This window comes from Aotus nancymaae, unplaced genomic scaffold (assembly GCF_030222135.1).
Source record: "Aotus nancymaae isolate 86718 unplaced genomic scaffold, 86718_ANA_hifiasm-v0.15.2.pri h1tg000020l, whole genome shotgun sequence".
Taxonomy (NCBI): Eukaryota; Metazoa; Chordata; class Mammalia; order Primates; family Aotidae; genus Aotus; species Aotus nancymaae.
Genome location: NW_026988432.1, coordinates 70,770,011 through 70,914,189, shown reverse-complemented (window position 1 = coordinate 70,914,189; position 144,179 = coordinate 70,770,011). Strand labels below are relative to the sequence as shown.

The following is a 144,179-nucleotide window of genomic DNA, read 5'->3' as shown; positions in this document are numbered from 1 at the left end:
AAAGCTGGGTGGAGCCCACAGCAGCTCAGCGAAGCCTCTGCAGGCTGAATGTGACTAGACTGCCACCTTGTGGGCAGGGAAAATGGTAGCAACACAGCTGAAAAGCATAAAGCCCTAACTCCCTGGGCCAGAACACCTGGGGGGAAAAAAAGGGGGTTTATGAGTTTAGCTGCTGCAGACTTAAAATTACCAAAATCAGAAAGATAGCAACTACAAAGTCAATAGGCGGATAAATCCACAAAGATGGGAAGAAACCAGTGCAAAAAGGATGAAAACACCCAAAACCAGAACACCTCTCCTCCTACAAGGGAGCATAACTCCTCACCAGCACGGGAACAAGACTGGACGGAGAATGAGTGTGATGAAATGACATAATCAGCTTTCAGAAAATGGATAATAAGAAACTTCCGTGAGCTAAAAGAACATGTTCTAACCCAATGCAAAGAAACTAACAACCTTGAAAAAAGACTTGATGAAATGCTAATGAGAATGGACAACTTAGAGAGGAATATGAGTGAATTGAAGGAGCTGAAAAACACAACACGAGAACTTCGCGAAGCATGCACAAGTTTCAACAGCCGATTTGACCAAGCAGAAGAAAGGATATCAGAAGTCGAAGATCAACTCAATGAAATAAAATGAGAAGGGAAGATTAGAGAAAACAAGGTAAAAAGGAATGAACAGAGTCAACAAGAAATACGGGACTACGTGAAAAGACCTAATCTACGTTTGATAGGTGTACCTGAATGTGACGAAGAGAATGCATCCAAGCTGGAAAATACTCTTCAGGATATTATCCAGGAAAACTTCCCCAACCTAGCAACGCAGGCCAATATTCAAGTCCAGGAAATACAGAGAACACCACAAAGATATTCCTCTAGAAGAGCAACCCCAAGGCACATAATCATCAGATTCACCAGGGTTGAAATGAAGGAGAAAATACTAAGGGCAGCCAGAGAGAAAGGTCGGGTTACCCACAAAGGGAAACCCATCAGACTCACAGCAGGTCTCTCAGTAGAAACCCTACAGGCCAGAAGAGAGTGGGGACTGATATTCAACATCCTTAAAGAAAAGAACTTTCAACCCAGAATTTCATATCCAGCCAAACTAACCTTCAGAAGTGAAGGAAAAATAAAATCCTTTGTGAACAAGCAAGTACTCACAGATTTCATCACCACCAGACCAGCTTTACAAGAGCTCCTGAAGGAGACACTACACATAGAAAAAAACAACCAGCACCAGCAACTCCAAAAACGCACGAAATGGTAAAGAGCAGCAACACAATGAAGAATCTGCATCAACTAATGGGCAAAACAGCCAGCTAGCATCAAAATGACAGGATCAAATTCACATATAACAATATTAACCCTAAATGTAAACGGACTAAATGCCCCAATCAAAAGACACAGACTGGCAAATTGGATAAAAAGCCAAAACCTATCAGTGTGCTGTATCCAGGAAATCCACCTCACATGCAAGGATACACAAAGGCTCAAAATAAAGGGATGGAGGAAGATTTACCAAGCAAATGGAGAGCAAAAAGAAGCAGGAGTTGCAATTCTCATCTCTGATAAAATAGACTTTAAAGCAACAAAGATCAAAAGAGACCAAGAAGGATATTACATAATGGTAAAAGGATCAATGCAACAAGAAGAGCTAATGATCCTAAATATATATGCACCTAATACAGGAGCACCCAGATACATAAGGCAAGTTTTTAAGACCTGCAAAGAGACTTAGACTACCACACATTAATAGTGGGAGACTTCAACACACCATTGTCAATATTAGACAGATCAACGAGACAGAAAATTAACAAGGATATCCAGGACTTGAACTCAGACCTGGAACAAGCAAACCTAACAGATATTTACAGAACTCTCCAGCCCAAATCCACAGAATATACATTCTTCTCAGCACCACATCACAGCAACTCTAAAATTGACAACATAATTGGAAGTAAATCACTCCTCAGCAAATGCAAAAGAACGGAAACCATAACAAACAGTCTCTCAGACCACAGTGCAATCAAGTTAGAACTGAGAATTCAGAAGCCAACCCAGAACTGCACAGCCTCATGGAAATTGAACAACTTTCTCCTGAATGTTGACTGGATAAACACTGAAATGAAGGCAGAAATAAAGATGTTCTTCGAAACCAACGAGAACGAAGACACCACATACCAGAATCTCTGGGACACATTTAAAGCAGTCTCTAGAGGAAAATATATAGCAATAAGTGCCCACATGAGAAGAAAGGAGAGAACTAAAATTGACACCCTATCATCAAAATTGAAAGAGCTAGAGGAGCAAGATCAAAAAAACTCAAAATCTAGCAGAAGACAAGAAATAACTAAGATCAAAGCAGAATTGAAGGAGATAGAGACGCAAAAAACCCTTCAAAAAATCAATAAATCCAGGAGCTGGTTTTTTGAAAAGATCAACAAAATAGAAAGACCACTAGCCAGATTAATAAAAAAGAAAAGAGAGAATAACCAAATAGATGCAATAAAAAATGATAAAGGGGATATCACCACAGATGTCACAGAAATTCAAACCATCATCAGAGATTATTACAAACAACTCTATGCACATAAATTAGAAAACCTGGAAGAAATGGATAAATTCCTGGACAGTAGCCTCCTCCCATGCCTAAACCAGGAAGAAGTCGAAACCTTGAATAGACCAATAACAAGGTCTGAAGTAGAGGCAGCAATTAAGAGCCTACCACCCAAAAAAAGCCCAGGCCTAGATGGCTTCACAGCCGAATTCTACCAGACATAAAAAGAGGAACGGGTACCATTCCTACTGAAACTATTCCAAATAATGCAAAAAGAGGGAATCCTTCCCAAATCATTTTATGAGACCAACATCATCCTGATACCAAAACCCGGCAGAGACTCAACAAGAAAAGAAAACTACAGGCCAATATCCATGATGAACATAGATGCAAAAATCTTCAATAAAATACTGGCAAGTCAATTACAACAGCACATCAAAAAGCTTATCCACCATGATCAAGTAGGATTCATCCCGGGGATGCAAGACTGGTTCAATATACGCAAGTCTATAAATGTAATTCACCACATAAACAGAACCAAAAACAAAAACCACATGATTATCTCAATTGATGCAGAGAAGGCCTTCGACAAAATTCAACAGCCCTTTATGCTAAAAACCCTCAATAAACTAGGTATCAATGGAACGTATCTCAAAATAATAAAAGCTATTTATGACAAACCGACAACCAATATCATACTGAATGGGCACAAACTGGAAGCATTCCCTTTGAAATCTGGCACTAGACAAGGATGCCCTCTCTCACCACTCCTATTCAATATAGTACTGGAAGTTCTAGCCACAGCAATCAGGCAACAAAAAGAAATAAAGGGTATTCAATTAGGAAAGGAGGAAGTCAAATTGTCTCTATTTGCAGATGACATGATTGTATATCTAGAAGACCTTATCACCTCAGCCCAAAATCTCCTTAAACTGATAAGCAACTTCAGCAAAGTCTCAGGATACAAAATCAATGTGCAAAAATCACAAGCATTCCTATACACCAATAACAGACCTAAAGAGAGCCAAATCAAGAATGAACTGCCATTCACAATTGCTACAAAGAGAATAAAATACCTAGGAATACAACTAACAAGGAGCGTAAAGGACCTCTTCAAGGAGAACTACAAATCACTGCTTAACAAAATAAGAGAGGACACAAACAGATGGAGAAACATTCCATGTTCATAGTTAGGAAGAATTAATATCATGAAAATGGCCATACTGCCCAAAGTAATTTACAGATTCAACGCTATCCCCATCAAGCTACCAATGACCTTCCTCACAGAACTGGAAAAAACCACCTTAAACTTCATATGGAACCAAAAGAGAGCCTGCATAGCCAAGTCAATTCTAAGCAAAAAGAACAAAGCGGGAGGCATCACACTACCGGACTTCAAACTCTACTGCAAGACTACAGTAATCAAAACAGCATGGTACTGGTACCAAAACAGAGATATAGACCAATGGAACAGAACAGAGGCGTCGGAGGCAACACAACATATCTACAACCACCCGATCTTTGACAAACCTGAAGAAAACAAGCAATGGGGAAAGGATTCCCTGTTTAATAAGTGGCATTGGGAAAACTGGCTAGCCATATGCAGAAAGCAGAAACTCGACCCCTTCCTGACACCTTACACTAAAATTGACTCCAGATGGATTAAAGACTTAAACATAAGACGTAACACCATAAAAACACTAGAAGGAAGCCTAGGCAAAACCATTCAGGACATAGACGTAGGCAAGGACTTTATGACCAAAACACCAAAAGCATTGGCAACAAAATCCAAAATAGACAAATGGGACCTAATCAAACTCCACAGCTTCTGCACGGCAAAAGAAACATTCAATAGAGTGAATTGGCAACCAACAGAACGGGAAAAAATTTTTGCAGCCTACCCATCTGACAAAGGGCTGATATCCAGAATTTACAATGAGTTAAAAAAGATTTACAAGAAAAAAACAAACAAGCCCATTCAAAAATGGGTGAAGGATATGAACAGACACTTTACAAAAGAAGACATACATGAGGCCAACAAACATATGAAAAAATGCTCATCATCACTGGTCATTAGAGAAATGCAAATCAAAACTACATTGAGATACCATCTCACTCCAGTTAGAATGGCGATCATTAAAAAATCTGGAGACAACAGATGCTGGAGAGGATGTGGAGAAATAGGAACACTTTTACACTGTTGGTGGGAGTGTAAATTAGTTCAACCACTGTGGAAAACAGTGTGGCGATTCCTCAAGGACCTAGAAATAGAAATTCCATTTGACCCAGCAATCCCATTACTGGGCATATATCCAAAGGATTATAAATCGTTCTACTATAAGGACACATGCACACGAATGTTCATTGCAGCACAGTTTACAATAGCAAAGACCTAGAACCAGCCCAAATGCCCATCAATGATAGACTGGACAGGAAAAATGTGGCACATATACACCATGGAATATTATGCAGCCATTAAAAACGAGGAGTTCACGTCCTTTGTAGGGACATGGATGAACCTGGAAAACATCATTCTCAGCAAACTGACACAAGAACACAAAATCAAACACCACATGTTCTCACTCATAGGTGGGTGTTGAACAAGGAGAACACATGGACACAGGGAGGGGAGCACTATACACGGGGGTCTGTTGGGGGGAGGGGGGACAGTGGGGAGGTGAGGAGTTGGGGAGGGATAACATGGGGAGAAATGCCCGATATAGGTGAAGGGGAGGGAGGCAGCAAATCATACTGCCACGTATGCACCTATGCAACAACCTTGCATGTTTTTCACATGTACCCCAAAACCTAAAATGCAATTAAAAAAAAATCCTAAAAAAAAAAAAAAAGGAGAGATCAGACTGACATCTGGCAGGTATCCTTCTGGGACAAAGCAGAAGAAGAAACTGGTAGCAACCCTTCCTGTTCTGCAGCTTCTGCAGGTTATCCCCAGGCAAGCAGGGCCTGGAGTGGACCTCAGCAGTCCTACAGCAGAGAGGCCAGACTGTTAGAAGGAAAACTAAGAAACAAAAATAACGTCATCATCAACAAACTGAACGTCCACTCAGAGACCCAATCTGAAAGTCAGCAACTACAAAGATGACAGGTTGATAAATCCACAAAGTTGGGAAGAAACCAGTGCAAAAAAGATGAAAACATCTGAAACCAGAACACCTTTCCTCCTACAAGGGATCACAACTCACCAACAAGGGAACAAGGCTGGATGGAGAATGAATGCGATGAAATGACAGAAGCAGGCTTCAGAACATGGGTAAAAAAAAAAAAAGTTCCGTGAGCTAAAAGAACATGTTCTAACCCAATGCAAAGAAACTAACAACCTTGAAAAAAGATTTGATGAAATGCTAATGAGAATGGACAACTTAGAGAGGAATATAAGTGAATTGATGGAGCTGAAAAACACAACATGAGAACTTCATGAAGCATGCACAAGTTTCAACAGCTGAATTGACCAAGCAGAAGAAAGTATATCAGAGGTCAAAGATCAACTCAATGAAATAAAATGAGAAGGCAAGATTAGAGAAAAAAGGGTAAAAAGGAATGAACAAAGTTTCCAAGAAATATGGGACCATGTGAAAAGACCTAATCTACGTTTAATGGGAGTTCCTGAATGTGACGAAGAGAATGAATCCAAGCTGGAAAATAGTCTTCAGGATATTATCCAGGACAACTTCCCCAACCTAGAAAGGTAGGCCAATATTCAAGTCCAGGAAATACAGAGATCATCACAAAGATATTCCTCTAGAAGAGCAACCACAAGGCACATAATCCTCAGATTCACCAGAATTGAAATGAAGGATAAAATGCTTAGGGCAGCCAGAGAGAAAGGTCAGGTTACCCACAAAGGGAAGTCCATTAGACTCACAGCAGATCTCCCAGCAGAAACCCTACAAGCCAGAAGAGAGTGGGGACCGATATTCAACATCCTTAAAGAAAGGAACTTTCAACCCAGAATTTCATATCCAGCCAAACTAAGCTTCATAAGTGAAGGAAAAATAAAACCCTTTATGAACAAGCAAGTACTCAGAGATTTCATCACCACCAGGCCTGCTTTACAAGAGTTCCTAAAGAGGCACTACACATAGAAAGGAACAACCAGCACCAGCAACTCCAAAAATGCACGAAATGGTAAAGAGCATCAGCACAATGAAGAATCTGCATCAACTAATGGGCAAAACAGCCAACTAGCATCAAAAAGGCAAGATCAAATTCACACATAACAATATTAACCCTAAATGTAAATGGACTAAATGCACCAATCAAAAGACACAGACTGGCAAATTTAATGAAAAGCCAAAACCCATCGGTGTGCTCTATCCAGGAAACCCATCTCACATGCAAGGATACACAAAGGCTCAAAATAAAGGGATGTAGGAAGATTTACCAAGCAAATGGAGAGCAAAAAAAAGCAGGAGTTGCAATTCTCGTCTCTGATAAAATAGACTTTAAAGCAACAAAGATCAAAAGAGACAAAGAAGGACATTACATAACGGTAAAAGGATCAATGCAGCAAGAAGAGCTAATGATCCTAAATATATATGCACCCAATACAGGAGCACCTAGATACATAAGGCAAGTTCTTAATGACTTACAAAGAGACTTAGACTCCCACCCAATAATAGTGGGAGATTTTAACACCCCATTGTCAATATTAGACAGATCAACCACACAGAAAATTAACAAGGATATCCAGGACTTGAACTCAGACCTGGAACAAGCAAACCGAATAGACATTTAAAGAACTCTCCAGCCCAAATCCACAGAATATACATTCTTCTCAGCACCACATCACACCTACTCTAAAATTGACCACATAATTGGAAGCAAATCACTCCTCAGTAAATGCAAAAGAATGGAAACCATAACAAACAGTCTCTCAGACCACAGTGCAATCAAGTTAGAACTCAGAATTCAGAAATTAACTCAGAACCACACAGTTTCATGGAAACTGAACAACTGGCTCTTGAATGTTGACTGGATAAATAATGAAATGAAGGCAGAAATAAAGATGTTCTTCGAAACCAACAAAAATGAAGACACAACATACCAGAATCTCTGGGACACATTTAAAGCAGTCTCTAGAGGAAAATATATAGCAATAAATGCCCATATGAGAAGAAAGGAGAGATCTAAAATTGACACCCTATCGTCAAAATTGAAAGAGCTAGAGGAGCAAGATCAAAAAAACTCAAAACCTAGCAGAAGACATTAAATAACTAAGATCAGAGCAGAACTGAAGGAGATAGAGACACAAAAAAACCTTCAAAAAATCAATAAATCCAGTAGCTGGTTTTTTGAAAAGATCAACAAAATAGACCACTAGCCAGATTAATAAAAAAGAAAAGAGAATAACCAAATAAATGCAATAAAAAACGATAAAGGGGATATCACCACAGATTCCACAGAAATTCAAACCATCACCAGAGATTATTACAAACAACTCTATGCACATAAACTAGGAAACCTGGAAGAAATGGATAAATTCCTGGACACTCACCTCCTCCCAAGCCTAAATCAGGAAGAAGTCAAAGCCCTGAATAGACCAATAACTAGATCTGAAGTGAAGGTAGCAATTAAGAGCCTACCACCCAAAAAAAGCCCAGGTCCAGATGGGTTCACAGCCAAATTCTACCAGACATACAAAGAGGAGCTGGTACCATTAATTCTGAAACTATTCCAAATAATCCAAAAACAGGAAATCCTTCCCAAATCATTTTATGAGACCAACATCATCCTGATACCAAAATCCGGCAGATACTCAACAAGGCTGGTTCAACATACACAAGTCTATAAACGTAATTCACCACATAAACAGAACCAAAGACAAAAATCACATGATTATCTCAATTGATGCAGAGAAGGCCTTCGACAAAATTCAACAGCCCTTTATGCTATAAACTCTCAATAAACTAGGTATCGACGGAGCGTATCTCAAAATAATAAAAGCTATTTACGACAAACCAACAGCCAATATCATACTGAATGGGCAAAAACTGGAAGCATTCCCTTTGAAATCTGGCACTAGACAAGGATGCCCTCTCTCACCACTCCTATTCAATATAGTACTGGAAGTTCTAGCCACAGCAATCAGGCAACAAAAAGAAATAAAGGGTATTCGATTAGGAAAGGAGGAAGGCAAATTATCTCTATTTGCAGACAACATGATTGTATATCTAGGAGACCCCATCATCTCAGCCCAAAATCTCCTGAAACTGATAAGCAACTTCAGCAAAGTCTCAGGATACAAAATCAATGTGCAAAAATCACAAGCATTCCTATACACCAATAACAGACTTAAAGACAGCCAAATCAAGAATGAACTGCCATTCACACTTGCTACAAAGAGAATAAAATACCTAGGAAAACAAGTAACAAGGAACATAAAGGACCTCTTCAAGGAGAACTACAAACCACTGCTCAACGAAATAAGGAGGACACAAACAGACGGATAAACATTCCATGTTCATGGTTAGGAAGAATCAATATTGTGAAAATGGCCATACTGCCCAAAGTAATTTACAGATTTAATGCCATCCCCATCAAGCTACCAATGACCTTCTTCACAGAACTCGGAAAAACCACCTTAAACTTCATATGGAACTGAAAGAGAGCCTGCATAGCCAAGTCAATTCTAAGTAAAAAGAACAAAGTGGGAGACATCACACTACCAGACTTCAAACTATACTACAAGCCTACAGTAATCAAAACAGCATGGTACTGGTATCAAAACAGAGATGTAGACCAATGGAACACAACAGAGGCCTTGGAGACAACACAACATATCTAAAACCATCCAATCTTTGACAAAACTGACAAAAACAAGCAATGGGGAAAGGATTCCCTGTTTAATAAATGGTGGGAAAACTGGCTAGTCATGCGCAGAAAGTAGAAACTGGATCACTTCCTGACACCTTACACTAAAATTAACTCCAGATGGATTAAAGACTTAAACATAAGACCTAACACCATAAAAACCTGAGAAGAAAATCTAGTCAAAACCATTCAGGACATAGGCATAGGCAAGGACTTCATGACCAAAACAACAAAAGCATTGGCGTCAAAAGCCAAAGTAGACAAATGGGACCTAATCAAACTCCACAGCTTCTGCACGGCAAAAGAAACAGTCAATAGAGTGAATCGGAAACCAAAAGAATGGGAAAAAATTTTTGCAATCTACCCATCTGACAAAGGGCTGATATCCAGAATTTACAAAGAACTAAAACAGATTTACGAGAAAAAAACAAACAAGCCCATTCAAAAGTGGGTGAAGGATATGAACAGACACTTTACAAAAGAAGACATACATGAGGCCAACAAATATATGAAAAAATGCTCATCATCACTGGTCATTAGAGAAATGCAAATCAAAACTACATTGAGATACCATCTCATGCCAGTTAGAATGGCGATCATTAAAAAATCTGAAGACAACAGATGCTGGAGAGGATGTGGAGAAATAGGAACACTTTTACACTGTTGGTGGGAGTGTAAATTATTTTAACCATTGTGGAAGACAGTGTGGCGATTCCTCAAGGACCTAGAAATAGAAATTCCATTTGACCCAGCAATCCCATTACTGGGCATATATCCAAAGGATTATAAATCGTTCTACTATAAGGACACATGCACACGAATGTTCAATGCAGCACAGTTTACAATAGCAAAGACCTGGAACCAACCCAAATGCCCATCGATGATAGACTGGACAGGGAAAATGTGGCACATATACACCATGAAATGTTATGCAAGCATCAAAAACGATGAGTCCGTGTCCTTTGTAGGGACATGGATGAATTTGGAAACCATCATTCTCAGCAAACTGACACAAGAACAGAAAACCAAACACCACATGTTCTCACTCATAGGTAGGTGTTGAACAATGAGACCACATGGACACAGGGAAGGGAGCACTACACACTGGGGTCTGTTGTGGGGACATGGGGAGTGACAGCGCGGGGGGGAGTTGGGGAGAGATAGTATGGGGAGAAATGCCAGATATAGGTGAAGGGGAGGAAGGCAGCAAATCACACTGCCACGTATGTACCTATGCAACAATTTTGCATGTTCTTCACAAGTACCACAAAACCTAAAATACAATTAAAAAAAAAAAAAAGAAAAATAGAGCACCAGAGATTGACACTAAAGTCATGAAGATGTGTGGTCTTATAGTCACAGACTTCAAAACATGTATTTTAAGAAAACTCGAAAGAATATATCAGTAAAACACAGAGAAACAATTCGAGATTTGAAAAAATATTTTTGAAAGAAAATGCTATTTAAATTTTAATAAGGATTGCATTAAATATGTAGATGATTTTGATAGTTTAGAAATATTAACAATATGGCCATCTGATCTATGAACATTAGATTCTCTAAGAATATAGAAAATAATAGCAATTTTCATATTCCTACACAACAATAAATACAGAATACTTCTGTGACAGATGTGTGTGGCTTTTTCCACACATCAGAAGCAAGGGATTCTGCAGTGGCTTCTCCAGCAGACAGCAGCAGGTGTCCTCTAATTCACCTGAATTCAGACCCTTCCTGGAGATAAAATCAGATCCACAAGTTAAGGTCTCCAGCCCACGTGATACCCCTCACCCCCACTTCAGATGCCAGTTACAAATCTGGACCTCTGCAAATTCTGACTCAGCAGCTCTACCTTGGAGTTACTATGACCACCACCTTAGGTTCAATTAATTTGCTATAGAGGCTCATAGAACTCAAGTAAACACATTACTTATTACTGCTTACAAGTAAATACTTTACTGATTTACTTGTTTACCCATTAACTATAAAGGATATTACAAAAAATACAGATGAACAGGCAGATGGAAGAGCTATACAGAGAAAATATATGGGAAAGAGCATGGAGCTTCTGTGGTCTCTCTGGATGCACCACCCTCTAGAAACCTCCAAGTCATCCTATCAATAGCCATTGGTGAGAGATTCAGTCCCTATCCACACAAGGAGGTTTGGGGTAGGGATGAACATTCCAACCCTCTAATTATAGGGTAGGTTCACCTGGCAACCATGCCAATCAATGGTTGGTGGAAACCCCAAACTAATGGTCATCTCAATTAGCATACAAAAAAAAACCCCTCATCACTTCGTAGATTTTGAATATTTTAAGAACTCTAATTTAAGACACAGGAACAAAGCAAAGTAGCTATTTCTCAATAGTACAGAAATATTTTTATTTCTATAGCTAATGTGTTTCTGCTTTTAATCGTGGGATATTTGGGTTTTCACTAGTCTCAAAACCTCAATTAAAATGTAAACTCTAGGGCTCAACTAAAAAAGCAAGACTCAATTATATGCTGCCTATAAGAAATGCACTTTACATGTAAAGATACTAATTGATTAAAAAGTTGAATAGGACTAATGTCAACACTTGACAGAAGAAAGCTGAGCAGGAGTGGCTGTATAATACCAAAGTAGACTTTACAACAAAAAATAGTCCCCACTTATAAGCAAGGTCATATCTCCATGAAAAACTGTTCAATTAGTAAAGAAGACACAAATATGCTAAATGTTTATGTCCTGAATAACATAACAGCTTCAAAATATATGAAGCAAAATGGATAGAGCTTCAGAAAGAAACAGAAAATTTCAAAGTTACCTGAAGTTTCAATAACATTTATTCAATAAGTGATAGAACAAGGAGGCAGAAATCAATGAGAATAAAGTAGAATTGAACAACAACATGCGTTGCAAGTACCCATGGAGCACTTAGCAAAACATACCACATTCTAGGCCATACAATATCTCTCAATGGAAAAATTAAGTGAAAAGGGTTTAGGTATGTGCCGTGACCACAAAACCATCAAATTGGAAATTAATAGCAAAAACAGCTCTAGGAAGTACTCAAACATTTGGAAACTAAGTAATACAAATCTAAATAACCCCGAATGAAATAAATAATAAAAAAATAGAAAATACTTTGAACTGAATAAAAATAAAAGTACAACATATCCAAAATTGTTGAATGTCCCTACAACTATGCTTAAACACACAATTTTAGCACTTAGCGTCTATATTAGATGAGTCTCACATCAATTATTTGGACTTCTATTTTAAGAAATTAGAAAAAAGAAGAGAACATTAAACCCAAAGGATGCAGATGAAAGAAAATAATAAATATCTCCTGTGGTCTGATTATTTGGGTCTCTCCAAAATTTGTATGCTGAAACCAAATCACAGAGGTGATGTAATTAGGAGGTAAAGGTTTTTGAAAGTAATTAGGTCATGGGGGCTAAGTCCTCATGAATTGATTAATATCTTTATATATGAGACCTCAGAAAGCCTGTTCACCCCTTCTGCCATGTTAGCACACAAGGAAATATAATTTATCTATGAATCATGGAGTGGTCCCTCAACACACATCAAACCTAACAACACCTTGATATTGAACTTTGTAACTTCCAGAACTGTGAAAAACCAATTTATTTGTTTATAAGCTACCCAGGCTATGATTTTTTTTTAAAACAATGGGCCTAAAGGACCAAGGCATCAAAAATAAAAGCAGTAAAACATTAAAACGGTATGGGAAGTCAATAACACCAAACACTTTGAGATCAATAAAAGCAGTAAACCTCTATCTTGCTAGGCTGCCCAGGAAAAAGAGAAAATACAAATTACTAATTACAAATTACTTCAGAAATGAGTAATGTGACATTATTGCAGATTGTATAGATGCTACAAAAAGGAAATATTATAGAACTTATGTTAATAAACATGACAAATAAAATTCAAAAATTCCTTGAAAAATGAAAATTATCAAAACTCAATCAAGAATAGATAACCTGCATTACCCTATACCTATAAAATAAAAGAGAGTCATAGGAAAACCTTTCTACAAGGAGAACTCCCGGTCCAGCCAGATAGACTGGTGAATTCTACCAAACATTTTAGAAAGAAATGGTAATATCCTACACAACTACAATTCTTACCCCTTCCCCCAAATAAAACGAAAACCTATATCCCAACCAATTCTATATTGTTAGCATTACCCTGAAACACATCTCAACAATAATATTACAAAGAAAAAGCTCCCTCATAAGCATGGATATAAAAATTCAATCAATTTGTGAAGCAACTGAGATGTCCTCCAATAGGTAAATGGATAAAATGTGCTACAGGCATATAATGCATTGTTACTTAGTGCTAAAAGGAAATGAACAATTAAGTCATTAAAAGACATGAGGAAAACTTAAATGTATATTACCAAGTGAAAGACACCAATCTGAAAATGCTACTTACTATATGATTTTAAGTACGTGACATTCTGAAAAGGCAACACTATGAATACAGTAAAAGAGATCAGTGGCTGCCAAACATTTGGGAAGGTCAGGAAAAGGGTACGTAGGCAGAACACAGAAGATTTTTAAATTAGTGGAAATCTATGGTATTATAATGATGGACACATGTTATTACACTTTTATCCAGACTGATAAAATGTACATCAACAAGAGTGATGTGAACTATGGCTTTGCATGATTATGCTTTTTCAATGTAGGTTCCTTCATTGTAATAAGTGTACCACTCTGGTGAGGAATATTGATAAAGAGGAAGACTATGCCTGTGTGAGGGCAGGGTATATGGAAAATCTCTGTATCTTTCCATCAATTTTGCTGTGAATATAAAACTGCGGTAAAGATGTCTGAAAAATAAATTTGAAATGAAACTTTAACAAACTAAACCCAATGACATAATAAAATGTTAATACATCATAAACAAAGATTCATCCCAGAAAAGGAGGGTTTGCTTAATATTTAAATATTACTTATCTCCAGCTTAATTAACAAAATAAGAGAAGATCCATAGGATCATCCCAACAGTTAAAGGCATTTCATACAATTCAATTTCAATTTCTTATTATTTTAAAATTTTATTTTACTTTTATTTTTTATTTTATTTAATTAGACTTTCAGTTCTGAGTTACCTGTGCAGAATGTACAGGTATGTTACATAAGTATACATGTGCCATGGTGGTTTGCTGCAACCACCAACCCATCATCTACATTAGGTATTTCTCCTAATGCTATTCCTCGCCTAATCCCCCACCCCTCAACAGGCTCCAGTGTATGATGTTCCCCTCCCTGTGTCTATGTGTTCTCATTGTTCAACTCCCAGTTATGAGGGAGAACATGTGGTGTTGGTTTTCTCTTCTTGTGTCAGTTTGCTGAGAATGATGGTTTCCAGCTTCATCCATGTCTCTGCAAAGGAAATGAACTTATTTTTTATGACTGCACAGTATTCCATGGTGCATATGTGCCACATTTTCTTTATCCAGTCTATCATTGATGAATATTTGGGTTGGTTCCAAGTCTTTGTTATTGGGAATAGTGCCACAATAAACATACATGTGCATGTGTCTTTATAGTAGAATGATTTATAATGCTTTGGGTATATAGCCAGTAACAAGATTGCTGAGTCAAATGGTATTTCTAGTTCTAGGTCCTTGAGGAATCACCACACTGTCTTCCACAATGGTTGAAGTTGTTTAAACTCCTACTAACAGTGTAAAAGCATTCCTATTTCTCCACATCCTCTCCAGCATCTGTTGTTTCCTGAATTTTATTGTACTTTAAGTTCTGGAGTACAAATGCAGAATGTGCAGATTGGTTACATAGATATACACGTGCCATGGTGGTTTGCTGCATTCATCACCCCATCATCTACATTAGGTATTTATTCTAATGCTATCCCTTCTCTATCCCTGCACCTCCTGCTATACCTCCCCTACTCCCCACTCCCTGACAGGCTACAGTGTGTGATGTTTCCCTCCCTGTGTCCATGTGTTCTCATTGTTCAACACTCACTAATGAATGAGAACATACAGTATTTGGTTTTCTATTCTTGCATCAATTTGCTGAGAATGATGGTTTACAGCTTTATCCATGTCCCTGCAAAGGACATGAACTCATCCTTTTTTATGGCTGCATAGTATTCTATGGTGTATATGTACAATCCTTTCTTTATCCAGTCTGTCACTGATGAAAATTTGGGTTGGTTCCAAGTCTTTGCTATTGTGAACAGTGACACAATAAACATAGGTTTGCATATGTCTTTATAACAGAATGATTTATAATCTTTTGGGCATATACCCAGTAACGAGATTGCTGGGTCAAATGGTTTTTCTATTTCTAGATCCTTAAGGAATTGTCACACTTTCTTCCAAATTAGTTCAACTAATATACACTCCCACAAGCAGTGTAAAAGCATTCCTATTTCTTCACCTCCTCTCCAGCATCTGTTGTCTACTGATTTTTTTAATGGCTGCCATTTTAACTGGCATGAGATGGTATCTCAATGTGGTTTTGATTTGCGTTTTTCTAATGACCAGTGATGTTGTACTTTTTTCATATTTTTGTAGACTGCATAAATGTCTTCTTTGGAGAAGTGTCTGTTCATATCCTTTGCCCACTTTTTGATGGGGTTTTTTCTTGCAAATTTCTTTAAGTTTTTTGTAGATTCTGGATATTAGCCCTTTGACAGATGGGTAGATTGCAAATATTTTTTCCCATAATAGCTTCTAATAATAGCTTTTTTCTAATAATAGCTTCTTTTCCTGTGAAGAAGCTCTTTAGTTTAATTAGATCCCATTTGTCTATTTTGGTTTATGCTGCCATTGGTTTTGGTGTTTTTGTCATGAAGTCCTTGCCCATGTCTATGTCCTGAATGGTATTGCCTAGGTTTTCTTCTAGGGTTTTTATGGTGTTAGGTTTTATGTTTAAATATTTAATCCATCTGGAGTTAATTTTTGTATTAAGGTGTAAGAAAGGGTGCCAGATATAGGTGATGGGGAGGAAGGCAGCAAATCACACTGCCATGTGTGTACCTATGCAACAATCTTTCATGTTCTTCATATGTACCCCAAAACCTAAAATGCAACAATAAAAGGGATCCAGTTTCAGTTTTCTGCATATGGATGGCCTGTTTTCCCAACACCATTTATTAAATAGGGAATCCTTTCCCCATTGCTTATCCTTGTCAGATTTGTCAAAGATCAGATGGTTGTAGATATGTGGCATTATTTCTGATGCTCTCCACTGGTTTATATCTCTGTTTTGTTACCAGTACTATGCTGTTTTAATTACTATAGCTTTGTAATATAGTTTTAACTTGTGTCTCTGTCAGGTTTTGGTATCAGAATTATTTTGGTCTCATAAAATGAGTTATGGAGGATATCCTTAATTATAATAACATATGTTTATTTGAACATTATTTTATAATATCAAGTGTTTTAAACCTTTAATCTGTTTGGTAGCCTTCCCCAAATCAAACTTCAGTTTCAAGGTTGTCTGTTTTGATGTCTATATTTTGAATGCTACAGAAGACCTCTGGAACATCCAGAAGATAGGTAAACAGGATTATTTGACATGTTTACTTACCTGGGATAGAAACAATATTTAATCTTTTTCAGGACATATTTTAGTGAATAATATTAATATAGCTACCAAAATCATATGGAATATTTCGAATTCTAATGTCTGAGTGTGTGCTATGAGTCATAATTTAGGTCATTATGTTAAGTTATTGTAAAACATGGAAATAACAAAATTCATTTCTCAATTGTGTTTTTTGACTACAACTACCCTGGACATTTTGTCATTCACAGACATTTGATGTTTTGTTTTGATCCTCTTGAAAAGATGGTTTACAATCAGCTATTGCACTTTAACAGGTGTTCATAAATGCAGGTTTCTTATATCTTTAGAGATTGTGACATTGAAATAAAAATGTACAGGACCCATTAAGAGCTGAAATGCTCATGAATATCAAGCAGAATAAGAGTTAACTGAAAGGATTGAACTAATAGAAAACTGAAGTAATCCTTTTTATCTTTTTGCTTAAAACATTGCTGAACCTTGTTTTGTTTTTCAGAGACAAGAAATATTTTTTCAAGCTATCTACAGCTTTTAACAATTGAGTATACTCCTGTGAACAAAATTTAGAGTACATTTGTTTCTCTCTGCCTGATTTCTCGAGAATTCAGATTGACCTCACATTGCTGTGCTGGTAGCTAGAATTTCAAGCCAGTGGATCTTAGCTTGCTGTGCTCCATGAGGGTGGGACCTACTGAGCCAGACCACTTGGCTCCCTGTCTTCAGTCCTCCTTCCAGGGAGTGAAGGGTTCTGTCTTGCAGGCATTCCAGGTGTGCCTGGGGTGTGAAAGAAAAAAAAGCTCCTGCCATTAGCTCCATGTCTGCCCAAATGGCTGCTTAGTTTTGCTCTTGAAACCCAGGGCCCTGATGGCATAGTCACTGGAGTGAATCTCCTAATATGCTGGTTGTGAAGACCATGGAAAAACCACAGTATCTGGGCTGGAATGCATCATTCTTCTTGGTACAGTTTCTCATGGCTTTCCTGGCTTGGGGAGAGAAATTCTTGGACCCCTTCTGCTTCCTGCAGGAGGCGATTACCCACTTTGCTTTGGCTTGCTCTTTGTGGGCTTCACCCACTTTCCAACCAGTCCCAATGAGATGAACCGGGTACCTCAGTTGGAAATGCATAAATCACCCACCTTCTCCATCGATCTGACTGGGAACTGCAAACCGGATCTGTTCTTATTCAGCCATTTTGAAATGTGAGAATTTCCCATAGATTTTTTTAAAATAAAAAGGGAAAAATGTGAAAGGAAAATAAATCTTTAGCTCAAAATTATTGAACTAAAGAAAAAAGTCAAGCTGGAAACTGGTTAGGGCAAACCTGACTTCAATTCTATTCAGAGTCATCCTGTGCTGAGGTAAATTCATATCTGACTGCCTCATTTGGAAAGACCAATCAGAAAAATGAATGCAACTATTTCTCTCTTGTCTACCTATAACTTTGAAGCCTCCTCTCCAAGTTTTCCCATCTTCACCTTGAGTTATCCCATCATTTCAGACTAAACCAATGTAAATCTTACACACATATTAATTATGTCTTATATCACCCTAAAATGTATAAAACCAAGCTATGCCCTTGCCACCTTGGCCACAAGTCATTTGGATCACCTGGGGATGTGTCACAGGTGTGCATCCTCAACCTTGGCAAAGTAAACGTTCTAAGTTAACTGATACCTGTCTCAGATTTTGGGGGTTCACAAACTATACTCCGAGGTTATAGTAAGCAAACACCATAGTTCTGATACAGAAATCATAACACAAAACCAATGGAACAGGTTAGAGAAGGTTGCAGGCTGCACTCTTACAACCATCTGATCTTTGACAAAGTCTATAATTAGAAGCAATGGGGAATGGATTCCCTAGTCAATGAATGGTACTAGAACAACTGGTTAAAAGAGTGAAATTGTACAACTTCCTTCTAACATATTTTTTTAAAAATCAACTTAAGATGGATTAAAGACCTAAATGTAAAACTTAAAACTATAAAAACTGTAGACAAAAGTCCAGAATATAGTATTCTGGACATAGGCTGTAGCAAAGGTTTTATGATCAAATGTCGCATGTTCTCACTTATTTTTCAGATCTAAAAATCAAAACAATTAAATTCATGGATATAGACAGTGGAAGGATGGTCACCAGAGGCTGGGAAGGGTAGTGAAAGACTGAGTGGCATGTGGGAATTATTAGTGGATACAGAAAAATAGAAATAATAAAACCCTGGTGACCATAGTCAGTAATAATATTTGCAAATAACATAAAGAGTGTAATTGGAATGTGTTTAACTTAAAGAATGACTGAGGGGATGGATACTCCATTCCCTATAACGTGCTTTTTTCCTATTGCATGCCTCCATATCAAAATATGTCATGTATGACATAAATACTATGTACCCACAAAATTAAAAATAAAATATAAAAAATAACCATCTTCTTTGTAGTAAACATTAGAGTTCCAAATATAAGGCTGGAGATCCCCATAAAACAACATACACTCTTTTGCCTTGAAGAGTTTTCTCTTTTCTCTATACATAGGTATTTGGAGAAGCTGACATTCTGGAACACTGACTTCCAACACAGCAAGAGGGATAGCCACACCTATAAAATACGAGGACAGAGCAGGACTCACCAGTGCATTCTGTTGAAGAAGTGAGCAAGCCAAATTAAAATTATTTTTTTAACTAATTAATTTTAGCTACTGAAAGGTCTATAGGACATTATCAGAGTTTCTGTAGGACCTAAGACTTAGAATGTGAACTTGAATGTGATTGTGATCATTATGGAATAATTGCTATAAAAACTCAGGTTGGTATTGGCCACATATGACTATAACACTCAGATAGTGAGAATTAAAAAGTGTTTGACAAGTTCCTCTAATGGTGGCAGTAAACTTAGTGCCTTTCAGTGTTCTCCTTTTTGCTACACACTCACAGACAGCGAGAGACACCTGGCACCCCCACATCACTTCCTTAGCAATCAAGATCAGCATCCAACCCAGAATGAATTCTGGCTGTGGGATAATATGGCATACACAGAGAGATGTTTGGCATTTAGTAATACCTGGGTGAGAGCTTTCTAAGCTCTTATGAAGTGTATGATGCATAAGGTCCATTTCTAAATACCAGAAACATCATGCTGTGAAAGCACACGTCTACAGTTAAGATGATAATGCCATGCAGAAAAACATGTGGCAATGTAATCACCAGTCTTTATTTTTTCAATGGCCTTGCACATGGCTGTTACTGTACTGCAGAAGTCCAATGTCAGTAGTTTATATTTCCTCATTGTGTCATCAGCCCAATACAAAGTATTGTCAAAATTACACCTGTAGGTTCTAAAAGGAAAATAATCTGAGGAAACATACATTTTCACTCTCAAGTTCCAAAGACTGGTCATCAAAAAGTGTGTGTCTATCTTGGCTGTCACCTTTACTAAACTGTAGTGGTCTGAGGTGTGAGAAGTGAACACCGCAGAGTTCTGGTTGCCCTTGTGAGGTTTGCTATCATAAACTTTGTCAAAGGAAGTATGCCTGATTACAGAAATGAATATTGTTCCCTGACCATCAATATAGAATCCTGGGTCATACTTCTGTTTACATTTAATAATAGCTTCTGCTAAATTTGTGATGTTCTGTGGGATTGTATCACTTATATCTAACATTGGAAATGTGATGCAAGACACTTTCACCAAAAAGGCTCTAGTCACGCCAGAGACAACAAATCCTGGATAGATGTATTCCATGTATCTTATTGTTCTCTAAGTGACAGCTGTCACAGAATAATCATTTTGGTCTTCAAGGCCAAAAGAAGCAGAAAAATTCCTCATGGCGCTTTGTTAGGTAAGTGTTTCTGAGATCTCTTCATCTAGTTTTTGAATTCTCTACAAGAAAACATGATAAAAGTACTTGGTTTCAATTTTCATTGTATCACCTACTCTCATCTCAGAATGTTGACTTTTCATTTCTGAAATCCAATATACTTAAGAGTCATAAGGCAACTATTTAGCTATTTCAAATATGTTGCCTAGAACTATTTGTGGAGGCAATTTACCAGGTTTTAAATCACCTGAATTGTGACATTTGTTTCCATGTTTTTTAGAAGCAAGTTATGTTTACTATACACAAACACAATCTGTTCTAGCCTTCATAGTATGGAACCATATTTGTCTGTAAAGAATCCGCACAATTTACACTCTACTGTGCTTTTCTGTAGATGACCTTTACATATGTATCCACTCTCCTCTCCATATTTTTGCCAATATTTGGTGGAAAACAGCTTTTTCTTCTATCTTTCTGGCTCTTGTGGCCATGACAGATGCCATTTGCAAGAAGCAGTCCAAAAGTACTGGACAAATATAATATCCATGCACTACTCTCTAGATATTTTCATTGAGTTCTTGTTATGCCATCCTTTAGCTCATCACAGAATGAAAAAAAATGGCTTCTACTTGAAAATAATATCAAAATCCCACATGAAAGAGGCATCCAGAAAGTTCATCAGTTTAAAATCAATTTACACTTATTAATGACTCCAGAACGTATCTTCTTTCTGTAACTTAAGAATGTAATAGACAGCAACTGTATTAAAATTCTTTCAAGGCATCCTACAGTGATTATGGAATCACACCTTTCTATCTTGACAGAATAATTCTGAATCATGTATTAAGCCTAACATGACTTGGCAAACTATAAATCTTCATTTGTATACTATTCATTGTCATCTTGTAAAATGACATGCTAACTAATTTTGCTGGCAAAAACTGAGAACATTTACATTTTCATTATGCTTAATTTACAGAAGTTTTCATTTTCTTTTCCCACCCAGTGGCAAAATTTCATTACTTTAAAGCACTTAAACTTTCATCATATCATTTTTGTAAAGAAATAACACAAAGCAATAAGATTTTTTAAATTAACTAGCAGGGAGTTTGTAATTTATGTATTAGAGCAACCATTTAATTTGTTCTCTTTTATCTGTTGCAATGCTTCCCTAAAAACATTAGATTTGCTTTTTTATGATGGCTAGTACATGAACCCAGGTAAAGAAAGAGCCTGAGGCCTCATTTAACATGGGCTTATATTAGTTTTCTGGGCGTTGAGGAGATCATAAATACACCATCAAAACTGTAAGTTAAAGTGCATTGACTGAATTTTTAAAATAACAATGAGAACAGAATGTTACAATTTATTTTTGTTAAAACAAATGTTTTATAATTGTAGTATTTTCAAGAGACAGGGTCATACTGTTGCCCAGGCTGCAATGATAGGGTGCAGTGGCTGTTCACTGGCACCATCATTTCACAGTACATCCTTGAACTCCTGGACTTAAGAGATCTTTCTGCCTCAGCCTCTGGGGTAGCTGGGACTCCAGTTGTGCATTACTGCACTTGGCTTTTGTGATTTTCACCCAGTTGTCAGCAGTCAAACCCTAGATAAGTTTCTTAGTAAGTCAACCATAGTTGAACGACTTTTTCCTTACCAACTCTGTAACTGATACTCCTTGTCATTATTGGATTTACTTTGAGATGCCCAGAAATAGACTCTTACTATGAGTGAAATCACATGAAGATGTTACCCAGGCAATCCTTGGTTGTCTTTGTAGAAGAAAGAATTTACACAAAAGACCAATTTGTAAATAAAGAAAAGTTTTATTGGGAAAGTACAAATACACTCCAAGACAGGAGGGGGCTGACCCTGCTGGAAACATCTCCATGACATTCTGCATTGTTATCTTCTATTGTCTCACTTATTTCTTTGCCCAATTCTCACCAAAGTTTAGGGGATCCTCCCTTACTGTGCTTAATGCATGGGAAACATTAATCAATATGACTCCTACCTAATGGTGGCAATGCACATTACCACCACCCCAGGAAGGTATAGCAGTCAATTTTGTACTCATTGTGCCTGCTCAGCTCTCAGGAATTCCCCTCTGTTTTCCTTATCATGATCTAGTTAACAACATTCTGACAGTTCAAAGATGGAGTACTGAGCATCCAAAGAGGTGTTCTGGGGGATTCTTTCCAGCATGGGTACCTCCCCCTTGTGCCTGCTCATATCTGTCTACTCTTACATTTCTCCCCCAAGTGGTTGGGACCCAGAAACCTTTTGGGAGATGGGGCAGACGTCATTCTCTGTAGCTACTTCCTGCTGAAAAGGGGCATCGAGGGTCTTCAGGGTCCTTCCTCCTTGTGTGCTGTCATGGTGAGGTTTTGACGATTGTTGTCTCTTAGATTTCACTCATGCTGTCCAGAGGAAACATATAGGGACTTGGTTGTCCTGGAGGGAAAGAGGTTGATATCCCCATCACAAGACCATTTGAAGTCTGATGGTTTCTAGATGGGAGGAAATAAACTGAGAAGATTCAGAGAGCAAGACTCAAAAAGGAGAAGGAAGATAGAGGCCAGGGGTCCCAGGAAAGGGAAGAGCTCTGAGAATGAAGACAAGGTGACACCCCAGCAGAGCCAACTCTTAATATCCCTTTACCAAAGATGAGAGGCCTGGTCTATAAGATCTTTACTATGCTCCTGGAGCTGTTCTGATATGTTAACAGAAAAATACAAGAATTATGTAAGAAATCTGAAAACTAAAGAAAAGAGATACCATAACTAACCTTTGACAAGTAGTTCTCCATTCTGATATTTGAAGACAATGAGCTTGATGTAGGAATCCTTAAGTCTTCTCTTGGATTATGTATTCTGTTGAGACTTAAACTGTCATTAAACTTTCCATTGCAAGGTGATTCTAGGACTGACATCATGGTAAATGTGGTCAATAAACATCTGGTCTGTTCCTTCCTTAGAAGTTTGGTAATAAAATCTGCTAGAATTTCCTTCTGTAAGACTGCAAAAGATAAATGCTGAGTGTTTATATTTTTCCCAAATGATGTCTAAATAATGTGTGTGCTGTTTAAAAAGTCACCATGAATGAATGAAATATAGCACAAATGATGTGTCTCTTTTCCAAGTCCATCTGCTCTGAGCTCCAGCTGGCTTGGAGCTCCAATCACTCTGAGCTCCATTTTTCTCTAAGCATCATCTGCTCAGGCTCCATCTTACTCTAAGCATCATCTTTTCTGAGCTCCATCTTCTTCAAGCTAGCTTTCTCGGAGCTCCAATCACTCTGAGCACCATCTTGCTCTGAGCATGATCTACTCCAAATTCCAATTGCTCAGAGCAATGTTTGAAGTGCCAATCACTCAGCTCAATCTTGCTGTGAGCATCATGTTTCTGAGTTCCATCTTACACCAAGCAACATCTGCTGCAAGGTCCATCTTGCTTGGAGGTCCTTCTTGCTTCAAGCACTATTTATTCCAAGCTCCACGTGCTCCAAGTTCCATCTTTCTCAGAGCTCCAATCACTCCAAGCACTATCTTTCTCTGAACACCATCTGCATAGACATTTATCTTACTCAGAGCTTCATTTAGTCGGAGATCCATTTACTCTGAGCTCCATCTTGCTGGGAGTTCTAATCACTTTATGCTCCATCATGCTGGGAGCTCCAATCACTCCCAGCTCCATTTTGCTCTGAGCACTATCTGGTCGGAGCTCATCTTACTCTGAGCAACATGTGCTCTGAGCTCCACCTTGCTTGGATCTATAATCACTATGGGCTCCATTTTGCTCTGAGCTCCAAAACCTAGCAACATCTCCTCCAAACTCCATCGTGCTTAGAGCTCGTTTTTCCTCAGAGCTCTATCTACTCCAAGCTGCATCTTGCTCAGAGCTCCAATTGTTCAGAGCAATGTTCAGAGTACCAATCACTGCGAGCTGCCTCTTACTGTAAGCACTATCTGCTCTGAGGTCCATCTTATACCAGTAACATCTGTTCCAAGCTCCAACTAGCTTGGAGCTCCTTGTTGCTCAGAGGTCTATCTGATCTGAGCTCCATCTGGTTTGAAACTTCAATTACTTCAAGCTCCATGTTGCTCTGAACACCATCTGCTTGAAGCTCCATCTGCTCTGAGCTCATCTTGCTTAGAGCTCCCATCACTCTGAACTCCATTTTGCTCTGAGCACCATCTGCTCAGAGGTTCATCTACTTGGAGTTGCATTTGCTTCAAGCTCCATCTTTCTCAGAGCTCCAATCACTCCAAACTCCATCTTGCTCTGAGCACCCTCTGCTCAGAGCTCCATCTTCTCCTAGGTCCACCTTGCTGAGATTTCCAGTCACTTCCAGCTCCATTTTGCTCTAAGAACCATCTATCTGCTCAAAGCTCCACCTTACTACTGTGAGCAGCATGTTCTCTGAGCTCCATCTTGCTCTCAGAACCATCTGCCCTGAGCTCCACCTTACACGAAGCAACACCTGCTCCGAGTTCCATTTTGCTTGAAGCTCCTTTTTGTTCAGAGCTGTCTGCTCTGAGCTCCATCTTCTGTGGAGCTCTAATCACTCTGAGCTCCATCTAAAACCAAGCAATGTCTATTCCAAGCTCCATCTTGCTTGGAGCTCCTTCTTGTTCAGAGATCCATCTTGCTCAGAGTTCCAATGGCTCAGAGCAATGTTCACAGTTCCAATCACTCCAAGCTCCATCTTGCTCTGAGCTCCATCTTACACCAGGAAACAACTTCTACAAGCTCCATCTTACTTGGAGGTACTTCTTACTCAAAGCTCTACCTCCTCCTAGCTCCATCTTGCTCAGAGCTCCAATCACTCTGACCTCTATCTTGCTTTAAGCGCCATTTGCACTGAGCTTAATTTTTCTTGGAGTTCTGATCATTCTTAAGTTCATCTTGCCCTGAGCACCATCTACTTGGAGTTCCAGATTGCTCTGATTACCATCTGCTTGGAAGCAATTTCTGTAGACTCCTTCTGAGCTCTAATCACTCTAAACTCCCATCTTGCTGTATTATATGCTCCATCTTGCTCTGAGCACCATCTACTCTGAGCTTTGTCTTCCTCAGAGCCCTGACTAAGCTGAGATCCATCTTGTTCTGGTCACAATTTGCTCAGAGTTCCATCATGCTCTGAGCACCATCTGCTCTAAACCCCATCTGCTCAGAGTTCGATTTACTCTATGCTCCCTCTTGCTCAGAGCTCCAATTACTCTGGAGTTCCATCTTGCACTGAGCACCATCCGCTTGAAGCTCCATCTCACTGTGAACATGTTCTCTGAGCTCCATCTCGCTCTGACCTCCATCTGCTCAGAGCTCCATCTCGCTAGGAGCTCCATCTCACTCTGAGCTCCATCTGTTCAGAGCTCCATCTCGCTCTGAGCTCGATCTCGCTCAGAGCTCGATCTCGCTCTGAGCCCCATCTGCTCTGAGATATTGCTCTGAGCTCCATCTCGCTCCGAGCTCCATCTCGCTCCGAGCTCCATCTCGCTCCGAGCTCCATCTCGCTCCGAGCTCCATCTGCTCTGAGCTCCATCTCGCTCAGAGCTCCATCTCGCTCAGAGCTCCATCTGTTCTGAGCTCCATCTCACTGAGCTCCATCTGCTCTGAGCGCCATCTCGCTCTGAGCTCCATCTGCTCCGAGCTGCATCTTGCTCCGAGCCCCATCTGCTGAGATATTGCTCTGAGCTCCATCTCGCTCAGAGCTCCGTCTGCTCTGAGTTTCATCTCACTCTGAGCTCCATCTGCTTTGAGCTCCATCTCGCTCTGAGCTCCATCTCGCTCAGAGCTCCATCTGCTCCGAGCTCCATCTGCTCCGAGATCCATCTCGCTCTGAGCTCCATCTGCTCCGAGCTCCATCTTGCTCTGAGATATCGCTCTGAGCTCCATCTCGCTCAGAGCTTCATCTCGCTCAGAGCTCCATCTGCTCTGAGCTCCATCTCGCTCAGAGCTCCGTCTGCTCTGAGCTCCATCTCACTAAGAGCTCCATCTGCTCTGAGCTCCATCTGCTCTGAGCTCCATCTCGCTCTGAGCTCCATCTCGCTCAGAGCTCCATCTCGCTCAGAGCTCCATCTCGCTCCGAGCTCCATCTCGCTCTGAGCTCCATCTCACTCAGAGGTCCATCTCTCTCAGAGCTCTATCTGCTCTGAGCTCCATCTCGCTCTGAGCTCCATCTCGCTCAGAGCTCCATCTGCTCTGAGCTCCATCTTGCTCAGAGCTCCATCTTGCTCCGAGCTCCATCTGGTCTGAGCTCCATCTGCTCTGAGCTCCATCTGCTCTGAGCTCCATCTCGCTCTGAGCCCCATCTGCTCTGAGATATTGCTCTGAGCTCCATTTTGCTCAGAGCTCCATCTCGCTCTGAGCTCCATCTCGCTCCGAGCTCCATCTGCTCTGAGCTCCATCTCGCTCAGAGCTCCATCTTGCTCAGAGCTCCATCTGTTCTGAGCTCCATCTCGCTGAGCTCCATCTGCTCTGAGCTCCATCTCGCTCTGAGCTCCATCTGCTCCGAGCTGCATCTTGCTCCGAGCCCCATCTGCTGAGATATTGCTCTGAGCTCCATCTCGCTCAGAGCTCCGTCTGCTCTGAGTTTCATCTCACTCTGAGCTCCATCTGCTTTGAGCTCCATCTCACTCTGAGCTCCATCTCGCTCAGAGCTCCATCTGCTCCGAGCTCCATCTGCTCCGAGATCCATCTCGCTCTGAGTTCCATCTGCTCCGAGCTCCATCTTGCTCTGAGATATCGCTCTGAGCTCCATCTTGCTCAGAGCTCCATCTCGCTCAGAGCTCCATCTGCTCTGAGCTCCATCTCGCTCAGAGCTCCGTCTGCTCTGAGCTCCATCTCACTAAGAGCTCCATCTCCTCTGAGCTCCATCTCGCTCAGAGCTCCATCTGCTCTGAGCTCCATCTTGCTCAGAGCTCCATCTTGCTCCGAGCTCCATCTGTTCTGAGCTCCATCTGCTCTGAGCTCCATCTGCTCTGAGCTCCATCTCGCTCTGAGCTCCATCTCACTCAGAGGTCCATCTCTCTCAGAGCTCCATCTGCTCTGAGCTCCATCTTGCTCTGAGCTCCATCTGCTCTGAGCTCCATCTCGCTCTTAGCTCCATCTGCTCTGAGCTCCATCTGTTCTGAACTCCATCTCAATCTGAGCTCCATCTGCTCTGAGCTCCATCTCGCTCTGAGCTCCATCTCTCTCAGAGCTCCATCTGCTCTGAGCTCCATCTCGCTCAGAGGTCCATCTGCTCTGAGCTCCATCTCGCTCAGAGCTCCATCTGCTCTGAGCTCCATCTCGCTCAGAGCTCCATCTGCTCTGAGCTCCATCTCGCTCTGAGCTCCATCTGCTCGGAGCTCCATCTGCTCTGAGCTCCATCTTGCTCAGATCTCCATCTTGCTCTGAGCTCCATCTTGCTCTGAACTTCATCTGCTCTGAACTCCATCTTGCTCTGAGCTCCAACTGCTCTGAGTTCCATCTTGCTCAGAGCTCCATCTGCTCTGAACTCCACCTTGCTCTGAGCTCCATCTGCTCTGAGCTCCACCTTGCTCTGAGCTCCATCTGCTCTGAGCTCCATCTTGCTCTGAGCTCCATCTGCTCTGAGCTCCATCTCGCTCAGAGCTCCAACTGCTCTGACCTCCATATGTTCTGAACTTTATCTTGCTCAGGGCTCCATCTGCTCTGAGCTCTGTCTGCTCTGAGCTCCATCTTGCTCAGAGCTCCATCTGCTCTGAGCTCCATCTTGCTCAGAGCTCCATCTTGCTCAGAGCTCCATCTGCTCAGAGCTCCATCTTGCTCTGCGCTCCATCTGCTCTGAGCTCCATCTTGCTCTGAGCTCCATCTGTTCTGAGCTCCATCTGCTCTGAGCTCCATCTTGCTCAGAACTCCATCTTGCTCAGAGCTCCATCTGCTCTGAGCTCCATCTTGCTCTGAGCTCCATCTGCTCTGAGCTCCATCTTGCTCAGAACTCCATCTTGCTCAGAGCTCCATCTGCTCTGAGCTCCATCTTGCTCTGAGCTCCATCTGCTCTGAGCTCCATCTGCTCTGAGCTCTATCTTGCTTAGAGCTCCATCTGCTCTGAACTTTATCTTGCTCAGAGCTCCATCTGCTCTGAGCACTATCTTTCTCAGAGCTCCATCTGCTCTGAGCTCCATCTTGCTCTGATCTCTATCTTGTTCAGAGCTCCATATGCTCCAAGCTCCATTTTGCTCAGAGCTCCAATCACTCCCAGCTCCATCTTGCTCTGAGCACCACATGCTCTAAGCTCCATCTACTCAGAGCTCCAATCACCCCAACCTCCATCTTGTTCTGAGCACCATCTGCTCTGAGCTCCACCTTGCTCAGAACTCCAATCACTCCAAACTCCTTCCTCTGATCACCATCTGCTCTGCGCTCCATTTTGCTCTTAGACCATATGCTTGGACCTCCATCTTATACTCTGTGCAACATCTGCTCCGAGATTCACATTGCTCTGAGCTCCATCTCACCTAGAGCTCCATCTGCTCTGAGCTCCATCATGCTTGGAGCTCCATTTTGCTCAGAGGACTATCTTGCTCTGAGCATAATCTGCTCCATGTATGTTTTTTGAAGCACAATTCACAATAGGAAAGATGCGGAACCAATTCATATGCTCATCAGTGGCAGACTGGATAAAGAAAATGTGCTACATATATGCCATGGAATACTATGCAGCCATAAAAGTGTATGAGATCACGTCCTCTACAGGGACATGGATGAAGCTGAAAGTTATCATCCTCAGCAAACTGACACAGGAAATAGAAAACCAAACATTAAATGTTCTCACTCATAAGTGGGAGCTGAACAATGAGATCACATTTTAATATTATTATATCCTCTGTAGATGGTCTCTGTTTCTCGTAACAAAAGATATTTTGTAGTTTTTTTCTCTCTAAAGGATTGTGACTTCTTCTGCTGTCTGTGTCAGCTTAGGGTTCAGGTTAACTACCCCACCTTGTAATGACCCACTCCATGTCCACATGTGGTTGGTCTCTTCTGTGATAACGTTTGTTCACAGACTCTAGCCGTCTATGGGTCATTTGAGGAGAGGTGGCCTCACATAGTACTGCACCATGCAAATGACCAACTGAAAAAATTACTGAAACAATGTGTGTGTCTGGTTATTTCAAAGAATAAACAGTAGTCAGTTGAAGGAGATAAAGTTTTAGTAATGTCAGTGATATCTTAGATGACCAAGAATAATCCTGTGGGCCCCAAAAACATATTACAATATGGACTATGCAAGCAAAAATCTCACCCATCAGACAACAGCAAATGATGCTCTAGCTCAAATGTTAATTGTCCTCTCTTGATGTGTGAAAGCACACAACCAGCAGGAGGCACAAACATCTGGGAGACAAAGGCGGAGTGGGTGTTTCATGCAGACAGTTTCAGTGCGAGAAGGTGAAGTCATCTGGGGATGAATAGCAGTGACAGCGACAATGTGAACTGACTGAATGCCACTTAACCATCAACTCCAAAACAGGTCAAATGGGCCAGGCATGGTGGCTCACACCTGTCATCTCAGCACTTTGGGAGGCCGAGGTGGGTAGACTGCTTGAGTCCAGGAGTTCAAGCCCAGCCTGGGCAACATGGTGAACTCCATCTCCACATAAAATACAAACAATTAGCTGGATGTGGAGGTGCACAACTTGAGCCTGGGAGGCGGAGGCTGCAGTGAACCAAGATTGCACTGCTGCACTCCAGCCTGTGCAACAAGTGAGACCCTGTCAAAAAAAATTAAAATAAACAAAAAAATGCCAGGTGCAGTGGCTTACATCTGTAATCCCAGCACTTTGGGAGGAGGAGGCATGCAGATCACGAGGTCAGGAGTTTCCACCTGGGTCAGACAAAGGCTCCCGTGTCTGCCTGGCACAGCTGCCCTGATGCCCACTGGGCCAAGAATGTGGACTGGGCTATATGTCCAACTGGGGTCAAGCCACCCTCCCTGTTCTCTTTCCATTCTCCCTCATTACACTGTCTGCAGCCATAGGAGAGAGAGGACTGCAGGCCTGATCTGGGCCCTCACACAAAAAAATATTCTTAACTGTGAAATTCAGCTTTCTCCATAACAACATTGAGTGCCTACTGTGCCTTCCACAAAAAAGGAATGATCAGAACTGGCCTCTGTTTTCAAGAGGATTATGGTCCAGCTGAAGAGGACACACATGCAGGAGAACAAGTGAAGCCCTGAACTGTGTGGTCTTGAAATAAGCTCAGTGGAAATGTTGTGGAATAGCTAGACCAGCTGGGATGCATCTATGGGGGAGGAAGGACTTCCATGGGCCATAAAAACAGGTAGGATACAGAAGGAGTAAAGGAGAAGGAAGGTATCCCTAGCTCTAGGCCCATGTGAGTGGAGACCAAGAAGTGCCACTCCAAGATGAGATCCTTTAATCTCTGGTGCTGCACACAGGCTTGGGACGCATTCCTAAGCCTGCATCACAGCATGCAGGCACACACATGCTGCATATCTGGATATGTCCCAGTACCCTGCAAGCCCCCTCAGAGCAGGGGCTACACCGTATGCCTCAGTATGTCCCCAGCACATAGCATGGCGTCTGTGGCCAGGTGGACACACAACATGCCTTTGCACACACAGAGCCACTACTTTTAAACACCACCTGTGTGCAAGGTACTAAACAAGACACCTAATACATATGATCTTTAATGCCAATGAGTGGGGTGGAGATTATTACTCTAATTTACAAATGAAGAAATCCAGAATCAAGATAATCAGTTGATCAAGATCACAGTCGGTCTCAGGCAGAGCTGGATGTCACACTCCATTTGCCTCTCAAATCACTCCTTTCCTGTGCTATGTTATAGCAAAAGCCTACTGCTCTGAGGAACTCAGCTGTGGCATTTGCTTATCAGGGCTACCCTTTGCCTTTCACCTTGGTTCTCATCATCTAAGCCAGCTCACCTGGAACCTATATGGATTCATTAGAATTTGGTTCAGCTGCATAAGTAAAACAAAAGATAATAGTGGCTTTATTTATTTTCTCACATAAAAGATGTCTGAAGAGAGACAGTCCTGGGGTGGGATGGCAGCCCCATGGTCATCGTGTCTCAGGCTTTTAGCTTTTTGCTTTGCCATCCTCAATGCTTGATTTCCATGTTATGGTCTAAAGTGGCCACTGGAACTCCAACCATTACAACTGCATTCTGGGAAGAAGGGAGGGAGGAAGAAGGGAAGGAAGGAGAAATGAAGGGAGGAAGGTAGAAAGGGAAAAAGAATCCTTTTCTTACTTTTCTTAAAAAAAAGACTTCTTTAAATGATAGCTTACAGCAATTTATCTCTATCATTGTCCACAACTTACCTGGCCATACAGGAGACTGGAAAATCTACTATTACAGTGTAGGTAGCAATGTGCCTTGAATTAGGTTCAGTTACTAAGATAGAGGGTTGGGATAGGCAGCTAGCAATTTTTCTTATACTAACATTTCATTATTATTTTCTAAGTGTCAGGGTGTGGCTGGTCCCAAAAGCTTACAAGCAAAATTAATAATTGACATTGGAGCTTTTTTTTTTTGAAGTATCATTGCAATCTTGAATTCAGCAGGAAATAAGCAAGTAAGCATGTGAAATAATGATTCCACCCCCCCAACCTTCCTAGTATTCCCATGAACAATATTCATTGATTCCAAGCTACACATTTAAAACATACAAAAAATTGTTCTGAGGCCAAAGAACAGCATGTGTAGTTTGGTTGGCTGCCACCAAGGGATGAGAGAGCTTGTGCATCATCGCGCATGGTGAACAGCAGGTCCACACACAAGCTGAGCTCGCTGGAGTTGGGTGTATTTGTGTATTTTCCCTCATCCTTTCCAACATCCCCAAGATAAGTTATACAAAGAAAAAAACACTGAATTTAAAATATTTCACTATGAAATATTACACTGAATCTATGACTTTATACTCTTCAAGCATTGCAATTCTTCAAACAGCCAGTAGAGACAGAAAGGTAAAGCTGGAAGGACCTTAGAGATTGTCCAGGCTGGGTGCCTCCTTTTCCAGCGAAAGAAATTGCGATGGGGAGAGGTAAAACAGCCTGCTCAAGCTCAAGAGAGATGCCATCTCTTGACTCCCAGGCTTGCTCCATTCTAGTCCCTTTGGGGCAGCGGTTGTGTCTGAGGGACCCCTTGGCATTGGAAAACTCCACAGAACAGCAACCAAAGACTTCAGTGACTGCCAGTGAAATCTAGAACAAAAACATGGAATGAGCATTTTTCCTAACACCCTTGTGATTAAGGAGAGACACAGAGGTTCTTCAGAGCGGTACAGCAGCTTTGATGCCCCAGGGTCCATTCCAAGTGGCCCAGCAGAGATGCTGGACAGAGTCACCAGGGCAGGTGTGGCCTGGACTCCAGAGCAGCTCATAGGCAGTGGAAGCACTAGCAGGATGCTACAGAAAACATCAGAGGGATGTGGGAGAGGCGTTTCCTCTTTCTCCACATCACCAGCCTCTTGGTTCTCAATGAGTTAGTTCTACATTTCTCTGGGGTAGGGGGGGAGGTGTAAGAATACAGACACCTGGACTTTCCTCCCAGAAATTCCAAACTAGAAGGTCTGGGTAGGGGCCAGAAAATTTTATTTTTACCATGTGTCCCTGGAGATGCTGAGGCAGCCATCTTGCTACTATCTTAGGACAAGTGATCAGGAAGCTCTGCACCGGATGACTCACAGAAAGCCCTACCACCATCCCAGTGCTGCTGTTGTCTGGGAAGACTACTCGGTGAAGAGCTTGTGATCCATCCTCCCTTGCTATAATTAATGGACCCTGTGATTTAGAAGTTCTTCCTCAGCCTCAGGCTCCCCTACCTCCCACTTTCAGTGTCTTCTCTTCCCTGGTAATGGGAAGCCAGTCTCCCTGTGCTAACCCTCCACAAACTGGAAGCCTATTACTAGGTCACCTTTCAGCCTCTCTGTCCCAGTTAAATAATCCCCATTCCTCTCATCACTTATCCATGTTCCTGTTTTCCAACCCAACAATCATTTCCCTGCTTTTCTCTAAATGCTCTCCAACTTCTCTCCAGTCCCCCTGCACAAGTTGTCTTTGTTCCTAATTCTTCCCTTGAACAGTTTGTTTCTTGTGAGACTAAAAAGAAATTCCTGCTCCAAAAGGATTTGAAGGCTATTTTGACAAGATTAATTTAAGAAACCTCCCTGCAGCATCACAGCAATCCGCGAAAGAGGGCAGGTTGCATAAGAAAGTCTAAAAGGAAGGTAGTACAATAAATACTCCATTGTCTCCATGGAAACACACCCTAAAAGTTTTCTGGATGCCCACACAGGCAAGAAGGTCTGAAGATCCACCTGCTGGCTCACTGGAAATCCAGGAAGGATGGCTTAGCTTTCCCTCCATTCACGTGGTAGAGATCAGGGTAGGCTGGGACTACCCGACAGACTGAGGAAGTGAGAGAAAACAGAATCCAATGTGGGAACCAGAGAGCAAAGGGAAGTAGTGTAGCAGATGGGTGGGTCATCACTGACCCCTGCTGAAAACGGTATCCATTTAAACCATAACCAGAAATTCACTTTTGAGAAGATTTTTAAGGACGTCAAAAAGCCTTCTCAAGGGGATATGAAAAATCAGCCAGGCAAGGTGGAAAGAGAAAGAAAGAAAATGACACCAAGAGTAGAACACAAAGCAAGACAAAATTCAGTGGCTGCTGCAGACCTATTTTCTCCAAAGAACAGAAAGAAAGGGAGAAGATGGCAGAGAGAAGAGAGGGCAGCAGAAAAGGTGGAAATTGAGTGAGAATCTGCCTTCCCAGCCTTGGGGGTCCAGAAAATACAGCACATATACACCATGAAATACTATGCAGCCATAAAAAAGAATGAGTTTATGTCTTTTGCAGGGACATGGATGAAGCTGGAAACCATTATTCTCAGCAAACTAACACAGGAACAGAAAACCAAACACTGCATGTTCTCAATTGTAAGTGGGAGTTGCACAATGAGAACACATGGCCACAGGGAGGGGAGCATTTCACACCAAGGTCTGTCAGGGGTAGGGAGAAAGGGGAGGGAGAGCATTAGGATAAATACCTAAAGCATGTGGGGCTTAAAACCTAGATGACAGGTTGACACCTGCAGCAAACCACCATGGCACATGTATACCTGTGTAAAAAAACCTGCATGTTCTGCACATGTACCCCAGAACTTAAAGGAAAATTTAGAAAATATTTAAAAAAAGATCAGCCTGGGCAACATGGCAAAACCCTGTCTCTATGATATATACATCATCATAATAATAATAATTAACTGGGAGTGGTAGCACACACCTGTACTTCTAACTACATGGGAGGCTAAAGTGGGAGGATCATGTGAGCCCAGGTAGGTCAAGGCTGCAGCGAGCCATGATCATGCCACTACACCCCAGCCTGGAGAAAAGAGTAAGACACTGTCGTGAGAAAAAACAAAAGATGGAAGAGGAAGGTAGGAGAGTCAGGAGAGAGAGTTGAAGATGCTGCACTGCTGCCTTTGAAGATGGAAGAGGGGCTACCAGCTAAGGAATGCAGGCAGCCTCTACAGAAATTAGACAAAACAAGGAAACAGATTCTCCCCCAGCATCTCCAGAGGAATGTAGCCCTGACAATATTCTGATTTTATCCTACTAAGATGCATTTCAAACTCAGACCTCCAGAACTTAAAGATAATAAACTTGTATTATATTAAGTGACTAAGTGAGTCATAATCGGCTATAGCAACCATAGAAAACTAATATAAAAACTAATAGAGGCACAGTCATTTCCCATTACCCACAGTGTCGCTTTCTGCAGTTTCAGTTCCCTGAGCACATCCCAAAAATATTAGATGGAAAATTCCAGAAATAAAACGTTCAGTTTTCATTTGCATGCCATTCCAAGGAGCATGATGAAATGTTACACCATCCCAACTGCCCCACCTGGGGCCATGAATCTCCCTTTGTGTGGCCAATCCACACTGTCTACACTACCAATTCTGTCAGGCACTCAGTAGCTGGCTCAGCTATCTGACTATTGCAGTACATGCATGGGGCAGCAGTGGTGGCAACCCTGGACACTTGCCCCAGTAGCATGGAACCCAGGACCAGATACTGCCACAGTCAGCCTGCAGGTGCGGGAGGGCAGGAGGCACTCAGTCACAACTCTGCGGCTGCACAGTGCCCAGAGCCTGCAAACCTGTGCTCTGGGCCAGGGCCAAGGAAAAGTGAACCCTAGGGTGGGATGGCAGTACACTCTGTGATCCTCATGCCCTCAGGGAGCAGCCCCGCCAGAATCTGCCATGGGCTCAGCCACAGCTGCCACCTAGAAATGGTGCAAGTCAGTATCAGTGGTAACCCCTGGCCCTGTCCTCCCCCACCAGCAGCAGGAATCCCAGGGCCAGGTGTCACCATGGTGCCTAATTTAGATGGTTGGCGGCGCAGCTGCAAGGGGGCGGAAACCGGTGCTCAGCCTCATCCCAGGGGCTGCAGTGGACCCAGAGCCTTTGCTTGGGCAAAGGAAGCACAGATCTTAGGGTGGGGAGAGGTGCCTTGGGTGACCCCCAGGCTGTCTGAGACCAGCCCTGCAGCCTCCCGTGCATTCTGCTGCACCTGCCACTTATAGATGGCATGTGGCAGCAGCGGTGGCAACCCCGATTCTGCCCGCCTCCACCAGCAACACAGACCCAAGGGCCAGACCCTGCTGTGGGGCCTAAATCAGGACCCGCAGCAGGAGGAGGACTGGAACTGGCACCCAGCCCCATCCCAGTGGCTGCAGGGTACCCAGTGCCCACAACCAGTCCCCTAGACCAGGGTCAAAAAGGAACAGAGGAGGGCAGGAAGTGGTGCTCAGCCCCACCCCTGAGGCTGCACAGCACCCAGACCCCACGCTCTGGGCAGGGGCAAGGAAGATGGAGCCTACATGGTACACTGGGCAATTCTTGGGCCATCTAGGGCCAGCCTCTGCCTTGGGATCAACTGCAGCTGCCACCTGCATATGGCCATGCAGCAGTCACAGTGACAACCACTGATGCTGCCCACCTGCACCACTTCAATGAGGATCCCAGGGCCAGAAGCCTCCATAGATCCTAACACAGGCAGTCGGCCCTGCTGCTGCAGGAAAACAGGAATTGGCCAGCCCACTTTGAGGATCCAGCGGCTGCACAGCACCCAGTGACCGTGACCCGTCACTCTGTGCATCAGCCAAGAAAGAGGGGCCCTAGGCTGGGAGTGCAGTCTGCTGGTGGCCCTCGGGTCTTCTGGGACTAGCCCTGCCAGCTGATGCCATGGGCTCAGCTGCAGCCGCCCCCTGCAGATGGTGCATGTCAGCAGCGGTGGCAACCCTGGACATGCACACGGTGGCCAGCAGCACAGAATCAGGGGCCAGACGCCACCATGGTCCTAATGGAGGTGGTGAAGCCACAGCTGCAGGAGGGCAGGAAGTGGCACTCAGCCCCATTCCAGTGGCTGCACAGTGTAGGAACCCACAGCCCAGCACTCAGGGAGCTGCCAAAGAGGAGCGGGTGGAAGGGGGTTATTCCGCAACCCTCAGGCCTCACTCAGGTCTGGGACCTGCACTGCCACCCTCTGCCATGGCCTCAACTGCAGCTGCGACCTGCACATGGCACGGCAGAAGCGGTGGCAACCCCAGCTCTGCCTGCCGTAACCAGCAGTGGGGGACCTGGGGAATGAGGCCGCCTCAGGGGTTGCCACCTAGCCACCTCTGCACCCCTTTCCCTGCCCTAGTGGCAGCCAACCACCCTCCTACCTCTCCAGTGCTCTGCAGTCTCCACCGCTGCCACCCACCGCAGCGAGGCGAGCTGTGGTGCCATAGGCTCCAGCCTCCAGCATGCAGCAGATGGCTCTTCCTTCTCCTGGCATGGAGCAGTTGGGCGGGCAAAGCCAGAAAAGCCTAGAATGGGATGCAGACAGTGGTAGCATTGGACCCCCACCTTGTCATGCTGGCCACTGGGTGGCACAGGCCAGTTTCGGTGAAGGCACTCACACCCACCCTCCAAAGTCCACGGCAACTCCTTTTGGCCCAAACTGGCTAGGGAGTGGAGACTGGAGACACCATGGTATCTGGGCTTCTCGCTCCACAGGAACCACTGGGACCACCCAGGCTGTGCTCAGGAAGCAGGAGCAGCAGAAACTCAGCCCCAGCCAGCCCTCCTCACCAACATGCTGGTTCCCACTCCTGAGACCTCCACCCACAGGGCCCTGTCACCCCATGGTGTCTGCTACTGCATGCCTGGGCATCCCTGGCAGTCTCTGCAACACAGAATGTGAGGGCTCAGGCCTGGGAACCAACATGGGTCTGGGTGCCCTGCTGTGATCAGGATTTTCACAGAAACGTGTGTCCATCATGCAGGAGGATATGGCCCTTTAGAGTTTAGAGTCTGGGAAGAGGAGGACCACTCCTCTCTCAGAGACCACAGCTGTCACTGAAACCTCCATCACTTGCCAACGGCAGTGCAGCTTCTGACAGAGCCCCTAACCCACCGCCACCAGCAGTGTAGCCCCAGGATAGTGCCAACACCCCAGACCCCACCACTGGCAGTGTAGCACGTGATGGCAGCCCCTAACCTGCCCCTGCCTTAGACACTGCAGCACTCGATGGCACCTGCAGACCACCTCCCTGCCATGAGCAGCACAGCCTGGGATAGTACCCCAACCGACTCCATGCGGTGAGCAGTGTAACCACAGAGAGCATCCTCAACAAGACCCCCACTGCAGGCAGTGACGTCCCCATATGGCACCCAAACCACCCCCCACTGTGGGCACTGCAACACTGAACAGTGAGTGCCCTAACCCACTCCCCATCAGGAACAGTGTGGCCCTGGATAGCGCCCCCAACCAACTCCCTGCCTTGGGCAGTGCAGCCACGGATAGCACTCCAAACTCTCTCTCCACCTTGGGAAGTACCCCCATGGATAGCTCAGGTAGCCCCTGATAGCGCACCCAACCTGCCCCTGCCACAACCCACGCAGCCCAAAATAGCACACTCACCCACTCTTTGCCAGGCAGTGCAGATCCCTGAGAGCACCCAACCCACCCGCCGCCTCCCGCACACTCAGGCTGTGCATCTGGCCCCAACAGTGTCCCCACCAACCCTCTAGCCCACTCCACAGGCAGTCCAACCCTGTGTAGCTCTCCCATCAAGCTCCCCAACCTCTGTCTCAGTGTAGTCCCCAGGGCACATTTAAACAGCCCCCTCCCCGACACCAGCAGTGTAACACCCTATAGTAACCCTAACCCATCCTCCATCACCAGCACTGCAGCCCCAGATAGTGCCCCCAACCCACTCCCCATGTAGGCAATGCAGCCTTGGATAGTGCCCCCAGCCAGCTCCCAGACACAGGCAATGATATCCTGGATATCACACCCCCCACCCACTGGGGTCAATGTAACACCTGATAGCAACCCCAACGCACCCCTCACCGCTGGCAGTGTTGCACCACTGCACTCCAGCCTGGGCAACAGAGCAAGACTCTGTCTCAAACAACAACAGATAGATAGATAGATAGATAGATAGATAGATAGATAGATAGATAGACAGATAGAGAGATAAAATTCTAATACCCATTCTCCCAGCTTTTCATGAAAGGCTAAAATCCAAAAATGTGGAAACACAGCTTTCTCTCCAAAACTAAGCCAATGGTCAAACTACAGCCTAAATCTAGAAGGAACTGACCCAGCAGAGTGGCTCACACGTATAATCCCAGTGCTCTGGCATTTCTTGAGGCCAGAAGTTCAAGACCAGCTTGGGCAGCATAGTGAGACCCCAGCTCTACAAACAATTAGAGTTAGCCATGGTGGTGCCTGCCTGTAATCCCAGCTCTTCAGGAGGATGAGGTAGAGGGATCACTTGAGCCCAGGAGTTCAAGCCTGGGCAACATAGAAAGACACCATCTCTACAAAATATTCAAAAAATTAGCCAGGCATAGTGGCACAAACCTGTAGACCCAGCTACTTGGGAGGATCTCTTGAGCCCACGAGGTCAAGATCACAGCTGCAGGGAGCTGTGATTGCACCACTGCACTCCAGCCTGGGAGACTGAGGCTCTAAAAACAAAGCAACAACAACAACAACAAAACCCACAACTAAGCCAATGGTCAAACTAAAGCCTAAATCTAGATGGAATCCCTATATCACAGCCCAAACTATAAGACTTGTCCTGGTTCTACCTCATGAAAATGACAGGCAGCCTGCAAGGTTAGCAGAATTCTCAGACAACTTCTACTATGCTCTGCTCAGTCTTCATATACTAAGAAACACACTTTGCAACTTCTAGGGCACTCTGCAATTTGCCCCATCCTACCCCCGCCACTCCACTCTTATCTCACCTTTCTTCACAAATGTTGATGTCCTGACAAATCAACTCAACAAAAGCCGAACTAATACGAAATTGTGGGGAGTGGAGGGAATGGCAGTGACAAATTTTTGAGACAGCATGTATGGTGACATGATGGGTTAAGAGCCCAGTCTCTGAAGTCTCTGAAGGGGTGAATCCCAGCATTACCACCTACTAGCTGTGCAAGGATGGGCAAACACCTTAACCTCTCCAAGCCTCCTTCCTCTCTGTGAACTAGAAATGTTAACAGTGCCTACCTCATATTTTAAAACACATGAAGTCCTTGAAGAATGCTTAACCATAGTGAGCACTCAGTTTATTATTTCCAGGTTTCAAGCACCTTACAAATAGTGTCTTCTATTATCTCGTTTAATCATCTCAAAGATGCTTTGAGCTCCACTGTATGGATGAACAAACCGAGACTTAGAGAAACTCTGTAAGCAGCTCAAGATAATGGAGCTGGTGGGATGGAGCTGGGGCTTCACTTGAGACCTGACGCCAAAGCCCGGGTTCTACCAGTGCACCATGATACCTGCCTGGGGGATGTAGTCTCCATGAATAAAGAACTGGACATGGAGACAAAGAAAACACCAACCCTGGAAGCACCAAATAGTGATGATGGCTGTTTTTCAAGTGCTCTGTTGGTTCGAAACAAGGAAGAACTAGACAGGGGCAAAGAATAAAATGTCACAGGTGAAAGCTGCAGCTATACAAATATATATTATACACTAGGGTTGTGAATTTGTTTCCCCCTGGAGAAATGCAATTTGAAAATGTTTCCTTTCTGCAGAATGCAATTTGGAGATTTTTTCAAAAAGCTAAAATTAGATTTATCATTCCATCCAGTGATGCCATTACTGGGATATACCCAAAGGAAAATAAATCCTTCTACCAAAAAGAAACCTGTGACTCACATGTTTATTTCAGCACTATTCACAATAGCAAAGACATGGAATCAACTTAGGTGATCATCAACAGTGGATTGGATAATGTGGCATATATGCACAAGGAAATAATATGCAGCTGTGAAAAAGAATGAAATCATGTCCTTTGCAGCAACATGAGTGCAGCTGGAGACCATTATCCTAAGTGAATTAACTCAGGAACAGAGAACCAGACACTGCATATTCTTACTTATAAGTGAGAACTCAATATTGGGTACTCACAGACATAAAGATGGGAACAAGAGATACTGGAGGAGTTGGGGGGAAAGACTGAAAAACTATCTATTGTGCTGGGCATGGTGGCTCACACCTGCAATCTGAGCACTTTTGGAGGCCATGGTGGATCACTTGAGGTTAGACACTCAAGACCAGCCTGGCCAACATGGTGAAATCCCATCTTTACTTAAAATACAAAAATTAACCAGGTGTGGTAGTGTGCACCTGTAATCCCAGCTACTCAGGAGGCTGAGGCAGGAGAATCTCTTGAACCTGAGAGGTGAAGGTTGCAGTGAGCCTAGATTGTGCCACTGCACTCCAGCCTGGGGGACAGAGTAAGGCTCCATTTCAAAAGAAAGAAATAAAAGAAGGAAAAAAGGAAGGAAGAAAGGAAGGAAGGAGGGAAGGAGAAAGAGAGAGAAAGAAAGAGAGAGAAGGAAAGAGAGAAAGAGAAAGAAAGAAAGAAAAAGAAAGAAAGAGAAAGGAAGAAAAGGAAGGAAGGAAGGAGGGAGGAAAAATAAAAGGAAATTTATTGGGTACTATGCTCACAACCTGGGTGACAGATCAATCATACCTCAAACCTCAGCATCACATAATACATCCATGTAACAAGCATGCCTATGTGCCCACTTGAATCATTTTTTTTTTTGAAGATGGTGTTTCACCATGATGGCCAGGCTGGTCTTGAACTCCTGACCTCAGGTGATCCACCCACCTCAGCCTCCCAAAGTGCTAGGATTACAGGCATGAGACACTGCACCTGGCAAATCTATTTTTTTTAAAGCAGAAACTGTAGTAAGTGAAAGCCAGCTAGAACCTGGTACCTAAATTTGGACCATCATACATCAAACTTCCCTCTAGCCTTAGAAATGGAACTCACCATACATCACCCAAGTGGACATAAGGTGCAGCCTGAAGCAATCCACACTCCTATCTGGTGGTAAGAACTAGGTAGGGACAGACCTTGCTTTGAAATAAAGGAGAAAACTGACATGGAGATGGGCAAAACCTTTTCAGAACCATATCCCAAAGTCTGAGGGGTGGAGCAAGTCTAAAAACAATTCAAGGACACATGGACTTCATGAAATGAAGAGTAAAAATCTATAGTGAGAATCTCCTAAAGGAAAAATGAAATGGAAGGGGCAGGTGCCATGGCTCATGCCTGTAATCCCAGCACTTTGGGAGGTTGTGGTGGGTGGATCACAAGGTCAGAAGTTCAAGATCAACCTGTCCAAGATAGTGAAACCCCATCTCTACTAAAAATACAAAAAATTAGCTAGGCGTGGTGGTGGGCGCCTGTAATTCCAGCTACTCAGGAAGCAAAGACAGAAAACTGCTTGAACCCAGTAGGCAAAGGTTGCAGTGAGCCAAGATTGTGCCATTGCATACCAGCCTAGGCAACAGAGCAAGACTCTGTCTCATGAAAAAGAAAAAAAGAAAAAGAAAAGAAAAGAAAGAAAAATGAAATGGAAGGAGATGAAAAGGAATATATGTAACATAGGCAAGAACTTCATGACTAAAACACCAACAGCATTGGCAACAAAAGCCAAAATAGACAAATGGGACCTAATTAAACTCCAGAGCTTCTGTACAGCAAAAGAAACAGTCAATAGAGTGAACCGACAACCAACAGAATGGGAAAAAATTTTTGCTGTCTACCCATCTGACAAAGGGCTAATATCCAGAATCTACAAAGAACTAAAACAGATTTGCAAGAAACAAACAAACAAACCCATCCAAAAGTGGGAGAAGGATATTAACAGATATTTTTCAAAAGAAGACATATATTAGGCCAACAAACATAAAAAATGCTCATCATCACTGATTAGTAGAGAAATGCAAATCAAAACCACATTGAGATATCACCTCACACCAGTTAGAAAGGCGATCATTAAAAAATCTGGAGACAACAGATGCTGGAGAGGACATGGAGAAATAGGAACACTTTTACACTGTTGGTGGGAGAGTAAACTAGTTCAACCATTGTGGAAGACAGTGTGGTGCTTCCTCAAGGACCTAGAAGTAGAAATTCCATTTGACTAAGCAATTCCATTACTGGGTATATACCCAAAGAATTATAAATTGTTCTATTATAAGGACACATGCACACGTATGTTCATAGCAGTACTGTTTATAATAGCAAAGTCTTGGAACCAACCCAAATGCCCATCAACGATAGACTGGACAAGGAAAATGTGGCACATATACACCATGGAATACTATGCAACCATAAGAAACAATGAGTTCGTGCCCTTTGTAGGGACATGGATGAATCTGGAAACCATCATTCTCAGCAAACTGACACAAGAACGGAAAATCAAATCCTACATGTTCTCACTCATAGGCAGGTGTTGAACAATGAGAACACATGGACACAGGGAGGGGAACATCACACACTGGGGTCTGTTGGGGGGCAAGGGAGGGACAGCAGGGGGGTGGGGAGGTAGGGGAGGGATAATATGGGGAGAAATGTCAGATGTGGGTGACGGGGAATGGAGGCAGCAAACCACATTGCCATATGTGTACCTATGCAAAAATCCTGCATGATCTGCACATGTACCCCAGAATCTAAGTACAATTAAAAAAAAAAAAAGATTTGCAAGGGATCAATAAGCATTTAAATATCCACATGAAGATATTTACCAGCAAGACTGATACTACATACACATGCACAAAAAATGAAATCATTGATATTAAGAATATATTGCAGAAGTTCTCCAAGAATGTAGAGGAAAAGGATAACAGAATAAAAGTAATGAGAATGAGAGCTCTGTGACACCCAATTTTAAAACTCCAATATTAATATAACACATTTTTCAGAATAGAGTAGAATAAGAACAACAAACTAATGGAAAAAATAAACAAAAAATATTTTTTCTTGACTTTTAAAAAAATCATGTTGTATAAAAAGAAATCCTCACATAGAAATATCCTGGCAGAATATGTATTAAAATGCTGGAAAACTTCAAACTATTCCAGGATCTGAGAAAAGTACTTAGAAATGAATGAAAATCAGACTGACCCTGGCTTTTCCTCTGTGATAGAAAATTCAGGGAAACACTAGAATACCATCTACACAGTTGAGGGGAAGGGTTAGGAACACAAGTAACCAGAGATTTTGAAAACACACTTTTGTAGTTTGACATCTGTGAAAATAGCATACTTGGCTGTTTTTGCTTTGAGAGTACATATCACCAATAAACGGCTTAAGAAAAATATCACCTTAGTTCAACCATTATGGAAGACAGTGTGATGATTCATAAAGGATCTAGAACAAGAAACATAATTTGACCCAGTAATCCCATCACTGGGTATATACTCAAAGAATTATAGATCATTCTACTATAAAGACACATGCACACATATGCCTATTGCAGCACTATTTACAAAAGCAGAGACTTGGAACCAACTCAAATGCCCATCAATGATAGATTGGATAAAGAAAGTGTGGCACATATACACCATGGAATACTATGCAGTCATAAAAAAGAATGAGTTTTGTGTATTTTGCAGGGACATGGATGAAGCTGAAAACCATCATTCTGAGCAAACTAACACAGGAAGAGAAAATAAACCACCTCATTTTATCACTCATAAGTGGGAGCTGAACAACAAGAACACATGAACACAGGGAGGGGAACATCACATACTAAGGCTTGTTAGGGCATGGGGAGAAACGGGAGGGAGAGCATTAGGATAAATACCTAATGCATGCAGGGCTTAAAACCTAGATGACAGGTTGATAGGTGCAGCAAACCACCAGGGCACATGTATACCTGTATAATAAACCTGCACGTTCTGCACATATGTCCCAGAACTTAAAGTAAAATTTAAAAAATATTTTAAAAAAGATCAGCCTGGGCAACATGGCAAAACCCTGTCTCTATGATATATACATCATCATAATAATAATAATTAACTGGGAGTGGTAGCACACACCTGTACTTCTAACTACATGGGAGGCTAAAGTGGGAGGTTCATGTGAGCCCAGGCAGGTCAAGGCTGCAGTGAGCCATGATCATGCCACTACACCCCAGCCTGGAGAAAAGAGTAAGACACTATCTTGAGAAAACAAAAGATGGAAGAGGAAGGTAGGAGAGTCAGGAGAGAGAGTTGAAGATGCTGCACTGCTGCCTTTGAAGATGGAAGAGGGGCTATGAGCTAAGGAATGCAGGCAGCCTCTATAGAAGTTGGACAAAGCAAGGAAACAGATTCTCCCCCAGCATCTCCAGAGGAATGTAGCCCTGACAATATTCTGATTTTATCCTACTAAGATGCATTTCAAACTCAGACCTCCAGAACTTAAAGATAATAAACTTGTATTATATTAAGTGGCTAAGTGAGTCATAATCGGCTATAGCAACCATAGAAAACTAATATAAAAACTAATAGAGGCACAGTCATTTCCCATTACCCACAGTGTCGCTTTCTGCAGTTTCAGTTCCCTGAGCACATCCCAAAAATATTAGATGGAAAATTCCAGAAATAAAACATTCAACTTTCATTTGCACACCATTCCAAGGAGCGTGATGAAATCTTACACCATCCCAACTGTCCCACCTGGGGCCATGAATCTCCCTTTGTGTGGCCAATTCACACTGTCTACACTACCAATTCTGTCAGGCACTCAGTAGCTGGCTCAGCTAACAGAGTAACTATTGCAGTACATGCATGGGGCAGCAGCGGTGGCAACCCTGGAAACTGGCCCCAGTAGCATGGAACCCAGGACCAGATACTGCCACAGTCAGCCCGCAGGTGCAGGAGGGCACGAGGCACTCAGGCACAACTCTGCGGCTGCACAGTGCCCAGTGCCTGCAAACTGGTGCTCTGGGCCAGGGCCAAGGAAAAGTGAACCCTAGGGTGGGATGGCAGTACATTCCATGACCCTCACACCCTCAGGGAGCAGCCCCATCAGAATCTGCCATGGACTCAGCCACAGCTGCCACCTGAAAATGGTGCAAGTTAGTATCAGTGGCAACCCCTGGCCCTGTCCTCCCCCAGCAGGAATTCCAGGGCCAGATGTCACCATGGTGCCTAATTTAGGTGGTCAGCGGTGCAGCTGCAAGGGGGTGGAAACCGGCACTCAGCCTCATCCCGGGGGCAGCAGTGGGCCCAGAGCCCATGACCCCATGCTCTGGGCTTGGGCAAAGGAAGCACGTATCTTAGGGTGGGGGGAGGTGCCTTGGGTGACCCCCAGCCTGTCTGAGACCAGCCCTGTGGCCTCCCATACATTCTGCTGCACCTGCCACTTATAGATGGCGTGTGGCAGCAGCAGTGGCAACCCCTGATCCTGCCCGCCTCTACCAGCAAGACGGACCCAAGGGCCAGACCCTGCTGCGGCACCTAAGTCAGGCCTCGCAGCAGGAGGAGGAGGACTGGAACTGGCACCCAGCCCCATCCCAGTGGCTGCAGGGCACCAAGCGCCCACAACCAGCCCCCTGGACCAGGGTCAAAAAGGAACAGAAGGAGGGTGGGAACCGGTGCTCAGCACCACCCCTGAGGCTGCACAGTGCCCAGACCCCATGCTCTGGGCAGGGGAAAGGAAGATGGACACTACGTGGCACACTGGGCAATTCTCAGGCCGTCTAGGGCCAGCCTCTGCCTTGGGCTCAGCTGTAGCTGCCACCTGCATATGGCCGTGCAGCAGTCACGGTGACAACCACTGATGCTGCCCACCCACTCCACCACAATGAGGATCCCAGGGCCAGAAGCCTCCACAGCTCCTAACACAGGCAGTAGGCCCTGCTGCTGCAGGAAAACAGGAACTGACCAGCCCGCCTTGAGGATCCAGTAGCTGCACAGTACCCAGCAACTGTGACCCATCACTCTGTGCATCGGCCAAGAAAGAGGGGCCCTAGGCTGGGAGGGCAGTCTGTTGGGTAGCCCTTGGGTCTTCTGGGACTAGCCCTGCCAGCTGATGCCATGGGCTTAGCTGCAGCTGCCCCCTGCAGATGGTGCACATCAGCAGTGGTGGCAACCCTGGACATGCACATGGCAGCCAGCAGCACAGAACCAGAGGCCAGATGCCACCATAACCATAAGGAGGCAGTGAAGCTACACCTACAGGAGGGCAGGAAGTGGTGCTCAGCCCCATTCCAGTGGCTGCACAGTGTACAGACCCGTGGCCCAGCACTCAGGGAGCCGCCAAAGAGGAGCGGATCCTAGGGTGGAGGGGGGTATTCCATGAACCTCAAGCCTCACTCAGGTCTGGGACCTGCACTGCCACCCTCTGCCATGGACTCAATAGCAGCTGCCACCTGCACATGCTGTGGCAGAAGAGGTGGCAACCCCAGCTCTGTCTGCTGTAACCAGCAGTGGGAGACCCGGGGACCAAGGCCACCACTGCACCCCTTTCCCTGCCCTGGTGGCAGCCAGCCACTTCCTACCTCTCCAGCACTCTGCAGTCTCTGTCACTGCCATCCACCACGGCAAGGTGAGCCATGGTGCCACTGGCTCCAGCTCCCAGCATGCAGCAGATGGCTCTTCCTTCTCCTGGCATAGAGCAGCTGAGTGGGCAAAGCCAGAAAAGCCTAGAACGGGACAAAGACAGTGGTAGCATTAGACCCCCACCTTGTCATGCTGGCCACTGGGTGGCACAGGCCAGTTTCGGTGAAGGCATTCACACCCACCCTCCAAAGTCCACGGCAGCTCTTTTTGGCCCAAACTGGCTAGGGAGTGGAGACTGGAGACACCATGGTATCTGGGCTTCCTGCTCCACAGGAACCACTGGGACCACCCAGGCTGTGCTCAGGAAGCAAGAGCTACAGAAACTCAGCCCCAGCCAGTCCTCCTCACCAACATGCTGGTTCCCACTCCTGAGACCTCCACCCACAGGGCCGTGTCACCCCATGGTGCCTGCTACTGCATGCCTTGGCATCCCTAGCAGTCTCGGCAACACAGAATGTGATGGCTTGGGCCTGGGAACCAAGATGGGTCTGGGTGCCCCGCTGTGATCAGGATTTTCACAGAAACATGAAAATCCTGCCCACCATGCAGTAGGAGATGGCCCTTTAGAGTTTAGAGTCTGGGAAGACCCTCTCAGAGACCACAGCTGTCACTGAATCCTCCATCACCTGCCAACGGCAGTGCAGCTTCTGACAGAGCCCCTAACCCACTGCCACTCACAGTGTAGCCCCAGGATAGTGCCAACACCCCATCCCCCACCACTGCCAGTGTAGCACATGATGGCAGCCCCTAACCTGCCCCTGCCTTAGACACCACAGCACTCGATGGCACCTGCAGACCACCCCCCTGCCATGGGCAGCACAGCTTGGGATAGCACCCCAACCGACTCCCTGCAATGAGCAGTGTAAACAAAGATAGAGTCCCCCACCAGACCCCCACCGCAGGCAGTGATGCCCCTATATGGCACCCAAACCACCCCCCCCTGCAGGCACTGCAACCCTGAATAGTGAGTGCCCTAACCCACTCCCCATCAGCAACAGTGCAGGCTCCAGCCTCCAGCATGGGCTGTGGGCGGCTACTCCCAGCCCACTTGGAGCAGGTGGGCCCACATACCCGGGAAGAGTCTGAAATGGTGAGACTAACATGTACACAAAAAAAACTACAAAGAAGCAGAAGAATCCAATCTAGAACCTGACCAGATAATTCTGCAGACATAAAATCGAACAACAGATAAGAAATTAGGTCCTCAAAATGAACAATTCATTAGGAAACTGCAATTCGCCAGGCAAGGTGGCTCACGTCTGTAATCCCAGAACTTTGGGAGGCCTAGTTGGACGGATTACCTGAGGTCAGGAGTTTGAAACCAGCCTGACCAATATGGTGAAACCCCAACTCTACTAAAAATACAAATATTAGTCTGGCATCATCATGGTGGGTGTCTGTAGTCCCAGCTACTCAGGAGGCTGAGACAGGAGAATTGCCTGAACCCAGGAGGTGAAGGTTGCAGTGAACAGAGATTGTGGCACTGCACTCCAGCCTAGGCGACAGAACCAGACTCAGTCTCAAAAAAAAGTAGAAGTGTGGGTGTGGTTTTAGAAAAGGGGGACTCATACACTGTAGATGGAAATGAAAATGAAGATACCCCAGCTCAGAGGGCGATGGATTTCGGAGGGACCCAGGTCCCGGGCTTCACCATGGCTCAGGGCCTGTGCACTCCTAGATGCTAGATGCAGGTCAGACATGCACATAACCTTCCCGACAGGGTTGCAGACGCTGCCACGGCCAGGACCCCACAACCGCCCCCACGCGGATCACTGGGGCCCAAATGCCCACAAAGAAGTCAGGACCGGAAAGCAGGGAGCCGCGGAGAAGGAGCAGGGTGGCCTGGAGGGTTCCCGGTGGGGTATGAGTCCCCGCCACTTACCGCAGAGACCTGCCTCCTCCTCCACTATCACGTGGAAGCCGCCACGGCTTCTCCGAAGAAACTTCTCTGACCGTGCCGCCGCTTCTTCTCCCTCCGGCAGCGCCACCGCTTCTTCTCCCTCCGGCCGCGCCGCCGCTTCTTCTCCCTCCGGCCGCACCGCCGCTTCTTCTCCCTCTGACCGCGCCACTGCTCCAGCCAGATCCTCTCAAGAAGCGCAGTCTTGGCTTCCGTAGGGCATGCACGCCAGCAGCGTCCCTCCCCTCAAGCTGAAGCGCCACCCCCTCTTAAAGGGGCCGCGTCTCGGCCTCCCCAGAACCGCCTCGGGTTGCGGCACAGGCTGACACTCTGTCCAGCCCCAGGGGTGAACTAAAGATCTCCTGTCTCTCATCCTCCCTGGCTCTAAAGCCCTAGAGGTGGCAGGAGTGGAGCCTTGTGACCACAGCCCCGAGATCAGCTCCCTTTGCCTGGGGAGCGCCTGGGATCTGCCCCTGCTTCCTCTGGAACTCAGCTTCAAGAGCTGCCAAGGAAGCGACCTGGAGAAGAGCTCTGGGCTCCCTCAAGCTTGGCGCCTCAGGATCCAGGGTGGGCTCTCTTGCCCCTCTGCAGAGGGGACCCAGAGAACCACAGAAAACTGCAGGCTGGAGACACAGTCCCGAGGGCAGCAGGGCCTCCTCAGCCTCACTGTCCGCATCCGTCCTGTGGGAGCCTGGGCGCCTTGCTAGGGCCCAGACACCTGTGGCCTCACCAGGGCTGCCTGGGTCACCCAGCTCCCCAGGAGACAGGCAGGGGCCCTGGGGTCCAGCTCTGCCCCCACCTCAACTCCATCTTGGGTCAGCGCCTGGAGGGGCCCTGTGGACTGGACCCAGGCCCACCCCCTTCTGACCTCAACAACCCGTTCATTTACATTAGGTATTTCTCCTAGTGCTGTCACTTCCCTAACACCTCAACCCCTGACAGGCCCTGGTATTTAATGTTCCCCTCCCTGTGTCCATGTGTTCTCACTGATCAACTCCACCTATGAGTGAGAATATGTGGCGTTTGATTTTCTGTTCCTGTGCTAGTTTGCTGAGAGTCATCATTTCCAGCTTCATCCACGTCCCGGCAAAAGACATGAACTCATCCTTTATAATGGCTGCAGAGTATTCCATGCTATATATGTGCCACATTTTCTTTATCCTGTCTATCTTTGATGGACATTTGTGTTAGTTCCAAGTCTTTGCTATTGTGAACAGTGCTGCAATAAACATATGTGTGCATGTGTCTTTATAATAGAATAATTTATAATCCTTTGAGTATATGCCCAGTGATGGGATTGCTTGGTCAAATGGTATTTCTAGTTCTAGATCCTTGAAAATTGCCACACTGTCTTCCACAATGGTTGAACTAATTTACACTTCCACCAACAGTGTAAAAGTGTTCCTATTTCTTCACATCCTCTCCAGCATCTGTTGTCTCCTGACTTTTTAATGATCGCCATTCTAACTGGCATGAGATGGTATCTCACTGTGGTTTTGATTTACATTTCTCTAATGATCAGTGATGAAGAGCTTTTTTTTCATATGTTTGTTGGCCACGTAAATGTCTTCTTTTGAGAAGTGTCGGTTCATATCCTCCACCCACTTTTTGATGGGGTGGTTTGTATTTTTCTTATTATTCCTATGTGCTCTCCACTATGCCAAACACCTTACCTAAGTAATTACTTCATCCCCATGAGCTAGATATATTTGTTCCTATTTACAGATGAGAAAACTGAGTCATTTGTCCAGCAGTACAGAGTTAGTAGGTCATGAAACCAGGACTTGAACCCAAGACAACTAGCTCCAAAATCCACACTCCTGACCTGTTGATTTTTCTTATGAATGTAGAGGGTACGTTAAGATGTTTCCTTTTGTTTTTTTTAAAAGACGGATAGTTTTTGTAAAACTCTGTAGTGGAAGGAGTTTATTTTCTTTAAAAATGAAAGCACTTAAATCTATGAAATTTTACCTCTGGGTAATTTGGGGTGAATTTGGCCAGAAGTCATTTGGATATTTGGATTGCTCTAATTTTTTATTGCCTAATTTGTTTTCCTATATTTAATTTTCTGGGTTTTTTGCTTTTCATTGTCAAATGGAAGGTTTTTTTTGTTGTTTTTTTTTTTTTTTTGACAGGGTCTCACTCTGTCATCCATGCTAAAGTGCAGTGATGTAATCTTGGCTCACTACACCTCCGCCTCTCAGGTTCAAGCAATTATTCTTCCTCAGCCTCCTGAGTAGTTGGGATTACAGGCACGTCCCACTACACCCAGCTAATTTTTGTATTTTTAGTAGAAACAGGGTTTCACCAGTTTTGGTCAGGCTGGTCTTGAACTCCTGACCTGTTGATCCACCTGCCTCGGCCTCCCAAAGTTCTGGGATTACAGGCGTGAGCCACCACACCCAGCTGGTTTACTTCTTTAGACTTGTGTTACATTATGGCCAAAACATGTGGCTCATGACTGTAATCAGGCATTTTGGGAGGCTGAGGCAGGATGATCACTTGAATCCAGAAGGTCAAGACTGGCCTGGAAAACAATGTGAGACCCTGTCTCTGCAAAAATAAGTAAATAAATAAATAAACAAAGACAGAAAGTTAGCCAGACAAGATGATGCACACCTGAAGTTCTGGCTACTCGGATAGCTGAATCAGGAGGATCACAGGAGCCCAGGAACTCAACGCTGAGGTGAGGTATGATCATGACACTGCACTCCAGCCTGGACAATACAGAAAGACCCTGTCTCTAAAAAATAAGTACATAAAAATTAAAAATTAATAAAAATAAATTTAAAAAAGAGTGTGGCCTGCATAGTTTCTGTATTGATGGATTTAAGACACTTTTCTTCATGATCTAAGGTAGAATCAGGTTTTGTAAAACTTCAGAACCCCTGATAAAAAGGTTCATTCCCTCTTCTAACAGGGAGTGCCTAGTGCTCCTGATATATTAAATATAAGACTTTCAAAAAAAGGAAATTCCAATTTCTTCTTAAATTATTTTAAAAATAGAATAGCCTTCTCCATAGTCAATGTTTAATGCAAGCAACATACTTACAAGGTAGACGAGGAAGAATACATATGAGTAATTCAAAAGGCCTGAGAGAGCTCAGCCATTTGCAATCAGATATTTCAACATCCTCTGGCTCGATGAGCTGACTGCCCCCTTTTGATCTGGGCCACACATCTTTCCTCAGTGTGGTTCCACCTGCCCAGTTCCTAAAATCGCAGGACCTTGGTGGCAATCCCCTGGAAAGTGGGGGATGTTACCCAATGCCGAGGCACTGCCACAGAGGGCACCTGCTTTGCCAAGCTGCTTAGACCATTCCCCAGGCAATGGTGGCAGTCACTGTGACTTGAGCACTGGCTTAGCACTGGCACCTGTGACAGGCTGCTTGCGCATGTGCATTCACGTGCCCAGCTGGGGTGCCGCAACATTGGTGCTGTCCAGCTGCTGCCCCACAGGTGCACAGTGGAGGCAGTGCCAGGGGCGGCCCTGGAAGGAGGCTGCTTACCACAAGCAGCGCTGGACCCTGACAGTCCTGACCTCAGTACCTCCTTGAGCTGACTCTCCTGTTCCAGTCAGGTGGAGGACTAGTGAGCTTCAGACAGTGAGGTGGGCACTCCAGACTGCTCTTCCCATTGGATTCCAGATCGGATGGCATGGGCAGGGATCGGGTCCCATGGGGCTGGAGATTCAGTTTGTTGAGGTGTGACAGGGGTCACTGGACCACAGCAATATAACTGAGACCCTTGGGGAGGGTGTCAGCAGAACGTTCCCTGGCTCCATCAGCTGACAGACACCTTTGACCTGGGCAACACACCAAGAGGCCCTGCCTTGGTCTTCAACCACAGGGGCACCTAATTCTCAGCAGTGCTGTCTAGAAAAGGTGGGAAAAACAACAAAGCGGTGAACCCACTGTGCAGCAGAGGTGGCAACACCTGGAACTGGTCTCCCATGGGGGCAGATCAGGTGGAGAGAGTGTCTCAAAGCTCTCTGGGGCACATCCCAGCTCGGATCGGATGTCCAGGAATGCCACTGAGGACACCCAAGAAAGCCAAGCAGAAGCACTGCACACCTGCGACCACAGGAGGACCTGTGCCGGACTCCAAGCCTCATTCAGGGATTCCCACAAGAGGAGCCAGGAGGAGCCCAGAAAGTGCAAACCGCCCCAGCCCCCACACCGGGATCACTATCCGACACCTGGCCTGCACCAAGCTACCCCCTAGTCTCCTTAGCTCCATGAAATCCCTGGCAGCCAACAGGTTCAGTGCCGAGAAGCTGTCCCAGCCAGGAAAAGCGCAATGAGAGAGTTCTTAACTCTGAGAAAACCACAGCAGATGAAAGGAAACAGCCTTGATGAGAAGGTAAAGATGAAGGCCAGCCATGGCTGGCACGCTCTCATCCTATGAAAACCATGCAGACATCTGATGGAATAAAGAGACCAAGGGTTTCCTTGGTGGTGGAAGCTACGGTGCATGAGGGGATCCAGGAGCGTCACAGCTATCCAGTCACTCAGAAATGTGAGTGTTGAGAAAGAAGCAGTTTCTTTGACATCTGTCAGAATGTGTCCTGTAGGTGAAGGTGCTGGACCCCCTCCACATCTCAGAGGAATGTATCGTCACCTTTTCTGACCTTATGATTTCTTCACACATCCTCTGACATGGAAAGAAATCTGAAGAGGAAGAAGGAGTGCCCGACTCACCCCCTGAAGCTTCAGCTCTGCAAGCCCTGGAATTAGGAGTTAGCTCAAAGGGGTCCTGAGGACAGGATGGCTAGGGTCAGTCCAACCCTAGATGTGCCGCCGGCCCAAGGGCACTTGGAGGAATTTGGTTTTGGGTGTGTTATGTCCCTCTTCTTTCTCAAGGAGTGACCCCCCTCAGAATGGGCAGGTGAGTAGGACGCCTGCAGGTGGGAGCCAGACCCCGCTACACTGAGGCTTTAGAAATCACCAGCACAACAAAGAATGCAGGGCCACAGACCCCAAGCTGAGCCAAAGGCAGACCCACACCAGAAGATAGGTGGATTACAGAGAAACGGCACAGGAGTGCATTGTCCCCACTCATGTCAGCATGTTGCACACACCCACACACTCAACACCCACACACTCAACACACTCAGAAAGATACACACATACACACACTCACACATACACAGGAAGACACACAGAGACATCCAACACTCGCATGGAAACACACCCCATCAGGCAGATCCTGAGGCTGTGGAGTTCTGCTCTCTGCTGGGAAGCCCCTCTGGGAGAGAGCAGCCCCACCACAGGCAGGCAGGCTGTTCCTGGAAATGCTAGCCAGGAGGGCTTTCAACGAGGAGCACCTTCACACTGTCTGGGCAGGACTGAAGCATCCTCGGGGTACTTGGGGATCACCCTGGGCATCCTCGAAGCCCTGCCGGACCTTTTCTCAGCCTGGTTCGGCCTTCCAGAGTCCTAAAATCACGGGGCCATGGCGATGATGCAAAAAGAGAGAGGGCATTGCCCAAGGTCGAGACACTGCCACACAGGGCTCCTGCTTTACCAAGCTGCTTAGACTGTTCCCCAGGTAATGGTGGCTGTCACTGTTTCTGTTCATATTGCCAATCAGTGTGCTTTAGTGGTAATACGGAAGTAATTAGGAAGAACAATGAAGACTGTATCCAGAAAAGGCCTTTAAATGCAGACCCTACGTCAACACTTCTTACTTCAAAAGAACAATACTGAGACTTGCTCTTTGCAATGTCAATCATGACCCAAAATCACTGGCATTCCCTGAGTACCTCCAAGAAATACAGAATCTCAGGCTCACTCTGACAGAAGAATTGCAACCTGTGTTTTAACAAGAATCCTAAGTATATGAAATACACATAAGTTTGAGGACACCAGTGTAGCTCCTCAAGGGGTCCTGAGGACGGGAAGGCTAGGGTCCCTCCAGTCCTAGATGTGCCGCAGGACCAAGGGCACTTGGAGGAGTTTGATTTTAGGTGTGTTGTGCCTGTCTTCTTTCTTGAGGAGTGACCGGCCTCGGGATGGACAGGAGATTAGTATATCTGCAGGTGGCAGCCAGGCCCCACTACACTGAGGCTTTAGAAACCACCAGCAAAACAAAGAATGGCCCACAGCCCCCAAGCTGAGCCAAAGGCAGATCCGCACCAGAAGGTAGGCGGACTACAGAGAAACCACGCTGGAGTGCAATGGCCACACTCGTGTCAGCATGTGGCACCCACACACACACAGGCACACACTCATCAGCACACTCAGAAAGATACACGCACACACGCACTCACACACACACAGGAAGACTCACGGAGACATCCAACACTCTCACGGAAACACACACTTCCAGGCAGCTCCTGAGGCTGCGGGGTTCAGCTCTCTGCAGTGAAGCCCCTAGGGGAGAGAGCAGCCCCGCGGCAGGCAGGCAGGCAGTACCTGGAAATGCCAGCCGGGAGGACTTTCAACGAGGGGCACCTTCACACCGTCTGGGCAGACTTGAAGCATCCTCGGGATTCCTGGAGATCGCCCTGGGCATCCTTGAAGCCCCTTCGGACCTTCTCTCAGCCTGATTCGGCCTGCCGGATTCCTCAAATCTCGGGACCATGGCATGATCCCGCGGAGAGGGAAGGCCGTTGCCAAACGCAGAGGCACTGCCACAGAGGGCCCCTGCTTCCCTAAGCTGCTCAGACCGTTCCCCAGGCAACGGTGGCGGTCACTGTGACGCGAGCCCCCGCTCAGCGCTGGCGCTTGCCTCCGGCTGCTTGCGCATGAGCATTCGCGTACCCTGCTGGGGCGCCGCAACGTTGGCGCTGTCCAACTGCTGCCGTACAGGTGCATGGGGCAGGCGGTGCCAGGGGCGGCTCTGGGAAGGGGGCTGCGTGCCACAAGCAGCGCTGGACCCCGACAGTCCTGACCTCAGTACCTCCTTGAGCAGGCTTTCCTCTTCGGGTCGGGTAGGGGAGGAGAGCACTTCAAACAGTGAGATGGGCGCTCGGGACTGCTCTTCCCATTGGATTTCGGATCGGGCAGCGATAGCGTCCCATGGGGCTGGATATTCAGTTTGACGAGGTGTGCTGGGGGTCGTTGGACCACCGACATACACCTGAGACCCTCGGGGAGGGTGTCAGCAGAACATCCTCCGGCTCGATGAGCTGACTGCGCCCTTTTGATCTGGGCCACACGCCACGGGGCCCTGCCTTGGTTTCCAAGCTCAGGGACTCCTGCTTCTCAGCACTGCTGTCTAGACATGGAGGGAACAACCACAGAGAGGCGAACTCATTATGCAGCTGAGGTGGCGACACCTGTAACTGGCCTCCCGTGGGGGCAGATCAGGTGGACAGGGTGTCTTGGAAGTTCTCTGGCGCCAATCCAAGCCTGAGACAGATGTGCGAGCATGCAGCTTAGAACCCCAGAGAAAGATAAGCACAGGCAGATCGCACCTGTGACCCCAGGAGGGCCTCTGCCAGAGTCCAAGCCTCCTTCAGGAATTACTGCCTGGGGAGCCAGGAGGGTGCAGCCAAGTGCAAACCGCCCCAACCCCCACCCTAGGATCACTACCCGCCACCTGGCCTGCACCCAGCCACCCCCCAGTCTCCTTAGCTCTGTGCAACCCCTGGCAACCAACAGGTTCACTGCTGATAAAACCTGTAGGTCTTACAGCAAAAAGACCTCAATCAGTCTTCTGTTAATATTAGTCCTGGTAAAAACCTATAGCTTTCGTTCTACAGCAAAAAGGCCTCAATCAATCACAAATTTAAAAGAAAATTAGGAAGACACAGTAGATACTCATATAGGTTGAAATAATAAGAGGATCACAAAATTAGCTGGGCATAGTGATGGGCATCCATAATGCCATCTACTTGGGATACTGAGGCAGGAGAATCACTTGAACCTAGAAGACGGAGGTGTTGGTGAGCCTGGATCACATCATTGCACTCCAGCGTGGGAAACAAAAGTGAAACTCCTTCTCAAAAAATAAAAAATAAAAAAAGAAGGAACCTCCAGTACAATGTATGAAAATGGCAAGAACTGACTTCTCTGCTTTATTTTCAGTCTTGTGAGGAAAGCACTCAGATGTTTACTAGTAAGTATAATGTTAGATTTAAATTTTTTTGTAATATAGTTTTTATCAGATTGAGGAAGTTCTCTTTAATTCTTATTTTACTAATAGATTTTTAAAATCACAAATGAATATTCAATTCAATTTGTTAAAATAATATTTTTCATTTGTTTTGTCAGTCACATGGTGATTTTCATTTATACTATTAATATGGTGAAATGTTTATTGAATTTTTAATTTTTTTTTTTTTTTTTTTTTTTTTTTTGAGATGGAGTTTCGTTCTTGTTACCCAGGCTGGAGTGCAATGGCGCGATCTCGGTTCACTGCAACCTCTGCCTCCTGGGTTCAGGCAATTCTCCTGCCTCAGCCTCCTGAGTAGCTGGGATTACAGGCACGCGCCACCACGCCCAGCTAATTTTTTGTATTTTTAGTAGACATGGGGTTTCACCATGTTGACCAGGATGGTCTCGATCTCTTGACCTCATGATCCACCTGCCTCGGCCTCCCAAAGTGCTGGGATTATAGGCGTGAGCCACCACGCCCGGCCTGAATTTTTAATTTTTAATTTATTTTGAGACAGGTTTTTATTCTGTTACCCAGGCTGCAGTGCTGTGGCACAATCATAGCTCACTGAAAACTCTAATGCCAGAGAATCAGTGATCCTCCCACCTCAGCCTCCAGAATAGCTGGGACTATGAGCATGCACCACCACATCCAGCTATTTTTTAAATTTTTATTTTCAGTAGAGACAGGATTTCACTATGTTGACTAGACTGGTCTCAAACTCCTGAACGCAAGTGATCTTCCAGCCTCAGCCTCACAAAATTCTGGGATTACAGGCATGGGCCACCATTCTCAGCTTTTAACTATTAATTTTTATTTGTACATAGTAGGTCTATATATTTATGGGGCACAGGAAATATTTTGTTATAGGCATACAATGTGTACTAATCATATCAGGAGAAACTGGGTACCCACTACCTTAAGTATTTCTCATTTCTTTGTGTTAGAAGCATTTCAATTGTTCTCTTCATTTTTCTAAAATGTACAATTTATTGTTGACTATAGTCACCCTGTGGTGCTTTCAAATACCGAGCCTTAGTCATTCTATCTAACTATATCCTCGTACCCATTAACCATCTACTTACCACCCCCGCTACCCTTCTTAGCCTCTGGTAACCATCCTTCCACTCGATGTCTCTGTGAGTTCAATTGTTTTAGTTTTTAGCTCCCACAGGTAAGTGAGGACACATGAAGTTTGTCTTTCTGTGCTTTGCTTATTTCACTTAACATGATGTTCAATTTCATCTATGTTGTTGGAAATGACAGAATGTCATTCTTTTTGATGGTTGAATAGTACTCCATTGTGTGTATCTACCACATTTTCTTTGTTTATTCGCCTGTGGATGGACACTTAGGTTGCTTCCAAATATTGGCTCTTGTGAATAGTGATGCAATAAGCATAGGAGTGTAGCTATCTCTTCCATGTACTAATTTATTTCTTTTGGGTATATGCCTAGCAGTGGGATTGCTGGGTCATATGGTAGTTCTATTTAGTTTTTGAGGTACATCCATATTGTTATCCATACTAATTCACATTCCCATCCACAGTGTAAGAGGGTTCTTTGTTTTTCTACATTCTCACCAGCATTTGTTATTGCCTGTCTTTTGGGTAAAAACCACTTTAACTCAAGTGAGATAATATGTCATTGTAGGTTTGATTGGAATTTCTTTAATGGTCAGTGGATGTTGAACACCTTTTTATATACCTGCTTTCCATTTGTGTGTCTTCTGTTGGGAAATGTCTATTCTGATCAGGTGCCAGTTTTTAAATTGAATTATTAGATTTTTTCCTATTGAACTATTTGAGCTTCTTACATACTCTGGTTATTAATCCCTATCCAGTGGATAGTTTGCATATATTTTCTCCCATTTAGTGGGTTTCTCCTCACTTTGTTGACTGCTTTCTTTACTGTGCAGAAGTTTTAAAATTTGATATGATCCTATTCATCCATTTGTTCTTTGGTTTCCTGTGCTTGTGGGACATTATCCAAGAAATATTTGCCCAGGACAATGTCCTGGAGAGTTTTCCAAATGTTTCCTTTTAGTAAGTTTATAGTTTCACGACTTAGATTTATGTCTTTAATCCATTTTATTTGATTTTTATATATGGTGAGAGATAGGAGTCTGTTTTCATTCTTCTACATATGGATATCCAGTTTTCCTAGTACCATTTATCAAAGAGACTCTTCTTTCCCACACTGTATGATCTTGGCGCCTTTGTCAAAAATGAGTTCACCATACATCTCTGACTTTATTTCTGGGTATTGTAGTCTGTTTCATTGGTCTATGTGTTTGTTTTCATGCCAGTACCATTCTGTTTTGGTTTTTGTAGCTCTGTATTATAATTTGAAGTCAAATAATGTGATTTCTTCAGAATATCCAGAATACGCAGCATTTCTTAGAATATTCTGAGTCTCTTGTGGGTACATGTAGATTTTAGGATATTGTTTCTGTTTCTGTGGAGAATGTCATTGGTATTTTGATAGACGTTGAGTTGAATATGTAGATTGCTTTTGGTGGTATGAACATTTTAATGATATTGATTCTTTGAATTCATGAACATGGAATCATTTTTTGCTGTCCTCTTCAATTTTTTGCATCAATATTTTATAGTTTATCATTTATTGGTTTTTAGTACTAAACTAACCTTAGATTTCTAGAATAAATGCCAATTATTTTAATCTATTATCTTTTTATATACAAATGAACTGTATTTGGTAATGTTTTGTTAAGATTAAAACAAAAACTTTATGCACTATTATTTCTTCTAAATGAAATTCTAGAAAATGTAAAACTATAGCAACTGAAAACAGATGAGAGGTTGCCAGGGCTGAGGGGTGAGGGTTATGAATGGGCTGAATAGGGTTTAGAGGGAAAGCTTTAGGAATGTCAGAAATGTTCTATATCGTGACCATGATAGTGATTACATTACTCTGGACATTTGTTAAGGTTCATCAAATTGTGCACATAAAGTTGTCGAATTCTATTACATGTAAATTATTCTTCCATAAAGCTAGCCAATTAACACTATAGATTTTTAGTAGAAAAAAGCAAGTTGAGAATGTATTTGTTTTTTGTTTGTTTGTTTGTTCATTTGCTTCTTTTTGAGATGGAGATTCACTCTTGTCACCCAGGCTGGTGTGCTATGGCGCAATCTTGGCTAATTGCAACTTCTGCCTCCCAGGTTCAAGTGATTCTCCTGTCTCAGCCTCTCGAGTGGCTGTGGTTACAGGCACCTGCCATCATGCCCAGCTATTTTCTTTGTATTTTCAGTACAGACAGGGTTTCACCATGTTGGCCAGGCTTGTCTAGAACTTCTGACCTCAGGTGATCGGCTTGCCTCAGCCTCCCAAAGTGCTGGGATTACAGGCATGAGCCACCGTACCCAGCCATATATGTGTTATTAAATTTAATACCTCTACATTTGTATATGTAAAAGTATTTTTTTAATGTTTGGAATCATAAACATAGGAAAAAAAAGAAAGGGAATGGGAAGTGGGTAATAGTCAAATGGAATACTATGTTTTATTTCAATAGTTCAGTTGTTAAGAAAAGTTTATTTGCACACTCACTAGTTGTACAATTAGAATTAAATTTAATTATGGCAGCACAAAATAATTTTTGCAGCTATGCACATGACAGAAACTAACGTACAATTTACTCTTTTTGTGTTGCCTTTGCCGGGTTGTTGTTGTTGTTGTTGGTTTTTTTTGTTTGTTTTGAGATCATCTCACTCTGTCACCAGGCTGGAGTGCACGGTGCAATCATGGCTCCCTGAAACCTCTGCCTCCTGGGTTCAAGGGATTCTCTTGCTTCAGCCTCCCAAGTAGCTGAGGTTAGAGGCCCATGCCACCATGCCCAGCTAATTTTTTGTACTTAGTAGAAACAGGGTCTTGCCATGTTGGTCAGGCTTTTCTCAAACTTCTGACCTCAGTCAGTCCACCTGCCTGGACCTCACAAAGTGCTGCAATTACAGGGGTGAGTCACCATGCCGGCCTGTCAGGTGTTTATATTGACATTATATCTGACTTCATAAAATACATTGGGAAAAAACTCTCCCCTCTTCTGTTTTGTAGGGAGTTTGTGTACATTTTTCTTCATCTGTTTGTTGATAGAATTCAATAGTGAAATCAGCAGGGCCTGAAGATTTCTTCTTGAAAAGATTTTTGATTACAATTTCTTCAACAGATATATGACTATTTAGATTGCCTGTTTCCCATTGTGTCATTTTTATAATTTGTTTTTTACAATGAAATTTATTTATTTTCAAGTTTGTTGGCAAAAAAGTTATTTCAAATCCATTGGCAAGATGTGTGTATTATAATTTTGATATCTGTGTGGGCTGCAGTAATATTCTTTCATTTCTGCTAGAAGCAATTTGTGTTTGGGGTGTTTTTATTAGTCTAGCTAGGTTTTAATCCATCTTTGCAAAGCAGCAAATTTCAGTTTATTTAATTTTCTCTAAGACGTGGAGTTCCTGCTTTTTTTTTTTTTTTTCTTGAGATGGATCCTCCCTCTCACACAGACTGGACGGCAGTGGCATAGTTTCAGCTCACTGCAAACTCTGTCTCCCTGGTTTAAGGGATTCTCCTGCCTCAACCTCATGAGTAGCTCTGATTACAGGCACCACCACCATGCCCGACTAATTTGTGTATAATTAGTAGAGACAGGGTTTCACTATGTTGGCCAGGCTGGTCTCAAACTCCTGATCTCAGGTGATCCACCTGCCTTGGTCTCCCAAAGTGCTGGGATTACATGAGCCAGAATGCCTGGCCATGCTTTCTGCTTCTATCTTCATTTTATAATTTTTGTTTGTCTCCTGAGATTTTTGTCTTTTTTACTCATTGTATATGCATATTTTCCTTTATGTCTCTGCACATTTATGATTGCTGTTTTAAAATATCTTAGTAGATTGGGCTCAGTGACTCACATCTGTAATCTCAGGCTTTTGGAGGCTAGGTCAAGAGAATCATTTGAGCTCAGGAGTCCAAGACAAGCCCAACCAACATGGTGCAACCCTGTCTCTACCAAAAATACAAAAATTAGTCAGCATGGTGGCTCACGCCTGTAATCCCAGCACTTGAGGAGGCCAGGGCAGGCAGATCATCTGAGGTCAGGAGTTTGAGACTAGCCTGACCAACATTGTGAAAGCCCTTCTCTACAAAAAATACAAAAATTAGCCAGGGATGGTGGTGCATGCCTATAGTCCTACCTACTCAGGAGTCTGAGGCTGGAGAACTGCTTGAGCCTGAGTGATGGAGGTTGCAGTCAGCTGAGATCTCTGCCTCCTGGGTTCAAGTGATTCTCCTGCCTCAGCCTCCTGAGTAGCTGGAATTACAGGCACCTGACACCATGCCTGGCTAGCTTTTGTATTATTAGTAGAGACACGGTTTCACCAAGTTGACCAGGTTGGTCTCAAACTCCTGACCTCAAGTGATCCTTTTGCCTTGGTCTCCCAAAGTGCTGGGATTACAGGTGTGAACGACTGTACCTGGCCAGTTAGCATGCTCTTGTCCTATAACGGTACAAAATAAATGTGGACAACATCTACTTAGCTGATTGTTGCTACTTCTACCTTAACAACTTTCCTACTGATTCATAATTCCTTTATTCTCACATATGCTAAAATATGTTTGAAGCATGTTAATTTGGATAAAAAGGCATTTTGTATTCCTCATAGAATAGTGTTAAGAACTATGAGGTATGCTGAGCTGTCATGGCAAAGTGGTATTTAATGTGCATATATGTGTGGAGGAGTTGTATAATTCCCATTTTTAAAATAAAAGTGATTAGAAATAAAAAATGAGTTATCTTTTAACCTTTTGAAAATGATTAGTTAGTTGGTAACTTTGTGTATAATATTGATGGATTTCTCATTTTCCAGAATGATGTTATAATAGTAGCTTTCTTTGCTATAACACAAGTCGTCAGAGGGTATATAACCAATTTGAAGTCAGTCATTTGATATTTTAAAAATTTCAAATTGATTTTGGTTTCCTCATATATATATGTAGAGGATATTCAGTTTACAGTCATTCATCTTAAAGTTTTGACTCTGTGATTGTGCCGTTTTTCACTTTATTTGATAAATTGTATGAGATATTCAACACTTTATCACAACATAAGCTTTGTCTTAGTTGATTTTGCCTAACTGTAAACTAATGTATTGTGAGAATATTTAAGACAAGCAAGGCTGAGCTATAATATTCAGTTACATTAGGTGTATTAAATGCATTTTTGACTTACAGTATGTTCAACTTATGATGGGTTTCCTGGGACATAGCCTCATCATAAGTTGAGAAGCATCTGGATTAACATGTGTGATTTTCTCAATATATTAATACGCTAGAGCACAATGAAAGGATGTTAAAGTTCTTTTTTTCTTAGGGAAGAAATAATTTATTATGTTAGAGTAATACATTACAGTTTCTTGTAGATTGTCATTAATTGCCTATTTATTTATCCGGGATGGAGTTTCACTCTGTCGACCACGCTGGAGTGTAGTTGTGCAATCTCTGCTCATTGCAACCTCTGCCTCTCAGGTTCAAGCGATTTTCATGTCTCAGCCTCCTGAGTTGCTGGGATACAAGAGCGAACCACCATGCTTGGCTAAATTTTCTATTTTTAGTAGAGACAGGGTTTCACATGTTGGCCAGGCTGATCATGAACTCCTTGCCCCAAGCGATCCACCCACCTTGGCCTCCAGAAGTGCTGGGATTACAGGCGTAAGCCACCATGGCTGGCCCCTGTTTCTTTTAATATTTAGAAACAGAGCCTCTTTTTATTTATTGCATTTTAGGTTTAGGGGTACATGTGAAGAACATACAAGATTGTTGCATATGTATACACACATGGTAGTGTGATTTGCTGCCTTCCTCCCCATCACCTATATCTGGTATTTCTCCCCATGCCATCTCTCCCCAACTCCCCATCCACCTCTATTTCCCCCAGACAAACCCCAGTGTGTGATGCTCCCCTCACTGTGTCCATGTGTTCTCATTGTTCAACACCCACCTATGAGTGAGAACATGTGGTGTTTGGTTTTCTGTTCTTGCATAAGTTTGCTGAGAATGATGGTTTCCAGGTTCATCCATGTCCCTACAAAGGACACAAACTCATCATTTTTGATGGCTGCATAGTATTCCATGGTGTATATATGCCACATTTTCCCTGTCCAGTCTATCATCGATGGGCATTTGGGTTGGTTACAGGTCTTTGCTATTGTAAAAAGTGCTGCAATGAACATTCATGTGCATGTGTCCTTATAGTAGAACGATTTATAATCCTTTGGATATATACCCAGTAATGGGATTGCTGGGTCAAATGGAATTTCTATTTCTAGGTCCTTGAGGAATCGCCACACTGTCTTCCACAATGGTTGAACTAATTTACACTCCCACCAACAGTGTAAAAGTGTTCCTATTTCTCCACTTCCTCTCCAGCATCTGTTGTCTCCAGATTTTTTAATGATCGCCATTCTAACTGGTGTGAGATGGTATCTCAATGTAGTTTTGATTTGCATTTCTCTAATGACCAGTGATGATGAGCATTTTTTCATATATTTGTTGGCCTCGTGTATGTCTTCTTTTGAAAAGTGTCTGTTCATATCCTTCGCCCACTTTTGAATGGGCTTGTTTGTTTTTTTCTTGTAAATCTGTTTTAGTTCTTTGTAGATTCTTTGTAGATTCTGGATATTATCCCTTTGTCAGATGGGTAGATTGCAAAAATTTTTTCCCATTCTGTTGGTTGCTGATTCACTCTAATGAGTGTTTCTATTGCTGTGCAGAAGCTGTGGAGTTTGATTAGGTCTCATTTGTCTATTTTAGCTTTTGTTGCCAACACTTTTGGTGTTTTGGTCATGAAGTCCTTGCCTATGCCTATGTCCTGAATGGTTTTGCCTAGGTTTTCTTCTAGGGTTTTTATGGTGTTAGGTCTTACGTTTAAGTCTTTAATCCATCTGGACTTAATTTTAGTGTAAGGTGTCAGGAAGGGGTCCAGTTTCTGCTTTCTGCACATGGCTAGCCAGTTTTCCCAACACCATTTGTTAAACAGGGACTCCTTTCCCCATTGCTTGTTTTTGTCAGTTTTGTCAAAGATCAGATGGTTGTAGATGTGTGGTGTTGCGTCCGAGGCCTCTGTTCTGTTCTATTGGTCTAAATCTCTGTTTTGGTACCAGTACCATGCTGTTTTGATTATTGTAGACTTGTAGTATAGTTTGAAGTCCGGTAGTGTGATGCCTCCCGCTTTGTTCTTTTTGCTTAGAATTGACTTGGCTATGCCGGCTCTCTTTTGGTTCCATATGAAGTTTAAGGTGGTTTTTTCCAGTTCTGTGAAGAAGGTCATTGGTAGCTTGATGGGGATAGCATTGAATCTGTAAATTACTTTGGACAATATGGCCATTTTCAAGATATTGATTCTTCCTAACCATGAACATGGAATGTTTCTCCATCTGTTTGTTTCCTCTCTTATTTCATTGAATAGTGGTCTGTAGGTCTCCTTGAAGAGGTCCTTTACATTCTTTGTTTTTTGTATTCTTAGGTATTTTATTCTCTTTGTAGCAATTGTGAATGGCAGTTCGTTCTTGATTTGGCTCTCTTTAAGTCTGTTATTGGTGTATAGGAATGCTTGTGATTTTTGCACATTGATTTTGTATCCTGAGACTTTGCTGAAGTTGCTTATTAGTTTCAGGAGATTTTGGACTGAGATGATGGGGTCTTCTAAATATACAATCATGTGATCTGCAAATAGGGACAATTAGACTTCCTCCTTTCCTGTTTGAATACCCTTTATTTCTTTTTGTTGCCTGATTGCTGTGGCTAGAACTTCCAATACTATATTGAATAGGAGTGGTGATAGAGGACATCCTTGTCTATTGCCGGATTTCAAAGGGAATGCTTGCAGTTTTTGCCCATTCAGTATGATATTGTCTGTTGGTTTGTTGTAAATAGATTTTATTATTTTGAGATATGTTCCATCAATACCTGGTTTATTGAGGGTTTTTAGCATAAAGGGCTGCTGAATTTTGTCAAAGGCCTTCTCTGCATCAGTTGAGATAATCATGTGGTTTTTGTTGTTGGTTTTGTTTATGTGGTGAATTACATTTATAGATTTGCGTAAGTTGAACCACCCTTGCATCCTGGGGATGAATCCTACTTGATCATGGTGGATAAGCTTTTTGATATGCTATTGCAATCGGTTTGCCTGTATTTTAGTGAAGATTTTTGCATCTATGTTTATCGTGGATATTAGCCTGAAGTTTTCTTTTTTTGCTGAGTCTCTGCCAGGTTTTGGTATCTTGATGATGTTGGGCTCAGAAAATGATTTGGGAAGGATTCCCTCTTTTTGGAATGTTTGGAATAGTTTCAGAAGAAATGGTACCAGCTCCTCTTTGTATGTCTGGTAGAATTTGGCTGTAATCCCATCTGGACCTGGGCCTTTTTTGGGTGGTAGGCTCTTAATTGCTGCCTCGACTTCAGACCTTGTTATTGGTCTATTCAGGGTTTTGACTTCTTCCTGGTTTAGGCTTGGGAGGAGGCAACTGTCCAGGAATTTATCCATTTCTTCCAGGTTTTCTAGTTTATGTGCATAGAGTTGTTTGTAATAATCTCTGATGATGGTTCAAATTTCTGTGGCATCTGTGGTGATATCCCCTTTATCATTTTTTATTGCATCTATTTGGTTATTCTCTCTTTTCTTTTTTATTAATCTGGCTAGTGTTCTGTCTATTTTGTTGATCTTTTCCAAAAACCAGCTCCTGGATTTATTGATCTTTTGAAGGGTTTTTCGTGTCTCTATCTCCATCAGTTCTGCTCTGATCTTAGTTATTTCTTGTCTTCTGCTAGGTTTTGAGTTTTTTTGATCTTACTCCTCTAGCTCTTTCAATTTTGATGATAGGGTGTCAATTTTAGATCTCTCCTTGCTTCTCATGTGGGCACTTATTGCTATATATTTTCCTCTAGAGACTGCTTTAAATGTGTCCCAGAGATTCAGGTATGTGGTGTCTTCATTCTCGTTGGTTTCGAAGAACATCTTTATTTCTGCCTTCATTTCATTGTTTATCCAGTCAACATTCCGGAGAAAGTTGTTCATTTTCCATGAAGCTGTGTGGTTCTGGGTTGGTTTCTGAATTCTGAGTTCTAACTTGATTGCACTGTGTTCTGAGAGACTGTTTGTTATGGTTTCCATTCTTTTGCGTTTGCTGAGGAGTGATTTACTTCCAATTATGTGGTCAATTTTAGAGTAGGTGTGATGTGGTGCTGAGAAGAATGTATATGGATTTCTAAACTTTTTATATAAGATTTTCTATTTCAACCATTTTAAGTGTACTATTTCATGTCGTTTGTTATATTTATGATGTTGTTAAACCATTACCACTATTTATGTCCAATTTTTTTATCATTCCAAACAAAAATTCTACCTATTAAGCAAAAATCCCCATTTCCATCTTTTCTGTCTTAATGAATTTTGCCTTTTCTAAATATTTTACGTCAATAGAATCCTACAATATTAGTGCTGTTTATTTGTGGTGTCATTTACCTAAGTTTCTTGGGTTCATTTGTGGTGTTGTAGCTTGTATCAAAATTTCATTCACCTCTGTGGTAGAACAAAATTTTGTTTATATGCCCTGCATTTTGTTTCTCCATTGACTTCTTTCCTGATGGATATTTGGGTGGTTCTGTTTTGGGGGTATTATGAATATTGATAATAAGAATTTGTGTATACATGCATTTTTTCAACACTTGGTTTTAGTTATTTTGGAAATTTACCTAGGAATGGAATTGCTAAGTCATCTGTTAATTCTATGCTTAGCATTCAGAGGTACCTCCAAGTATTTTCCACAGCAGCTGAATGATTCTACATTCCCAACAGCAAGATAAAAGTGCTCTAATATCTCCACATCCTTGCCAACATTTATTTTCCTTTCGCTTTTAAAATTCTAGCCATCGCAGTCAGTTTGAAGTGGTAACTCACAGTGGTTTTGATTGGCATTTTCATAATACCCCATGACATTGAATTCCTTATATGTGCTTGTTGATCATTTGAACATCTTAAGAGAAATGTCTATTTTAGTCCTTGTTGTGTTTTTGTTGTTGAGTTGTAAAGGATTTTCATATATTGTAGATACTACACTGTTATTAAGTATGCAATTTGTTAGTACCTTTTCTGAATGTGTAGTTGTCTTATTATTTCCTTGGTAATGTTCTTGTAATCACAAAGATTTTTTTATAAATGTTCATGAAGTCCATTTACCTTTTTTCTTTGTTTCTTGGGCTTTTGGTTCCATATCTATAAGTCCATTGCCAAATCCAAGTTCATGAAGTTCTGAAATTGGAAAGTGTCAATTTGCCAACTTTGTTGGTCTTTTTCACTATTTTATGTATTTGGGGCCCCTTACAGTTCCTTATGAATATGAAAAATGTCTTTCTATTTCTGTAAACATGGTACTGAAATTTGACAGGGATTTCATTGAATCTATAAACTGAATTGGAAATGTTGACATCTTAAGGGTTTTAAAATTTGTATGCCATGGACATAGATGTTTTTCTGCTTAGGTCTTTTTATTTACTTTCACAATGTTTCATTTATGTCATTGTACATGTCTTTAATTTCCTTCATTCAATTTGTTTTTAGGTATTTTATTCATTGGAGTTCCTATTATATACAGAATTAGTAATTTTCTTATCAGATTGTTTGTTGCAGTTATGTAGAAATATGTGACTTCTGCATGTTGATCTTAAACCCTGCAAATTTGCTGATTTTTTTTTTTACTTCCAGTTGTGTGTGAGTATGTGTATTCTTTGGGATTTTCTATATATCAGGTCAAATCATCTGTGAATAGGGATAGTTTTGCTTCTTCCAAATTGTATGCAATTTTTTTGCATAATTGCTTTGGCTAGAACTTCTAGTACATTAAATTGCAGCAATAAATTTTACTTGAATAACAAGATTTTTAAAAAGAAATAGAAAAGGTATCTGACCAGGGTCTAAGCTTTTTTCTAAGATTGGACTCCTATATATTTGAGTTTGCATGGTATTGGATTTGAAATTAAATTTTACTTTGATATTTGCTAAGACCAAAAAATGATGACTTTTTAAAAAGTCAAGCAAAGAGAAAAAGAGGTATTTCTTGCCTGATACTTAGATTATATCTTAAAAGGGAATATCAAGAATATTCATCCAGGATCTGAAAACTCAGTTCACTTTTGTAGTAAAGATTGTCTGCTTATCAGTTATTATATTAAATATAATGGACTAAATGCTCTAATCAACATGCAGACATTGAAAGAATGTATTAAAAACAGGATCCACCTATATGTTTTCTACAAGGCACTGTCAATTTAAGGATGCAAAAGGGTTGAAAGCAGCAGGAAGAAAATGTTCCATACAAACAGTAATGTGATGTGTGGTAGCTACAGTAATATCAAACAAAGTAGGCTTAGGAAACCACGAGTGTGAACCTACCTCTTTCTCCTCAAAACTAGGCATTGGCTGCAGCTAGACTTTTCCATGGGCTGTAGGGTAGGCTGCATGGTGTAACTATGTACAGTGATGGATGTGGCATGTGGGTAGAAGGTAAGCAGTCAGCAGCCTGAGGGGCCCTTGGGGAGGTCTAGTCTGAGGTTAAATTCCAAATAAGATGACCTAAGAAAGCTATCTTACTTAACAATAGAACCCAACAGAATTTAACCCTCTGGTAACCAGGCACCCACATTCTGGAAACTCTTAGGAGAGCCAGATGATCATCTGCTATATTCTAACTTCCCAAGGTCCTGGCCTCAGGGAAACCCCAGAGTAAGAGGCTCTCTGGTACTGTAGATGTTGGCTCAGCCTTCACCCCAACACCTCTGACCATCTGCCGGGAAGGACCCATTAGGACACACCCTGGACAGGAGCAGGTTGTTGGGGTGATAGAAGCCTGGTGGGCCCATTATATTCACACCCCAGGTCACAGCTGGCAGGGGATGAGGCGAGTGCTAGGTGGTGTCCATCTGTCTCAGTTCATCCTGAGCCTTCGAGTTGTCATCTCATTTCATCCCTGGCTGGAGGTCTATGTAGACACAGGTCTGTGGCTGATTTGGGGAATAGAAAGACTCCTTGACAGAAGAGGCCAGGAGAGACAAGCAAGGCTCTGTTGCCTGCAAGATTAACTGCTGGTTTGTCTTTGCAGAGCTCCACACAGAACATAATCAAAGAACTGATGGACACTTCATCTCCCTGGGTGAGGGACAGGTGTACCATGCTGTCAACAATAGCCATTGCTGCCTTGCTTGGGGTGTGAGTGTAGAGATGGTTTCTATAACTAGGGTCCAGACATGGCTGAGAAGACCTTCTGCCAGGACTCCACCTTGATGACTCACAGGACTTTGTGCCTGGGCTTTCCCTATTTAGTTTTAATCCAATGAACTCTGGGTCTGTTTCCTTCCTTCAGCCCCACCATTTCACTCCAGTGCTGTTCAGATGTAAAATCAACTTTCACGTATTTGTAATAATATATATATTTTTTACTTTCACTTCATGTTAGGACCATGAGTGTTTTTGCATTTTGCTAAGGCTCATTGTTTTAATCAGCCCTCCTTTGTCCCACTGAGTGTGGAAATAAATCAGTGCTAAATCTGGATGAGACCTGCAGGTGGACTGCATCAGGGCAGGCATGGTGAGGCAGCAGGAGGAGCCTCTGATGCCCACCTTCCAGATATGCCACCTCTTTTATGTCCTCATCTTCCTTCCTGTGCACCTACAGAGAGTTCACCCCCACCCAACAGGTCCTGTACCTCCTGCTCAAACGGTGAGTGCTCCATCCCTCCATAGCAGAAGGGGACTCAGCCACTTATTATCTGTGTCTTAGGAAAGTCCCTTCACATTTGTGGGTTTCAGTTTGCTTCATTGGAACCTGTGGTTCTAAGAAGTCTAACATGATAGGATTGTTTCAAGAACTAAATGAGATAAGCTATGGAGAGTACTTCAGACTTGGCCTTGTGGAAAGCACTGCTGAGAGAATAGAGTGGTTATTTATATTATAAAACTATTAAAAACTCTAGAAAATTATAATGAAATATCATGACTATAACAATATCAAAGTTAAGATATTGACAGTAATAGAATTAACCTACTCATCTATTTGTATTTTCCCAGATTAATTTTTTTCTCATCTCTGTGTGTGTGTGTGTGTGTGTGTGTGTGTGTGTGTGTGTGTGCACGCACGCCTAGGTGCTGTGCAATTTTATTACGTGTATAGGTTTACCTATCAGAAGATTCACTCATTTTCCTACTATAACCACATCCACTTCCCTCCTCTCCACCATACCCACTTTGATTCTGATTCTTTGAAACCACTCATTTCTATTTCTGCAAATTTGTCTTTCCAATATTGTTATATAAATGAAATCATAACCTGTGCAACCTTTTGTAATTGGCCCTTTTCCTTCAAGATAATTCCTTGGAGATTCATCTACATTGGTTTATGTTTTAGTTTGTTCCTTTTGTTATTGCTCTGGGTTTTCATGGTATGGATGTTACCATGAAATATTGTGTGTAATCCTTCACTCATTCAAGAACATATTTGTTGTTTTCAGTCATTGTCTGGCTATCATGACTAAAAGTGCTGTGTACATTCATGTACTAGGTTTTGTGTGAATGAATGTTTTCATTACTCTGGAAAATATGTCCAGGATGAAATTCCCAGGTTATAGGATAGTTACAAGTTACAAATTAATAGAAAATAGCACTTTGTTGTCCAGAGTGACTGTCATTTTACATTCCCATCATAAATAAATTTCTGTTTTTTCAAATCCTCTTAGCCATACAGACTGAAGTGTATTGCTATCACATTGTTTTAACATACATTTCTCTAAAGGATAATAATATTGAACCTCATCTAATGTTCTCGTATGACATCTGCATATTATCTCTGATGAAATGTTTATTCATGTGTACATGATTTCTAATTGTATTTGTTTTCCTGCAAGTTTTCAGAGTTCTGTTTATATTCTGGTCACTATCTCACATATGTAATAAGTAAAATTTTTTTCCACAAAAAAAGCATTTGCAAAGATTTCCTTCCATCTATTGCTTGACTTATTTATTCAGTTCATTTTTTTATAATTGGAACAATAACAATTCTACTTCAAAATGTAAAAGAAAACTGAATCTTTCCAGAGTGCCGGACATAGTAAGGGTGTGTGGAACCCTATTTAATTTAGCCTGAGGGATGGAGACTTGCAGACCTTTTTGCACACAAGGTGGTGTCCTTGTTGTCACAGCTGGAGGAGGAGCCTGATGCAGATTTAAACCACAGGGAGGTGATTGGCAAAGTAACCATCTCCTTTTGTGTTGAAATGTCATGGCCTAGATAGAAAATGTGGAGTAATGTCTTTAGGATGACCATCTCTTGCATGTTTAATATTCACTTATTAGACTGGAAGAGTACTTATTTATACCCCAGTTACTTTCTTTTTTGTTTTTCAATTAACAATAATTGCACCTTGGATAAACCTCATTGGCTCTGATACTGCCACTGCACAAAGCTAACCCAGTCACTTTCTATTAATATACAAATTAATTTATCTAAGTAGTTAATATCTTGATTTCTGAGAACATGTTAGGAGCTGGCTGTACATATATGTAATAAGTATCATGTAACAAATGTGTTTATTGGGCAACTGCTATGTGCTTGCATGGTACTAGAGCTAAAAGATGAGTAAAATATAATACTTTCCTCACAGAGCAAATATACTAGTTGGAGATTTAATCACAAGTATTTCTTCACCACTTTTGTGTGCTTGTAACTGGATCCGTTGCAGGCTCTTGGCCTCCCTTAGACAGAAGAACGGGAAAGGGGGCCTCGGTGTCATGGTGAATGTTGCATCTCAAATAGGACTCATGGACCCAAACAATGTGCAGTAGTGCAGTTTGTTAGGCAGAGCGAAAGGACAGCTTCTACTTAGTGGAAGGTGACCAGGAGGGGGTGCCCCTCCAGGCTGGGACTGCTAGAGGTTTTACCTCTGAGTTTTTTCCTCCCCATTCATGCTCTCGTCCAATGAGAAGGGTTCTTTCAAACTTCCTCTTGATTAATTGATCTTTGAATTCTTTACCGGATTGGCTACTGTTTTACAACCCTGAGTCACTGAGCCTCCACCTCCCAGGGCCAGAGGTGGGAAAGGTTCCTGCCTTTAAACAAAGTCCCTAAGGGCCAGCGGCCGGGAAAAATGGAAACAAAGACCCCTAGCAGGTCCTGCGCTGGAAACAAAGCCCCCAGCCGACCTGGAAGTCCCTGTAACACAGTCCCTCATGCCCATCACCTAGCAAGTAAGGAAAAAGTATTTTTTACATTTATTTTTTGAATGGTGGTAGAGATAAGTATTGAGGAGGGGCTCTTACTCCAGGCTGGGGAGGAGGTGGCTAGGTTGGTGGGAAGTAGAGGGGAGGGGACGCTTCCTGAAGAAAGTGATTAATGAAATGGGGAGATGGTGGAAGTTGGCTGGCTAAGGAAGAGGGTGGAACAGACCTCCAGAGACCTGGAGTCTGACACTGAGAATGGAATGTTTATTTTAGGAATTAGCACAAGATTCTGTGTCACAAAAACATTCCTGTCACCTGGGAAGTTAGGATGGAAACCATAAATTTCATGCTGTTGGAGACCGACAGAGGCAGAAAGCACATTTCACTCACTTTACTGGATTCCCTGAAACATAGATCCTAATAAAGATTTCAGATGCACACACTCAGTGCTTTCCAGAAGGTGCTCTATAGAGCACAAGAGACTCAAGATATTAACAAATGTCATCTGTTAAATAGGTCCCAGGGTTAAATAATTTCAGGCATTGCAAATGTCCATTGTGAACCTTAGCAGGGAAAACTTGGCAGTGTTCCAGACTGGGTAGCTTTCCACTTGAGCATCTTCGGAAATGAGCTCTCGGAAAATACTCTGGGAAATGCCACATCAGCACTCATGTGGCATGGATGCTCCCTGGCTCTTATAACAAGTCTGGGTCTCCCTGAATATCCACTGCTATCCTGAGAGATTAACAAAGCTGGAGACAGCCTGAAGGGAGGCAGCCGTCAGTGCAGTTAATGATGGAAATACTCAAAAATGGAAAGTGAAAGTTGGCTGGGTATGGTGGCTTATGCCTATAATCAGCACTTTGGGAGGCTGAGGCAGGCGGATCTCTTGACCAGCCTGGCCAACATGGTGAAACCCCATTTATACTAAAAATACAAAAATTAACCAGGCATTATGGTAGGTGCCTGTAATCCAGCTACTCAGTAAACTGAGGCAGGAGAATCACTTGAACCTGGGAGGCAGAGGTTGCAGTGAGCTAAGATCGTGCCACTGCACTCCAGCCTGGGGTAGCAGAGTGAGACTCGATCTTAAAAAAAAAAAAAAAGACAGTGAAAGTTGTACAGGTGACTGATTTTCAATAAGGTCGGTGAAAGGGGCAATGTAGAGGACAGTGATCATAGGGGTCAGCTCTGTTGCTCTGTGTATGAGATTCTATCATCAGTAATAAATTGAGGTCATCAATAACGAGGGCTGTGGGGCCTCTGAAGTGTGACTCTGAGTCTGGATATGAGGTCATCAGTCATAGAATGTTGATCACAAACTCATTGTGTTTGTTCCTCACCTCCCACTTTCTACTTGTGGGTTGCCGTGTTTTCTCACTTTGGACATGGCATTGTTAGAGTACTAATATATACACACTTACACACACAAACATTTTCATCATGGGGCACTAGCATCCTAATGATCTTGCATAAACTCAAAAGGACAACTGACTAATATTTCCCAAAACTGAGAGCCACATTATTTACAAACTTCACCTGCCAGTCCCTCATGTGGTCGTGTCCCCATTCGAGGGAACTTGAATCTCCACATCCAAGCCCCTTGATTTTACCATTCTAAACCAAATACATCAACTGCCTTATTCCACAAGGGCTGCCAAATGTGATTTACAGAGGATATCTCAGCACATCTTTGCTTTCAAGGTGGAGGCCACATTAGAGGCCAGGTTATTTGACCATTTGAACCTGGACCTCCATGAGGACTTGAAGTCATACTAATTTGGGAAGGCCATTTCCGGGTGATGATGTGGGCACAGGGTCCTTTACACATACTGCACTCCATTTAGTGGAGCCACCTCTACCTCAGACCATCTGTGTCACCCTCATGAAACTCCATCCACAACCATTGTGCTTATATAGGGCTGTAGATTCTCCTGAAAAGAAAAATACTAGTATTTTAGTGAAGCAGTTTTTCCAAAAAATCATGAGAAACTTTACTTCATTGTAATAAGAATGATGAAATTATAAATCAGGGAAATTATTAATTTCATTGTCCTCCTTTTTACTGCTCACCTCTCAAGAAATCTAATTTGTAGCCAAGAGGAACTATTTCATCTGATTTGGAGACTCCAGGAGCACACACTGTATACACTTGAGTGCATAAGGTTTGATGGAGGAGGTGGTTGGAAACTCATGGTTTCCACAGCAGAGCAATGTCACTCAACTCCTATAAAAGCAGAGAAAGAGTTAGAGAAAAATGAAATGAAGCGTTGAGCACTCCTTCACCTCCAAATGGCCAACAACTTGGATCCCTCATCTGTGTCCACTTCCTAGCAAGTCTGAATAAGATGAGCTGAACTCACAGGAAGGGAACTCAGCCCTTGATACCTGGGGAACAGTGGGCAGTGCTGTCCTCTCCCTCTTTCATCTATAGGAACACCACTGTTTCTGTTTTGCATAAGAGAGATTTACCCTCCACAACTTAAATTCACTTGAGCCCAAACATTTAATATTGAAAACTCTTAAAGGTTGGAGACATGCATAGATGGGTATGGTGGCACACACTTATAATACTAGCTACTCAGGAGCCTGAGATGGAAAGATTGCTCAAGTCCAGGTGTTTGAGGCTGCAGTGAGGTATGATCATGCCACTCTACTCCAGCCTGGGTGACAGAGTAAGCCTTGTCTCTAAAAAATAAAATTTAAAAAAGTGGGACACATGAGAATCAGTCCTGGGAAGATCAGAAGAGTGTCTTTGGAAGTAATCTTTATAGATGAGGGAATGAAGCAAATGGTGAGACCCTTCAGAAACATCTCCCTGCAGAAATATCAAATTGAAAAACTATCTACACATAATTTTCACAAGAGCCAAAGAGTTCAGGTGAGAGATTATAGTACCTAGTTTTGACATAATAAAAAGGAGACAGTCAAGTAGGTAGGAAGGACAGAGTCCCATTGCCTGTGTCACCCCTCTCCCGACTTTCAGCAGTTCAGCACAGAGAGAGACACAGCCCACCCTCAGTGGGGAAGGAGTGGGACGTGCATACAGGACTTTGATTTAGAGCTCAGTGCTGGGCCCATCATAGCAAAACCCAGTACTAGGCAGAAACCCATGGCCCCTGGGTGGTACCTCTGGACTCACCCCAGTACAAAGCAGAAAACTTTGGCCCCAAACCATGGTATTGTGTTCCAGTTCACACCACCACTAGCCTTCCACAGTGGCCTTAGGCCATGAGTGAACCCCACTAAGATATAGGCCATATAAGCTAGAGAGCACCCAGAGCTGTATTGGTCCTGGCAGCATGGGATCTGGGTGTGACCCAGATTAGCGCCAGACTTGACAACCAAGAAACTGCTCCTACCACTTCTCTGTGAGTCCTGGGCAGCACAGTGCAAAGCGACTCTAACCACTGGCAGGGAAGGAGAGATAAGTAAGTGCAAGACTTTGCCTTACAACTCAGTACTAACCTGCCATGGTTGGCCAGGAAGAACCTCATGGTTTCTGACCCCTGGAACCTGATGGCCAGAACCTGATCATTCCTGACCCCAGGCCAATGCCCACAGATAGAGCTGCTGGACCTGCTGCAGTGCCATGTGGAGCCCCGCAGCTCTGGGTCTTTATTTGCATCACTGCTGCACTGTGGCAGCCCAGAGCCAGTAATAAACCTCATTGGCAGGCAGGCCATGGCAGCATGTGTCTAAGGATGTCTGTGCTGCCTTGGTCTTCGCAGCTGTGGGCTCTGGGTTAACCCAATGTTATAATGACTGCAGTGGCCACAAACCCATTCCTCAACTCAGAAGCACTGAGTGAATAGATAGGTCTCTTTGGGACAAGCAAAGAGAAATAGGCATGAGACATGGCCCTGGAGCCCAGTGCTGGACCTGCCAGGGTGAAGCCCAGCACTAGGCAGACTCACATAGTGACTCTCCTCAAGCTAATGACCATGAATAAAACCTCGAGAGTGTCCCTGGCCCCAGGGAAAAACTTGCAGAACCAAATGGACCCCTTTAAGCTTTGCTCTAGTTCCTCTGGGCCAAAAGAATATAACAACTATGGACACACTGAAAAATGGGCTCAGAATTCTCTCTCCTCCAACCATAGACTTGTGGTAAACCTCAGCTTAGGGTGCCATCTGTTGCTGAAATAGCAGCAGTGACCACAGACTCAATGGATGTAGTAATCAGCCTGCAAAGGATCTCTGGAAGAATGGGCACAAAGAAAGTCAGATCGCAAGACTGGAATAAATACAGAATTCTCCAATACATGACATTGTCATGTGCCCCTAACATCAAGAACATTCAGAGAATGATGACCTGACCAAATGGACAAAATAAGGCACCAGGGACTGACTCTAAAGTGATGAAGATGTATAATCTTTTATTTTTATTTTTAATTTCGAGACAGAGTTTCACTCTTGTTGCCCAAGCTGGAGTGCAATGGTGCGATCTCGGCTCACTGCAACCTCCAACTCCCAGGTTCAAGTGATTCTCCTGCCTCAGCTTCCAGAGTAGCTGGGATGACAGGCACCCAGCTAATTTTTTGTGTTTTTAATAGAGATGGGGTTGCACCATGTTGGTCAGGCTAGTCTTGAACTCCCGAACTTCCACCAGCCTTGGACTTTTAAAGTGCTGGGATTACAGGCATGAGCCACTGTGCCTGGCCAAAGATGTATAATCTTACAACATAATTCAAAAATAGCTATTTTAAGGAAACTCAGTGAACTTCAAAAAACACAGATCACTAATTTACAAATTTATCAGAGTAAATCGAAAGACTGAAATAATTTTTAAGATGTAAATAACACTGGAGCTAAAAACCAAAATGAACAAAATAAAAATGCATCTGGGGGCATCAACAACAGAATTGATCAAACAAAAAAATCAGTGAGCTCAAAGACAGGCTATTTGAAAATATAGCAACAAAGATAAGGGCACAGCAACAAAAACACTAGAGGGCAATCTGTGAGCATAAATAAAACAATTCTGACAAAAGGCTGGACAACCAAATCCAACATCACATCAACAAGCTTATTTACCATGCTCACATAGAATTTATGCCAGCAATACAAGTTAATAAACATAATACATCACATCAATAGAATGAAGGACACAAACTTTATGATCATCTCAATAGATGCAGAAAAAGCAGTCAGTAAAATCCAACATTTCTTTATAATTAAAAACTCAACAAATTAGGTGTAGAAGAAATACACCTTAACATTATTAAGCCCATATGTAACACTCAACGCTAACATTATACTGAAAAGGAAAAAGCTGAAGTCTTATAAGATCTGGAACAAGGCAAGGATACCCACGTTTACCACTTCTATGCTATATATTACTAGAATGTGCAGTGTGATACTAGAAGTCCTAGACAGAGCATTTAGAAAGAGAAATAATGTTTTTAGAGTTAGTGTGGGCAACACTGTCATTTGCCTGTTACTAGTTTTCAGAAGGACAGGCCCCAGGCATACAGAGCTCCACTCAGCTATTTCCATTCTACCACATAAATATGTATGGGGGCCAAAGACCACCTGGTATTGAGGACTTGCTGTAGCATGAAAGATGAAGAAGAAACAAACACATTAAAGCAAGAAACCAAAGGAAAGGAAAATGAATGCAGAGATCATAGAAAAACTTCAAGGAAATATCTAGGAATATCTTTAAAATAATTAGGAGAGAGTTGTTAGCTGAAAGCTATCTTGTTAACATATTTTGCGTTCAGACTGATGGTTTCTTCATACATAGTGAACCATAACCTAATTGGATGTTTAAACAGATTGTAACCTGCTCCTATAACGGGTTGCCGAGTCTCAGCAGCCAAGTTTTGGCCAGTCACAGTCAGACAATTGTTAAAGCCATGTTCAAATAAGGCACATGTCAAGCTGTAATCCACTCAGCTGTTTCTGTTTCTCACTTCCATTTTCTGTATGCCACTTCTGTTTTTCCATCAATGAATGTTATTCAACCATCTGGCAGCCCTGGAGTCACTCTGAACATATTCTAGTTCTGGTGGAGCCAGATTCATGTTGTTCTTGGCTCGATTAAACTCTTAATTTGTCTAAAGGTTTTCTTTTAATAGCAGCCCTTAAGAATATGTATGTATGTATTTCAAATGTGTATATGCATGTATTGTTATATGTATATGTATGTGTATTAAGTGTCAAAGGTACTAATTAAACAGGACAGATTTTAATTAAAAATGTGCTATTCTGATAGGAAAGAGAGTCCCTCATGAACTAAACTCAACTTTAACTGGAACAGAGGTGACTGGATGTTTTAAAAGAGAAAGCAGTAGTATGGAGGGGGTTGAGCAGGATCTCAGTAGACTCCGAAAACTGGAAACCTTCAAAGAGTTGGTCAGTGTAAGTGAGATTAGGCAGCAGTGTCTTTAGCTGGCCATATGAGAGCTAGGACTCTGTCCTTTGGCACAGACTGGGAGTTAGAGGCTCTGTAGTTCCTGATGATTACATTTCAAAGGAATGCCTGTCACGTTCTTGAGAAAGACTCTCCTGATGTATAGGAAATATGCATACATCTCAAAGTGATAGAGGAAGGTTCACCATTGTGTAGCTCTTTTTGGTAATCTCTAAGAGAGGGAGATGGGCTTACTGTCGGGTGTTTCCAAAACAGTGAAGTGTTTGGTAGTCTTGAGCTTTCTCAGGTAGGCACTTTTATCCTAAGGATGCAGCCTTGGGCTGATAGAAACCATGTAAGTGTTTGTTTAAATCTTTAAATGTAGGAGGAGAGGGGTACACAATTATTTCTGCTGAGTCTGTAAATTTCATAGGCCAAGATTGAGGCCCAGTTGACAAGAGGGCTTAGGGGAGCCTGGCTAGAACTCAGTTGAGGAGAGAATCTTCATCAGGATGTATGTTTATATGCATGGTATGTGGACACACACACACATGTAAATACTGGAGGCTAATTTATGGGGATTCTGCACAACTGAAGTCCCAGTGCATGGAGAGAGACTTGGGTAGGTTGCTGTCAAGGTTTTCTGTGATATCGTTGATACCAGGAAGCCTAAGGAGATCTCTGGCCACTAAGACCATTGAATTGGTCCCATGGAATCTTCTCAGTTCTTAACACATCATCTCTGCTGTGGTAACTTCACTCCCCAGTGACCTGTCACATTTATAACTACAGCTGTGATTGCTCCTCTAAGTCCTACACTTAAATCCTCCTGAGCACTTGATATTTCTACTTCATTATCAGGGTTCCTGTCTAAAGTCTTCTCCTAAACAAACTCATTCCAATTTTCCATCCACATGCACTTCTCTGCCATCCCTTCCTTTTCCAATGAAGGACACCACCCCTGTACACAGATGCTCATGTAAGCCTGACTTCTTATCCTGGTCCTGACTCGCCTCTTCTTTGCATCCATAGACATCAGCAAGTCTCAGGGTCTCTGCCTACAGCACAGGTCCTGGACTTGACCCCATCTCTCCATCATTACCTTGACTGCCCCCCAGGTCAATCCATCACCTTCCTCAACTTTGAGTCACTGTCATGGCCTCCCAGCTGGTCTCTCTGCTTTACCAGCTTCCCCACACGGCAACCTCTGACCTTTTAAGTTGAAATGAAATTCTTATCATGGTGAGAGCTGCTTCCATCATCTGACCCTTGGTGGCCTTCACCAACCTTCCTCTGGCAATTGTTCACTGAATTCAGGCTACTCTGACCTCTGGCTATTTCTCACACCCACCATGTTCATGCCCACTTCTGGGCTATTGTCATTTCTGCCCTCTCACCTGCAAAGCTTTTCCCCAGGTGCCTTCACTGCTCAGGTGTGTGATCCTCAATATTTTTTACTGACCTCTTTTACCAATATTTCTCTCATCCTCCCATGTGTAGCTTCCTCCCCTCCCCTCTTTATTTTTTCCATAAAACTTACCACCTTCTGATGCACTGTGTCTATTCATCCCTGTGATAGTATTGTTTAGTATCTGCCTTTTCTCCCTAAAATATCATCAAGAGGACAAGGACTTTCTAGTCTTCATTGCTCTGTCTTCAACCTGAGAACTTCTGATGATACTGTCTCTGTCACTGATCTCATGTTACTCCTCCTTCTGTACCCCCACTCTCTAGAACTCAAAAGTCACTTGCTGCTTCTAAGACCCAGTTTGTCTTCACCACCTAATAATGCTGTATCCGTGGTAACTAAAGATACTCATTGTGGAAACTCTGGCTTAATTTTGTGAGAGAAAATTCCTTTACAACTTTTCTCAGCTTTCCAGTAAGAAGGGTTTTTAGTGATTTTGACAGGAAATGGGAGACAGTGTTGTGGAATTCCCCAAAGTTGTCCAAGAGGATTTCTTTAAAAATCTTTTTCTACAGTGTACTTGTAGTAGAAGAAAACCATCTCGGTGTATGTTAACCATTTTTTATTAAAGCGTATTTATTTATTATTAGAATATAACAATTAAATAATATAACTTTCAAACATCCCTTCTCACTTTATCCCCAAATAAATCTATTAGACATTTTGTTTCTACTTTCCAATTAATACATACTAAGACCAAAAAATAATGCTTTAACTTATAACTGTTAGAAATATAATTCTAGAAAAAATATTGCTACTGAGTACTAAAAGTCTTTATTGACAAACTGCATATATTTTCAAAGTATAGTACAATAATTGAAGAATAAAATATAAATTATTCACTTATTAATATATGATTAACATTTGCAGAGTTTTATCTTCAGAAATGTACATTAATGATGTTTCAATTTGAGGAAAAGATTAGTGTCTCAAGTACAGAATTTCTTTCACTGCTAATGAGAGAGAATCCAAACTTTCTGAGAAACTTTCACATTTCTTGCTGTGCTCCAGGAGCTCCAGTCTTCTTTAGATTTAGAGAAATTGACCATGAAGGAGCAGACTGCTGTGTCCAGCATGTGACCGGAGAGGAACTCCAGCCCAGGGATGGGGTACCCTGAGCCCTCAGATGGAGTCAAGGTGAGTGAATGCACCTGGCAGCTTGGGAGGCCTGAGTGGAGAGGAGGGAGCAGCCCTGCTGTAAGACCCATGTCCATTCCTGGGGAAGGGACCAGGAGAGCTTGGCTCTTGGCCTCCTGGGAGGTTTGGAAAAGCTCCTTGTGATGGGGTGATTACTATGAGCTCTTCTAGGAACTCCAGCCTTTTTAGCCTTTCCTCTGTTACCTCTTTTTGTTTAGAACATTTGTATTTCTCCTTCTTCATTTCTTGAACCAAGAAAACTGATTCTTTCATCAACCTAGAGATGGTGATCTTGACCCTTCTGTAAACCCTGGCAAGTCTGTCTATATTGAAACACTCTCTCTTTTTTGTTAATTTATTTATTTTACTTTAGGTGCATACTATATCTGGCATTTCTCCCCATGTTATCCCTCCCCACCTTCCCCTCCCTCCCCACCCCCAGCTGTCTCTCCCCTACCCCCTCCAATTGCCCCGAGTGTGTGATGCTCCTCTCCCTGAGTCCACATGTTCTCATTGTTCAACACCCAACTATGAGTGAGAACATACAGTGTTTGGCTTTCTGTTCTTGTGTCTGTTTGCTGAGAATGATGGTTTCCAGATTCATCCAAGTCCCTACAAAGGACATGAACTCATCGTTTTTTATGGCTGTGTTTTCAGATTTTTTATGATGGTTTCCAGATTCATCCAAGTCCCTACAAAGGACACGAACTCATCATTTTTTATACACATATTCCATGGTGTATATGTACCACATTTTCTTTGTCCAGTCTATCATTGAAAGGCATTTGGGTTGGTTCCAGGTCTTTGCTAGTGTACACATGGCTGCAATGAACATACGTGTGCATGTGTCTTTATGGTAGAACAATTTATAGTTCTTTGGGTATATAGCCAGTAATGAGATTGCTGGGTCAAATGGAATTTCTATTTCTAGATCCTTGAGAAATCGCCACACTGTCTTCCACAATGGTTGAACTAATTTACACTCCCACCAACTGTGTAAGAGTGTTCTTATTTCTCCACATCCTCTCCAGCATCTGTTGTCTACAGATTTTTTAATGATCGCCATTGTAACTGGCATGAGATGATATCTCAGTGTGATTTTGATTTGTATTTCTCTAATGACCAGTGATGATGGGCATTTTTTCATATATTTGTTAGCCTCATATATGTCTTCTTTTGAAAAGTGTCTGTTCATATCCTTCACCCACTTTTGAATGGGGCTGTTTGTTTTTTTTCTTGTATATCTGTTTTAGTTCTTTGTAGATTCTGGATATTAGCCCTTTGTCAGATGGGTAGATTGCAAAAATGTTTTCCTATTCTGTTGGTTGCCAATTTGTTCTAACAATGGTTTCTTTTGCTGTATAGAAGCTCTGGAGTTTAATTAGATCCCATTTGTCTATCTTGGCTTTTGTTGCCATTGCTTTTGGTGTTTTAGTCATGAAGTCCTTGCCTATGCCTATGTCCTGGATGGTTTTGTCCACATTTTCTTCTAGTGTTTTATGGTGTTAGGTTTTATGTTCAAATCTTTGATCCATCTGGGGTTAATTTTAGTGTAAGGTGACAGGTAGGGGTCCAGTTTCTGCTTTCTGCACATTGCTAGCCAGTTTTCCCAACACCATTTGTTAAACAGGGAATCCTTTCCCCATTGCTTGTTTTTGCTGGGTTTGTCAAAGATCAGATGGTTGTAGATGTGTGGTGTTTATTCTGGGGTCTCTGTTATGTTCCATTGGTCTATGTCTCTGTTTTGGTATCAGTACCAAGCTGTTTTGATTACTGTAGCCTTGTAGTATAGTTTGAAGTCTGGCAGTGTGATGCCTCCAGCTTTGTTCTTTTTGCTTTTTGCTTAGGATTGTCTTGGCTATGTGGGGTCTTTTGTGATTCCATATTAAGTTTAAGGTGGTTTTTTCCAGCTCTGTGAAGAAGGCCATTGGTAGCTTGATGGGGATAGGGTTGGATCTATAGATTACTTTGAGGAGTATGGCCATTTTCACAATATTGAGTCTTCCTAACCATGAGCACGCAGTGTTTTTCCATCTGTTTGTATCATGTCTTATTTCCTTGAGCAGTGGTTTGTAGTTCTCCTTGAAGAGGTCTTTTACATCCTTTGTTAGTTGTTTTCCTAGGTATTTTATTCTCTTTGTAGCAATTGTGAATGGGAGTTCTCTCTTGATTTGGCTCTCTGTTTGTCTGTTATTGGTATATAGGAATGCTTGTGATTTCTGCACATTGATTTTGTATCCTGAGACTTTGCTGAAGTTGCTTATCAGTCTGAGAAGATTTTGGGCTGAGATGATGGGGTCTTCTAGATAGACAATCATGTCATCTGCAAATAGAGACAATTTGACTTCCTCCTTTCCTAATTGAATACCCTTTATTTCTTTTTCTTGCCTGATTGCTCTGGCTAGAACTTCCAATACTATGTTAAATAGGAGTGGTGAGAGAGGGCATCGTTTTCTAGTGCCTGATTTCAAAGGGAATTCTTCCAGCTTTTGCCCATTCAGTAAAATATTGGCTGTAGGTTTGTCATATATAGTTTTTATCATTTTATGATATGTTCCATCAATACCTAGTTTATTGAGAGTTTTGAGCATATGAAGGGCTGTTGAATTTTATTGAAGGCTTTATCTGCATCTATTGAGATAATCATGTGTTTTTTGTCTTTGGTTCTGTTTATGTGATGGATTACATTTATGGATTTGTGTCTGTTGAACCAGCCTTGCATCCCTAGGATGAAGCCTACTTGGTCATGATGGATAAGCTTCTTGATGTGCTGTTGCCATCTGTTTGCCAATATTTTATTGAAGATTTTTGCATCGATGTTCATCATGGATATTGTCCTGAAGTTCTTTTTTAGTTGAATCTCTGCCTGGTTTTGGTATCAGGATGATGTTGGTCTCATAAAATGAGTTAGGGAGGAGTCCTTCCTCTTGTACTGTTTGATACCATTTCAGAAGGAATGGAACCAGCTCTTCTTCGTACGTTTGGTAGAATTCGGCTGTGAACCCATCTGGACCCGGACTTTTTTGGTTGGGCTATTGATTGCTGCCTCTACTTCAGCCCTTGTTATTGGTCTATTCAGGGTTTCAACTTCCTCCTGGTTTAGTCTTGGTAGAGTGCAAGTGTCTAGGAATTTATCCATTTCTTCCTGGTTTACTGGTTTATGTGAGTAGAGCTGTTTGTAGTAATCTCTGCTGGTAGTTTGTATTTCTGTGGGATCAGTGGTGATATCCCCTTTATCGTTTTTTATTGCATCTATTTGATTCTTCTTCCTTTTCTTTTTTATTAATCTGGCTAGTGGTCTATTTTGTTGACCTTTTCAAATAACCAGCTCTTGTATTTATTGATTTTTTGAAGGGTTTTTTATGTCTGTAGCCTTCAGTTCTGCTCTGATCTTAGTTATTTCTTGTCTTCTGCTAGCTTTTGAGTTTTTTTAAATCTTGCTCCTCTAGCTCTTTCAATTTTGATGATAGTGTGTCGATTTTAGATCTTTCCTCTCTTCTCTGGTGGGCATTTATTGCTATAAATTTCCCTTTTGACACTGCTTTAAAGGTGTCCCAGAGATTCTTGTAAGTTGTGTCTTCATTCTGGTTGGTTTTGAAGAACATCTTTATTTCTGCCTTCATTTCATTGTTTATCCTGTCAACACTCAGAAGCAAGTTGTTTAGTTTCCAAGTGGTTGTGTGGATTTGAGGGTGTTTCTTGATCCTGAGTTCTAGTCTGATTCCACTGTGGTCTGATAGACTGTTTGTTATGATTTCTGTTATTTTGCATTTGCTGAAGAGTGATTTGCTTCCAATGATGTGGTCAATTTTAGAGTAAGTACAATGTAGTGCTGAGAAAAATGTATATTCTGTGGATTTGGGGTGGAGCGTTCTGTATATGTCTATTAGGTCCGCTTGGTCCAGCTCTGCATTCAAGTCCTGGATATCCTTGTTAACTTTCTGTCTCATTGATCTAATATTGACAGTGGAGTGTTGAAGTCTCCCACTATTATTGTGTGGGAGTCTAAATCTCATTTTAGGTCGTTAAGAACTTGCTTTATGTATCTGAGTGCTCATGCATTTGGTGCATATATATTTATGATAGTTAGCTCTTCTTGTTGGATTGATCCTTTTATCATTATGTAGTGTCCTTCTTTGTCTCTTTTGATCTTTGTTGGTTTGAAGTCCATTTTATCAGAGACTGGGATTGCAACCCCTGCTTTTCTTCGTTCTCCATTTGCTTGGTAATTCTTCCATCACGTTATTTTGAGTCTATGTGTGTCTTTGTATGTGAGATGGGTTTCCTGAAGACAGCACACCGATGAGTTTTGACTTTTTATCCAATTTGCCAGTCTGAGTTTTTTGATTGGGGTGAAAATGCAATGAAGAAAATGAGTCAACTAATGGGCAAGAAAACCAGCCAGTAACAAAATGACAGGATCAAATTCACACATAACAAAATATATTTTCTAGTAAAAATAATATATTAACACAGAAGTATCTGTGTAGCTGTGCCTTTTATTTCTTTTTCTTACCTGATTGGTCTGGCTAGGACTTTCAATACTACATTGAAGAAAATGGTAAACATGAGCATCCTTGGCTTGTGTCAGATCTTAGAAAACTTCCAGCTTTTCCCATTCAGTATGAGGGTAGCTGTGGTTCTGTTATATATGGCGTTTATTATATTGCGATATATTTCTTCTATACCCAATCTTTTGACAGTTTTTCTGATAAAAGTATAGTGAATTTTATCAAATGCTGGTCTTTGTTTTTGTTTTTGTCTAATGAGATGATCATATGATTTTTGTCCTTCCTTCTGTTAATCTAATGTATCCTTTTATTTAGTTTAAATATTTATTGATTTGCATATGTTGAACTATCATTGTATTCCTGGGATGAATTCTACTTGATCATGGTGAATAATCTTCATGTGTGCTATGGGATTTCATTTGCTAGTATTTTGTGAGGATTTTTGCACCTATGTTTATCAGGGAAACAGGCCTGTAGTTTTGTTGTTGTTGCTGTTATGTCCTTGTCTGATTTTGATATATTTTCTAAAAGCTGTCTTAGAGCTCATTGATTCTTTTTTCAGTTTGACTGATTGATTGATTCTGCTGGCATTTTTTATTTTTGGTTCATTACATTTTTCAACTGTGGTCACTGCTGCTTTTAGCATTAGAGGGCGCTCTAAGCCTGGGTTTGCCACATGTCCAAAGTTGCTCTGTTGTTCCCGCCTGGAAGGACTAGAGAGCAGCTTACAGAGTGTATTTCACCCACTGGGTTTGCAAGTTTCTGCTTGGGGCCAGAACAGGGCCAGGGGTTCTGTTTGTGGCCCCCAGGTTGGGATCAGGCACTGCAGGGCTGTGCCCAGGGCTGGACCTCTGTGGTGGGCCCAGCACTGGGCTGCAAGGTCACATGTTGTGCTTGCTTTCCTTTACTTCCCTTAAGCAGTCTCCATGCTGTGCTGCTTGTGGTGGGGCATGGATAAGACAAGCAGCCCTGTGGCCACCACAGCTGCTGTGATGCTGCATTATGCCCAAAGCTTCTGAGACCAACGCAGCACAGAGGAATGCCCAAGTTCCACACTGATGGAGTTTTCTGGCCCATGAGATTTATTCATGGCTCTAGGCTGCTGCAGAGAGTCAGTGGTGATGTGGGCTGGGACATGAGACTGCTCCACCAGGGCTGCTGGTCTCTACCTGGTACTATGACAAGTCCAGTGGCTCTGTCCACAGGGACCAGCCTGGGTCAGGGGCCACTGAGTCTTGCCCCGGTATTGGGTTTCACGATGGTGTGCCTGCCCTCAATTGCCAGGCAAAGCCCAGTGCTTGCTTTCTTTCCTCTCCTTCCCTCCAGTGGGTGGAGTCACTGCACTGTGCTGCCCGGGTTTAGGGAGGGATGGTGAGGGCAGTCCCTCGGCCGCCAAGGCTCATGCTCAGCTGAGTCACATCCAAATCCCACGGAAACTGGGACCAGCACAACCCTGGAGTGTGTCCCAGGCCCATGCTGATACACCCTGACTGCTGCTGAGGTTTGCCTGTGACCTGATGCCACTATCGAAGGCCAGAGGTGGTGCAGGTCAGAACATGAGACTGTTCTGTCGGGGCTGCAGTTTTTCACCAAGTGCTGGGATGATTCCAGTGACTTTGTCATGGGTTTTGGCCTGGGGTCAGTAAGACTCTGTCCTTCCTACTCTCTTCAGTGCCTCTTTCCTTATTGTGCTAAAAACAGGTGCTCTATGTGTTATTTGGATTCTTTAGCACAAAAAATAAAAAACAATCATCTGATTTATGTAGAACTGATTCTTCTGTCTCCATCTTTTAAGAGCTTTCAATATTAAATATTTGGGCTCAAATATATTTACATTTTGGAACATAAATCTGTCTTGGGCAAGGGAACAATTAGCATTTCATTACAGAATGATTAATATATTTAACCACGCCTGTGACATTCCTTTCTGATAAAGTTTAGCATGTATTCAGAGTGTGTACACCTATATGGCTGTGTTTGAAAGTCATATGCTAAGTCAGCCCAGAGAATTTTACTGGACCTCAAAAAGACCTTGAGCTTTTATAAACTTAGCTGTTGCTTTTTTCCCCAGTGGAAAAGCGAGATTGTCTTTGACCATTGGCTGTGGACATTGTCAGAGATGGTGCAGTCTGAAAGAGAACATCTACCATACTTTCAGAATCATCCCTCAAGGATGATACTGTGGACTTCATTCAGGAAGAATGTGTCCTTCAGAGAAAGCTGCACAGAGATGTGATGCTGGAGAAGCAGTCATCTGTTACTTTGGGTGAGTCTTTCAACATTCATTTCTTTTATACAAAGTTTTCCAGAGTACTTTATATTCCATCTTCTTGGATACCCTCCTTGTTTATACACCTTCATAGTCCTAGCTATATGTCCATGAAGTAAGTGTATTTCACTCACTCACTGACTCTGCAAAGGAGGAGCACCCATCTCTGGAAAGGCAGCCTGGTGAAGAAGGCAGACTGCAGTTTGGGGGCTAAGGCTTGGGAATGGAAGGGAGACTGGGAAGCTAAGGACCAGGAGAAGGGAAAAGCTCTGTCCAGCTTCCCCTGGTGATCCTGTACAGGAACTGGGGGTCTGTGAGTTGAAGTGGGGGTTCAGTCCCTCCACATACCCATGGCTGGCACTTAATGTGTGGCTTCACCCAGAGGTAGGGTGTTCTGAGGACAGGACTAGAAATAGCTTGCATGTTGCTCATGTAGGAGTTTCTTTTCCCTGAGTTCCTCCTGTTCCAGTGGACAGCGTAGGGCCATCTCTTCCACATGTTAAGTTCCCCCTCTTTGCAGGTTTGTGCCCCAGGAAGTGACGTTTTAATTTGAAGCCCTAAAAACAATATTCTCCACACTCAAGAGTGACTTATCCACTTATTTTACCCAAGAAACAAGCCTGAAGGAGGATGAGAGAGAAGAGTCAGAACTAGCACTTTCCCAGGTGAAAGTCACACTCTGTGTTCATCGTTCTGTCTTCTCCCTGCAGTGCTGTGTTCAGGACTTGTTAATCTTCCCTGACTCACACATTTGCCGGCACTCACTGAGGGCCTTACCTCAGTCCCATCCCATTGCCATGTCACTGTAACCCCGTGAAATGGGCCTGTGAAGAGGCTATTTGAGGGATCATCCTAGGTAGGACATTACTTCAGACCTGGGCTGGGGAAAGGGAGTGGGCCCTGTGGGGTCAGTGGGATTGGGGAGCACGGATTGTTTAGGGGACACATTGGATGCATTGCCTGCTCCCAGTGGACCAGTATTAAAGAAACTGCACAGATAAGTAGGGTATTTGTGTGTAGGTGGAAAATCCTGGACAAAGATTAATAAGGAGAAACTTGCTCTGCCCAACTTTATGTGGAGATGCTCACTAGAAAGTTGTCATTGTTTTTGGTAAATGGTAACTGGGACAATGTTTTTCAACCTATCTGTAGCTCTCCAGGTGTGTACTGTCATTGTTGCTACAGGAGAAATGATTATTGTAGTTTTGAGGGGAAGCCGATGGCACAAGGTCTCGAACCCATATCTGAGAACCGACTGCCTCCTCCCACACACTCTGGCTGTCCTGACCATCACCTCAAGCCCACCAGCCCTGCGGCCAAAAAAAAAAAAGAAATGAGGTGAGTAGTTCAGAAGGCATAGTCTGCAAGGGAAGGAAGTGTATTGGGAGGTACAATAAATGCTCTGGTCTGGAAAAGGTATTCCTTGGGGCCAGAAACAGAGTCAGTGCCAAAGCCATGCAGAAAGGAGGAAGCAATCACTGAGCCATGGGCTGAACTTGTGGAGAAGGAACGGAGGGCAAGGCCACAAACCAGTCCCTAACTGCCTCTAATGTAATGTAATCCTCACTGTTTGTCATTGTTGCTTTTGATAGTCATGAATCTGTTTTTTCCCTGTTCTCTAGTATAATTTGGAATTAATTTCCCAGCTGCTTTTTTTCCTAGAGGAGTCAGGGACATTTTCAGGATTACTAGTGCTGTTTCTACAACATTTTCAGGCCTGTGATAATGTGTAAGGTTTTGCTGATTGAATTACCTTATCTTGTTCAGAAATAATAACTACAGAGTGTTTAACCACTCTGAACACATTATGTACTTAATGGAGACCATAGCTGTATGTTGACTGAAAACATACATCTATTCCTTACCATCAGACTGCTTTCCTTCCTGAAGTCAGTAAAGAAGGGCAACTTTTCTGTAGACTTTCGTATTTTAAAAAAACGTCAAGAACTTAAGCAGTTTTCAGAATTGAATTGTTTGTGATATTTGCTCTGTTTTTAAAATGTTCTAAGGCCACTACTAGATTCAATACTTATCTTAGTACAATTCAAATTGATTCGGTGAATAATTCTCTTTCCTCCAGTTTCCCTTTTACATAATGGGCTCATGTTTTAATATGTTGAACAATTCTGACATTGAAATAATTTTATTTCATATTTTTGCATTCACAAATACTAATTTCCTCCATATATTATTGGTAGTAATTTAGTTTCTCCTCTGCAATATTTTATTGCCTACTCATGTTTTATGTCCCCTTGATCACCACACTGTCATTCCACTGTGCCCTACTTCTTGGTTATGATGAAAACACTCTTTTAATCCCAGCATGAAATCATTTCTGTATTCCATAAATTTCATTTGGCATCGCTGGAATTAAGGCATCTGCATTGTATTTGGATCACTGAATCATTGTAAATGATATTTGCCTATATATTAAGCAGTTAGATTTAAATAAGAGATTACTACAATCATATTTTGTAAATATACAATCAATTTTAAAAACTTGACAAAATCTACAAAGAAAAAGAAAATGGAATATAGGTGGAGTTTTAGAAAAGACTAAGTACGTTCAAGGTTGAGGCACATGGTGGTGAACACATTGTCAGCTCCTGACTCTGCCTGTTTCAAGGAAGGATGGGACTTTAGATGTTATTTAGGTGTTATTTAGCCTTTCTATGCTTAAGTTCCCCTCACCTGTAAAAATAATAATAATAATAAAGTGCTTACTTTGTAGAATCATTGCAAATGTTCTATGTAAAATACTAATATAATACTAACAGTAAAGATGTGTGTGTGTATATGTAGCTCAGCAAAAGAAAATGCAACTTAATAAAAAAGTTATGAGTTGAAAACAATGGTATGTGGACAATATTGAATTTCAGTTGCCAAAATAAAATATACTTCATGTTTCCATTCAGGACCGTCTAACTCTGAATAGAAATGTCGTCACTGGAAAGGAACAAATGTCCTCCATGGATGTGGCAATAGGAATAATCTTATCTCAGACCATAATTGGATCTCTGATGAACTTATTTTTGCTTTACCATTACAGTTCTCTTTATTTCACCAGATGCACATTAAGGTCCACAGATCTGATTCTCAAACACCTGACCGTTATCACCTCCTTTGCTATACTTTCTAAAGGAGTCCCACCAAGAATGCCTGCATTGGGGTTGAAACATTTTCCCAATAATACTTAGGTACAAACTTGTTTTCTATGTTCACAAAGTGGGCAAGGGTGTGTGTATTGGCACCACTTACTTCTTGAGTATCTTCTAAGCCATCACAATCAGTCCCATGTACTCTTGCTGGGCAGACCTGAAACTATAAGCTCCCAAATACATTGGGCACTCCAACATCCTGTGCTGGATTGTGACATGCTGGTAACTACACATGTGACTGGCAAATGGAATGGTGAAAACAACACAAAGAAGGATTTGGGATACTGTTCTGCAGTAGTTAATAACTGATATGGTTTGGCCGTGTCTCCCCCCATATCTCATCTTGAATTCCCACATGTTGTGGGAGGAGGAACATGGTGGGAGGTGATTGAATTACAGGGACAGATCTTTCCTGTACTGTTCTCATGACATTGAATGAGTTTCATGAGACCTGATGGTTTTACAAACAGGAGTTTCTCTGCACAAGCTCCATCTTTGTCTGCTACCATCCATGTGACACATGACTTGCTCCTGCTTGCCTTCCACCATGATTGTGAGGCCTCCCCAGCCATGTGGAACTGTAAGTTTGTTAAACTTCTTTTTCCTCCCAGTCTGGGGTATGTCTTTATCAGCAGCATGAAAAAAATGGACTAATACAGTAAAGTGGTATCAGTAAAGTGGAGCACTGATGGAAAGATACCCAAAAATGTGGAAGTGACTTTGGAACTAGGTAATAGGCAGAGGTTGGAATAGTTTGGATGGCTTAAAAGAAGACAGGAAAATATGGGAAAGGTTGGAACTTTCTAGAGATTTGTTGAATGGTTTTACCAAAAATGCTGATAGCCATGAGGACAATAAAGTCCAGGTTAAGGTGGTCTCAGATGAAGATGAGAAATTTGTTGGGAACTGGAGCAAAGATGGCTCTCATTATGTTTTAGCAAAGAGACTGGTGGCATTTGACCCCTGCCCTAGAGATTTGTGGACCTTTGAACTTGAGAGAGATTGTTTAGGATATCTGGCAGAAGAAATTTCTAAGTAGCAAAGCAATCAAGAGGTGACTTGGTTGCTGTTAAAGGCGTACATGCCTCCTGAGAGCTGGAGACATGCATTTGGTCCTCATAGGGCAGAAAAGGAGAGCTCCATCACCCCTTGCTGGCCATCAGGTTGCAATGCAGGACACTTAGAGCTCAATGGTTAGTTGTTACCCAGTGCCCCCTGCTAGACCTCCTACCGAATCCTGAAATTCTCAGTTTCTTAACCTGTCTGCTCCTTTGGCTGAACATGCCTCAAATCCATGGAAATATCACAAAAAGATTCTTTCTCAATCAGGCCTGTGTGATAGGAACTGCTTCCAATTCCTTTCAAAAATGAAAAAAACATCTGAATGATGCAATCTACATTTATATCCTCAGACTCTTTTGCAGAGCTTCATCCTACAGAGCTTCACCCTGCAGGACAAAGATGAATGCAGGGATGCTCAGGATGGAATCTTCCTTTCTAAATCTTCTAGGTTTGATCACAGTCACAAATGAGCAGAGCAGATGAAAGTGAAAGATCTTTTGGTTTGTCCCTATTTGGGGAGAGCTCTCCAAAGGTATTTTCAAAAAATTAGTAGCTATTCGAGGGAGAGATACACAGCTGGTGTATCTTGGAGAGGGGAAAGTGAAGTGTGTTTTTTTGTCTCATTTAACAGTTGCAAAAGGCAAATTAGAAAATAGGAATACTCATGACACTTTCTTATAAAAATTGCTAAGCATAAAATAATCTGTATTCATATTTTTGTACTGGTAAATAACTGAAAGCAAAATCATGGGAAGATATTTAAGTATATTGTACATCGTGAATTTAAAAAAAGAATTGGAGTGAAGATCATAATCTAGGTTTCTTATATGAATAACCAAATGGTTTATATATTCCTTTGTGTGATGTTCCCCTCCCTGTGTCCATGTGTTCCCTTTGAAATACTCAGGAAATAGACAGAGTTCCAAGATGACCGGTTAGATCCAGCTCAGGATTGCAGCTCCGAGTGAAAGTGCAGAGGGTGAGTGGACACCGCATTTCCAGACGGATTTTTATTGCCCACAGACCAGGAGATTTGCAGGCGGAGGAGCCCCACGGGTTGCCAGTGCAGCTGTTTTGGCCGGTGTGGCTATATTGCCTGCACCCCAGCGCAGCCGCTCCAGGTGCAGAGTAAACGAGACTGTGTTCCCACTTAGCCAGCAAGGGGAGCTGAAACAGGGAGCCAGGCCAGGAGATTCCCAGGCAAAAAAAGTGCCATGAATCTCAGAGCCGCAGTTTCAGTGGCGCAGTGGGTTGCCGCATGGGAAATCACACAGTTCCAGGTGCCTATTCAACAGGTGACCAGGTCACCTGGTAGAGAGCCAACCATTCAACAAAAAAATAAAAGGCTCTGAGGCAGGGAGCCAGGAGATCAGGCCCGGCTGGTTCCACCCCCACAAAAACAAAAACAAAAAAACAGCAATTGGAAATGCTCTGGGTTGAGAGTTTCAGGATGGTCCAGCTCTGTGGGGGAGAGACGTCCGCCATTACTGAGGCAGCCTGCTGTTGCTGTGGCAACCCGCCATTACAGAGAAAGTCCATGATTACAGAGGTGGGCCAACTTTGCGGAAGCAGCTCTAACTACACCCATATAAACAGGACTGCAGGGAAGTTCACACGGCAGCTAGGCAGAGCCCACAGCAGCTCAGCGAAGCCTCTGCAGGCTGAGAGTGACTAGGCTGCCTCCTTGTAGGCAGGGCAGCCCTGAAGAAAAAAAAAGGCAGCAGTACAACAGAAACTCATAAAGCCCTAACGCCCTGGGACAGAACACCTGGGGGAAAAAAAAAGGAGGTTTATGAGTTCTGCTGCTGCAGACTTAAATTTGCCAGCTCAGCAGCTCTGAATGAACAACAGGGCTCACAACTCAGCACCTGAGCTAATATAAAGGACTGTTTCCTCAAGCAGCTCCCAACCCCCATATATCCAAAGAGTCACCTCATAAAGGAGAGCTCAGACTGACATTTGGCAGGTATCCTTTTGGAACAAAGCAGAAGAAGAAACTGGTAGCAACCTTTACTGTTCGGCAGCTGCTGCAAGTGATCCCAGGCAAGCAGGGCCTGGAGTAGACCTCAGCAGACCTGCAGCAGAGAGGCCAGACAGTTAAAAGAAAAACTAAGAAACAGAAATAACTTCATCAACAACAAACAGAACATCCACTCAGAGACCCAATCAGAAAGTCAACAACTACAAAGCCGAAAGGTGGATAAATCCACAAAGATGGGAAGAAACCAGTGCAAAAAGGATGAAAACACCCAAAACCAGAACACCTCTCCTCCTACAAGGGATCACAACTCCTCACCAGCAAGGGAACAAGACTGGATGGAGAATGAGTGTGATGAAATGACAGAATCAGTCTTCAGAAAGTGGGTAATAAGATACTTCTGTGAGCTAAAAGAACATGTTCTAACCCAATGCAAAGAAACTAAGAACCTTGAAAAAAGACTTGATGAAATGCTAACGAGAATGAACAACTTATAGAGGAATATAAGTGAATTGATGGAGCTGAGAAACACAACACAAGAACTTCGTGAAGCATGCACAAGTTTCAACAGCCGAATTGACCAAGCAGAAGAAAGGATATCAGAGGTCAAGGATCAACTCAATGAAATAAAATGAGAAGGCAAGATTAGAGAAAACAGAGTAAAAAGGAATGAACAAAGTCAACAAGAAATATGGGACTATGTGAAAAGACCTAATCTACGTTTGATAGGTGTACCTGAATGTGACGAAGACAATGAATCCAAGCTGGAAAATACTCTTCAGGATATTATCCAGGAAAACTTCCCCAACCTAGCAAGGCAGGCCAATATTCAAGTCCAGGAAATACAGAGAACACCACAAAGATATTCCTCTAGAAGAGCAACCCCAAGGCACATAATTGCCAGATTCACCAGGGTTGAAATGAAGGAGAAAATGCTAAGGGCAGCCAGATAAAAAGGTCAGGTTACCCACAAAGGGAAGCCCATCAGACTCACAACAGATCTCTCAGCAGAAACCCTACAAGCCAGAAGAGAGTGGGGACCAATATTCAACATCCTTAAAGAAAAGAACTTTCAACCCAGAATTCCATATCCAGCCAAACTAAGCTTCAGAAGCAAAGGAAAAATAAAATCCTTTGTGAACAAGCAAGTACTCAGAGATTTCATCACCACCAGACCAGCTTTACAAGAGCTCCTGAAAGAGGCACTACACATAGAAAAGAACAACCAGTACCAGCCACTTCAAAAACACACGAAATAGTAAAGAGCATCAACACAATGAAGAATCTGCATCAACCAACGGGCAAAACAGCTGGCTAGCATCAAAATGGCAGGATCAAATTCACACATAACAATATTAACCCTAAACGTAAATGGACTAAATGCCCCAATCAAAAGACACAGACTGTCAAATTGGATAAAAAGCCAAAACCCATCAGTGTGCTGTATCCAGGAAACCCATCTCACATGCAAGGATACACAAAGGCTCAAAATAAAGGGATGGAGGAAGATTTACCAAGCAAATGGAAAGCAAAGAAAAGCAGGAGTTGCAATTCTCATTTCTGATAAAATAGACTTTAAAGCAACAAAGATCAAAAGAGACCAAGAAGGACATTACATAATGGTAAAAGGATCAATGCAACAAGAAGAGCTAACGATCCTAAATATATATGCACCTAATACGGGAGCACCCAGATACATAAGGCAAGTTCTTAATGACTTACAAAGAGACTTAGACTCCCACACAATAATAGTGGGAAACTTCAACACACCATTGTCAATATTAGACAGATCAACGAGACAGAAAATTAACAAGGATATCCAGGACTTGAACTCAGACCTGGAACAAGCAAACCTAATAAACATTTACAGAACTCTCCACCCCAAATCCACAGAATATACATTCTTCTCAGCACCACATCACACCTACTCTAAAATTGACCAAATAATTGGAAGTAAATCACTCCTCAGCAAATGCAAAAGAATGGAAATCATAACAAACAGTCTCTCAGACCACAGTGCAATCAAGTTAGAACTCAGAATTCAGAAACCAACCCAGAACCACACAGCTTCATGGAAAATGAACAACTTTCTCCTGAATGATGACTGGATAAACAATGAAATGAAGGCAGAAATAAAGATGTTCTTCGAAACCAACGAGAACGACGATACCACATACCAGAATCTCCGGGACACATTTAAAGCAGTCTCTAGAGGAAAATATATAGCAATAAGTGCCCACATGAGAAGAAAGGAGAGATCTAAAATTGACACCCTATTGTCAAAATTGAAAGAGCTAGAGGAGCAAGATCAAAAAAACTCAAAACCTAGCAGAAGACAAGAAATAACTAAGATCAAAGCAGAATTGAAGGAGATAGAGACACGAAAAACCCTTCAAAAAATCAATAAATCCAGGAGCTGGTTTTTTGAAAAGATCAACAAAATAAACAGACCACTAGCCAGATTAATAAAAAAGAAAAGAGAAAATAATCAAATAGATGCAATAAAAAATGATAAAGGGGATATCACCACAGATTCCACAGAAATTCAAACCATCATCAGAGATTATTACAAACAACTCTATGCACATAAACTAGAAAACCTGGAAGAAATGGATAAATTCCTGGACAGTTGTCTCCTCCCAAGCCTAAACCAGGAAGAAGTCGAAACCTTGAATAGACCAATAACAAGGTCTGAAGTCGAGGCAGCAATTAAGAGCCTACCACCCAAAAAAAGCCCAGGTCCAGATGGGTTCACAGCCGAATTCTACCAGACATTCAAAGAGGAACTGGTACCATTCTTTCTGAAACTATTCCAAATAATGCAAAAAGAGGGAATCCTTCCCAAATCATTTTATGAGACCAACATCATCCTGATACCAAAACCCGGCAGAGACTCAACAAGAAAAGAAAACTACAGGTCAATATCCATGATGAACATAGATGCAAAAATCTTCAATAAAATACTGGCAAGCCGATTACAACAGCACATCAAAAAGCTTATCCACCATGATCAAGTAGGATTCATCCCGGGGATGCAAGGCTGGTTCAACATACGCAAGTCTATAAATGTAATTCACCACATAAACAGAACCAAAGACAAAAACCACATGATTATCTCAATTGATGCAGAGAAGGCCTTCGACAAAATTCAACAGCCCTTTATGCTAAAAACCCTCAATAAACTAGGTATCAATGGAACGTATCTCAAAATAATAAAAGCTATTTATGACAAACCAACAGCCAATATCCTACTGAATGGGCAAAAACTGGAAGCATTCCCTTTGAAATCTGGCACTAGACGAGGATGCCCTCGCTCACCACTCCTATTCAATATAGTACTGGAAATTCTAGCCACAGCAATCAGGCAACAAAAAGAAATAAAGCGTATTCAATTAGGAAAGGAGGAAGTCAAATTGTTTCTATTTGCAGATGACATGATTGTATATCTAGAAGACCCCATCACCTCAGCCCAAAATCTCCTGAAACTGATAAGCAACTTCAGCAAAGTCTCAGGATACAAAATCAATGTGCAAAAATCACAAGCATTCCTATACACCAATAACAGACTTAAAGAGAGCCAAATCAAGAACGAACTGCCATTCACACTTGCTACAAAGAGAATAAAATACCTAGGAAGACAACTAACAAGGAACGTAAAGGACCTCTTCAAGGAGAACTACAAACCACTGCTCAACAAAATAAGAGAGGACATAAACAGATGGAGAAACATTCCACGTTCATGGTTAGGAAGAATCAATATTGTGAAAATGGCCATACTGCCCAAAGTAATTTACAAATTCAACGCTATCCCCATCAAGCTACCAATGACCTTCTTCACAGAACTGGGAAAAACCACCTTAAACTTCATATGGAACCAAAAGAGAGCCCGCATAGCCAAGTCGATCCAAAGCAAAAAGAACAAAGTGGGAGGCATCACACTACCGGACATCAAACTATACTACAAGGCTACAGTAATCAAAACAGCATGGTATTGGTACCAAAATAGAGATATAGACCAATGGAACAGAATAGAGGCCTCAGAGGCAACACAACATATCTACAACCATCAGCTCTTTGACAAACCTGATAAAAACAAGCAATGTAGAAAGGATTCCCTGTTTAATAAGTGGTGTTGGGAAAACTGGCTAGCCATATGCAGAAAGCAGAAACTGGACCCATTCCTGACACCTTACACTAAAATTAACTCCAGATGGATTAAAGACTTAAACATAAGACCTAACACCATAAAAACCCTAGAAGAAAACCTAGGGAAAACCATTCAGGACATAGACATAGGCAAGGACTTCATGACCAAAACACCAAAAGCATTGGCAACAAAAGCCAAAATAGACAAATGGGACCTAATCAAACTCCACAGCTTCTGCACGGTGAAAGAAACAGTCAAAAGAGTGAATCGGCAACCAACAGAATGGGAAAAAATTTTTGCAGCCTACCCATCTGACAAAGGACTGATATCCAGAATTTACAACAAACTAAAACAGATTTACAAGAAAAAAACAAACAAGCCCATTCAAAAATGGGCAAAGGATATGAACAGATACTTTACAAAAGAAGACATACATGAGGCCAAGAAGCCTATGAAAAAATGCTCATCATCACTGGTCATTAGAGAAATGCAAATCAAAACTGCATTGAGATACCATCTCATGCCAGTTAGAATGGCAATCATGAAACGTCTGGAGACAACAGATGCTGGAGAGGGTGTGGAGAAATAGGAACACTTTTACACTGTTGGTGGGAGTGTAAATCTGTTCATCCATTGTGGAAGACAGTGTGGCGATTCCTCAAGGACCTAGAAATAGAAATTCCATTTGACCCAGCAATCCCATTACTGGGTATATATCCAAAGGATTATAAATCGTTCTACTATAAGGACACATGCACACGAATGTTCATTGCAGCACAGTTTACAATAGCAAAGACCTGTAACCAACCCAAATGCCCATCGATGATAGACTGGACAGGAAAAATGTGGCACATATACACCATGGAATATTATGCAGCCATCAAAAACAATGAGTTTGCATCCTTTGTAGGGACATGGATGAACCTGGAAACCATCATTCTCAGCAAACTGACACAAGAACACAAAATCAAACATCACATGTTCTCACTCATAGATGGGTGTTGAACAATGGGAACACATGGACACAGGGAGGGGAGCACTATACACTGGGGTCTGTTGCGGGGGAGCGGGGGGAGACAGCAGGGGGTGGGGAGATGGGGAGAGATAGCATGGGGAGAAATGCCACATATAGGTGAAGAGGAGGAAGTCAGCAAGTCACACTGCCACTTATGCACCTATGCAACAATCTTGCACGTTTTTCACATGTACCCCAAAACCTAAAATGCAATAAAATAAAATAAAAAAGAAAAACTAACACAAATTCTGGCTGTAAACTCAACACTTGATGAACTGGACCTAATAGACATCTACAGAACACTCTGTTCATCAACTATAAAACATGCATTCTTTTCATCTTCATACTGAACATACTCCAAGATTGATTACATGCTTGGTCATAAAGCAAGTCTCAGTAAATTTTTAAAAATAAAAATCTTATTAACCATATTCTTGGACCACAGTGCAATAAAAATACAAATCAATATTAAAGATCCTCAGAGACTATTATGAACAGTTCTATGCACACAAAGTAGAAAATCTATAGGAAATGGCTAAATTGCTGGAAGCACAGTCTCCCAAGATTGAATAAGAAAGAAAATTAAAACTGGACAGACCAGTGTCAAGTTCTGAAATTGAATCAGTCATTAAAAATCTCCCAACCAAAAAAAGCCCCAGACCAGAGAGATTCACAGTCAAATTCTATAAGATGTAACAAGAAGAGCTGGTACCAATTCTAACGAAACTCTTCCAAAAAATTAAGGAGGGACTCCTCCTGAACTCATTCTACAAAGCTAGGATCATGCTGATACCAAAATCTGGCAAAGACACAATAAAAAAAAAGAATACAGACAAATATCCCTAATGAATATAGATGCAAAAGTCCTCAACAAAATACTAGCAAATCATATCCAACAGCACATCAAAAAGTTAATTTATCATGATCAGATTGGCTTCATTCATGGTATGCCAGGTTGGTTCAATATATGCAAATCAATAGATGTGATTTAGCATATAAACTGACATAAAAAACAAAAATCATGTGATTATCTCAATAGATGTGGAAAAAAGTTTTTGATAAAATCTAACACTACTTTATGATATAAACCCTCAAGAAACTAGGCATTGAAGGAACATACCACCACATAATGAGAGCCATCTATGACAAACCCACAGTCAACATCAGACTGAATGGGCAAAAACTGGAAGCATTCTTCATGAGAACTGGAACAAGACAAGCATTCTTCATGAGAACTGGAACAAGGATGTCTACTCTCATCACTCCTATTCAACATTGTACTGGAAATCCTAGTCAGAGCAATCAGGCAAGAGAAAGAAATAAAAGGCATCCAAATAGAAAAAGAAGTCAGACTATCTCTCTTTGTGAATGTTATGATTATACAAAATGAAAACCCTAAAAACTCTGCCTGGGACTGGTAATGGAATTTATAAAAGACTTCAGTAAAGTATCAGGATGCAAAATCAATGTAAAAAAAATTAGTAATATTTCTATATGCAAATAGCATTCAAGCTGAGAGCCAAATCAAGAATGCAATCCCATTTACAACAGCCACACAAAAAATAAAATACCTAGCAAAATATCTAAGCAAGGCAGTGAAAGATCTCTATAAGGAGAACTGCAAAGCATTGCTGAAAGAAATCAGAGATGAAAGAAACAAATGCAAAAACATTCCATACTTCTGGATTGGAAGAATCAATACTGTAAAAATGGTCATATTGCCCAAAGCAATCTACAGATTCAGTGTTATTCCTTTCAGACTACTAATGGCATTTTTCACAAAACCAGAAAAAAAAAAACTTCTAAAATTCATATGGAACCAAAAAAGAACTCAAATGACCAAAGTAATCCTAAACACAAAGAACAAAGCTGAAGGCATCACATTACCCTATAAACTATACTACCAGGCTACAGTATTAAAAAGTAGACACATGGTACTGATACAAAAACAGACACATAGACCAGTGGAACAGAAGAAAGAATCTAGAAACAAAGCTGCACACCTGTAGCTAGCTATCTGATCTTTGACAAAGTCGACAAAAGTAAGCAATGGGGAAAGGATTCCCTATTCAATAAATGGCACTGATACAGCTGGCTAGCCATATGCAGAAGAATAAAACTAGACCTCTTCCTTTCATCATATTTGAAAATTAAAATAGATTAAAGATTTAAATGTAAAACCTCCAATTATAAGAATCTTTGAAGAAAACCTAGGAAACACCCATTCTGGACATTGGCTTTGGGAAAAAGTTTATGAATAAATCCCCAAAAGCAATTGCAACAAAAACAAAAACTGGCAAGTGGGATGTAGTTAAACTGAAGAACTTCTTCTGGCCAGCAAAAGCAACTATCAACAGAGCAAAAGACAACCTGAAGAATGGGAGAAAATATTCACAAACTATGCATCTGACAAAGGTCTAATACCCAGAATCTATAAGGAACATAAAAAAAATCAGCAAGCAGAAAACAAATAACCCATTACGATTAAAAAATGGGCAAAAGACATGAACAGACACTTTTAGAAGAAGACATAAAAGTAGCCAACAAACATGAAAAAATGCTCCACATCACTTACCACAGGAGAAATGCAAATCAAAACCACAATGAGAAACCATCTAAAACAAGTCAGAATAGCTACCAAAAAGTAAAAAAAAAAAAAAAAAAAGAAAGAAAGAAAAAAAAAGATGCTGGCAAAGTAGTGTAGAAAAGGGAATGTTTATAAGTTTGGAGATTTCTAAAATAATCTATAACAGAAGTATAATTTGACAACAATCTCATTACTGGGCATATATCCCAAATAAAACAAATTATTCTACCAAAAAGACACATGGCATGCACTTGCATGTTCATTGCAGTAATATCAAAGATGTAGAATCAACCTAGGTCTCATCAGTGGTGAACTGGTCAAAGAAAATGTGGTACATATGCACCATGCAATACTACACACAATAGAAAAGAACAAAATAAAGTCCTCTGCAGCAGCACGGATGCAGGTGGAGGCCATTATCCTAAGCAAATTAATGCAAGAACAGAAAACCAAATGCTACATGTTCTCGTTTAAAAGTGAGAGCTAAACATTGGTTCCTCATGGAAATAAAGATGGCAACAGTAGAAACCAAGGACTACTAGAGAGGGGAGGGAAGCAGCAAGGGTTGAAAACCTTTTGGGTAGTATGCTTAGTATCTGGATGATGAGATCACTCATACACCAAACCTCAGCATCACACCATTTGCCCAGGTAACAAACTTGCATATGTACCCTGACTCTAAAGCTTGAAAAAGAAAAGAAAGAGGCGTTACCACAAAAAAGATAAATCTCTTCCTGAACATTCTTGTAGCAAGAGAAAACCATCTTCAAGTAGTTTATCAATTTTGCTTTCTAAAAAATATTTTATTATACTCAAATACAAATATTAAATAATTTAACTTTCTAAGCATATTCTTCCACTTTATCCCAAAATAAATCTATTAACTTTTTAAAAATGAATATATACTGAGGTCAAAAAATGATGCTCTGATGTGATTTATAACTGCTGGGAATATAACTCTAAAAAAATTGATACTTTAAAGTCTTGATTGAAAAATGCATATATTTTTAAAGTGTAACATAATAACTATTTAGAGAATAAAATAGGAATTGTTCACTTATTAATTTATAAATATTTACAGAGTAATGTATTGAGAAATGTAGTTTGATGATGCTTCAATTTGAGTAAAAGATTAGGCTCTCAAGTAAAGCATTTCTTTCACTGTTAATAAGAAATAATCCAAACTTTCTGTGAAAGGAAAGAAAGTTCCACATTTCTTGACATGTTGCAGGATCTCCCATATTCTTTAGATTTGAAAGAGTTTACCGTGAAGAAGCTGGTTGCTATGTCCAGCATGTGAAGGTGGAGGAATTCCAGCCCAATGAGGAGTTCCCCTGGACCAACGGGCCTCAATGACCCTCAGAAGGAGTCAAGATGGGTATAGGCAGCCTGGCAGCCCACGAGGCCCATGGGGAGCGGAGAGGATGGAGCAGCACAGCTTTAAGACCCAGGTCAACTCCTGAGAAGAGACCAGCAGGATTTGGCTCTTCTCCAAGTGGGTTTAGAAAAGGCTCTTGTGATGAAGTGATTCTCATGACTTCTTCTACAGACTCCACCATTTTTGGCATCTTCTCCTTTGCTTCTTACTGCTTGGAGAGTTTGGATCTCTTTTTCAGTTCTTAAAACAGGGAACTGAATTAGTCCGTCAGCATCAAGTTTGTGCTCCTCACTTTTTTGTAAGTATCCATAAGTCTGGGTGTATTTAAAGACTACCCTGACATTCTTTAAAGATAACCCAATCTCTGCAAACTCCTTATATGCAGCATTAAGCTTGGTAGTGAGTTGGCATTTCTTTTCAATCTGTGAATTCAGTGTTTCCACAGTTTTCATGCTTTACACAAAATTGACTTCTAACAGACTGAACAAGTATTAGTAAAACCATAAGACCTACCAATACCCCGATGAGAGGCGGACACACCAGTGTCTCCACCTGGAATTTGTGGACAGTGAATTGTGTACTGAGGTCATGTGGCAGCAGCTCCACCATCACCTTGCCCATCTTCTGAAGGATCAGCCCAGGGCCCAGGTCCACAAAGGATCTTAGGCTCTCCGTGGCACTGCAGCCACCACAGAGTTCTGCCTGGTAACCATGGGTCCAGCTGCCACAACAAACCCCGAGGAACACCCCAACATTCTGCCTGGAGCCCTACTAGTAGCTGGCATTCTGGATTGGTCAATTTTATGGTCACTAACAGGGGAAATTTGTGAATAAAATATACTTATCTCCATTACAATTTAATAATCATTCTTCTTTCCATCTTTCTTATTACTTTATGGTTTTTTGGGGGGAGAGGGACAGAATCTCACTTTGTGGCCCAGGCTAGAGTACAGTGGCATGATATTGGCTCACTGCAACCTCTACCTCCTGGGTTAAAGCGATTCTCCTGCCTCAGCCTCCTGAGTAGCTGGGATTACAGGCACGCACCACTATGCCCGGCTAATTTTTATATTTTTAGTAGAGATGGGGTTTCACCATGTTGGTCAGGCTGGTCTCGAACTCCTGACCTCGTGATCTGCTCACCTCGGCCTCCTAAAGTGCTGGGATTACAGGCATGAGCCACCGTGCCCAGCCTTTATTGTTTTATCTTAACACAAAATTAAAATATAGTGAAATGTGCAGATGTTATCTGTAAATGACTTTATAGACTTTTATAACTTTATATTCCTTACAGTATCCAACAGCCCTATTAATATATAGATCATGTCCTAGCACAGAAAGTAGCCCCTGTGACATTTCAAACAAGCCCACTCACCCCACCATGCACAGCCCTGCTTTGATTTTTATTGTACATCAGCTTTGATAGTTCTTCAACTTCACAAAAATTATAAAAATCACATTGTACACACCTTCATGTCTGCCTCTTTTACTTGAAAGTGACTATGTCACAGATTGTCAATTAGTGGTATTTGTAAATGCTAGGCAGGCTGTGGAAGGAGGCCAAGTGATCTACAAATGAGTTCTTTTGATAGTCTCAGATTACACATCCAGGTCTTAGAGTCCTGCGATTCAGAAGATTGTTTTCTCTATAATGTAATGGGGTAACATTCTTCTTAGTATGTTTATTTTTTATTTGGTGACTCATAAAAATTGATTTTTTTAAAAAAACAAGAAAGGCTTAAATGACATTTGGTTCCCTATTCAATTCTCTTTATAAACTGAGTTTGATTTACTTGTTGTATCAGTTCTCAAGATACATATTATTAAATTATTTAGTCATTTTAGACTAAAACATTACTAATTTATATTTACACTCCTGTACATCATGGATGGGATATATTTTAACTATAAATTTTTATTCAATATATTTAATTTTTTCTTTAACATTCATAAAATATTGATACTTATTTGAAAAGTGCCTTCTGGTAATGTAGGTAATTAAAAATACATGTAAATACATAAATCAGTTTTAATTCTTTCAGTAAAAAACTTGTTTATTTAAAGGAAAGAAAACATGTCTTAGAAATAAAGTTTAATCTTAACATTCCTACAAAATATATAACAGTATTTTCTAAAGTTCTTGTCAGAGAGACAGAGAGAGGAAGAAGAGAAAGAAAGAAAGAAAAAGGAAGAAAGAAAGAAAGAAAAAGAAAGGGAAGGAGGAAGAGAAAGAAAGAAAGAGAAAGAGTGAAAGAGAAAAAGGAAGGGAGGGAGGAAGAGAGAAAGAAAGAAAAAAAGAGAAGAAAGAGAGAAAAGAGTAAATTGGAATTCATCAAAATTCAGAACCTAAGCTTTGTGAAAGTCCCTTTTAAAGGGATAAAATGACATAGTACAGACATAAGGAAATATTCGCCAACTGCATATCTGACAAAGGGTAGTATCCAGAACATATGAAAAAAACTCCAAATGCCACAGTGGGGAAAAAATTACATTAGGCAACAGATGTGAACTGACATTTCCCTGAGGAGGAGATGGAGATGGCAAGTGAGCACATGAAAATATGTTAGCTATTTCTCAGAGACACGAATTTGAAATCATACTGCAATATTATGGCAAATTTACCAGAATGCTTTAAACAAAATAGAGAAAATGTACCAAATACTAGTGAGGATGTGGAGAAACTGGATCATTCATATTGCTGGTGGTAATTAAAACTGATACAGACACTATGGGGAAAAAGTGTGGTAGCTTTTTAAAAAAATATATGGCAGTGAATTTCCTTTAATCATAAACAACCATGACAAATTCATTAACTATCAAAAGCTACATTTCACTAAGAACAATCTGCCTTTTAAAATGTTGAATCATACACTATATATAATACATGCTGCTTTCCTTCTTGGACTTCACTATCCATTTGAGTCCTTCAGCTAGCATCATGCACTTAGCCTCTGCTGCCCACAGTAATCCCAGGCACTGAAATCTCAAAGGTGTTCACAATCTCGCAGTCAGGGTACTTTAAAGCTAGAATTCCTTGATTCCTAATATGAATGCTTTGGTAAATTCCCTCACTTTCTTTGTTAATATTATCAGGCTCTATTATTTGCAGTCAGTATTGGTCAAGCCTTATTCTTGCAAAACCATCTCATATAATGAAGGAAACATGAAAGATGTGTTCCCCTGTATGGGGGAAAGAATGTGGATCAACCACAAAGTCAAAGGACAGTGGGGGAGCAAGAGCTTCTCCAATACATGTCTGCAACAATCCCAAGATTCTTTCTACTTCTTTCTCTGTTATTTCTTAATGAGATTCTTCCCTTCTTTTTAACTGGGCAGGCAATGCCCTCTCCTCCTGAATCATAGAAACTTTTCTTGGACGATTGATTTGGGGCTTTGGCACAGGGAAATCTTGTATTGAACCCAACAGAAAGTGGATTGTATGGGTTTTATTAAAGGTGTTTTCTGCTGTTTTGTCTGATATCTTCCAGTAGTCATAGACTGTGAAATAAAAATCAGAACTATCTTCATTATGGATGAGTTCTTCAGTTTCTGACAGATTTATACCGATATATGCCAGTAGAGTTTCAACACATGTCAAATGAGTTCAGATCTGAGCACAGCTGCTTTGCTTTCTCTTAGCCAAAATCTGAAGCCAAAACAAGAATCTGGGCATCTAGGACTGCTTCTCTTGCTCGGGACACTCCATTAAACAGAGTGATAGCCTCTTCAAGGACCTCAGTTAATTTGTCGCTGGCATTCAGTATGTCCTTCTGCTTTTCTTAACTTAAAGGTCTGGACTCTGGTGCAGCCTTTGAGTACTCCATAATGGAGTGGTTCTCAAACTTTTCAAGCAACACCATCACATGGAGGGCCACTCCACAGCTGGACAGATTCCGGAGGGGTCTGAAAACCTGCATTTCTGACAGCTCTCCATTGCTGCCGCCGCTGCAGCTGCAGGGCCAGGAGCCCATGCTGAGAGCAGCTCGGCACAAGCAAAGCCCTCCGAGTCCTGTCCTGCCTCTCCCCACCGCTGGCTGGGCTCAGGCAAGTCAGCAAATGGCTCTTGCCTCCAGCTTTTCCAGCCCGCAACTCGGGGCTCCACGTGTTGTTTTGCAAACAACAAATTAAGGGGCAGCCCGCCGCTAGGGTCTGGCACCCAGCACCACGGGAACCCGTGCAGCCCGGGGCCTGACCCTCAACACCTGCCTCTGGCGCTCTTACTGGGTGGCAGCTTTTAAAACAAAACAAAACAAAACAAACAAAAACACAAGTACATAAGACCCAGAACTCAACCCTTGGACATTCATTTCAGAGAAGTGAAAACTTACTGTGCAGTTAAGAGTGAGTTCAACCCGGCAGGACAGTTCAGAACCTGTGCATTCCAAAGAAGGGCCTGGCCTTGTCTGGCTCCTGGGAGGAAACTTCTAGCCCTTGGCATATCCTGCCTGCTGAGAGTGTCTTTGTGTAGTTGAGGCCTTGGGAAGTTCATGCTAACAACGGGATTTATGGTAAGGGCCTTGGGCCTTGTAGTGTGTTTTTGACCTCAGGAGGTCAGCTTCATAGAGTTCTGAGTCCTAAGGTGTCATCAAATCTGAGAGTGACCTTGAGGATCTTGCCACCAATATGACAATGCAAATCTGTTGTCTATGCTGGCAAAGAGGAGCATCCAGAAAGGTAGAAATCAAAGATGATCCTGGTATCAGGAGCCAGAAACCAGAATATCCCAGAAACAAAGATGAGCCACTACTCCTGACCCTGCACCCGCTCCTGCCATGGTGTGTCACCCTCAGCTGCCTGGCACATCAAATCATACATGGAGCAGCAGCATCCCAGCCCCTTCCTCCAAGGCCCCACTCATACCTAGGACTGACTGGGGATGGGGGACCCCTCCCACTGACCCTTCGGCCAGGTCTCCCTAAGTCATAGGTCTGCTCCCACATCCTGGGAGCCCCTGACAATGCACACTGGTGCCCCAGCATTCCAATGCAGAGACGATCAGTCCTGACCCACTGCAATCTAGTCTGTCTCTCTGCTGGACAGGGTCTTTTTTCTCTGGAAATAATGTGACAGAGATGGCCCAAGGGAACAAATGTTACTTTGCACCTGGATGCCATCATACCAACTCTGTGTACACTCAAGTCTCAGAAAACAAGACACACTCAGCCTCAGGCCCCCAGTGGCAGACTTAGTGTTCCTGCTCTCATAACACTAAAGCGCTTTTGGCTAGTCTGGGACGCCATGCAGAAATATACACACACCATTGCCTTCCAACAAGGTGGCAAAAGACATCACAAGAGACTGTGGCTGTCACTTCTTGGTTCTCCTTGACTAACATCCTCAGCTGATTCAGACTGATTCTGGTGGCTTGGTTTTTTGTGTGTGTATTTTTATTTTTTGACATAACTGTAGGGGAGTGAGAGCTCAGAGGTACCTCATCTGACATTTTGCTGCCCACATACTCCCCATCTTATTCTGTCTACTGTACTCCTCTCCTCAATACACAGTCAGAATTAGGAAAACAATACTCTGTAGATATGGAATTCAGCTTTCCAATTTGAACAAAGCTTAATAACTTGGAGGGAAACTGGAGGGAAACTGAGTGGTTGTAAATATGTTTGGTGAGGAAATTATTTTTTTCTCTGAGGCTACAAAAATATTCAAGTGTACTCTATAAAATAAACATTAATATGTTTAAACTTGGTGACCATAGACACATGATCCTTCCTAGCTCTTTCCTGTGCAGCCCTTATGTATCTCCCACCTCAGTGCTCACAACCTCCATGCAGCACCTGTCCTGATGGGTTGATTGGACTCACTGGTGATGCACCTGCCTCACTGTGAACCTCTGCTCACACACACCTCTGCCTTCAGCATTGTCCACATGCCTCAGCCCATTGTAGTCACACACAGTTCACAAGGGAGTAATTTCTCCCCCAAGGCCATAGAATTGATGAAAAAGTCAGTCTTTCACATTCCTTCTCTGCAACAACATTACTAGTGGAGAATGAAATAAATTGGGGTAACTGTTGAGAGATTATTTACTGATTCATTCCTGGCCTGCCACACATATGAGTGTTTGTGAACACACCTAACTGGCATGCCCGCAACATTCTGGTCCATAGTACAGCAGTCAGATGCCAAAGCAAGGAAGAAATTATGGTCTTCTGTTGGGGGTGAACCCAGTAAATCCCTGGGGTTAAGAATCTACATGTACAACTCAGAGAAGACAAACTTACAGAAAATATTTGACAAGCTCTCAGAATCTGTACCAGGGATGATGGGTGAAGGTTTTATCCTGCTAAAGCAATCTGTAAAGGCTGGGAGAGGAGACTGCTTCCATGAGTTACAACAAACATGAAGAATCAGGGAAAGATGACCCCATCAAAAAGAATGAATTGAATCTTTAGTAACTGATTCTTTAAAAATGAAAATAATGAATTACCTTACCAAAAACAATTTTTAAAAATCTTAAAGAAGCTCAGTGAGTTACAAGGAACACAGATAAACAACTAAAAAATTCAGAGAAATTATATTTTTAAAAAAGAGAAATTATAAAAAGGAAATAAACTAAAACTCTAGGGCTAAAATATAATAACTGAAATAAAAAAATTTCAAAAGAGGTGTTCAACAGCAGACATGATCAAGCAGAAGAAAGCTTCAGTAAATTCAAAGACAGATCACTTAAAATTCTGTGGACATTGGAGGAAAAAATTGAAAGGATGAAAAAGAGTGAAGAAAGCCTTTGAGACTTATGGGACACCATCAAGTGAACCAATATATACATTATGGAATTCTCATAAGGAGAAAAGTGAGGGGAAGAAGAAAGCTTGTTTACAGAAATAGGGATTAAAAACTTCACAAATCTGGAAAAAAAAAACAGCCATCCATGTTCTTGAAGCCCAGCCTCAAATGAGATGAATCTGAATGTATCATAATCAAATTGTCAAAATTTAAAGATGAAAAGAATTTTGAAAGCAACAAGAGAACGGAGACTTGTCACATATAGGAGAGCTCCAATAAGCCTATCAGTGGACTTCTGAGCAGAAACCTTGCAGGCCAGAGGGAGCAGGATGATACATTGAAACCACTGAAAGAAAAAACCCTGCCAACCAAGAATACTATGCTGGCAGAACTTTCCCTCAAAAATGATGGAGAGATGAAGACTTTCCCAGGGAAACAAAAGCTGAAGGAGTTCATTACTATTACACCTGCCTTAGAAATGGTAAAAAAAAAAAAAGTTCTTCACATTAAAATAAAAAGTTGCTAAACAACATGAAAGCATATGAAACTATATAACTCACCAGTAAACGTAAATATATAGCAAACACAGAATATCATAATATTGTATAGTTGTGTAAGTCACTTTGAATTATAGTATAAAGGTCAAAAAACAAAAGTACTACAAATAATAGCTATGAAAATATCTTAATGGATATACAATGCAAAAATATGCAAATTGAAACATCAATAACCTAAAGCATGGGGGAAGACTACAAGTATAGAGTTTTTGTATGAGATTAAAATTAAACTGCCATCTTAAAATTAACTGTTACAACCATAACATATTTTATGTAAGCCTCATGATAATCACAAATACTATACCTAATGAAGATACACACAAGGAAAACACAAATCGAAGAATACCATTACAAAAATTAAATGAATTACATTGAAAGAGAGGAAAGAAAGAGAGGAAAAGAGGGACAAAAAAGGTATAAGATAGGCATAAAACAATTAATGAAATGGCAGAAGGCAAAGGGAGCTGGTATCAAACGGCAAGAGGAAAGAAGTGAGAGAAAGAAGGTGAAGACTTTTTTTTGACAATCAGTTTTCACTCAGACTAATAGAGTGAGAACTCACTCATTACTAAGAAGATAGATGGCACCAAGCCATTTGTGAGGAGTCAGATTTCAACATAAGATTCAGAAGGGACAAATAGCCTAACTATATTGAAGGCCTAGACAAAAAAAGAGCATTTTTATTGGCACTTGCTATCTCTCTAGGACCTAATCAGGCATTGAAGCCCAAACCTTCTGTTTGATCTCACAAACTATTTGAAGATATGCTTCAGGAATCAGTCTATGAAGATGACATACTACTGCTGAATTCTTCTCAACTTCTTTTACTTAGAATGAGAAACAAACAATTTTCACTCTTGCTAAGGTATTCTCCAAAATATATTGTTTATGCCTTAAGTCCTTCCAATTTCAATAAGGAACCATATTTTTCAAAAATCAAGTTAGCAAAAACAACTCTGTAACCCCAGTTTCCATTTTGTTTTCTTTGACTGTCTGACTGACCAAATAAAGGATTAAGTTAAAAACATAATTGGAAATTTTAGGAGAAACTAGTCAGTAAAGGTATAAAACTATTCTACCACACCAGATTTGATGATCCTCAAGCTTTTATTGTGGCTTTAAGCTAATACATTTTCTGAACTAGAGAAGAAACTATTCAGCTTTTTAGAAGTTTTCTCATTTAATATTAAGAATTGTTTTTAAAAATATACTCTTTTGTTTTCTAAAAAATAATTTATAATTAATTTATAGCTTCTTTTATAGTGAAAAGTCACTCTTTTACTGTGGTGTCATTACCTTTCAGACATACTTCAAAATGCAGCTTGACCCAATCAAGTGGAGGTCACATAGGAAAGCAGAGAACAGAGATGCTCAACTGAAGCCTGTGTGAACAGAAAAACCAAAACATTCTGTAAATACACAAAGATGAACATAGCATGTCAGAGACATTTAGGGAGCTTTGGGCTCCTTCATATAGAAATGGAAAGTCTAAAAAGAGCTAAGTGGAAATCAGTTTTAAAAATCACTCTGTTAAAAATAGACATATGAAAGTAAAGTAGCCCATTCCTTTATTCTTTTTCTTAAATATTATATTGTTATCTTAAAAATATAATGAGCCATCTGGACTTTCATTGGCAGCTACTTTCTGTAGGTCTATCATCCCACAATTCCTCTCTCCCAAATAAGAGGACCGTGTAATATATTGAATAATTTTAAAGTAATAACAGAATAATATTTTGAGATGTTAACTGACATTGGTTTGTTCAGGTTTCCTTGTGTTTGTTTCCTCCATACTCCCAACAGCTGGGCAGTAGTGATAGATTTCTGCATGTCTTACCCTAGCCAGGAATAAATAGCCACGTCAACTTAGTTATTGAAAACTTACTAAACAGATAATTTACTGAAAGCAAAAACATTTCTTATTTATAACTGTAGTTATTGTAATAGAGAAAGTCATTTGGATTCCAAGATCCAGAGCTTATAGACCTGACACATAGTATTTTATTTAAAATAACAAAAACCAAAAAGCAGAGTATGGGAGATATGAGGTGATGATATGAGAGTTGTTTTACTACCATAGAACCAGGCAAGAGAGAAATATTTCCTGAACTTCAACAATGAGTTTGAAGAAGGTTGTAAAATAGGGCCAGAAATTAAGACCTTGGCTTGGGTCTCTGTGCTCCTTTCATTTCCATGTCTGCCACCTGCCAACTGTGCAGTTTAAACCTCCATTAAGGGTGGGAAGAAGAAAGCAAAAATTGCTGATGTATAAATTCTCATCTGGTTCTTTTGTAATCACCTCATCAACCTCCCCAAATGAGGTGATTACAAAGTGATTCATTTTCTCTGATAATAAAAAATAATCTGAAAAGTAGTCAGAGATGGAAAAAAATATTTAAGGATGCTATAAATTGTGTTATATCTATACAATAGTGCCAGTTCAAAAGAACATCTAGAATAGTGATATAAGAAGCTCTGTGGATCCCCTTTCTAGTAAAACAATAATAATTTGTAATAATTATTTAAAATAATATTTTAATATCTGGATGCCTAAGGTCATACAGCAAATGGAGAAATGTTTATTCAAGGAAATCTACTAAGACATGGTAAGAACAGCAGGAGTCAACATTTGAGCTATAATCTGCTCTCCATGACTTCCCAGCTCAAAGTGATGGACACTCTACTCCAGGCATGTGTAGCCAAGAAGATACAGCTCTCTTTTACCCCAGATCCCAATCTGAGGTTTTGGTATTCCCCTAAGGAGAATAGGCCACCACTATTTTCTCCTTTCCCTTAGCTCCAAGTTGCAAGAGCCCTATTCATGGCAAGACCAGTAGACATTCTGAGGGTTCCCTTTCTCCACCAAGTTCTCACTTATATAGAAGAAGTTCAACACCAGACATGATAGGCCAAGAATACAAGAGCCTAATCACACCTTCCCATCTGTGTATGCCAGATGTTCCACTACAGGAGAAAAAAAGACAAGAATGCTAGCAGCTACTACCATTGACCAGTACCCTACACACAGAACAGGAGCCATTATATGAGAAGTACTCTGCTGTCCTTGCACACACACTCGAAGTAGTGGCATCTATGTCCTCCCCATGGCAGAGAGAGAAAGGTCATAGGAATAAAGAACTCCATAGTTCTCTCTAAGAGTAGTCACTTTACATAGGACAGAGTATGAGAAAGTTCAAATCTAAGAGCATTGTCAAAGAAAAGGAAGAAAAATTTGTGGTAAGCAACTAAAAGTGGTCTTGAAGCTCTGTAATAACAATAACAGCAAAGATATGAGACAGCTATAGGTTTAACAGAAATAATCATGAAAAATACAGCTAAGAAGAGCCTACCTGCAGATAGATGGAAGAATCCTCAAAGTCTGGCCTCAAAGATTATCCCTGTGAACAAGCCCAGCTTTAATTGCATCAGACTACAGACTAATTTATATCCCATGATGTTGTCAAAAATGGTAGATGCTAGAAATTAGTAAATGCTAACTTCTGTGTCTGATACCAGTACAGGCAGAGCAGCCAGTAGCTAAGCAGGGAGTTCAGAGAAAGAAACAGTTAAATAGAGCCTGGATGAAGGGACTGTCATGCCAGTGAGGCAGGGGGAGGAGTCAGAATGAGCATGTGCATGTCCATGTTTGCACCCTCTGAAAAGCAGCATCGGAGGCTGCACACTTGGGAAAAATGGTCTTCACTGAACTAGTTCAGCCAAGTCACTAAAGACCAAACAAACAAATTAGTAAACAATAATGACTACCGTGGGAATGGGGTGATAATATCAGAGTTGCTAAAATATATTGTCATAATATCCAGTTTTTGACTGAAAATTATAAGTTAATAGACAAGCAAATAAACAAGAAGATGTAATTATATTTAGAATTTTAAAAAGCTAGCAATAGAGACTGCCTTTGAGAGAGCACAGACGTTGGACTTAGCAAACAAAGACTTCAAGCAGCTACTGTATAATTGCATACTTCTGCTTTCTTTTGTTAAGTAAATTAAAAATAATTGTATAAAATTATATATCTGTATATATGTAATTATATTGTGGGAACGATAAAGTATAGAAATAAAATATATTTTGACAAAGGAGGTGAAATATATTTTATTTCTATAGGTTTATTGGCATATGAAAATGACACCATGTGGCAACTTGAATCCACAGTAATACATAAAGATAAGCAGAAATGCTAAATAAGAAGGTTAATACCAACTCAGTAAATATGTATCTTTTTCCCCTTTTTATTCTATCAGATTCTTTGAAACAGTGGTCCCCAATCCCCAGACGACAGACTGGTACCAGTCCATGGCTTGTTAGGAACTAGGCTGCATAAAAGGAGGTGAGTCGGGGGTAAGCAAGCATTACTGCCTTAACTCTGCCTCCTGTCAGATCAGTGTCAGCGTTAGATTCTTATAGAAGCATGAATCCTATTGTGAACAGCACATTCAAGGAATCTAGGTTGCATACTCCTTATGAGACTAATGCCTGATGATCTGAGGCAGAACAGTCTCATCCTGAAACCACACCCCTGATCCCCACTATCTGTGGAAAAATTATCTTCCATGAAACCAGTCCCTGGAGCCAAAATGGTTGGAGACCACTGCTTTAAAATACATAAACTTATATAAGATAATAATTAGAGTAATGCAGTGTGTGTGTGATATATATTGATGTGATATGTAGGGCAATCAGATTACAAAGCATGGGGGAAAGGGATAAGTGTTAAAGCAGTAGAATTTCTGTATCACACTAGAACTGAGTTATGCTAGTCTAAATTTGAAACATATCTAATAAATTAAGATGCATATTATATAAGCGTTGAACAAACACTAAGAAAATAACTAAAAATATGTTGAAACAATAATTTGATGAATTAGAATGTTATATTAGAAAATATTCACAATGCAAAAGAGAGCAGTAATGGTGGAATAAAAGAACAAAAAGACATTGAACATATAAAATAAAATACCTGTAAATCAGGTATTATCAATCATAATATTAAATGTGAATGAATTAATCAATCCAATACAAAGACAGAGATTGCAAAGTGAGTGAAAAATAAAACAAATGTTGTCTATTGGAGAAACTTTTTCAATTCAAAGATACAAATAAATTGAAATTAAAAGAATGAAAATATATACTCTGCAAAAACAGCACTATAAAAAAAGCTTGATTGGATGTGCTAGTATCAAGTAAACCATAAAATACAAAGTGTTACCAGAGATAGAGATATTTTCTAATGATAAAAGGTCAATTCATCAGGAAGACATAGTAATTATAAACATATATACACCTAACAGCAAAGCTTTAATATACATAGAACAAACATGAATAGACTTAGAAAGATAAATAAAAGATTCAAAAATAATTGGTGACTCATCAATAGCAAAGACATGGAATCAATGTAAATGCCCATCAGTGACAGATCGGTTGAAGAAAATATGGTACATATTACAGCATGGAATACTGTGCAGCCATGAAAAAAGAATGAGATCATGTCTTTTGCAGGAACACGGATGAAGCTGGAAGATATTATCCTTACCAAATAAATATAGGAATAGAAAACCAAATACTATGTGTTCTCACTTAAAAGTGGAAGCTAAATGATAAAACCTTATAAATGCAAAAAAGGACACAACAGACAGCAGGGTGTACTTGAGGGGAGAGGGTGGGAGGAACAGAAAAAATAACTATTGGGTACTAGGCATAATACCTAGGTGATAAAACAATACCAAATAACCTAAAATGAAAGTTAAAAAGAGAAAAACACTTACCAAAAAAATTGGTGAATCAAATACCCCCCTTTGAATAATAGATAGAACAATTAGGAAGGATATCAATGAAGATTTAGAAGACCTTTGAAAACATTATAAACCAGTTATAACTAACATATCTATAAAACACTCCACCCAGCATTAGCAGAATATACATTTTTAAACACATATGGAATATTGTCCAGGATAGAACATAAGTTAGACTCAAAAACAGGCCTCAATAAAATTAAAAGGATTAAAATACCACAAAATATATGCTCTGACCATAATATAATAAAATTAGAAATTAAAAACAGGAAGAAATTTGGCAAGTTCACAAATTTGTGGAAATTAAACAAAACACCTTCAATAAATAATTGTAGAAAGAAAAAATTCACATGTGAAGTTAGGAAATAGTTTGAGATGAAAATAGAAAGAAAGAAGCAAACAAGAATTATGGGCTGCTGAAAGAAATCAGAAACAATAAAAGCAAATGGAAAAACATTCCATGCTCATGGAAAGAATCAATATTCTTAAACTGTCCATATTACACAAAACAGTTTACAGATTCAATACTATTTCTATTGAACTACCAATAAATTGTTCACAGAACTAGAAAAAACTTCTTAAATTTATGTAGAACAAAAAACAGCCCAAATCACCAAGGCAATACTAAAAAAACAAAGCTAGAGGCATCACAATACCTAATTTCAAACTATATGACAAACTTACAGCAATTAAAACAGTATGATACTTAATATGGTTTGGCTGTGTCCCATCCAAATCTCATCCTGAAATCCCACGTGTGGTGGGAGGAACCTGGTGGAAGGTAATTGAATCATGGGGGCAGGGGTTTACCATGATGTTCTTGTGATAGTGAATAAGTCTCACAAGATCTGATGGTTCTGTAAGGTGGAATTTCCCTGCACCAGCTCTCTTCTTTTCTCTGCCACCATATGAGATGTACTTTTCACCTTCTATCACTGTTAGGCTTCCCAGACACATGGAACTGTAAGTTCATTAAATCTCTTTCTTTTGTAAATTGCCTAGTGTTGGGTATGTCTTTATCAGCTGCATAAGAACAGACTAATACAGTACTGTACAAAAACAGATACACAAATCAATGGAATAGGATAGAGAACCCAGAAATAAGGCCACACATCACCCAATTTTGGACAAAATTGGCAATAACAAAAAATAAGGAAAGAACTCCCTATTCAATAAATGGTGATAGGATAACCGGTTAGTCATATGCAGGTTGAAACTGGATTCCTTCCTTTCACTGTATATGAAAATTAACTCAAGATGGATTAAAGACTTAAATGTAAGACCTAAAACAAGAAAAATCCTAGAAGAAAACCTAGGAAATACCATTCTGGATATTGGCTATGGCAAATAATTTATGATTAAGTCACCAAAAACAATTGCAACAAACACAAAATTTGGTAAGTGTCACCTAATGAAACTAAAGAGCTTCTGCACAGGAAAAAAAGAAACTATCAAAAGGGTAAACAGGCAAGGCACAGTGGCTTGCACCTGTAATTCCACCACTTTGGGAGGCAGAGGCAGGCAGATGATGAGATCAAGAGATTGAGACCATCCTGGTCAACATGGTGAAAACTTGTCTCTACTAAAAATACAAAAATTAGCTAGGCATGGTAGCACATCCTTGTAGTCCCAGCTACTCAGGAGGCTGAGGCAGGAGAATTGCTTGAACCTGGGAGGTGGAGGTTGCAGTTAACTGAGATCACATGACTACACTCCAGCCTGGTGACAGAGCAAGACTCTGTCTTAAAAAAAAAAAAAGAGTAAACAGACAATCAGACAAACTACACAATGGGGAAAATATTTGCAAACTATTTATCTGACAAAGGTCTAATATTGAGAATTTATAAGAGACTTAAACAAACCAGCAAACAAAACAAATAGCCCTGTTAAAAAATGGGCAAAGCCATGAACAGACCTTCTCAAAAGAAGGCATGCATGTGGCCAACAGATATATGAAAATAAGCTCCACATCACTAATCATTAGAGGAATGCACATCAAAACTAAAATGAGATGCCATGTCACACCAGTCAGAATAGCTTTTATTAAAAAGTGAAAAAGCAACAGGTGATAGCAGGGTTTCAGGGAAAAGAGAGGACTTACATACTGCTGGTGGAAGCATAAATTAGCTCAGCCATTGTGGAAAGCAGTGTGGAGAGTTCTTAAAGAACTTAAAACAGAACTACCATTCAACCCAACCATCCTGCTACTGGATACAAACCCAAAAGAAAGTAAATCATTCTACCAAAAAGACAATGCACTTGTATGTTTATCTCAGCACTATTTACAATAGCAAAGACATGAAATCAACCAAGATGCCCACAAATGGTGGATAAAGAAATGCACATATACACCATGGAATATGATGCAGCCATAAAAATGAATGAAATCATGTTCTTTGCAGCAGCATGAATGCAGCAGGAGATCTTTATCCTAAGTGAAACAATGAAAGAACAGAGAGCCAAACATCACGTGTTCTCACTTTTAAGTGGGAGCAAAACATCAAATACACATGGACACAAATATGGGAACAATAGACACTGATGACTCCTTAGAGGGTGGGGAGAAGCTGGGAGGGGAGTATGCATTGGAAGGCTACCTATCAGGTACTATGCTTACTACCTTGATGATGGGATTATACGTACATCAAGCCTCAGAAACATGCAATTTGCCCATGTAACAAACCTGCACATATATCCTTTGAACCTAAAATGGAAGTAGAAAAAAAAGTTTAAAAATTGTAGGCTGTAACTAAAGCAGTGTTTAGAGGGTAATTTATATGTTTAAACATCATTATTAAAACAGAAGAACCATACCAAATCAAATCAATAATCTAACCTTTTACCTTAAGATGTTGTGAAACGAGAAGCAAACTAAATCTAAAGCAGGAAAAAGAAGAGAATAATAATAAATATTAAAATGGAGACAAAATAGATAAGAGAAAATAATGCCAAGAAATCAATAAACCAAAAGTTGGTTCTTTGAAAAGATCAACAAAATTGACGAAATTAAAACTGGATTGCCAAAAAAGTAAAAGAGTAAAGACTGAAATTACTGAAATCAGAAGAGGAAGAGGAGATATCATTCTCAACCTTATGGAAATTAAATGAAATGATAATATAAACGGTAGTATGCCAACCCATTTGATAATTTAGACTAAATAAGTAAATTTCTAAGAAAGAATCCCAAACTGTTAAACACAATAAATAATGGAACATCTGAACAGATAAGACAATGTATTAGTAGTCAGAAAACTTCCCCCCCACACAAAAAGCCCAGGCCAAATTGGCTCTACTGATGAATTTTGCCAAACATTTAATTTAAAAAAATAACAATTTTTATAAACTATTTGAATAAATAGAAAAGAATAACAAACTTTCCAACACACCTTATTAAGCCAATATTGCCCAGATACCAAAACTGAGCAAAGACAACACAAGAAAATAAAAGTACAAATCAAAATCTCTGTTGAATAAGGTCACAAAAATCCTCATTGAAAAAGTCGAGTCATGCAACATATGAAAACATATATATAATGACCACATGTGATTTATCCCAGGAACCTGAGCTGTACCCAAAAGTGTGCAAAACTGAGCAGCCAATTTCACTGTTATTTTAGTAACATTCTGAGCCATGTTAAGTGACATATTCACAGGTTCTGAAGATAAGTGTGTGCACATCTTTGAAGGGCCATTATTCTGTCTACCATATTACTGTAGTTATTATTAGCTTTCCTTTTTTGTTGGTTTAGTTCTAGGTTTTTATTAAATTTTTATTTTTATCTCTTAACTATGATACCCATATTAATTCTCTATCATTGTCATTGTTATTGCACTCCTAGTTACTCCTTGATATGTGTCTACTAGTTGGCTAAAATTAGTTCAAGTGTGCTTAAAAAATAGAATGGAACTGACTACTCAGTTTTACTCACTTTCTTTTGCTTGCTGTCCAGCTTCCTGTGATTCTAATACCTTGCAGTAAGTCAGTTAATTTACTGGTAATTGGACTGAACTGCTCAGAAACAATTTAGATGGTAAACAACTGCTAAATAGTCATAAATCTAACATTCCCTATTAGATAATACCTAGAAAATGAGACTCTTGTATCCACAGACACAACACTTGAAAACTTCACATAGGCGATGACCTTTTAAGCAGAATTTTCACATAAATATGTTTTGGATAGCTGCAAGGAAGCAGTGATGTATGAAGAGGCTATCTCAGTTTTAGGCACAATACTTAGACTCAACCACAAGCTCTTTGGCTTTAGATCTATTTGGTAATATCAGTGCTAAAATTTCATCATGTGGTTTCAGATCAACTTCATTAATGGTGCGAAAACTATACTATACTATTCAATAAGCCCATTGGATTACGTTATTTGAGAACAGATCATTATTTGACTATTTTTGCAAGAGTCTTAACCACAAACTGAATTGGTATATGCCTTCAGGACAGTCCCTAATATCACCCATTCCATTTTGGCTCATTATTTTTTCTTTTTAGAAAAAGGGGTCTTTAGGGAATTTAAGGATGATAAAAACTGAGCTCTGATTCAAAACTATTTAACTTCTATTCCCAAGGCTTTTATTTCAATTTCACATGAGGCACAAAAGTAAGGAGACTACTACATGCCATAACCCAGAAAATATCAGAAAAACTAGACAATGGTCCTAAGACTGTAGAACTGCTTATTAAGAGTTTCTTGGAATTAGACAAGTGGTGGTTCAAAATAAACCTTCTTTATATATTATATTGGTCTCTCAGGAGAATATGTAGGGAAAGAATATTGTACTTGTATCTGAGAGCTCTCTCTTAGATCATTAATATTACCAAAAAGATTTGAAAAATAAAGGATTTGTGAACTTAGGCATTTTGGCTAACGTCCCCATATACAGTTTTACAGGCTATTTGGATGGAAAGTTTGATCTATCCTCAGGTTTAATTTGAATACTCTATTACTTGATTAGAAGTGGACTACAGTTCTGATAATAATAATTCAGATTAGTATTTGTGTTGCAGGGCTTAAATGTGTAATCTCCAGAGTCTCAAATGTTATTTCATAGCTGCAACCCCATCAAACAAAATGATAAAAGAAATTATCTTCCAACAAAAATAGAAGAAAATAGAAAACTTAAGCTTCAAGAGGTTGAAATTATTATTATTTTTTTTTGAGACGGAGTTTTGCTCTTGTTACCCAGGCTGGAGTGCAATGGCGCGATCTCCACTCACCGCAACCTCCGCCTCCTGGGTTCAGGCAATTCTCCTGCCTCAGCCTCCTGAGTAGCTGGGATTACAGGCGCGTGCCACCATGCCCAGCTAATTTTTTGTATTTTTAGTAGAGATGGGGTTTCACCATGTTGACCAGGATGGTCTCGATCTCTTGACCTCGTGATCCACCCACCTCGGCCTCCCAAAGTGCTGGGATTGCAGGCGTGAGCCACCGCGCCTGGCCCGAGGTTGAAATTATTATCAGAAACTTTATACACAGCATATCAAGCAGAGATTAAGTGATTATCCGGGTACATGATGACTTTACCATATCAATTACCCAGATAACAGGTTCTTTTTCAGCTAAGGCTGATGAATAAGGAAAAGAAGGGACTGAAAGCAGATACCAAAGTAACTTTCTGTTCCTGTGTTAAATAATGCTGGGTCTAGGCATACATCTTCTGACTATATTAAACAATACTGAGAATAAACACAATAAACTTAGCTACTTGCTCCAGGAAATCAGGCTATGAACAAATGGGGATAGCTCATGTACAGAGACTGACAGCTTACTTATTGTGCCTTACTTCAAAACCCTTACTTCTCTGCACACTCCAATTCAAAGTCAATATGTCATAAACTCTGACAAGTCCCAACAAGTTCCCCTCCTTGCAAGACTCACCTTAAAATTTCTCTTTTCAAACCCTAACATCATATGAATGTCTTCCTCCTCCCCGAGTTACCCCTTATGATGTGCTTTCTCAAGACTGCATTTTTGCTTACTGCAATAGATCTGATAAATTTAGCTTTGCTAAAGTAACTGGTTATTCTTGTCTTTGGGGAGTTGGCAATTCCCACATCCCTTAAATTTTTATAAACTATTAGACATTAAGTTTCTAAGATAGGTGGTTACTGTGTTCTCATTTTATACATCAAAAAGTACCAAAAAATAATTATTGCATTTGCAGTCAGAGAAACCTATTGAACTAAAATATGACTTTATACTTTGGCCAATAGCTCTATTGGAAGTAGAAAAGCATTTTGTTATGCTTAAAAGACTAGAAAATTAATATTTTATTTCATTGTTTTCTAATACTGTGGAACTTATCTAACATGGACAAATGAAACTCAGGAGACCATTTCAGTTCAGAGGAAAAAAATTCACTGGGTTTTAAGGAGATATATTTTTTAGATCCAATAAGAAAAAAAACAAGGGAATATGTAGAAGGAGTTTGTACTAAATCATTCATGCTACAATGAGCAATCTGTTCTTAAAAGGGGAATAAAGATATCCAGGAAAGAATTTATTCACTCAAAAATGTTTTTAATAACTACTACAGGGTAAATATAATTTTTGGAGTTAGTGTATGACTGTGAATAAAACAACATGTTCTCTAACTGCATGGAAAGTGGTGAGCAGGCAATCGTTTCAAAAGTGAATATATACATCAGTATAAAATTACGATGTGTGGTAAGTACCTTGAAGTAAAAGAATGTAGTAAAAGAGATTCAAAACAGACTTGGATACCAGAAGACCAAGCCGCTTTGTAGAAGGCCAGGCATAAGATTAAGTCAGGATGTAGGGTTTTGTTTTGTTGTTTTCTACCTTGCCTTGAAAAAGTAGGCTAAGTATTCAAGCAAGTTGGGAATGTGCAATTTTCCCGAGAATAGAGGAGAAGAATGGAAGCAAAAGTGAATTTTCAGTTATCTAGATAATGGGAAATAATAGACGTGTTTTCCCAATATTTACTGCAACAATGCTGTAGGTGTGAGGAGAAATGATTGAGACTAGGTAAAATTGTTACCTCTAGAAATTCTATTTACATACAGCATTTCCAAAAGCTTTAGATAAAATTATTCTGAAAGAAACTGGAATTAAGAGCCTATTACAAAACCCTAAGAGAAACCAAAGTTATTAGTATAACAACCTACTTATCGATTTAACTACACAGTAAGTGCATTACTCCTCCCAGCCTCTGATAACCATCCTTCTACTCTCTATGTCCATGAGTTCAATTATTGTGACTTTAGATCCCACAAATAAGCAAGAACATACAATGTTTGTCTTTCTGTGCTTGACTTATTTCACTTAACATAGTGACCTCCGATTCCATTCATGTTATTGCAAATGGCAGGATTTTATTCTTTTTATGGCTTACTAGAGCTCCACTGTGTGTACAGATCACATTTTCTTATAGAATGAGTTGAGAAAAAATTTCTTCTCAATTTTTTGGAATAATTTCAGTAGGAATTATACTAGCTCTTCTTTGCACACCTGGTAGAGTTCAGCTGTCAATTCTTCTGGTCCTCACGTTTTTTTGTTGGTAGGCTGTTTATTACTGATTACATTTTGGAGTTCATTATTGGTTTGTTCAGGGAATCAATTTCTTCTTCGTTCAGTCTTGAGAGAACATATGTGAACAGAAATTTGTCCATCTTGTCTAGGTTTTCTAGCTTGTGTGTATAGAGGTGTTCTAGTGGTTTCTGATGGTTGTTTTTATTTCCGTGGGGTCGGTGGTAACATCCACTTTGTCATTTCTAATTGTATTTATTTGGATCTTCTTTTCATCTTCATTAGTCTAGCTAATGGCCTATCTATAATATTAGTATTTTCAAAAAACAACCCATGGATTTGTTGATCTTTTGAATGGTTTTTCAGGTCTCAGTTTCTTTCAGTTCAGTTCCGATTTTGGTTATTTCTCATCTTCTGCTAGCTTTGGGGTTGATTTGCCCTTGCATCACTAATTCTTTCAGATGTTAGATTGTTAATTTGAGATTATTCTAACTTTTTGGTGTGAAGTTTAGTGCTTTACATTTTTCTCTTAACACTGTCTTAGCAATGTCCCAGAGATTCTGGTATGTTGTATCTTTGTTCTCATTAGTTTCAACGAACTTCTTGATTTCTGCCTTAATTTCATTATTTACCCAAAAGTCATTTAGGAGTAGATTGTTTAGTTTCCATGTAATTACATGGTTTTAAGTGGTTTTAAAAGTCTTAACTTCTATTTTACTGCACTGTGGTCTGAGAGTGTGTTCGGTACGACTTTGGTTCTTTTGCATTTGCTGAAGGTTGTTTAATGTATGCTTGTTTGTGGATTTTAGAGTATGTGCTATGTGGCAATGAGATGAATGTATATTCTGTTAGTTTTGGGTTGAGAGTTCTGTGAAGGTCTGTCAGATCCATTTTGTTTGGTACTAAATTCGGGTCCCAAATATCTTTACCTTTCTGTCTTGATAATCTGTCTGATACTGACAGTGGTGTGTTGAAGTCCCCCATTATTGTTGTGCAGATGTCTAAGTTTCTTCATAGGTCTCTAAGAACGTTCCTTATAAATCTGGTTGCTCCTGTGTTGGTGCATATGTATTTAGGATAATTAGGTCTCCTTGTTGAATTGCACGCTTTACCATTATGTAATGCACTGCTTTGTCTTTTTTTTTTTTTTTTTTTTTTGTAAGAAAGAAAGAAAAAGAATAAAGAAGAGGAGGAAAAAGGAAGAGAAAGGGAGAGAGAGAATGGGAGTATTGCTTTCTTGCCCAGGCTAGAATGCAGTTTAGTAATGGATATTGAAAACCTCTTTTATACCGATAATTATACTTGATGTAAACAGGAAGGAATAAGGGAAGAAAATAACAAACGAGCAGCCAACCAATATTTCATTTAAACCTATGAAATGCTATGCGATTACCGAGGAGTGATTTACTTCCAATTATGTAGTCACTTATGGAATAGGTGTGAGATGGTAATGTATGTTTTATGTATTTGAAGTGGAGAGTTCTATAAATGTTTAAGTTTACTTCTTCCGGGTCTGAGTTCGAGTCCTGGATGTCCTTGTTAATTTTCTGTCTCGTTGATCTATAAAATCGTTAGCTCTTCTTGTTACATTGATCCTTTTGCCATTATGTAATGTCCTTCTTTGCCTCTTTTGCTCTTTGTTGCTTTAAAGTCTACTTTATCAGAGGCGAGAATTGCATCTCCTGCTTTTTATTTGTTTATTTTTACTCTCTGATTGGTTGATAAATCTTCCTCCTTCTCTTTGTTTTGAGTCTTTGTGTATCGTTGCATGTGAGATGGGTCTGGATGCAGCATACCAATGGGTTTTGGCTTTTTATCCAATTAGAATATATGTAACTTTAATACTGGCGTTTGATGCTAGCTGGCTGTTTTGCCCATTAGTGTAAATTTTTCGTTGTGTTAATGTTCTTTTCTTTTTGATATATTTTTGGAAAGGCTGATATTGGTTGTTCCTTTATATGTATAGTGCTTCTTTCAGAAGCTCTTGTAAAGCAGGCCTGGTGGTGGTGAACTCTCTAAGTACTTGTTTGTTCACAAAGGATTTAATTTTTCCTTCAATTAGCTTACTTTGGCTGGATAGGAAATTCTGGGTTGAAAGTTTTTTTCTTTAAGGATGTTAAATATTGGTCCCCACTCTTTTCTGGCTTGTAGGGTTTCTGCTGAGAGATCTGCTGTAAGTCTGATAGGTTTCCCTTTATGGGTAACCTGACCTTTCTCTCTGGCTGCCCTTAGTATTTTCTCCTTCATTTCAACCCTAATAAATCTGGCAATTATGTGCCTTGGGGTTGGTCTTCTTGAAGAATATCTTTGTGGTGTTCTCTGTATTACCTGGAGTTGAATATTACCCTGCCTTGCCAGGTTGGGAAAATTTTCCTGAATGATATCCTGAAGAGTATTTTCCAACTTGGATTCATTCTCTTCATCACATTCAGGTACACCTATCAAACGTAAATTAGGTCTTTTCACATAGTCCCATATTTCCTGGAGACTTTGCTCATTCCTTTTCATCCTTTTTTCTCCAATCTTGTCTTCTCGTTTCATTTCACTGAGCTGGTTCTCGACTTCTGATGTCCTTTCTTCTACTTGATCAATTTGACTGTTTAAACTTGTGCATGCTTTGCGAAGTTCTCGTGTTGTGTTTTTCAGCTCCATCAATTCACTTATATTCCTCTCTAAATTGTCCATTCTCGTTAACATTTCGTCAAACCTTTTTTCAAGGTTCTTAGTTTCATTGCATTGGGTTAGAACAAGTTCTTTTAATTCACAGAAGTTTCTTATCACCCACGTTTTGAAGCCTGCTTCTGTTATTGGAACACACTCGTAATCTATTAAGCCTTGTTCCGTTACTGATGAGGAATTGCGATCCCCTGTAGAGGGAGAGGCATTCTGATTTTGAGTATTCTCTGCCTTTTTATGCTGATTTCTTCCCTTCATTATATATTTATCCGTCTGTTGTCTTTGTAATTACCGACTTTCTAACTAGGTCTCTGAGCAGACATCCAACTTGTTGATTCCCAGCGCCGAAATCTGAGCAGTCCACTGCGCCGGCCAAAATAGTGGTGTTAAGATTGATGGTGCTTTTCTGCCCGGGAATCTCCGGACTCTGCACCAAAAACTGGCACGCTAAGACACCAGCAAAACCGCCGCGCCAGCCACAAGAGTCGCCCTGGCGACACGTGGAGCTCCTCTGCTGGGAATCTCCTGGTCCATGAGCAACAAATATTCGTCTGAAAGTGTGGCGTCCTCTCATTCTCTGCGCTTTCACTGGGAGCTAGGAGCCCGAGCTGCTAGTGATCAGCCATCTTGGATCTCTCTCCGACAATGTTTTTAATAATTTATAGCTCAAAGAGGATATCATCATTTGTAAAACATTAATAATGTCTCCAAATAACCTTTTTTATTCAGTCAATTTTATACGATTTTATGGAAACCTACTAGATCCATCATTCAGATTACCTATAAATAGCATCACATCTCTGAGAAGAAAGAACATTGAAAACTTAGACACAAGAAATTATGTTTTGAAATAATATTTCCCACTTCACCAGTTTGGGGTAAAAATTATATTTTAAATATATAACATGTAAGTTTTAAAAATTTGGTCCCCATTATACGTATCACCAGAAAGTCTTTTCAGCCTTGCCCTGAACTCCCCATCTAATAATGAGGCCAAAACCCCAGGTGCACTTATCCAGATCAATGGGTCTGTCCTGGTCACCTGGGTCTTGAACCAAACTTGGGGAAGTACTATGCTTCAGAGCTTCACTCCTGCCATCAGGATGCTGGGGGCCTAGCAATTGTATGCCATTCCAGCTCTTGAGGGGATCAAGGACTCACCAAGGCCACTGGAGCAGCTGAAGTTCCTTCAGGGAAAAGATTAAGAAAAGCCCTCTTCTGCTAGCACAGGCCAGGCTCCAGGGCACAGCTGGCTCTACACACAGTTTTCAGTTCAGCAAGATCTAGTTGGAATGCTATAGCCAGACTAATATTCCTCCTAACCTTGGAAATACATTGCTGCTTTATGGCTTCAGGGTCTACACAATGTGAAATTAAATAATTCAAAGTTAAAGCTGCTGGAACTTTAAAGCATCCTGAGCACCTAGAACCAACAATTCCTTTCCACAGAAGTAAGATGGGGACATGATTGGAATCTGAATGCCAGAACTCTTTAAGAAACAAGGGGTCTGTTGGTCCAGATGAACCAGGGCTAAAATCTACCTCAACACACCTTACCATAAATGGTCAAATTTGAAGCCCTCCAATCTGATCTTGACAAGGCAACATTTCTAAATCCTTTTCCTTGCCTTCTGAGCCCACAAACTTGCCCAGACCCAAAATTAGGGAGACAGATTTGAGCCTGCTACTGTCTCCCTGCTGGCAGGCTTGGCAAGAAAGTCTGTTTTCTCAAAAGCCAGTGCCAAATAACATCAACTTCTGTGTGCATTGGGAAATGAGCCCATTTGTTCAATAACGTAACTCATCAAATTGCATGTTGTGTGCTCTTGGTCTTGTACTGAAAATGTAATGCTGCTGTAACTTCTCTGTCTTTGCCTATATACATGAAACCTTTACTACTTCACTGTGGAAATATTGCACCCATTCATTTGGAGTTGGTGCTTTCCCAGGTGACCATCCTCACGCTTTGTGCTCAAGTAAACTTTACACTTAATTAGATTTTCTGAATTTCATTATTTACTGTTGACATTCTGGTGACCACAAAGGGCTTCAAAGTGGACACCAAGTGATCCTACAGCTGGAACCCTGATAGCAGCATAAAACACTTTCATTTAACCAATGTCACAAGTGTCAATGGGGATTTTTGGTAAGGCCGCCTTTGGTCTGAGTCTTCCTGGGCTTGGTTGAGGATTTAGGCTTTATTCAAGCTACACACATTTATAACTTGACAGGGTTGGGTTTGAAGCTCTGCTTCAAGACAGGAATTTCATTTGTTGTTCTCTAGTGACTGCTAATCACAAATTTGTGCTTTCCACTTTCTTTGAGTTTAAAGTTTTATTTGGAATTATTTGTTAGAGTTTTTACAACCCTTTCTCTCATTCAAAATTTTGGTCAGCAGAAAAACAGTTTCTCTCTGAAAAGAGGAAGTGTGAATCTTTGTGGCTTAAGTGAAAAATCTGTTATGTTGAAAGCTGGCCAGATTATGAAGCTTGATTCAATTAACAAATCTAAACTTTCTTTTTGAATGACTAAAATTATAACAGGCTCTATGAGGACAAGAAAAGTTCTTAAAATAAGAAATGCTGTTTCTCTTGGCTGAAAGGCACCTTAGGTGACTAAGGACTTGCAGAAGTGTCAGAACTTACCACTCGTGGCATAAAAAGGTCTCATAGGGAATTCCTTAAGAAGACCATGCAGGGAATCTTGCTTGATCTATGAGCACATGTTAAGTATTGATCATCTAATATATTAAGTGTCCAGGGTTCTTGGGATCACCCAGACACATAGAGGGAAGACATGACTCCAGGCTGACACCTTGAGGAACAAGTTCCACAAAAAGCATACCGAATCCAAAACATTTCCCACTAGGTTTCTGGTCATTCTGGAAGAGAAATATAATTTATGGGCAATCATACCTCTAAAATAAAATCTTCTTAAGAAGATCCACTCTTAGAAATACCAAATTTATGTTTAATGCTTATGCTGCCTTCTCTCACAAATATTTAGAAAAATGGTCTCACTTAACTGATGATGACCTCCAAGTACAATGACCAAAACTGGGTACCTTTGAAATACCTAAGTGGGTCTGTCTGTGCACTAAATTAAAAAAAAAAAGATCTAAAGTAAAATAACTGGGAAAATTACTTAGAAGTTTCTAAAAGATGTTCTGATAAGTCATCTCTTCGCAAAAAGTAAACTAAAGGTTGTCCAAAACACTTTCCGAATTGAAAAAGATGCCAAAAAACCATTTATGGCTCTGAAGGTCACAAGATTTGTAACTCCCAGTTGCTTCCATAGATAACATTACAGTGTCAAAACCTAAGACTGGCCTTTGAGGTATTCTTCAGACTTTTGCCTTCTGGTGACTGACTGACTCTGCCTGGACTCATGACTTATACCAAGGAACTAATAATTCAACTGGTCCTGTGACCCCCAACCAGGAATTGACTCAATGCAAGAAGACAGCTTTTGACCCCTGTGATTTCATCCCCAATCCAACCAATTAACATTCCCCATTCCCTAGTCCCCTGCCCACCAAACTCAGGGAAACACTTGAGAATTAACTCTTGCCCTTTGGCTTGGCTGGTCCTGAAATTATGAAATTCTTTCTTTGCTGCAGAATCCTGCTGTTCTCAGTGCATTGGCTTTTGTGGGCAGCAGGCAAGATGAACTCATCAGGCAATTACAGTGCTTTTACTTACCTCACTCTTCAGCTGTCTCAATTCTCAGAATATGGCTGCACAAAGTAAAAGACTTTGTATTCTGTTCCCTGGTGTATCCTCAATGCTGCTAAATCCTGTTTGGTATCTAACAGGAACTCAATATATATATCTGAAGCAATGACTGGAGAAACAGCATGTCAATCATCTCTACCCGGCCTGAGGTTCAGCTTTGCCTCCTGCTTTGTGGCCTGTCTCTCTGGGCCCCAGCCTTGCCTGATCTATTTATTAAGCACCAGTTCTTGAACATGCCTGCCCCCATTCCAGCATGCGTTTTACTGCCTTTTGTTCAAACCCACCTGCCCCATTAAAAACAGGCCACGTATTAGCTTCCCCTTCTGTGTCTGCTTGCCCCATCCCATGGAGAGTCCTCCACCTGCCCTTGATGATCACTACTGCCCCAATGGCATTTCTAGGCATCAGCTCCTGAACACCTGAACCCACACCATTCCTAATCAGCTTTCCCCAGAGGCAGGAACAGTAACACGGTTAAGTGACTCTAGAACAATTTTATATACTATCACTCATCCAAAGAGCCTTATGTGCTTCTAAAAAAAATATACTCTACTTTTAGCCCATTGTTTCAGGAAATATATATTTTGGGGAAAAAAACTATTTTTCCATATATACTAACATCAATACTGCAATACTTCACCTCTGAGACCCGAAGTCAATGGAGTCAGGAGGATTCCCCACACAGATCACTTCTTCAATACCAGCTGGGTGTCCCACAATTCAGCATGGTTCTGATACTAACAAGAGTTAGCCCAGAGAATCTACAGACTGAGGGCTGAGTCCCACGAGACTGTCTCCCACCTCAGATGTCAGTTGCAAGCAGTAGATTTCCAGGTTACTCACAATTTCTGTCTGACTTAGCTACAATAAGAGATTTCCATGACCCACTTCTTGGGTTTTATAATTTGCTAGAGTGGCTCACAGAACTCAGGAAAACAATTTACTTACTTACATTTACTCATTTATTATAAAAAGATACATTCAGGAATGGTGTGAGATGGAAGAGACGTACCTGTAGGTCAAGTATGTGGTCAGGGGGTGGGGTTTCCATGCTCTCTGTGGGACCTGCCACACTCCCAGCACCTTCACATGTTCAGCAGCATTCAAGCTCTCCAAACCCCGTGCTTGTTGTGTTTTATGGAGACTACGTTATGCAGGCATGAAGGATTAAATCATTGGCCATGGGTGATCCCATCAGCTTTCAGCCCCTCTCCCCTTTTCACACATTGTTGGTGGGTTGATATCAAAGGTTCCCAGGCTCTAGTCTCAGGGTTGGTTCCCCTGGCAACCAGCCCCCATCTTAAGGCTGTCTAGGAGCCCACAAATGCCAGTCATCTCATGAGCATACAAAACACATCATTTCAGAGATTCCAAGGTTTTAGGTGTTGTGCAAAAGGAAAGGTGACAAAAACCAAAATATCTATTTCTTCTTATTGTGAACCCCAAATATCCGAGACGTGTCTCAGTCAATTTAGAAAGTTTATTTTGCCAAGGTTAAGGACATGCCCATGACACAGCCTCAGGAGGTCCTGATGATATGTGCCCAAGGTGGTTGGGGTCCAGCTTGCTTTTATACATTTTAGGGAGACCTGAGACATCAATTAATATGTGTAGATGTACCTTAGTTCAGTCCAGTAAGGTTGGACAACTCAAAGTGGGGGCTTCCAGGGCACGAGTCGATAAGATACAAAAGGTTACATACTTTTGAGTCTTTGTTCAGCTTTTCACTGAATGCGCACATTTAGTCTGGCTCAGTGAATCTGCATTTTTACATAAACAATAAGGCAGAGGAAGCAATCATATATGCATTTGTCTCAGGTGAGCCCCAGAGGGATGACTTTGAGTTCTGTCTGTCCTTGTGGGCAAATTGTGAGGTAGGTATGTAGTTTTTTATATTTGTAGCTATCTTATTTAGAAATAAAATGGGAGGCAGTTTTGCCTGACATAGGTCCCAGCTTGATTTTTTTCCTTGACTTGGTGATTTTGGCGTCCAAGATTAATTTTCCTTTTACATTTTAAATCACAATTTACATATTTACATGTATGTGTATGTATATAATACATATAGTGATTATACATATAATCATGATTTTCTACACAAAATTATCAGATCCTAGCTTGATGACACGATGCCTAAAACATAAAAACACCAAAGAAAGAACTGCTATGTGATTGCTGAATGAATGAAGGAGTGAATGAGAAATTAACAGCTGAAGGAGGCATGTTCAGCTGTTTGTGAACCTTATGCAGTTTGTGAACCTGCTCCTGCAGCTTGATTTACCCCATGCTGATCTTCACTCATTCAGTAATACCTGCTGTCCCCCTGCCCCCACCTCACAAGACCATGATGCCCCTTTGTATCTTTGTATTTATTCTATTCTTAACAAGAACTGCCAATGGGTAAAAGACTGTGACAAAATTAGGCCAAGTCATAAGTGGCACTGATCTATCTAGGCCAGTTTGACCGTGATTTTTTTTTTTCTTGTTTTTCACAGCACTGTTAAGATCCTGGAACATTATTTTGATGTCTTAGGGGTTTTTTGTTTTTTGATTGCTTTTTGTTTTTGTTTTAATTTTTTATTTGGTTTTTCAAAAAAAAAAAAAAAAGCTGGGAAAGGAGTATACAGCATCAAGTCTATTTCTGAACCTGCCATCAGGTATCTGTCATGGTGGAGGAGCTGTCAACCTATCCTGAACAAGGTACAGAGCCAGATCAGTCTATAATCTATTTTCTCCTAACATAGCACACATGCTTTATGCTCAGTAATAAATGCTGGTTATTTGCTAAGGGTGAAAGCTTGAATATCTTTCTGTGACTCTGATTCAGCATTGGTATTTTGGTATTTTAACTTCCCTACTGCTAAAGTAAAAGCCAATGCCAGCTCCAAACCCAAAAGCCAAAGCCACTCAGACTCCTTGGCCTGAAAGTAGATGAGAGCTGTGGCCAGGTAGACTCTTTTCCAGGTATTTCTCTGGTTCTTCAAGCCTTGCAATGCTGAATAGCCATTGCAATACAATGAAGGATCCTGGTGCAAAGAAAACGCATTTGAAAAGAAAGTCTATTTTATTGATTCACAATGCATTTTTTAGAAATTCAGGCCATCAAAATGAAGCAAATTTAAGTAATAAAAGTTTTAAATGGTTAATTGCCTTCACATAATAGAAAAAGACATCTTCACAAGAAGCTGGAATGGTTCAGATGGCTCATCAGAAGCAGAGGGAGTACAAATATCAATAGAATTTTCTTTTAATTTCTTGAGTGATCTTTGACTTTATATTTTCATTATTTGGTGTTCAGAGGTTAAATTTAAAAATACTGATTCAAAGATTTTGATCACACATTTCTTCATTCTTCCCATTCAAGAAATATGTACTATGAACCAAAAAGTGACTGAGACAGAGCTCAATTGATTTAGAGGTATATTTTTCCAAGGTTGAGAACACACCCAGGTAAAAGAAATGCATGTTACTGTAGGATCTGTGACCAGTGCTTTTTCCAAAGTCGGTTTTAGGGACTGCAATATGTGAGAGGACAGAGTGAGCCGGAAGGAGGGAGGCAGTGAGGCCAGTAGTCACATTCCTGCGAGGTTTTGATTAGTGCTCAGTGAATCTACCTTTTACACAAGGTAAAGTCAGCATGTGAATTACAGCTGCCTGTTTGGGAACAAAAGGAAGGTAGTTTTTGTTTTTGTTTTGCTTTATGTCACTCAATTTCCAAGCTGAACTTTCCCTTTGGCACATTGAGTTTGGGATCCTGGTATTTTGTTTTTACTTTTATTTTTTGTTTTATTTTTTCTGAGGTTTTATTTTTCTTTCATAGTATGAAGCCATACTTGGGACTTTCCTCTGGGAGTGGAATGCTTATAATCCATTAAATGAGTACTTCTCAACCCATACTGGTTAACAGAAAAACCTGTTCCCACTCAAAAATTCTGATTTAGTTGGTCTGAATAGGATCTGATTTACATTCTTACAAAGCTCTGTAAGTGATTCTGATACACAGCCAGGACAGAGAATGTCTGACCTACGGCCTCCCACCCTCTCGAATTAGATACCCAGGCAAAACAAGTGAAAGCATGGGAGGGGTGGGTAGGCACTAAGTGCTTTAAGTAGAAAAACTGAAGCACTGTGCAGGTACCCAGAAAAGCAGAGGGGACCCCAGTCTAACTGTGGGCCTGGTGATGGGGAAGGTTGTCTCACTGGAGAAGGTGAGGCTGAATTGAATTTTGAAAGATGGAGAAGAGTTATCTAGTCTTCTTTGCAAGGGTTGCGGTAAGAAAAGGGGATGGTCAACAGGGACAAGCAAGAAGTAAGCTGTAAGAATCTGGGTGTGGCTAGGTCTCAATGAGTGAGGGGAGAGGTAGTGAAGAGGAATCTGAAGAGATGAACTGGGCCAGGTGTTCAAGTGCTTTGCATGCTAAGTGGTTCTGATTTTCACCTGCAGGTGGTACAACCCTTGAAATATTTTAAACAACAGAGAAACATAGTCACTTTTTCATCAATAATGATTTGAGATGGTGAAAACATGCAGGAGGACCAGGAGGATGTTTTTGTGGTGATCAGACAAGGGATAATGAGGGCATGGATTGGTCAGGGTCAAGGATGGGCGATCCTGGGAGGGTAGATGGAAAGAGCTGCAGGAGGTAGAATTAGGGAACTTTGTGGTCATTAAGATAAGTAAGGGAAGGGGGAGAGACATGTCCTGGGTCTCTGGTTTTTGGGAGGTTTAGTTATGGGTCAACTCTCACAAGTATGGCCTTATCATCAACCAAGCATCTACACCACTCTTTTCCCAAAGCACCTGAGATACTCTTTTGTGTCATGTGATCTTCACTTTTGGGAGGTTTTCTATCAATACTTATTATAATTTTTAGACTTTTGTGCTGGCCTGCCCACTTCTATCATCCTGCCTTCATTTTTAAGACATCAGCTTTAGGATACATTCCTTGGTTGGTTGGGTTGGGTTTGCTAAGACAATTGACATACAGAAGACTTGGATAGTCTTAAGTCTAGAGGTCTAATTTACATTTAGAATGTGATGACAGCAGTATTTGGGGGAAATTTGGAGAGATTGTGGTAGGCATAGAGAGACTGAAATCTGGTTGCATGTGGCAGTCCTCCTAATACTTGACCCAAAGTGTGTATTAATAGCTATCCCTTCACTCTGAAAAAATCCCAGTTTGAATGATAAATTATATGGTTACCTCAGTATAGTCCTTCCTAGTAAATCAGTAAAATGTTTAAGTTGCTATTTGTTCTCTTGGTTCTCTTCTCTTCTAACCCAACAAAGTAGTTTTTTACACATTAACCAATGATCCAGCCACAGGTTAGATCTTGAAAAGATGAGAGAAACAGTTCAGAGAGAAATTGCTTCTCTTAATGTTTATTTTAAAACACTGATGTTGTTTAGACTTGCCTGTACTTGGTAATAATAAAAAGTAGATCCAAAGGTTAGTTGGTTTCATTATCTTTTTAAGTTCTGTACAGACAATGTGTCATGCTCATGCTTACAAGACAAAGCAAGGCCAAGGCCAGGAAAGGTACAAGTCACTTTTAGATTTAGTCAGTTTGTGACCTAAATATACAGCAAAAAGAAGCGTAAGCCAAAAGCGACAGCTCCCTTGGTCCCTGTTTCACGGACCAAAAAGGACAACACCAAAGCAAAAAGGGCAGATCACCACAGGGCAAGACATGGGACACCCTGCTGCCAGGAAGCCAGTTTTAGATAGCAGCAGAGTAGTTTTTATGCTGTGAAGGAGCAAGGCAGGAAGCCTCATATCTCATCAGAACCCAAAGGCCATGAAAAACAATCTAATGACAACCTCCCAGGGGCACAGGGAGGTGAGAAGTCGACAGCCTCATTATAGGTCCTTATGCCAAACCTCTCATCTCCCGGTGTTCCACAGGAGGACAAGGCCCCCGGCAAAGAGTGCAACAACCACCACTGGGAAGACACAAAGTCCGTGGGGTCCAACTTTTTGGTCTCCTCTGTGGAACAAAGGCCTAAAGTTGCTGGGGAAAGGCAGAAACCCTGTTATCCTGAGGGCACTAGTGAAGACCCATTGTAGCTTGGGGAAGGAAAAAGAAACACCCTAACCTGGGAAAGGATCAGGATTTGTCCTGGTTTTAGAACTTCAGAGGTCTCCCACTGGAGGGTGGTGGTAAAATCTCTTAGAAGGCCCCGTCTCCAAGAAGACCCAGGAGACACTGCCAAATACAAGCAAGCTTGTCCAACTTGCAGTTCAAGGAACACATGTGGCTCAGGGTGTCTTTGAATGCAGCCCAACACAAATTCATAGACTTTCTTAAAACATCAAGTTTTTTTGCAGTTTTTTTTTTTTTTTAGCTCATCAGCTGTCGTTAGATTAGTGTATTTTATGTGTGGCCCAAGGCAATTCTTCTTCCAATGTGGCCCAGGAAGTCAAAAGACTGGACACCACTGTAAGCTGAATTAGAACCAAAAATATACTTCCCCTCCAAGCAGACCAGCAAGCACTGAGTAACAAGTGATGGCAGTGGAGGGAAAACATCTCCGTGATGCAGTACGAAGGGAAGTTCTACAGCTGAGAGTGAGGGAAACATTGAAATAAACTCTCAGGCAAACCCGCCCTCACTTAAAATGTGAGGTACCCCTGGGAGAATTTGAAAAGGAATGAGTGTAGCCATAGCAATAAAGCCCAATGTGAGCTCAGCTCTTCAGCAGGTTGGCTCAGCCTCCACAAGCCTAGCAAAACTCAAGGAATGCCCATCATCAGGTATAAGTGCAATTTACCTCAGTTTCTTCTCTCTTACACATGATGTCTGGACTTCAAAAAATATTACAAGGCTCTCAAAGAAGCAAGTAAAGAAATGCCACTCTCAAGAGCCAACGCAATCAACAAAATCAAACTCCAATATGACACAGATGCTGGAAATGTTTAACTGGGAATTTAAAATAACCATGCTGAAACCTCTAGCAGAAGGTGAACAGCATGCAGGATTAGATAAGTAATTTCATTATACATATGTAAATAATTGACACAAGAATTAATCAAATGGAAATGTTACAAATGAAAAATACAATAACAGATAAAGAATGGTTTCAATATGCTCATCATCCCTATCCAGTTGAGCAACGAATCAGTAAATTTGAAGATTAATAGAAACTATCAAACTAAAACAAAAAGAGCAAAAAAAAGTGAAAAGAAAAAAGAGGATAAGGCATTCCAGAAATGATGGACAATATTAAATGGTCTAAAAATATGTTATTAGAATCACTGACTGAGAAGAGGGGGAAGAGGGTAGAAGAAATATTTAAAGAGATAATAGCCAAGAATTTCTCAAAATTAATGATAGACACCAAAACAACATCTAAGAATCTTAGAGAACGCCAGGAAAGATACACACACATTCCACACCTAGATATATAATATTTAAACTGCTGAAAACCGAAAACAAAAGACAAAATCTTGAAGTTCCTATAGGAAAAAGATACATCACTAAGAAAGAAATAAAGGTAAGAATTTCAGAATGTTCCTCCTTAATGTAATCCTGAAGACAGTGGTGTGACCCTCTTAAAATAACAAAAGAAAAACACTGTTAAATATCAGATGTTGTTAGTTTTAGCAGAAATTGATTTATTATCTATTATTGGGTTGTTTACATTTCTGGAAATGCAAGTGAACCAGATTTGATGCAGAAATTCTACATTTCTGGAAATGCAAGTGAACCAGATTTGATGCAGAAATTCAGCTAGAAGAAATGTCTGACTTTTCATGGGACTGATAACATGGAAATCCCATTGCTGCTTTTTACCCCTCCTGTTGAGAACCAGACACTAGATCCCTGCACCAGAGCTACCACAGAAAAATTAAATGCCTCACTAAAAGTTTGACAGAAAAATTAATCTCTCCACCTGCAACTGCAACCACTCCATATGGTACATTTCTTCAAGACCCAGGTGCATGCAACCCCTTGATGCAACCCAGAGCACATGTGAAATCTTAGCTGCAGAGACTCAGAGAGATATACTATGCAGTATTCTAGAACCTATAGAACAGGAAGATGCATTAAAAAATGAATGAAGTGGGTGTTGTGAGGGCCAATCAGCAAATTTTATCACATCTGTTATACTGATCATCATGTAATCAGTACTTGCCATAGAATCAAGATAGGAAATCAGATGTCTGGTTTCTATTCTAATAGGCTTTCCTTCCTATCTAAAATCATATGAGGTGAATCCTTTCATAAGGAGCATTGATTCAAATGCTTCCAGAAGTCACTCTGTGAACTCATGTCCTCTTTTGTAAACAAATTTGGCACTTTAATTTTAAAAGACATATATATAACATAATACTTCCTTTTCTATTTTATTTTGGAAAACTATTTTAAAGTATTACCTTAAATGTAACCTATCAAAACAGTGTTTGCAGTAGACTGCTGTTAAAATATGTACACATCAAAAAGCAGAAAGATGGCCAAATAGGAACAGCTCCGGATTGCAGTTCCTGGTGAAAACACAGAGGGTGAGTGATCACCACATTTCCAAACAAATTTTTACTGCCCAAAAACCAGGAGATTCCCAGGTGGAAAAGCACCACGAGTCTTCAGCACCAGCACAGCAGATCTCAGCACAAGAACTCATAGAAATCAGGGGCCATTTCAAAAGGCAACTGGAACACCTGGGAGACAGAGTGGCCCTTTCAACTGAAAAAAAGGGGGCTGAAACAGGGAGCCAGGTGACCTGGCTTGGCTGGTGCCACCCCCACAAAGACCAGCAATCTGAAATGCTCTGGATTGAGAGTTTCACAGCAAGCACAGCTGGACCTGGGACGATCCAGCTCTGTGTGGGGAAGGGTGTCTGCCATTACTGAGGTAGCCCACAATTACCGAGTCAGTCTGCCATTACCGAGGCAGTCCACCATTACCAAGGCAATCTGCCATTACCAAGGCAATCTGCCATTACAGAGACAGTCCACCATTACTGAGGCAGACTGCTATTACCAAGGCAGTTCTAACTATACTCCTATAAACAAAACTGGTCATTAGAGAAATGCAAATCAAAACTACATTGAGATACCACCTCACACCAGAATGGCAATTATAAAAAATCTGGAGACAACAGATGCTGGAGAGGATGTGGAGAAACAGGAACACTTTTACGCTGTGGGTGGGAGTGTATATTAGTTCAACCACTGTGGAAGACAGTATGGCAATTCCTCAAGGACCTAGAAATAGAAATTCCATTTTACCCAGTAATCCCATTACTGGGTATATATCCAGAGGATTATAAATTGTTCTATTATAAGGACACATGCACATGAATGTTCATTGCAGCACTGTTTACAATAGCAAAGACTTGGAACCAACCCAAATGCCCATCAATGATAGACTGGACAGGGAAAATGTGGCACATATACACCATGGAATACTGTGCAGCCATAAAAAACAGTGAATTCGTGTCCTTTGTAGGGACATGGATGAACCTGGAAACCATCATTCTCAGCAAACTGACACAGGAACAGAAAATCAAACACTGCATGTTCTCACTCATAGGGGGGTGTTGAACAATGAGAACACATGGATACAGGGAAGTAAGCATCACACACTGAGGTCTGGGGTGGGGGGACTATGGGAGGGATGGTGGGGGGTAGGGAGTTGGGGAGGGATAAAATGGGGAGAAATGCCAGATATAGGTGATTGGGTTTAATTTGTTCTTTTCTAATTTTTTAACTCTTAAAGTTGTTATTAATTTTTTAAAACTTTTTAATGTAAGCACGTATAACAATAAATTTCCCGCTTAGCACTGCCTTTGCTGTATCCCATAAGTTTTGCTATATTTTATTCTTTTATTTGTTTGTCTCTGCCTCCAAGTATTTTCTAATTTTCTTGGTAATTTCTTTTTTGATGCTTTAGTTATTTAAGAGTGTGTTTCTTAAGTTCCACAAATTTGTGAATTTTCCAGGTTTTCTTCTGTCATGGATTTCTAACTTTATCTCATTAAAGTAAGAGATGATATCTGCCACCAGCTCTTTTTCAGGAACAATTTCTATTGATTCATTATTTTCTTCTTTGATTGGGACATACATTCCTATTTATTTTTATCCTTGAGAATTTTTTTTGGTGAAAATTAGACATTTGAATCTAGTAATATGGTAGCTCTGGAAATCAGATTCTTCCTCTCTCCTATAATTTGCTAGTGTTGTTATTGTTTGCTTTGTTGTTGTTGTTGTTTGTTTGTTTTTAATTTTTTGATTGTTGTAAGCTGACCCTGTGCCAAGGATAATCCTGAGGTGTAAACTTAGCTCTTCTCAGGTCTTTTTTGAGCCTATGTCTTCCCCTGGACATGCACAGTCACTTTCTAATTTTCCCCATATTTAAAAGTGTTTTTAAATGTCCTAGTCTTTAATCCTTGTCTCTGAAAAAGAAAAAAAATATAGAAAAATTAAGGAAGAGTGAGATAAAAAGGATGCCAACCCTTTAGATTCCCTGAAAATTACTTCAGCCAGAGAAATGGGGGCTTGCATCAATGGAGGGAAGTAGAACAACATGACCACAACATCATTGTACTTCTGTGATCAGACATAGCAATCATTGATCAGAGCACAGATCCCTTATATTTGGATGACAGGATTCTTTTTGCTCACCTTGGTTCCCTCAAGATGTATGTAAGCTGCTCCAGGAAAAAAATGCATAGCTGCCTACCATGGGGTTGAGGGTGGAGTATGTGTACTGTTACTGTGATAAAGGATAAAATTGACTGAAACTAGCTGGAGTTTATGTTCCAAGCTTTCTCCCCCAAATTACAAGCCTTCAAGAAACTCAAGAGTTCCAGAATAGTTACATCAGACAGATTCTGCCAGTGCAATTGTTGTCTAAGTTGGGAGAGAGATTCCTAGAGCTTCCTATCCTTCCATTACCCCAGAATCTTCTGGTCTCTTTATTTTAGAAGAGAATTTTGACAAGAAAAATTTTATATTTCTTGAGTGAGTTAGAGACTTGGAGATCATATTGAAGATTCAATTTTCTCAGGGTACTATTTGAAGAAAAAGCTCAGGAGAGCAAGCCAAGGGGTTTCCTAATCCATGTAATTTGATTCTAAGTTACATGTAACTTTGAAGGTAACATGACAGAGAACAGCAGTATATTTTTCTAATGTGCATAAGTGGTTCAAAGAGCAGCCAGCCAGGGTAAAGTAGAATTGTTACAGGCAAAGCAGAGGGATGGAAAGGAAAGGGGGCACAGACAAGTGGAAGACTTACCCCTAGAAGTAGAAAGAGAAACTCATTCTCCATAAATAATAGGAAAAAGGAAAATACCTTGATCTATTTTAGATCAAAAGTATACCCAACCCACAGATATTTATATGTGGGTGTATGTACATATATGAGGAAATTTCATGGAAAGGACTAAGAAGATACACATCGAACTGTTGACAGTTTGCTTCTGAGAATAGAACCAAAGGTGAAGTTCAAGATTGAACAAGGGAGAATAGTTGAAATGTCATTCAGATGCAAAAATATTCAAATAACTGTAGCTTACGTGACATAAAAATTATTTTTTCTCTTACATAAAATTACAGATAGACCATTTGGATCTGTTGTGGTAAACTCAGTGGTAAGGGAGCTCACAGTCCTTTAATCTTGTTGCTCCAGCATGCAAAATCTCCATTCTCAATTTTACCTTATGGTCCAGAATGGCTGCTTCAATTCCAGTCACCACCACACATACATGCTAGACAACAGAAAGAAGAAATAGGGAAGAAAGGACATCTCCCCTCCCATTCTGATAACTTCCTAGGGGTTGCACACACCACTTCCACTTAAATTCCCTGACCAGAGTTAAGTCACCAGCTATAAGGAAAGCTGGGGAGAACAGTCTCTATTCTGAGTGACTACTTGACTAACATAAATTTGGGGACTCAATTATAGAAGAAGAAGAGGGAAATGATATTCTCTCCCAGTAGGGTAACATATTTTACTATGTTCTTACTTATTTTGTGAAATCTTTACAAATGCATATTCACATATTTTTATAATAAAAAATAAACATAAAAATTTGGGTGAAGGAAATCAGAATTGAATCAAACCTGTCCTTTATTTTC

General features: G+C 41.2%; 2 long non-coding RNA genes and 1 pseudogene across 3 annotated transcripts; 1 reads left to right on the top strand and 2 right to left on the bottom strand.

Moving 5' to 3' along the window:
* Positions 1-28,583: 28,583 nt before the first annotated feature.
* Positions 28,584-56,289, bottom strand: LOC105730991 (uncharacterized). 2 transcript variants are annotated; one of them, XR_010343659.1, is made up of 5 exons: positions 56,047-56,289; positions 49,616-52,347; positions 47,673-47,816; positions 37,541-37,684; positions 28,584-31,969 (listed from the first exon to the last, which is right to left on the bottom strand). It is a non-coding gene; the product is annotated as an uncharacterized LOC105730991 (long non-coding RNA). The 2 variants fall into 2 exon arrangements; XR_010343658.1 differs by lacking the exon at positions 56,047-56,289 and having other exon boundaries at positions 49,616-53,025.
* Positions 56,290-57,292: 1,003 nt separating this feature from the next.
* On the top strand, positions 57,293-92,586 carry LOC105730973 (uncharacterized). Its single transcript, XR_010343596.1, has 4 exons — positions 57,293-57,694; positions 82,848-82,973; positions 89,556-89,750; positions 90,274-92,586. It is a non-coding gene; the product is annotated as an uncharacterized LOC105730973 (long non-coding RNA).
* Positions 92,587-105,152: 12,566 nt separating this feature from the next.
* LOC105730967 (non-structural maintenance of chromosomes element 4 homolog A-like) lies at positions 105,153-109,049 on the bottom strand (annotated as a pseudogene).
* Between the last annotated feature and the right edge of the window lie 35,130 nt (positions 109,050-144,179).